Source organism: Trachypithecus francoisi, unplaced genomic scaffold, assembly GCF_009764315.1.
Source record: "Trachypithecus francoisi isolate TF-2019V2 unplaced genomic scaffold, Tfra_2.0 Lachesis_group10, whole genome shotgun sequence".
NCBI classification, from domain to species: domain Eukaryota; kingdom Metazoa; phylum Chordata; class Mammalia; order Primates; family Cercopithecidae; genus Trachypithecus; species Trachypithecus francoisi.
The window spans coordinates 18,250,540-18,362,114 of record NW_022681455.1 but is presented as its reverse complement, the minus strand read 5'-3'; the positions used below and the strand labels follow the sequence as shown (position 1 = coordinate 18,362,114).

Sequence of the window (111,575 nt, the reverse complement as noted above, 5' to 3'; positions counted from 1 at the left end):
TCCTGTTGTCCTCAATAGGTGTGTTTCCTCATCTGAAAGTGTACACAATCCATCCGTGACTGATGTGACGATTACAGGTCTACACAATGCACATGTGGATTTTCTTGCAAACGTCCACGACCAGGCCCTCAAGAAACAGTGCCGCGCATGCCCACCAAGGGGCAGCAGATCGCAGTGCAGAAGCCTGCGGCGCTTGACGTCAGGGCGCACGTCCCACCCCGTGACCGCGACTGTGACCGTGACCAAGAGCGTCTCTGGGGCACGGCCGGGCGGCGCGGCGGGAGTGCACAGGACCCGCCATGGCGGCTGAAGCCTCGGAGAGCGAGCCGGCGCTGCAGGAGCTCATGCGCGAGGCGGAGATCAGCCTGCTGGAGTGCAAGGTGTGCTTTGAGAAGTTTGGCCACCGGCAGCAGCGGCGCCCGCGCAACCTGTCCTGCGGCCACGTGGTCTGCCTGGCCTGCGTGGCCGCCCTGGCGCACCCGCGCACGCTGGCCCTCGAGTGCCCATTCTGCAGGCGAGCCTGCCGGGGCTGCGACACCAGCGACTGCCTGCCGGTGCTGCACCTCATAGAGCTCCTGGGCTCAGCGCTTCGCCAGTCCCCGGCCGCCCACCGCGCCGCCCCCAGCACCCCCGGATCCCTCACCTGCCACCATACCTTTGGCGGCTGGGGGACCCTGGTCAACCCCACCGGACTGGCGCTTTGTCCCAAGACGGGGCGGGTCGTGGTGGTGCACGACGGCAGGAGGCGTGTCAAGATTTTTGACTATGGGGGAGGATGCGCGCATCAGTTTGGAGAGAAGGGGGACGCTGCCCAAGACATTAGGTATCCTGTGGATGTCACCATCACCAACGACTGCCATGTGGTTGTCACTGACGCCGGCGATCGCTCCATCAAAGTGTTTGATTTTTTTGGCCAGATCAAGCTTGTCATTGGAGGCCAATTCTCCTTACCTTGGGGTGTGGAGACCACCTCTCAGAATGGGATTGTGGTAACTGACGCGGAGGCAGGGTCCCTACACCTCCTGGACGTCGACTTCGTGGAAGGGGTCCTTCGGAGAACTGAAAAGTTGCAAGCTCATCTGTGCAGTCCCCGAGGGGTGGCAGTGTCTTGGCTCACGGGGGCCATTGCAGTCCTGGAGCACCCCCTGGCCCTGGGGACTGGGGTTTGCAGCACCAGGGTGAAAGTGTTTAGCTCAAGTATGCAACTTGTCGGCCAGGTGGATACCTTCGGGTTGAGCCTCTACTTTCCCTCCAAAATAACTGCCTCCGCTGTCACCTTTGATCACCAGGGAAATGTAATTGTTGCAGATACGTCTGGTCCCGCTATCTTTTGCTTAGGAAAACCTGAGGAGTTTCCAGTACTGAAGCCCATGGTCACTCATGGTCTTTCCCATCCTGTGGCTCTTACCTTCACCAAGGAGAATTCTCTTCTTGTGCTGGACACAGCATCTCATTCTATAAAAGTCTATAAAGTTGACTGGGGGTGATGGGCTGGGGTGGGGCCCTGGAATCAGAAGCACTAGTGCTGCCATTAATGAATTGTTTAACCCTGAATAAGTCACTTAAACTCATCTATCCAGGCAGGGATAACTAAAACTGTCTGGCAGACTTACAAAGCTTGGGACAATTATTAGAGATTACCATTTATTGAATGCATACTATTTGTGCAAGGAAATTTGCAAATATTAGCTCATTTAATCCAGTGAGGTCATTCCCCCCTGCCCCGAGATAGAGTCAAGCTCTGTCACCCAGGCTGGAGTGCAGAAGCATGATCACAGCTCACTACAGTTTCAACTTCCCCCGCTCAGGTGATCCTTCCACCTCAGCCTCCCAAGTAGCTGGGACCACAGGCGTGCATTACCACATCCAGCTAATTTTTGTATTTTGATAGAGATGGGGTTTCACCATGTTGCCCAGGCTGGTCTCAAACTCCTGAGCTCAAGCAATCCACCTTCCTCAGCCTCCCAAAGTACTAGGATTACAGGCATAGCCACCTTGCCTAGCCATAATTTTTATTATTAATCTCATCGTACAAGTGAGAAAACTGAAACCCAGAGAGCTTAAGTGACTTCCTCGAGGTCATAGTTACTTACTGCGATAGTCACAATTTGAATTCAATTCTGATTCCAAATAAGTTGCGCTTAAATAAGATAACAGATGTGGGGAAAAGTATGTGAATGTATAGTGTTGCTATGTGTCCTATCTTTACAAGTAGCTAATTATTTTAGCACAAAGATGTGCAAAGAAAGGAGACTTTATGGAGAGTTCAGGAGAAAAAGGATTTTGTGGTGGCCATCACTTTCATTCAATTTGTGACTGCTCTGATGGCACATTAGATGAAGTTACTGTTGATCCTGAATTACGTGAATAAGAAAAACAATTGAACTGCTTATTAAAAAGGTAAACATGTCTTGTAATGCCTATATCTTCTCCACTATACATACTCGGAAAATAACACTTGGTTGTTTGAGAAAGGCCTATATTTACGTAAGTTCTAAACTACTGCAGAACACACTACATACTATTGTCAGAGGGCCAGATGACGCTCCTGTTACATGTTTGTGTTACATGTTTATGGTTTTTCTTTTGTTTTTGTTTGTTTGTTTTTAGATATGGTCTTGCTCTGTTGCCCAGGCTGCAGTGAAGTGAAGTAATCACTGTTCACTGCAGTCTCAATACCCTGGACTCAAGTGGTCCTCTTGCCTCAGCATCCTGAGTAGCTGGGACTAGAGGTGTGTCACCATACCCAGCTAATTTTTGATTTTTTCGTAGAGATGGGATCTTGCTTTGTAGCCCAAACTGGTTTCAAACTCCTGGGCTCAAGCGAGCCTCCTGCCTTGGCCTCCCAAAGCACTGGGACTCTAGCTATGAGCCACTGTGCCTCACCCATGTAAAGTAAAAGTGAGAGCCTAACTCCCGTGCCAGTCCACAAAAACCCATTTTGTTGTCAATGCTCTCATCATATAGCACTAATAGTAAGATTTGGGGCACCCTAGACCACGATTTATAAATGCATTCTAAACAGAAGTTCCATGGACAAACCTCTTCTCCCCACATGCACATACCCCACCCTTAAAGTCACCCCTAGGTTGGTGACTTCATGGGTGTTCTGAATACATACCAAGAAACGTTCCAAGTGGAGATGTGAATTCAGACTTATTTGGTCATTTATGAGTAGAGCAACTGAGGACAGATCTTAGACCATTTTCCTTAAGAACAATGACGTTTTAATGATTTTAGGATTAGTAGAGCCAATTCAAAAGATTTTTCTCTTTGGAATTATTAATGGCATCGTCTCTGATTATAAAGCTGGACATGTGTCCTTTTCAGACAGCAGTCATGATAAAGGTGTGGAATATGCAACACAGGGAGGTATGTGAGCAAGGTAGTATTGCTGGTCATCATGTGGATTACCTGACTTCAAGAATCAGGTGCGCATCTGTGAGATGATGTGGGAGTGTATTAGACCTGTGATAACAAGCCATCTTAGTAACTGCTATCTTTCCTTGGTAGATTATCAGGCTTGGGACTGGTGTGGGGCTGGATGCACAACATAAAAAGAGCTGTATAAAGCAGCACTTCCCAGGAATGTCGTAAGATAGGAGCAGAGTTTCCTTGAGGAAGACGCGAAGCTTGTTGTTCTTGATTATCAGGCACACATGTGCTGAGAGAATAGTTTCAGTGACTTGTAAGGCAGATGCAAAATTCATCTTCCAGACTGTGTTTTTTTTTTTTTTTTTTGAGACAGAGTCTGGCTCTGTTGCTCAGGTTGCAGTACAATGGTGTGATCTCTGCTCACTGCAACCTCTGCTTCCCAGGTTCAAGCTATTCTCCTGCCTCAGCCTCTGCAGCAGCTGGGATTACAGGCACCCACCATCATGCCCCGCTAATTTTTGTATTTTTAGTAGAGATGAAGTTTCCCAATGTTGGCCAGACTGGTCTCGAACTCCTGACTTCAAGTGATCCACCTGCCTTGGCCTCCCAAAGTACTGGGATTACAGGCATAAGCCACCGCACCCAGCCAGACTGTGTTCTTTAAAGCAAGCTGGTTAAAAGGCTTGAGATATGTCATGCTGAACTCCAGGTTATTGAAGAAATCGGAGAATTCTGAGACAGGTAGGAAAAAATAACCCCAGCAGAAAGTAAAAGCTTCCAAGGTGACGAAGAAGGGTTGGAATGACTCGCAGAGGTGGAAACAAAAGAACGTGCCCAGGAGTAAAGGGAGAAGGAAAAGAAAATAGGCTCTTCCAGAATATCCCCCATGGCCTGCCTGGTGAGTCCATAAAAGCAAACACAGACACTTTGGCTCCTGTGTCAGCAGTTCCCACATCACCCTCCATCTATTCCAATTTTGCCCAATTCCCAGTCCTTCGACTGTCTCCTGTTTTTGACCTTGTTCTACCCTCTGGACTTGCCGTCTGGAGTTGGCTTTCTCAATCTCTTTCCTTGGCATTTTGTAAAGACCTTGGTTCATACTCATAAATCTCCCCTCTAGCAAATCTAGCTCTGGACCCCAAGACCCAGACCATCACGATTTTCTAGTGCCTTATGCAGACCTTCCCTGGCCCACAACTAAGTGGGGTGCAGACCCCACCTACAGTGAATTATGAACCTTCTAAGGAAGAAGCATTAACCTGTGCACCTCAGAAAAATGAGGAAGAACTACTGATGATAGCAAATCTAACAATCCTTACACATGCCATATTAAAAAGAAATATATACTGGTGTTAGTGTTCCACTATAGAGATATGCTATGGTGGTGTATCATGGCTAGTCAGAAGGTGAACTGTTTTCTTGGAGAATGTGTAGCAAATATGATAGGGCAGCCAGAGACTCACCACAACTACTGTATTGAGTAACCATGGTGACTGCTGTGCCCACGGCCACTTCTAAGAAAAACTGCCCCATCATGAGCCAGCCGTCAGCAGCCAGGTTTTCTATTACATGATCCCCTTGGACCATAGCTACTTGGATAGGGGTGCACACCTAACAGAAGGACAGTCAATCAACCAATGATACTCTACCCGATGTGTTAATTAGACCAGGAAACTGGTTATGAATTGGCTTGGGATAAACATATTTTCCTTACAAGGAGCACAGAGATCCAATTACATTCTGGTCCTTGATTTTTTTTTTTTAGATGGAGTTTCGCTCTTGTTGCCCAGGCTGGAGTACAATGGTGTGATCTCGGCTTACCGCAACCTCCGCCTCCCAAGTTCAAGTGATTCTCCTGCCTTAGCCTCCGAGTAGCTGGGATTAGAGTTATGTGCCACCACGCCCGGCTAATTTTGTATTTTTAGTAGAGACAAGGTTTCTCCATGTTGATCGGGCTGGTCTCGAACTCCTGACCTCAGGTGATCCATCCACCTCGGCCTCCCAAAATGCCGGGATTAGTCGTGAGCCGCCGCGTCTGGCCATCCTTGATATTTTGAATTGAGAAATATGGAGCATGTTATGCTGATGGCAGCCTGGGGAATGACAGAAATACACTCAGTTACAGGGGTGCAGAGAGTCCCTGTGGACAAGCCACGTCATGAATAAGAAGCTATGAGACAGAGGGAAGACAAAACTCACAGGAATCCAGGTAAGAATGGGAGGAAAAAATGCATCCAAAGAAGCAGTGGCTTGGAGCCATGCTACCTCCAGGGCACCAGCATAATGATCCCTACTGCAAGATCTGTGGAGCTGCCCTGACTCCACTTTGCCTCTCTGCAAGGCCCAGCTGCCCTATGGTTTCTGTTCTTGGAGGCCTAACAACTCTCTCCTATCCCATGCGAATTCTTATACTAAATGCTCCACTGCTTCAGCGCACCTGCACAAATCTCTGTTTTTTTTGCAACAGAAAGTTTGGCCGGGCGCGGTGGCTCATGTCTGTAATCTCAGCACTTTGGCAGGCTGAGGCGGGTGGATCACCTGAGGTCAGGAGTTCGAGACCAGCCTGGCCTACATGGTGAAACCCCGTCTCTATTAAAAATAAAAAAAATTAACGTGGTAGCAGGCACCTGTAATCCCAGCTACTCGGGAGGCTGAGGCAGGAGAATCGCTTGAACCTGGGAGGTGAAGGTTGCAGTGAGCCAAGATGGAGCCACTGCACACCAGCCTGGGCGACAGAGTGAGACTTCATCTTAAAACAAAAAAGAGTTGTAATATTTTGATGATTGATTTGGAGAAAATTGGTCTTAAATGTACGGATTTTGATGCCATGAGTAGGAAACTAATTCTGTGGAGAGGAACACTCTCCCATTAACTCATCAATCCCTAATACCGGTAGGGTATGAGACCAAAGAACAAGTAGAGGCTTACATACCACAGGTCTAAATATTTAAGACCGATAAATCAATCAAGCTTAAATAAAATACATTTGATCTTCCTATCTTGACAAAGGTAAATGTAAATATTAAAAATATACCTTTTTTTTTTGGCCAAGATCAGTGGCACGTGCCTGTAATCCCAGCAATTTGGGAGGCCGAGGCAGGAGGATTGCTTGAGCTCAGGAGTTCCAGACCAGCCTGGGCAACATGGTGAAATCCCATCTCTATTTAAATATTTATAAAAGATTATATATAGATAGATATTTTTTAAGAGGCAAGGTGTCACTCTGTCGCCCAGGCTGGAGTGCATGGTGTGATCACAGCTCACTGCAGCCTCGACTCCTGGGCTCAAGCAATCCTCCCTCCTCAGCCTCCAAGTAGCTAGGGCTATAAGTACATACCACCACACTTGGCAAATTTTTAATTTTTTTTTTATAGAGTCTCACTATGTTTCCCAGGCTGGTCTCAAACTCCTGGGCTCAAGTGGTCCTCCACCCTTGGCCTCCCAAAATGCTGGGATTACAGGCATGAGCCACCATGCCCACCCTAAAAATATACCTTCATTATGATCTGGAAGGCCAGGTTTCATTTTAGAATACTTGCATGGAGTTTTTGCTCAATTTCGGATGCCACATTTTAAGAAAGATCATGACAACCTGGAGCATGTTTAAAAGATACGAAGAAGAGGCCGGGCGCGGTGGCTCAAGCCTGTAATCCCAGCACTTTGGGAGGCCGAGACGGGCGGATCACGAGGTCAGGAGATCGAGACCATCCTGGCTAACACGGTGAAACCCCATCTCTACTAAAAAAAATACAAAAACTAGCCGGGCGAGGTGGCGGGCGCCTGTAGTCCCAGCTACTTAGGAGGCTGAGGCAGGAGAATGGCGTAAACCCGGGAGGTGGAGCTTGCAGTGAGCTGAGATCCGGCCACTGCACTCCAGCCTGGGAGACAGAGCCAGACTCCGTCTGAAAAAAAAAAAAAAAAAAAAAAAAAAAAAAAAAAAAAGATACGAAGAAGAATCAAAAGCAAAAGCATCAGATTTTTGGGTTTTTTTGTTTTTGTTTTTGGTTAGCTTCTAGCCATCTAGAATGTAAACTCCAAGAAAGATGTTTGTGTTGTTCCTAAGTGTATCACTAGTGTCTAGAGCAGTGTTCGACACATCGTAGGCATTCAAAAATATTTGTTGAATTACCATGTTTTTCCCAAGGAATTTTTCTAGACTATGTATTTCTTTCATTGATAAAAGGGAAGTGGTATAGGTAGCTGGGTAGCTTGGAGAAGCTAGTCTAGAATTAAAGTGGTTTGTGGTGGGTTTGCGGAGTGACTCAACAAGTTACAAAGGATTATGGTGACTTTGTGGTAGTCTGGGTTGGAATTGCATGAAAAGCTTCATGTTCTCAACCACCACGTTTTCCATTTTCACCTAAGTACACGGGACTTTGCGGTGTTGAGGTTGTCTGATCTTCATGAGTCACATCCTTTATCAAACGATGAAGAGTAGAGAAAACACAGCTCTGCAAGCTCTCCAATATCAAGTGATAGCAGTGATGCCAACTCCATCGGAGGGAAGAGAATGAACTAAAAGTGTTCCTGTATCACTCACCTGATGGTGCGCTTGGAGTGTTGTCAAACTCATCTTTGGGTTAAATCTGCTTAATAATGGGTACATAAAGAAGCTTCTGCCTTTCCCAGGAGCCATCCATACAGCATGGACAGCCCAGCCACAGACATGTGTTGGTAATAGGCTGCAAATTATAATATACAGTATACCCATTATGGTAGTTAAAAAGCAGCTCATATTTTTTTCTGCAAAAGTAATGATATTATTTATAGGAGCTTAATTTCCTGACAAAGGACTTTGGTCAAAGCAATCATTGGCTTCACTAACAATGTCACAAAAGTACCTATACTGAAAATTTGAAATCACTTATAAAATGATCAGATAAAATTGTGTGTCAAGCCATAGAGTATTAGGACTGAAAAGAAACTTAGACATATTTTTATTATGATGCCCTCAAATGACAACTGAGACCTACATATGCAAAAAGACTAGTCTAGGTCACACAGGTAGTTAAGAGCAGAACCAGGACTAGAAAATGGACCTTTCCATATTCCACATTAACCTCTCTAGTGGGAAAAGATCTAAAAGTCAGAGGCTGGGGATAAACACACATACACACACACACACATACACACACACGCATACACACACACACATACATACACACACATACACACACACACACACATGCTGGTGCTTGATATTTTACTTGCCCCCCACATCCTAACTAGTTCCCCCTACTACCTTTCCCAGCCTCTTATACCATCTTTCTATTCTCTATCTTCATAAGTTCAATTTAAAAAATTTTTAGCTCCCACAGGTACATGAGAATATGCAATGTTTGACTTTTGTTGTGCCTGACTTATTTCACTTGACATAGTGATCTCCAGTTCCATCCACGTTGTTGCAAACGACAGGATCTCGTTCTTTTTTATGGCTGAATGGTACTCCACTGTGTATATGTGCCACATTTTCTTTATCCATTCATCTGTAGACAGACACTTAGGTTCCTTCCAAATGTTATAGTGCTGCAATAAACATGAGAGTGCAGATATCTCTTTGAAATACTGATTTCCGTTTTGGGGTGTATATACCTAGGAGTAGGATTGCTGGATTGTATGGTAGCTCTTTTTTTAGTTTTCTTATTTATTTTTATTTTGTGAGACGGAGTCTTGCTCTGTCACCCAGGCTGGAGTGCAGTGGCGTGATCTCAGCTTATTGCAAGCTCTGCCTGCCGAGTTCAAGCAATTCTTCTGCCTCAGTCTCCCTAGTAGCTGAGACTACAGGCATGCACCACCATGCCTGGCTAATTTTTGTATTTTTAGTAGAGACGGGGTTTCACCATATTGGTCAGGCTGGTCTCGAACTCCTGACCTCGTGATCCGCCCGCCTCAGCCTCCCAAAGTGCTGGGATTATAGGCGTGAGCCACTGCGCCCAGGCCCTATTTTTAGTTTTCTAAGGAACCTCCAAACTGTTCTCCATAGCAGTTGCACAATTTACCTTCCCACCAACACTGCATGAGGGTTCCTTTTTCTCTACATCCTCTCCAGCCATTTTAACTGGGGCGAGATGATCTCTCATTGTAGTTTTGATTTGTGTTTTTCTGATGAGCAATGATATTGAGAAACTTTTCATGTACCTGTTTGCCATTTGTGTATCTTCTTTTGAGAAATCAGATCTTCTGCCCATTTTCAGATCTTTTGCCCATTTTTAGATCAGATTATTAGATTGTTTTTCCTATGGAGTTGCTTGATTTCCTTATATATTCTGGTTGTTAATCCTTTGTCAGATGAGTAGTTTGCAAATATTTTCTTTCATTCTGTGTGCTGTCTCTTCACTTCGTTGATTGTTTCCTTTGCTGGGCAAAAGCTTTCTAACTTGATGTGATCCCATTTGTCCATTTCTGCTTTGGTTGCTGGTGCCTGTGGGGTATTACTCAAGAAGTCTTTGCCCAGTCCAACATCCTGGAGAGTTTTCTCAATGTTTTCTTATAGCAGCTTCCTAGTTTGAAGTCTTAGATTTAAGTCTTTAATCCATTCTGACTTGTTGTTTGTATATGGTGAGAGATAGGGGTCTAGTTTCATTTTTCTGCATATGGATATCCAGTTTTCCTGGCATCATTTATTGAAGACACTTTTCTTTCCCCAGTGTATGTTCCTGGAATCTTTGTTGGAAATGAGTTCACTGTAGGTGCCTGTATTTATTTCTGGGTTCTCTATTTCTTGTTTTTGTTTTTTTTTTTTTTTTTTTTTTTTTTTTTTTTTTTTTTTGAGACGGAGTCTGGCTCTGTCGCCCAGGCTGGAGTGCGGTGGCCCGATCTCAGCTCACTGCAAGCTCCGCCTCCCAGGTTCACGCCATTCTCCTGCCTCCGCCTCCCAAGTAGCTGGGACTACAGGCGCCCGCCTCGTCGCCCGGCTAGTTTTTTGTATTCTTTAGTAGAGTCAGGGTTTCACCGTATTAGCCATGATGGTCTCGATCTCCTGACCTTGTGATCCGCCCGTCTCGGCCTCCCAAAGTGCTGGGATTACAGGCTTGAGCCACCGCGCCCGGCCTTCTGGGTTCTCTATTTCGTTCCACTGGTTTATGTATCTGTTTTTATGCCAGTGCCATGCTGTTTTGGTTACTGTAGTATAAATTGAAGTCAGGTAATGTGATTCCTCCAGTTTTGTTCTTTTCGGCTAGGATACCTTTGGCTATTCTGAGGCTTTCGTGGTTCCGTATATACATTTTAGTGTTTCTTTTTCAGATGGCATCCAGGTTTGTATGCATGCGGGCCCAAGAGAACACTGTAGTATTTCCAAGTTAACCAGTTAGACCATAATCATGAGGCCAGACTTTTTACTCATTGCATAAACAGGGCCTAATCAGTCCAATATCCTAAGAATCAGTTCCTACAGGGGCCAGATAACTTCATTCGTGGCCATCAAATGTATTCCAGCAGTGCCTGTCTTTGTTATAGAAAGAGGCCTTTGGTTACAAGGAGTGTGGTTAAAGAACTTAAACATAATTAACATTTTCATAATACTCATACATTGTTTCACAAAGCTGTTAATTTATTTCATCCTAACATTTCTTGAAGTAGACAGGGCGAGTTTTACTAAGCTGACTTTACAGGAGAAGAAGCTGAGATCCACAGGGATGGAGTGACTTGCCCAAGGTTACCCAACCAATGCCTGGCGCTTTAGGTTGGAGGAGGGCAGCTATTTTTTTTTTTTTTTTTTTTGAGACGGAGTCTCGCTCTGTCGCCCAGGCTGGAGTGCAGTGGCCGGATCTCAGTTCACTGCAAGCTCCGCCTCCCGGGTTTACGCCATTCTCCCGCCTCAGCCTCCCGAGTAGCTGGGACTACAGGCGCCCGCCACCTCGCCCGGCTAGTTTTTTGTATTTTTTTTTAGTAGAGACGGGGTTTCACCATGTTAGCCAGGATGGTCTCGATCTCCTGACCTCGTGATCCGCCCGTCTCGGCCTCCCAAAGTGCTGGGATTACAGGCTTGAGCCACCGCGCCCGGCCTGAGGGCAGCTATTTTTAAACATCTCTCCCAAGTACATCTATTTTACAGCCAGGGTTGGGTAGCACTGCTCTAGAGAATAAACAAATATCCCAACCATCCCTTCGAGGGATTTATAGTTATCATTCATATCAAGCCCTAGGTAATGTTCTTTGGGAAGAAATATTGTCACCCCTCTCGTTTCAGAACCTCAGCTCGTAACGTAGGCTGGATCCTGCCAATTTCAGAGTGTCACAGGATCCACACAATGGTCCCTACTTAGAGGTACTGTGGAGAGACACCTATTTACATGACAAGAGCAAGGGTCTCAGGGGAAGACTTGGCAATGGGGGTCAGCTTCTGCTATTTCCCTTAAACCAAATGTCTTTGTTTTTTTTGTTTGTTTGTTTTGTTTTGTTTTGTTTTTAAATGAAATGTTCTTATTTTCAGAAATCCGTGAATGTAGTTCTTTGGCTGTCTGGCACAGTGCTCTGCAGCTCTCTGATCTAATGCCAGAGTGTTATGTCGGGCTTCACCCATAAGGTGGGGAGGAACTTTAAGAGCCATGTGCCCACCGGGCATGAAGGCTCACACCTGTAATCCCAGCACTTTGGGAGGCCAAGGCAGGCAGATTGCTTGAGCTTGGGAGTTTGAGACCAACCTGGCCAACATGGTGAAACCTCATCTCTACTAAAAATACAAAAATTAGCGGGGTGTGGTGGCAGGCACCTGTAATCCCAGCTATTCTAGAGGCTGAGGCAGGAGAATCGCTTGAACCTGGGCGACAGAAGTTGCAGTGAGCCAAGATCACACCACTGTACTCCAGCCTGGGCGACAGAGCGAGACTCCGTCTCCAAAAAATAAAATCCATGTGCCAAATGGCAGAAGCCTAGCCTGTAAGAGGTCACTCTTTCCAAACACTGAGACCCCAGAGTTTTCTTCTATTTTTCTCTCTTATGTGCCTTCGACCTGGGAGTCATTTCTTTGGAATTTTCCCCCTGAATTATCCCCCTGAAGAGAAGCAACACCTGCTCTTTGTGGAATTGGAAAATGCAGATAAGCATATAGACATTTAATCACTTTTAATTAGACAAAACTGTTACCATTTTTGAATTGAGTTGACTCTCATCACTATGAAATTTGTATTCCTGAAAATCATTTCACATACACAAATTTTGTGAAGCAGTGCATGTATCACATAAACTGCAAATTTTCTGCCAAAAAGTAAATTTTAGTGGCATTTAATTGAAATTCAATTTTGGAAATTCCAAAACATGGGATACAGAACTCTTAGAGAGAGAGACAGAGAGAGATTGATTTACCAAATATTCCATTTGCCTTCCACAGTTCCTAGCTCCTTGCAGGTTAATTGCAAGGGGCGATGTGATCAGCTCTTGCCGTGAACCCAATTTTTGTGAAGTGATGAGAACAAAGAAGAAGAAAGTGATGAAGATACAAATAAAATTCGAGGTTAAGCAGAAGTCTCAAGTGTCATAATGAAAGTGTCATAATCTACGCAGGGAAAATTCTGTATATAAGTTTTACACAAGTAAAATTTACATGAACTCTACTTAAGCTCCTAATCTTTTTTTTTTTTTTTTGAGATGGAGTTTTGCTCTTGTTGCCCAGGCTGGAGTGCAATGGTGCGATCTCGGCTCACTGCAACCTCTGCCTCCTGGGTTCAGTCTATTCTCCTGCCTCAGCCTCCAGAGTAGCTGAGATTACAGGCATATGCCACCACGCCCCACTCATTTTTGTATTTTCAGTAGAGACGAGGTTTCACCATGTTGGCTGGTCTCGAACTCCCGACCTCAGGTGATCCGTCCACCTCGGCCTCCCAAAGTGCTGGGATTACAGGTGTGGGCCACTACGCTCGGCCAAGAAAAATTACTTTCTTTATTCCTTTTAATGCTTTTTGTCTTGAATTTAACTTTGATATTAATATAACTGCTTTCCGTCTTTTCAATATCAAAGTTTGCATGATAACCGGGAAAATTCAATTTAGTGTATGTACTCAGGATATTTTTTTCACCAGTCATGGGGGTCATTTGTTATTGCTGCTGGACAAAGGGTGGAGAGCTCTATAAATATGTGAACTCAAACATTAGCAGCAGAGCTGTGAGCTGCATGGGACGCAGTGTGACTTGTGCAGTAGGATCAAAGCAGCCTCCTGCTCCAATTTCTTCCCATCAGCCATTTATGCCCTCTACCCAGCTTGCTTTCTGATGAGCAAGGTGTTCCAAAATAAACCTCAGCAGAACGACTTTTCTTCCTAGATATACAACTGTGTGTAGTCTATTTCTGTTTTCAAACCACTGAATGATATACCTGGAGTGATTGTGAAATTGATGATACAGGAGGCCAATTCCATCACATTTTGGAGTGAATTTCCTTAAGGCCAGACCAGTTCTCCCTGGTAGACACTAAAATATAAATTGTAAAATTATCACTTCCTCTATTCTAATGAATACGTAAATGCTTTACATGTACTCGTTAAACTTGCTAGAACTATCTGCACAACTAAAACAGATGAGGATATCCAAATGCATTTCTTTAATTATCTATGTTTATCAATTTACATTTTTTGAAGGGGAGGGTAATATCTTCGTCAGGTTTTGGCATTAGGGTTATATGCTGGTTTTACAAAATGAGTTAGGAAGTGCTCCCTCCTTTATTTTCCGAAAGATTTTGTGTATCATTAATATAACTTCTTAAACATTTGATAGAATTCACTAGTGAAATGTTGTGGCCAAGACTTTTCTTGGTTAAAAGGTTTCTAATTTTTTTTTTTTTTTGAGAAAGGATCTTACTCTGTCACGCAACTGGAGTGCAGTGGTGTGATCTCAGCTGTCTGCAACCTCCACCTCCCAGGCTCAAGCAATCCTCCCACCTCAACCCCTCGAGTAGCTCAGACTCCAGGCATATGCCACCATGCCTGGCGAATTTTTTGTATTTTTGTAGAGACGGGGTTTTGCCATCTTGCCCAGGCTGGTCACAAACTCCTGGGCTCAAGTGCTCAAGTGATCCTCCTGCCTCAGCCGCCCAAAGTTCTGGGATTTATAGGTGTGTGTCACTGCACCCAGCCACAGTTTTTTAATTATTAATTTAATTTCTTACATATATATATGGCAATTCAGATTTTTTGCTTCATGTCGTGTCAGCTTTGTAGCTAGTATTTTTCAAGGAATTTGTCCATTTAATTTAAGTTGTTGACAATAACGTTAAAATACGCCCCCATTTTATCCTTTAAATGTCTGTAGGCTGTATAGTGGTAACTATTTGCTCATTCTTGATACTGGTAATACACATTTTCTTTCTTTCTGTTTTTTGTTTTCTTTTGCTTTGTTTTGTTTTTAGATGGAGTCTCGCTCTTACCCTCAGGCTGGAGCGCCGTGGCACAATCTTAGCTCACTGTAACCTCCACCTCCCTGGTTCAAGCAATTCTCCTGCCTCAGCCTCCCAAGTAGCTGGGACTTCAGGCACATGCCACCACGCCCAGCTAATTTTGTGTTTTAGTAGAAATGATTTCACCATGTTGTCCAGGCTGGTTTTGAACTCCTGACCTGAAGTAATCCACCCGCCATGGCCTCCCAAAGTGCTGAGGTTACAGGTGTGAGCCACTGTTCCCAGCCATCCCTCTTTATTTTTCTTGATCTGTCTAGCTAGGGGTTTACTGATTTTCCTCACAATTTCAAAGAACCAGCTTTTGGCTTTACCGTGTTTCTCGATTATTTGTCTGCCTTCTATTTTGTTGATTCCTCTTCTTCTTCTTATGTTTTTTTTTTTTTTTCCTATTTACTTTGGATTATGTGTAGTTTTTCTAGCTTCTTAAGGTAGAAATGTAGGATATCGATTTTAGACCTTTATTCCTTTCCAATGTAAGCACTAAAAGCTAGGAATTTCCCTCTCAGTGCAGATTTAGCAGCATCCCAGATATTTTGATATGTGTATTTTTATTATCATTTGGTTCAAACATTTTTTAGTTTCTTTTTTCATTTCTTAATTGACTCATGAATTATTTCAAAATATGGTATTTAATTTCTAAATATTTGGCATTTTTCTATTTATTTTAGTTTATTTTTTTGAGATGGAGTTTTACTCTTATTGCCCAGCCTGGAGTTCAATGTCGCAACCTCAGTGCACTGCAACCTCCACCTCACAGGTTCAAGTGATTCTCCTGCCTCCAGAGTAGCTGGGATTACAGGCGCCTGCCACCATGCCCAGCTAATTTTTTGTATTTTTATTAGAGACAAGGTTTCACCATGTTGGCCAGGTTGGTCTCAAACTCCTGATCTCAGGTGATCCACCCACCTTGGCCTCCCAAAGTGCTGGGATTACAGATGTCAGCCACCGCGTCCAGCCATATTTGGTATTTTTCTAGATTTCTTATTTGTTTTACAGTCTGGCAGATGGTCTATTTTGTTCAACATACTTTGTGTACTTGAAAGAATATATATTATGTAGGTGATAGTGTCTATAAATAGTAATTTAGGCCAACGTGGTTAATAGTATTGTTTATTTCACCTGTGTCTTCACTAATTCTTTTGTCTAGTTCTTCTATCATTTGCTAAGAAGGGATGTTAAAATCTGTAGTAATGATTATGGAATGTCTGTTACTCCCTTTAATTCTGTCCATTTTTGCCCTATATATTTTGAAGCTCTATTTTTAGGCACACACACAATTATGTGCACAATTGCAAGTATGATTGCAATGGCTTCCTGATAAATTGATATTTTCATGTCATGTTTATGTTTATTTTTATTTAAAAATTGAGACAGGGTCTTGCTCCATCTCCCAGGCTAAAGTGGTATGTTCATGGCTCACTGTAGCCTTGACCTCCTGTGCCCAAGTGATCCTCCCACTTCAACCCCCTGAATAGCTGGGATTGCAGACATGCACCACCATACCTGGCTAATTTTTAAAAATTTTTTGTAGAAATGGGGGCTTGCTGTGTGTCCCAGGCTTATCTCAAACTCCTGGACTCAAATGATCCATCTGCCTCTGCCTCCCAAAGCGGTGGGATTACAGGCCTGAAGCAGCAGTTTCAGCCAACTCTTTTATGAACTGTCCCCCTTTATCTCTGACAATATTCTTTGCCTTGAAGTTTATTATCTGATATTAATATGGCCACTCTCCTTGCATGGTAGATATATATTTTTCATCAATTTACTTTCAATCTATGTCTTTATTTTTAAATTGCATTTCTTGTAGAAAGCATATAATGGGGTTTTGCCTCTTAAAAGCCCATTCTGACAGTCTCTGTCTTTTAATTGTATTATTTCATCCATTAATATTTAATGTAATTCTTGATAGGGTTGGATTTCAAGCTACCATTTTATTGTTTGTTTTCTGTTTATCCCCTCTGCTTTTTTCCTCTATTCTTTCTTCCCTGTCTTCTTGTGGATTAGTTGGATATATTTCAGAATTCTATTTTAATTCATCTATAGTATTTTTAGCTATACTTTTCTGCATTATTTTCAGTGGTTGATCTAGAAAATTTAATATATATTCTTAAACAGTCTACTTGGAATATTACCACTTCATATTTTTGTTGTTGTTGTTGTTGTTGTTTGTTTTGTTTTTTTGAGATGGAGTTTTGCTCTTGTTGCCTGGGCTGGAGTGCAATGGCATGATCTCAGCTCACTGCAACTTCTGCCTCCCAGGTTCAAGTGATTCTCCTGCCTCAGCCTCCCAAGTAGCTGAGAAAACAGGCATGCGCCACCACGCACGGCTAATTTTGTATTTTTAGTAGAGAAGGGGTTTCTCCATGTTGGTCAGGCTGGTCTTGAGCTCCTGACCTCAGGTGATCCACTCACCTCAGCCTCCCAAAGTGCTAGGATTACAGGCATGAGCCACCACATCCGGCACCACTTCATGTTAATGCAAAAAACTTGTAATCATACAGGTCTTTTTATGCCCAATTTTTACACTTTATTTGACACCTGTTTTACATATAAACCTTCCAAGACAATGTTACAATTTTTACTTTAAAGATTCATATGTGTGTAGTTCTTTTCAATTAGAGGAAAAGAGTCTTTTATATTTATTCAGACATTCATTATTTCTGGGGCTCTTCATTCATTCCTGAAGACCTGTGTTTCCAACTAGTATCATTTTCCTTCAGCCTGAAGAATTTTCTTAAACATTTTTTTCTAGTGTAAATCTGTTAACAACAAATCCTTTTGATTTTCTTTTATTTGGACATGTCCTTATTTTGCCTTCTTCCTTGAAAAAAAAATTTCTGGATATAGAATCCTGGCATTCCATTTTATCTTTGAGCACTTTGAAGATGATCCACTACCTCCTAGCCTCCACTGTGTCTAATAAGCAGTTATTGCAATTTGAATAGTTGTTTTCCTCTTTGTAATGTGTCTTCATCTTGCCTGTTTTCAGAATTTTTTTCTTTATGTTTAAATTTTAGCAGTTTTACTATGAGGTGTTTGATGTGGTTTTCCTTATATTTATCCTGTTTGAGATTTCACTGATTTCCTTGAAACTGTAAATTTATGTCTTTCATAAAATATGGGAAGTTTTGGGCCATTGTTTCTTCAAATACATTTTCTGCCCCATTCTCTCTCACTTTTTCTTCTGGGTCTCTAACCATACATACATTAGATCTTTTGATATTATCCTACAGGTCCTTGATTCTGTTCTTTTTTTTTTAAATCTGTTTTCTCTCTCTTGTTCCAAGTGGATAGTCTCATTTATCCATTCTCAAGTTCATCAACTTTTACTTTGTTGTCTCCTGTCTGCTGATAAGCCTGTGCAGTGAATTTCTATTTTAGATGTTATAATTTTATTTCTAGAATTTTTATTTTGTTCTTTATTGTTTCTATTTTGCTACAAAAATTTCCATATGTGCATTCATTATAAGCATATTTTCTTTTATGTCATAGCATAGTTAAAATGACTGCTTTAAATTTCTTGTTTGATAATTCCAACATCTGGATTACTCAGGATAATCTTGTCTCTTGAAAATGGATCACATTTTTCTGGTTTTTTTTTCATGTTTTGATTCATTTTGAATTATATTCTGAATATTGCAAATGTTGTGTTGTAGAGACTCTTAATTCTGATATATTACTTCTAAGATTGTCAGACTTTTTGTTTGTCGGTTTGTGGTAACAGACAATAAACCGGATTGGGCTCACACTACAAATTACATTTTTTAACCATTGGCTTCAGTTTCCATTCAATTCTTTTCTCCTTAGGTAGGTTGCTTAAATTTTGCCTGGTGAACATGTGGTTTAGGGATCAACTAGAGATTTGGGCAGAGTTTACGTACCCACAAAATTTGAGGCATACTCTCTGACTCTTTCCTCTTCAGAACTTCTCTTTCTCTTTCTGGCAGTGCTCTGATTAACAGACCAAATGACTAAAGGTTTTCTATTGAAGTTTTAGCCACACTGCAAGACACAGACTGGGACAAGTCCCAAGGGTAGAAGCCATGAAAATGGGAAAACTTATTTGATTTCATTTGGATGTTTGTCCCCACCAAATTTCACATTGAAATGTAATCTCCAATGTTGGAGGTGGGGCTTAGTGGGGGGTGTTGGATAATAGGGGCAGATTCTCTCATGAATAGCTTAGCACCATTCTGACAGTAATGAGTGAGCTTTCACTCTGAGTTCATGCAAGATCTAGTTATTTAAAATTTAAAAGAGTGTGGCACCTCCTCCCTCTCCTTCTTGCTCCTGCTCTTCCCATGCAATGCACTTGCTCCTTCTTCACCTTCCACCATGGTTGGAAGCTTCCTGAGGCTCTTGGCAGAAGCTGAGCAGATGCCAGTGCCATGCTTCCATGCTTCCTGTAGAGCCTGTAGAACTGTGAACTGATTAAATCTCCTTTCTTTATAAATAACCCAGAAGTTTTGTTGTTGTTGTTGTTGTTGTTGTTGCTGTTGTTCTTGTTTAGACAGAGTCTCACCCTGTTGCCCAGGCTGGAGTGCAGTGGCGTGATCTCAGCTCACTGCAACCTCCACCTCCCAGGTTCAAGTGATTCTCATGCCTCAGCCTCCCGAGTAGCTGGGATTACAGGTGCCCACCACCATGCCCAGCTAATTTTTGTATTTTTAGTAGAGATGGGGTTTCACCATGTTGGCCAGGCTGGTCTTGAAGTCCTGCCCTCAAGTGATCCACCCACCTTCGCCTCCCAAATTGGTGGGATTATAGGGATAAGCCACACCACCTCATCACAAAGGTATTTCTTTTTTTCTTTTCTTTCTGTTTTTTGTTTTTTGACAGAATCTCGCTCTGTCACCCAAGCCTGGCGGCAGTGGCATGATCTTAGCTCACTGCAACCTCTGCCGCCCGGATTCAAGAGAATTCTCCCACCTCAGTCTCCTGAGTAGCTGGGATTACAGGCACCTGCCACCATGCCTGGCTAATTTTTTTGTAGTTTTTAGTAGAGACAGGGTTTCACCATCTTAACCAGGCTAGTCTTGAACTCCTGACCTCGTGATCCACCAGCCTCAGCCTCCCAAAGTTCTGGGATTACAGGTGTGAGCCACCGTGCCTGGCCAAAGTATTTCTTTATAGCAATGCAGAGACGAACTAACACATTCACGCAGTGCCATTTTTTATTTTTTCCAAGGATCGAATCTTCTCCAAAATTTGTTTGCCTTTGGTTGCTCTCCAATATCTGGTTACTCTCTAGGAAATAATCTGTGTGTGTGTGTTTATGTAGTTGTTTTCTGTAGGCAGATCAGCCAGTTGGAACTTCTTCAACAATACTGGAAAGGAAGTTTATCCATTAAAAAATTTTTTTAGGTCGGGCGCGGTGGCTCACGCCTGTAATCCCAGCACTTTGGGAGGCCAAGGCGGGCGGATCACGAGGTCAGGAGATCGAGACCATCCTGGCTAACATGGTGAAACCCCGTCTCTGCTAAAAATACAAAAAATTAGCCGGGCGAGGTGGCGGGCGCCTGTAGTCGCAGGTACTTGGGAGGCTGAGGCAGGAGAATGGCGTGAACCCGGGAGGCGGAGCTTGCAGTGAGCCGAGATCGCGCTACTGCTCTCCAGCCTGGGCAATGAGCAAGACTCCATCTCAAAAAAAAAAAAAAAAAAATTTAATGTATTTATTTATTCTTCGGCAAGCATTTATTCAGTAAATCTGTCCTATGTGCTCACTGTATGTTAAGCAATGTGCTAGGCAGTGGGATATAAAGATGTCCTCAAGGGACTAATGACCTGGCATGTGGACGAGCAAGATAACCAGAAGATGGTAAGGAATGGGGAGTGCTATACAAAGACATGCTCAAGTCACTGTGAAGGGGGAGAGATAACCCCAAAATGGCTACTGCAAAAAAGGCATATATTGGAACAGGCATATATTGGAACAGGCATATATGCAACTCTGGAATTTCAGACTGATTAATGCCATAAACTCTAGATGATTCATCTAAAATGAAGTACAAATTCTAGAAGTAAACAATCGTATTTAAGCTTGCATTATTTCTTTGTGTTACCAATACCAGGATCTTTTTTTCTGTAGCTGTAGCCAGTCAGGATTCTGGGGTTATATAAAGAAGACAAGATGACAGCTGTTTCAGGGCATCTGAGGGTAGGATATTTTGGCATTAAGCTAAACACCACAGTAGTAAATCTATTAATATCTGCCTAAGTCAAGAGTGCCTATTTTGAACAAAGCTTGTGTATGTGATGATAAAATAGTTCCCATAGTATTTTGTAATTTCCTCTCATGTTTAGTTCTTTCTCATTATGACAACTAAAGATTTTATGAGAGGAGGAGTCAAACTGACATTAAACATATTTCCCTAGTTCAGAGATGTTTATCATTGAAGATGTCCTTCTGCCTTTTCCTTCTGGGCTCTTGGTATCTCGTGATGCTTGACACCTGCCAACAAGCACGGATGGATCAGTACTAGACACTTTGGCGCTGAGAGTATCACCTGAGTCCTCCCCTTGTCCACCTGTAGTAAATCAGGTGGCATAGCTCCTACACACCAAGGGACCAAGTAGAGCAAAATATTCAAGCTAAAGATACCACAAGCTTTCACTTGGTGGCTCTGATTAACAGATTGGGAACTGCATGTTAAAAGAGGTCAGAGCATTGAGTAATTTTGAAGAACAGTGTAGGAGAAATATGGAGCCTCAGAAAAGTGTTGACTCCAGGCCAGTTGCAGTGGCTCACACCTGTAATCCCAGCACTTTGGGAGGCTGAGGCAGGTGGATCACCTGAGGTCAGGAGTTTGAGACCAGCCTGGCCAACATGGTGAAACCCCATCTCTACTAAAAATACAAAAATTAGCCAGGCGTGTTGGCGTGTGCTCATAATCCCAGCTACTCGGGAGGCTGAGGTAGGAGAATCGCTTGAACTCAAAAGGCAGAGGTTGCAGTGAGCCGACATCATGCCACTGCACTCCAGCCTGGGTGACAGAACAAGAATTTGTCTCAAAAATAAACAAATGAAGAACAAAAACAAACAAAAAAAACAGAAAAGTTTTGACTCCAGGCGTCTATCGCTCGGTCAGGAAATTCCAGAACAGCTGCTCCGGTTCTAACGGAAACCACACTCAGGTTGATTTGATGGGCTATTTCACAACTGAACTAAGTATTTTTTGCCAGGGCATGTGTTACATTTTCTGTAAGATCCTATCTTTGTTGTGAAACTTGCCAAATAATTGATGAATACTATTTAGCACCATCTCTTCACACAATCACCATCAATAAAAGGCTTCCTGTCAGCATATGACCTTCACTTGTGTTCCATACTCTCTCTTCCAGTCAAGTTAATGCATTACCATCTTCCTCATGAGGAGAATGGGCTACCACCTGCAGCTTTCCTGCTAGCATGCTCTGAAGCTGGCTTCTGCCCCAGCAGGAGAAGTATAAGAGGCCTCTTATACAGGTCTTCCTGCCTAATGTCTGGGGTTGGCCATCCAGTGCACAGGTCTCCTTACTGGCTCCCATCTAGGCTAGATTGACAGCCTTGACCTTGTGCTTACTTTCAGCTCCTCTTCCGAATGTACATACTACATCTCGGTCTCAGCTTTGCCCTAGTTTTGCTGCTTTGGGCTTCCTTCCCTGTATCCAGATACAGCTGTAATCCATTGTGTCCCTTTCTATCATATCTAATGCTACTAAAGACCATGGAATTTATTATTTATTTATTTATTTTTTGAGACAAGGTCTCCCTCTGTCACCCAGGCTGGAGTGCAGTGGTGCCATCTCCGCTCACTGCAACCTCCGCCTTCTGGGCTCAAACAGTCCTCCCACCTTAGCCTCCCAAATAGCTGGAGCTACAGGTGCATGCCACCACGCCCAGCTAATTTTTATATTTTTTGTAGAGATGAGGTTTTGCCATTTTGCCCAGGCTGATCTTAAACTCCCGGGCTCAAGCAATCCGCCCGCCTCATCCTCCCACAGTGCTGGGATTACAGGCATGAGTCTCTGCACCCAGCCAGACCATGGAATTTATAAAGTTGAATTTTTCTGAAGCATCAAAGGGAAAGATGCAGGAAATAAGAGAATGGCAAGTGGAAATGGTATCAAGAATTATTGGCTTCTTGTTGCAGGCAGTGATTCTGTGTTGGATACTCTCCTTTGGTTCTTACATACACTTACTGAAATGGTTTGGCTCTGTGTCCCCACCCAAATCTCTTCTTGTAGTTCCCATAATTCCCACATGTTGTGGGAGGGACCCAGTGGGAGATGACTGAATCATAGGGGCAGATCTTTCCTGTGCTGTTCTCCTGAGAGTTAATGGCTCTCACAAGAGCTGATGGTTTTAAAAACAGGAGTTTCTCTGCACAAGCTCTCTGCCTGCTGCCATCCACGTAAGATGTGACTTGCTCCTCCTTGCCTTCTGCTGTGATTTTGAGGCCTCCCCAGCCACATGGAACTGTGAGTCCAATTGAACCTCTTTCTTTTTTTTTTTTTTGTAAATTGCCCAGTCTCGGGTATGTCTTTATCAGCAGCGTGAAAACGGGCTAATACACTTACCTAACTCTCAAAACAGCCTACTAAACAGTTGCTATTGGCATTTTTCAGATGAGGAAACTGAGGCACAGAGAGGTTAAATAATTTGCCCAAGATCACTTGTACAGAAAGTAGACACACTATATAAATTCTCTGAGCCTTAGTTCTTTGTCTATAGCATGGAAATGTAATAGTACCTACTTTCTAGAGTTGTGGTGAGGCCTATGTAAGTTTAAATATGTACGTTAGAACAGTGCCTGGCATGTTGTGAGTGCTCAGTAAATTCCTAGCAATTAATATTTTGCTTCAAGTATTTGGAGTAAAGTGCTCTCTTTTTTTAAAGCATGGCAGTTAAGGACCATGAAGCCTAGAGCTGCAGAAAGCGCTCTTTGTTACCATGTACAGTGAGCCTGCCTGACAATGAGGCCCATTGAAAAGAAAGCAGAGCTGAGAGATTGAGGAAGACAACATCCATGTGACATTATTTGGGCCCTCAAATCTTTCTGTTCCCAAAGCTAGATGCAACCCCAAACGTCCTAGTTATCTGAGCCAATATAAATTCTCTGTTTTTAAACAAGCTTGAGTTGGGTACCTATGACTTTTGTCTAGAAGAACCTTAAGAGAGTCTCAGGCAGACACTTCTAGAAAACAATGTGCATTTCCAGGTCTTTGCTTTAGCCTTGTGTCAAGGCAGCTAATAAAGCTAGTTTTCAATTGTGCTCAGAGTTCTACAATAGAAGAAAGTAATTTGGTTCTCTTGAGTGTTGAATGGGAAGTCAAGCTACTTACAAGTTGTTGGAACTTTTTTTTTTTTTTTTTTTGAGACGGAGTCTCGCTATGTCGCCCAGGCTGGAGTGCAGTGGCCGGATGTCAGCTCACTGCAAGCTCCGCCTCCCGGGTTCACGCCATTCTCCTGCCTCAGCCTCCCAAGTAGCTGGGACTACAGGCGCCCGCCACCTCACCCGGCTAGTTTTTTGTATTTTTAGTAGAGACCGGGTTTCACCGTGTTAGCCAGGATGGTCTCGATCGCCTGACCTCGTGATCCGCCCGTCTCGGCCTCCCAAAGTGCTGGGATTACAGGCTTGAGTCACCGTGCCCGGCCCGGAACTTTTTTTTTTTTCCTTGACTAGAGTGAGGAGAGTTGCATGGTACCAATTGAAAGGATTTTTCGGGGGATTATTATAGCTCCTTTGACATACAGGTTTTACAGTTTGGCAGGCTCATAAGACCCTGATGTCTTAACTTTCCCACTTTACGAATGAGTAAATTGCAACCTGGAAAGATTAAGTAACTTGGACAAGCTGATTAGTCTACTTAGGAGAATAACCAGGTTCTAAACCTTGCTGTCGTTTGAATTCTCTCTGATTTTGGATTTTCAGCAATATAAGCTGCACATAGGTCTTTTTTTGGACATAGACATGCAGAATTACAGTCAGCAGCTTATATCAGCTCACCCGACTCCTAACCTAGCTTGGTGTTTCTCTCATTGTATCATGCTTCTTCCTATCATTAAACACTTTTCCTGTGGCCACCATGTTTACTTAATACAGTAGTCTCCACCCCCCTATCCACAGTTTCACCTCCACAGTTTCAGTTACCTGTGGTCAACCACAGTCTGAGCATGGGTAAGGAGAGTACAATCAGATATTTGAGAAAGAGAGCAATCACATTTGTCTAACTTTTATTGCGGCATGTTGTTATTTGTTCTATTTTATTGTTGTTGTTCTTAGCCTCTTATTGTGCCTTATTTATAAATTAAACTTCATCATAGGTATGTATGTATAGGAAAAAAAATAGTGTATATATGGTTTGGTACTATCTGCAGTGTCAGGCATCCACAGGGGGTCTTGGCACTTACCGCTGTGGATAAGGAGAGACTATACAGTACACAGCAAGTAACAAATGTGCAGTGTAGAGCTCTAGCCCTACAGAATGTTTCTAGAATGCAGTAATGCAGAAAAAGAAGTTCTGTATTTAAATAAATTAATGAGTTAATTACCGGTGGTATGTGCCTGTATTCCCAGCTACTCGGGAGGCTGAGGCGGGAGGACTGCTTGAGCCCAGGAGTTTGCGGTTACTGTGAGCTATGATAGCACCACTGCACTCCAGCCTGCGTGACAGAGCAAAACCCAATCTCAACCCTTATAAATAAATAAAATGTATGAGTTGGTTGGGTGCAGTGGCTCATGCCTGTAATTCCAGCACTTCGAGAGGCTGAGGTGGGCAGATCACCTGAGACCCAGAATTCGAGACCAGCCTGGCGAACATGGTGACACGCTGTCTCTACAAAAAAATATAAAAATTAGCTGGGCTTGGTGGCAGGCACCTGTATTCCCAGCTACTTAAGATGTTGAGGCAGGAGAATCACTTGAACCCAGGAGGCAGAGGTTGCAGTGAGCCAAGATTGCGCCACTATACTCCAGCCTGGGTGACAGAGCAAGTCTCAAAAAAAAAAAGTATGGCTTAAATTGGTTTCTTTACTGCAGTACTTCTCAGAGCCTTTAATAAGCTGTTTTGCATTATAAATAGGGCAGGGTGGGGTTAGACATAGGATACAGTGTTTTCAGACTCATCTTACCACAGATCTAGTGTTCTGGGAAATGCAGCATTAGAGGCATGAATCTTCACGTTGTTTTCCAGGGTTGAACAATCATCTTACCCCTTGATTCAGTTCTGCCCTCTTCTTTGGTGTTCTTTCTGGATATCCTTTTAATTTTTATGTTATTAATTTTAATTTTAATTTTTTAATTCTAATTTTTTCGAGACAGGGTCTGACTCTGTCACTCAGGCTGGAGTGCAGTGGCACAATCTCAGCTCACCACAACTGCTGCCTCCTGGGCTCAAGCCATCCTCCCACCTCAGCCTCTGGAGTACCCAGGACTACAGGCATGCACCACCACGCCTGGCTAATTTTTGTACATTTTGTAGAGATGGAGTTTTGCCATGTTGCCCAAGCTGGTCTCAAACTCCTGGGCTCAAACGATCCGCCCGCCTCGGCCTCCCAAAGCGCCGGGATGACAGGCGTGAGCCATCGTGCCCAGCCAAGTTCTCCATTTAAAATTTTCACCTTGGCCGGGCGCGGTGGCTCAAGCCTGTAATCCCAGCACTTAGGGAGGCCGAGACGGGTGGATCACGAGGTCAGGAAATCGAGACCATCCTGGCTAACACGGTCTCTACTAAAAAATACAAAAAAACTAGCCGGGCGAGGTGGCGGGCGCCTGTAGTCCCAGCTACTCGGGAGGCTGAGGCAGGAGAATGGCGTAAACCCGGGAGGCGGAGCTTGCAGTGAGCTGAGATCCAGCCACTGCACTCCAGCCTGGGCAACATAGCCAGACTCCGTCTAAAAATAACATAACATAACATAACATAATATAACATAACATAACATAAATAAAATAATAAAATTTTCACCTTCAATTTTCATACTCCCTCTTGTTTCTCCAAGTTTCTGTATTTGGTTGCTTTTCTGGCTATGGTTCCTTTTCTCAGTCTCTTTGTGTGGCCTTTATTTTCGGGGTGAAGAGTTCTGGTGAGACAAGGTCTCTGGCGAGTTCTGTTTAATGAAGAATGATCAGCTTGAACACTCTCAGAAAGGCAAGATCAGCCCTGACTTATAATAATTATATCTCAATACTCTCACCCCCTAAGGTGTGCTTGTGGGAGGGAGCAGTACATACAAATGCTTTCAAAGATTGCCCAGAAGTGCCAAGAAAGCCACTATCCCCCTTGTTGAATCCTACTTATCTTCCCAGGCCCAAGCCCAGTGGCAGAACATCTCCACGAAGCTCCCAAACATCGGAGGCCCCTCTCCTGACTTCCAGCATCTCATGAGAAAGTGAGCTCCAGCTTAGCACTTAACCTCTTCTCCCCTGACAAGCTGACACACTGACCCTCTGTCCAGGGTGACATTTGTGTTTTCACTGAAAGAATCAGCCTCCTTGATTAAGATTTGCCACAGTCGTCACCAAATATGGTGTTGTCTTTTATTGTCCTAAAAAGTGTTCTGTGTCTTCTACATTACCCTTATGTCCTCAAAATTCTAGCAGAAATTTTTAGTATAGTTTGCACACTGGGTAGAATTTATCTTCATTTATAATTTCCACACTCAAAATTCCTTATTTATTTATTTATTTATTATTTTTTTGAGACAGAGTCTTGCTCTGTCACCCAGGCTGGAGTGCAGTGGTGCGGTCTTGGCTCACTGCAACCTCCACCTCCCAGGTTCAAGCAATTCTCCTGCCTCAGCCTCCCAAATAACTGGGAGTACAGTAGTGCACCACCATGCCTGGCTAATATTTTCGTATTTTTAGTAGAGATGGGGTTTCACCATGTTGGCCAGGCTAGTCTCAAACTCCTGACCTCAAGTGATCCGCCCACCTCGGCCTCCCAAAGTGCTGGGATTACAGGCGTGAGCCACCGTGCCCAGCCCCTCAAAATTCCTTTACTTTCAAGGATCTTCACAGACCGAATGACAGCCTTGCGGGCATCACTGTGGTGCCTCCAGGCAAACAACACAGCGTTAGAACCAACATTAGTGCTGATCCAATTAAATGAATGCCATAGGCTTTTTCTCTTGCTTGCACTTTTTTTCCCCAACATTTTCACATTCATTATAACACTGAGATGCATTTTATGTAAGTCTCTATTTTAAGGAGTTTCAGAAAGACTAATGCAGGCCTTTGGCTTCACGATAGAGACTACACAGCCAAACAAGCAATTTCAAAGGCCAGGTGTGAGTTATTGACAGCTGGAGCTCTAAATAAACTTATAAATACTCATCAGCATTCACTTCAAATGTTAGTACTCTCTACAAGAATAGATTAGAAAATAGCTTCTGAAAGGTCCACAGAAAGTGTGCTTTTAGTATCTTCCACTTCAGTGGCTTTCCTAGACACATACGTGCTCTTTTCACTATTTTATATTGAACCAAACTTTATTGTCACACAGTGCGATTAGCTAAGCAGCTGATTGGTTGTTTTTGTTGTTGTTGTTGTTGTTGTTTTAACATTTTGGTATATCTTGGGATTTGTCAGTCCTGAATATATGCTCTAATTAACACTTCAACAGAGAACTGGGGCCAGCCAACAGGATATCTCATATACTTCCTCACTCAGCCTTACCTTTGAGACTCACTAATTGGTGAATTCACTACCTACTCAGAAGCTACCCTCACAGGTATAATTGAAGGAAACTGTAGTAGATGTGAGGCCTGATCTGATAACACCTAGGTCTCTTCCAGGGAAGAAGAGGCTAGAGAAGATTACTCTCGCTATGAGCAGATTACTCCTGCTATAAACCTGAGAATCATGTAACATGATAAGTACTGCCTGGCTGGCCATTAGTTTAAATAAGTTACTTGCTTGGGCTCAGGTATCACACCAAGGTGTTAAATTTAATCTCTAAAGACTTATGTAGTTTGGACTCAGAATGTTCTCGTTGAACACACTTCTTTCCCTTGTCATCTTGCAAACAAGCCCTGTAACTGAGCCAGACTTAACGACTTGGCCGACCTGGACCACCAGGTAAGCTGTAGAAGAGACAGCATTTAAGTTGAGAATGCTTCCAGCTCTACCTTTAAGTTTGGGATGTCTCCAGTTCAGATCTGTCAGCTGCTTACACAGCCCATCCAACTTTGCTGGTTTCCTGTCCCACCTGCTTCTAAGTGAAACCTAAAAACCTTGGAGAGTAGAGCTTCAGACTTTCAACATGAGGATTCAGGGGTTAAGTCTGTCTAAGACAATGCCTTGGTTCCCTTTTCCTATCGTAACAGATAAGGATAGTCCCGTACCTTCCTGAAATCCCTAGCACATAGTCAGTGTACCATTGAGATACTTTCAGCAGAAAAACCAACTCAAAACAGCTTAAATAGGCCATTTGTTTTACTTTATTTTTAAAGAGATGGAGTCTCACTCTGTCAGCCAGGCTGGAGTGCAGTTGCATGATCATATCTCACTGCAGACTCAACCCCCTGAGCTCAAGTGACTATCGCACCTCAGTCTCCTGAGTAGCTGGGACTGTGGGTGTGCGCCACCATGCCCGGCTAATTTTCAAAAAAAATTTCTGTAGAGATGGAGTCTCCTTATTTTGCCCAGGCTGGTCTCTAACTCCTGAGCTCAAGCAATCCACCCACCGGAGCCTCCCAAAGCACTAAGGATTACAGGCATGAGCCACTGTGCCTGGACTATGGCAACATATTTGAGTATCTGGGGCTCAGTTGGAAATTCGTAAAAACACAATGCCCAGGACTACTTCTGGACATTCTAATTTCATTGGTCTGGGAAGGAGGCCTGAACCTGGGTTTTTTGTTTCTTTTTTTTTTTTTTTGTCCCCAAGACGGAGTCTCACTCTGTTGCCCAGGCTGAAGTACAGTGGTGTGATCTCAGCTCACTGAAACCTCTGCCTCCTGGGTTCAAGTGATTCTCCTGCCTCAGCCTCCTGAGTAGCTGGAATTACAGGTGCTTCCCACCATGCCTGGCTATTTTTTTTTTTTTCATAGATGATGTTTCACCATGTTGGCCAGGCTGGTCTCAAACCCCTGACCTCAAGTGATTCACCTGCCTCGGCCTCCCAAAGAGCTGGGATTACAGGCATGAACCACTGCACGTGGCCCAAACCTGATTTTTAAAGCTTCCCTTGGCGACTCTAATGTACAGCCAGGATTGAGAACCACTGACTTAGACTAATCAGGAATTACCCCTGAATCATGTCAGGGAGAGATAAAACTCAACCCCAGTCAGGAAAATGACAGGAAATGTCTATTGGATATGCAACCCACAGATGATCAAAAAATATTTCTTTAATTTCTCCAAAGAAGATACACAAATGCCACACAAGTGCATGAAAAAATGCTCAAAATCACTAATCATTAGAGAAATGCAAATCAAAACCACAATGAAGTGCCGCCTCACACTCATTAGGATGGCTGCTATCAAAACAGAAAATGTCAAGTGTTGGCAAGAACATGGGGTGATCGGAACGCTTGTGCTCTGCTGGTAGGAACGCATAATAGTGCCACTGCTGTGGAAAACAGTATAATGGTTCCTCTAAAAAATTTTTTAAATTGCCATATGATTCAGCTATTCCACTTCTAGGAATACACTTCAAATAATTGAAAGCAGGGTCTCAAAGAGATATCTATACATCCATATTCATAGCAGCATTATTCACAATAGCGCAGAAAGCAACTTAAGGTGTCCTTTGATGAATGAATGAATAAGTAAAATGTGTGGTACAATGGGGTATTTTTAGCTTCAAGGGGAAGGAAATTCTGACACATGCTATAACAAGGATGAATATTGAAAACATTATGCTAAGTGAAATAAGCTAGTCACAAAAAAGACAAATAAATACTGTATGATTCCACTTACAAGAGACACCTAAAGCCATCAAATTCATAGAGAAAGTAGAATGGTGGCTCCAGAAGCTGGGGGAAGAGAGGATTGGGAAGTTATTGTTTAATAGGTATGGAGTTTCAGCGTTGCAAGATGAAAGAGTTCTGTGGCTGGATTGTGATAATGATGATAGCAGTGCAACAAAATGAATGTACTTCACGCCACTGAACTATACACTTAAAAATGGTGTAGGTGGGCCAGGCACGGTGTTTCACGCCTGTAATCCCAACACTTTGGAAGACTGAGGCAGGTGGATCACCAGGTCAGAAGTTGGACCAGCCTGTAAGACCAGCCTGGCCAAGATGGTGAAACTCTGTCTCTACTAAAAATACAAAAAAATTAGCCAGGCGTAGTGGCAGGTGCCTGTAATCCCAGCTACTTGGGAGGCTGAGGCAGAGAATTGCTTGAACCTGGGAGATGGAGGTTGCAGTAAGCCGAGATCGCGCCACTGACTCCAGCCTGGGAGGCAGAGCAAGACTCCATCTCACACACACACACACACACACACACACACACACACAAAGATTAAGGTGGTACATTTTGCTTTGTGGATTTTACCACGATTTTAAAGATAATGTTTGTTGAACAGATGCAGAGCTGAGAATTTGCTCCACTTGCCTTCTATACTAGTGGCTAGCTGGCGTCAGGGCAAAAATGGGGAAGCTGCACGGGGCAGGAGCACTCTGAAAACAGCAGATTGCATTCTCTAAAGAGCAATAATTATGAATTCCAGTGATAATTAAGAGGGACGAGGGTGGAAAATAAGAATTGGGAGGGAAGGCTGGGCGTGGTGCCTCATGCCTTTAATTCCAGCACTTTGGGAGGCTGAGGCAAATGGATCACCTGAGGTCAAGTGTTAGAGACCAGCCTGGCCAATATGGTGAAACCTCGACTCTACTAAAAATACAAAAATTAGCCAGGTGTGGTGGTGCGTGCCTGTAATCCCACCTACTCAGGAGACTAAGACAGGAGAATTGCTTGAACCCAGGAGGTGGAGATTACATCATGCCACTGCACTCCAACCTGGACGACGGAGCAAGACGCCGTTTCAAAAAAAAAAGAATTAAGAGCGAAATTCCAGAAATAGCCCACGCATAGTTGGTTACCACCTTTTTGAGAGCCCCTCCCAGGTGTTCTTTGGCAAAATGCCCTGCTGAGAGCCAGGAAAGGTGAGACAGCCTGAGGTCCCATCCACTGCAGGCCTCAGTGCAGCTTTTGCAAGAGTCAGATTGGCCAGATGTCTACTCGCCTCTCAATTTCCCATTCTAATGAAAGCCACTGGGACTGGGCAATTCAAAACTACTGATAATAGCAACATCTCTTATATTTGGCTTAGGGAAACGTATTAAGATTGATGCTAAATTTGAATGGTTCTGACATGGAGGATATCTACAGTTCTTAAAGTAAGATGATAACGCTGTACTTCCAAGTGCTGACTTACTATAAGCTGGAAGCTTTCCAACCCTATCAGCCCCCCATTCTGCAGCCCCACTTCCAATACAGGCCATCTCCTCCATTTCTCCATTTCTGCCTGTACTTCACTTCCCAGGCGGTATGGTGCTCTGAAGGCCAGTGAAAAATGCCAACATTCCCCATCCTCCACCACCATCTCCACCACCATCTCCACCACCATCTCCACCACCATCTCCACCACCATCTCTCCCACCATCTCCACCACCATCTCTCCCACCATCTGCACCACCACCTCCACCACCATCTCCACCACCATCTCTACTTCCTCAGTTTACTGAACTTTTTTTCTCACCACTTCCCGGACAGACCATACAATTAAATCTTCTAACTTAAAAAGGGCTTTTCCTTGGTTTATCACTAATGAAAGGAAAATAGTCTTCATATCAACCTGAAGAAAGACTTTGAAGTTTTAAAATCATGTTTCCAGAAATGTGGACAACAGCTCACCAGACTCAGAATTACCTGGAACAGGGTTGAGGGCGGTGGCTTTCACCTATAATCCCAGTACTTTGGGAGGCTCAGGCAGGTGGATCGCTTGAGGTTAGGAGTTCGAGACCAGCCTGGCCAACATGGTGAAACTCTGTCTGTACTAAAAATACAAAAATTAGCCAAGCATGGTGGCACTTGCCTGTAGTCCCAGCTACTCAAGAGGCTGAGGCAGGAGGATAGCTTGAGCCTGGGAGGCAGAGGTTGCAGTGAGCCAAGATGGTGCCACTGCACTCCAGCCTGGGTGACACAGTGAGACTCCATCTAAAAAAGAAAAAAACAAAAAACAAAAAAAACAGAATTACCTGGGACAATTAAAAAGGAAACTCCCCGGGCTATACCCAGATCCACTGCACCAGAATCTCCGGGAACAGGGCCGGGAAGCTGCACTTTAACAAGGATCCTAGGTGATTCTTAAACTGATGAGGCTTGAGAACCAGTCTTTAGAGGAAGGTCGCCAGAGATGAACTGCAGGTGAATGCCCTTGAGCTAAACAAGTATGGAGGTCAAGAAGGGAATATTTATTGACAATCTCCATTATGTTCCTGGTATATAAACTATGTCATTTAAACTTGACAACAACACTACAAAATTAGGTATATTCTAATCTCTACTTCAAAGTTGATCAATGGGAGATTGAACAAGGTTAAGTGATTTGTCTAAAAACTGCAAAAAAAATAGTGAGCCCTAGGCTGGGCCGGTGGCTCACGCCTGTAATCCCAGCACTTTGGTACGCCGAGACGGGCGGATCACGAGGTCAGGAGATCAAGACCATCCTGGCTAACACAGTGAAACCCCCATCTCTACTAACAATACAAAAAGTTAGCCAGGCATGGTGGCAGGCGCCTGTAGTCCCAGCTAGGGAGGCTGAGGCAGGAGAATGGTGTGAACCTGGGAGGTGAAGCTTGCAGTGAGCCAAGACTGTGCCACTGCACTCCAGCCTGGACGAAAGAGCGAGACTCCATGTCAAAAAAAAAAAAAAAAAAGTGAGCCCTGAATCCATTTCTTTTGTTTTTGCTTTGATTTTTTTCCTGAGACAGGGTCTTGCTCTGTCGCCCAGGCTGGAGTGCAGTGGTGTAATCATAGTTCACTGCAGCCTCGACTTCCCAGGCTCAAGTGATCCTACCACTTCAGCCTTCTGAGTAGCTGGACTACAGGCACCTGCTACTATACCCAGCTAATTTTTTTTTTTTAAGACAGCGTCTCCCTATGTTGCCCTGGCTTGTCTCAAACTCCTGGGCTCAAGGGATCCTCCTGCCTTGGCCTCCCAATGTGCTGGGATTGACAGGCATGAGCCACCTCGTCCTGCCCTGAATCTATTTGTCACTAAAATCCCATCGCCATGTCATCTCCTGGAATCTGTGCATTTTTGCTTTTGTCAGTAAAGCCTGGAGGATGTTGCGCTGATAAAAGCTTTCTCATACAGTATTTATCTTCAGGTCTTGTATTCATTTATGCCCATTGTACCAAGCGATCAATAATGAAAACCATTTGTTCATAAGAGGCCCAGAGACCCTCAAGGCACCTACTTCTTGCATCATTCAAACTAGAAGCAAATAACAACACCTCCTCGAGGGGTGTGACAACTGACAAAAGAGCAACACACCCTCAAATAAGGAAGAACCAACCTAGTCCAGGGGTGTGGTCTGATATTCAATGTTCCCTTTCAGATCACACTTGGGCTCTGACCAGCTGTTATATTCATCCACCAGGAAGAGTTCTACTTTCCGAGCTCTTTGTGCAGCCAATTCTTCTTCCTTTACATCCTTCACCTAGGGGAGGCTCAGGTGGTCAAGGTTCTTGGAAAAGGAGATCCTGTGTTCTACCAGGCAATGAACCAGTCATTCTGCAAGGGTTTAGTAATCTGTAACTATGTGCGAGGGTTCAAGATGGATAAGGCATCACAAGAAGCTTACAAACCAGTGAGGGAAGCAGATCACTAGACAGCCCGTTCCAGTAGTGATAGATACATGCACGACACTTCTGGGGAGAACTATGGAGTAATATGTAATCATAGTAATCCAACCCAGGACTGGATAGTGGGAGAGGGAAGGGAAGGCTTCCTCAAGGAAATTCTCAGAGGCTTAAAAGGGTGAATAGGAGTGAACAGATGAAGGAGCTGACAGATGAGACAGTGTGAGCAATGGCAAGGAGGGAGGAAATCACATAATGTTCAGACCAAAAGAAAAAAGCCATGTCTACCAAAGAGAGCCCATTGACCATTTCCATTTGGCCAAATCAGTATGCTATTTTTCAGTATTTTTTTCTAATTAAATTATTTCCCCAAATGTCTTTTGGCTGTCACTGTTTGTACTTTTTCTGACCAGTGCATGAATTCTAAAATTAGTTAGAAGCTTAAGGAAGACCCAATAGAAATTAGACTGGAGTCCTAAGAAATCAGGCTGTGGAAAGATGATTATAATAAGGTTTTAAAGTAACATCTCAGACATTGAAATGATCTCCTGTACAAGCAAGTAATACAACCTAGTGCTGAGAGAGGAGAAAGAAAGAAATCAGTCAGGCAGACAGTTAGAGTGGGTCCTCGGTTGAATTCTTTCAAAGAAGAAAACAGCCTGAAAAATCAAGCTGCAGGCCAGATAAGGGAACTTGCATGGGGGGAGGGGGTGGGGGCGGGGCTTGCCTAAGACATGCCCACAGTCTCGAAGATAAGAAAGTCTACACAAGTGACTTGCTTAGACATGCCCACCCTGGAAAATTCCATCCCCTGACACATATGCAGTAAGGGGAATGAAACAATACGGAGTAACTCAAGCTAAGGGTCCATGTGTACATTAGGAGGACTGGGTGGAGCTACCAGAAATTTCCCTTATGCAAATGAGACACCCAGCCCTCATCCGTTTCTTATAAAAGCTTTTACATTCAACTGTAAAAGCAGCAACCCTCGTTCAGGTCCCCCCTCAGAGAGTTTTCTACTTTGCTCATGAAACTCATGCTCCAACTTCACCCTTGGTGTCTGCGCTCCTCAATTATCTTGGTCATGGTGTGTCCGGAATTTATTCTTGCAGTGGGTTCTTGGTCTCGCTGACTTGGAGAATGAAGCTGCGGACCTTCACAGAGAGTGTTACAGCTCTTAAAGATGGTGTGTCCAGAGTTTCTTCCTTCCAGTGGGTTCGTGGTCTCGCTGCTTTCAGGAATGAAGCCATGGACCTTCACAGTGAGTGTTACAGCTCTTAAAGGTGGTGTGGACCCAAAGAGTGAGCAGCAGCAGGATTTATTGTGACTTCAAGAATGAAGCCGTGGACCTTCACAGCGAGTGTTACAGCTCTTAAAGGTGGTGCAGACCCAAAGAGTGAGCAGCAGCAAGATTTATTGTGAAGAGTGAAAAAAACTAAGCTTTCACCACATGGAAGGGGACCCCAGCAGGTTGTCACAGCTGACTGGGGTGGCCAGCTTTTATTCCCTTATTTAGCCCTGCCCATTTCATGCTTATTGGTCCATTTTACAGAGCACTGATTGGTCCATTTTACAGAGTGCTGATTGGTGCATTTACAATCCTTTAGCTAGACATGGAGTGCTGATTGGTGTGTTTTTACAGAGTGCTGATTGGTGCATTTTCAATCCTTTAGCTAGGCACAGAGCGATGATTGGTGCATTTACAATCCTCTAGCTAGACAGAAAAGTTCTCCAAGTCCCCACTCGACCCAGGAAATCCAGCTGGCTTCACCTTTCAGTGGGACGAAGAACTTTGGGTTTACCTCAGACAACAAGAGTCTGATACATTGTGATGCACTGGTGAGACTGGAACAGTGCATATAAGAATAGGCAACTGGATCTAGACATCCACACAGTGTGTGCCTTCTGGTGAGTTAAGTCTCCTAAGCCTCACTTTCCTTGTCTGTAGCATGGAAGCATTAATACCTATTTTTAATTACTGAGAGAATGCTTGTGGCAGATGACTGGCACATATTAATCTCTCAATAAATAGTACTTATTATTTTTATAACTACCCATACTCATTGTCACTAAACGTACATTACATAACAAAGGTTGAGTGTGAATAAAATGGGATTCATTTATCACAACAATTGATTTACTACATAGGACAAACACTGGAATCCCAGAGTCAGAAGGGTGAACAGCCTTGAGGACCACGGGGCAGGGCATCAAAATCACCTGCTACGGCCACCACTGCAGGGCACATAGAGAGATCTAAAAACTGGTATTAGTCCACCCCCAGACTGCAAAAGAGTTATGGTAGAAGAGGCTGGGGGAAGTGAGATACCTTGGAGACATTTTCAATGTATAATAAACTTGCAATACCCTCTCCAGAGGAGAAGGCAAAGAGGGTTTTCTTCTTTATCTGAAGCTAAGTAGAATTGGCATTCAAGAGGAGCACTCAAATAACTCGACAACCTTCCCTGGAGTTAGAGATCACAGGGAATGATTTCTGAAATACACCTGAGAACGCTAAAGGCTGTAGTCGCTGATGCTGACAGAAGCAGGAGGAGGGCATTGCACAGGGAGCGAAGTGCACTTCCAACCGCTCCAGAGCATTCCTAGGAACAAACTAAAGTGTTCTGTAGCAAAACAAGCTGCATGAAATGAACAATGATTATAGAAGCATGACCAACAAACCTTAGCATTCTAAGGCTCTGATAAGTCCTACAGGAAAGATAACTGTTTAGTTTTATTTAACAGCACTTTTCAAACTTAATTTTTTTTTCTTTTAAAGAAACAAGGACTAACTATGTTGCCCAGGCTGGTCTTGAACTCCTTAGCTCAAGTGATCCTCCCGTGTTGGCTTCCTAAAATGCTAGGATTACAGGCATGAACCATCATTCCCAGCCCACATTTTTCAAACTTTTAAACCATAGAACCCTGTTTTCCTTGGTAATGCCTATTCATAATCCGTGGATGTCATGCTTTGTGGAAACACTTTTGAAAACACTGATGTGGGCTTTAGACTTAAAAGGCTCTGGACTACCTGGAAAGAGGCCCAGCTCACCTGAAAACTGGAATCCTTCTCATTACTCAAGGAGATAAACTATTGTTCCCACTGTTCTCTGGTGGGCCAGAACCTTGGGGTCAGGGTCATTTCTAGTCAAGTGAAACATTTCCAAAGCTCTTCACTGGGAAAACCCTTATCTTCAGTGATCGTTATCCTCTGTGGCTAGAGGTGGGTTCCTGGCAGGAGGAACCCTCCCTTTCTGCTTTCCATAAATGCTTATAATCATTTCATTGAATGAGCTGGACTTAGCTGGGCTTATAAGCACAAAATAACTTTAAATTTTTTCTTCCATGGCCTCTTCAAATCACTCCATGGTCTAATTCTTCCTTGCCCCAGGATAGGATCATGAGTACATTCCATGACTTTTCCAGTCATCCCTGGAAAATAAATGAAAAGCCCCTTGTTTGGTTATTAACAAATAAAGTCTGTTTCATAATCATATAATTCCAATCCAGCCCAGGATAAAAATCAGAACTCCAATTAACTCCAAATCTTTATCCAATTAAGATTTCTTCCCTTCTCCACTTTGGACTTGGCCACACTGGCAGGCAGAATTGAGAGTATCATCAATTTCTTTTCTCTTTTCCCAATCCTCTTGCTTCCCACTTTATAGCTGCTGTTTGTGACCCCTGCAGGGCTGGGTCCTGGGAAGAGGAGATTCAGGAAAAGGACACAGCTCGACTCAGTTGGATGGCTGGGGTCCTGCTGCCTGTACCCTCTGGATGGCAGATGCCTTCTCTCTTGGTGAGCTTTCGCAGGCTTTCCAGAGAGCTGCCCACTTACTCTTTGATGGAGAAAATATTGCTCTTGACCCCTCAGCATCCCATGTCCACCCATCTGCCTGGGTGGCACTGTCCCTTGAGGCAGGTGTCTTGGAAAAAAGTCATGTTTAAGCAAATTCCAGGCCAGCTGCCTTCATATCCAGGTCCTAGTAAAATGCAGTGGAAATGTCATGGGCCTTTGAGGCATTCTGTCTTCGCTGTGAGGCAGAAGCAGTCCCAGCCGTCTCTCACTAGGCAAGAGTAGGACACCAGTCCCCACAAGTGTTCTCTAGAAACTTCCTTTGAAGTGCATCCATTTCCTGCCTGTGGGCATGGGATACCCAGCACACTGAAAATTCTCACAAAGATCCTCCCTCTACTACTGATTATTGAAATTCCATCTTAAAAAAGTAGGTGTCTGTGATAGGCTAATAATGTAGGCATGACTGGTTTCTGATTCTCTCCCTCTCTTTTTTTTTTTTTTTCATTTTGAGGTAGGGTCTCGCTCTGTCACTCAGGCTGGAGTGCAGTGGTGCGATCTTGGCTCACTGCAGCCTCAAACTCCCGGACTCAGGTAATCCTACTGCCTCAGTCTCCTGTGTAGCTGGGACCACAAGCGCATGCTACCACACTCAGCTAATTTTTATTTTTTTGTAGAGACAGGGTCTTACCATGTTTTCCAGGCTGGTCTTGAACTCTTGGGCCCAAGGGATCCACCCACTTTGGCCTCTCCAAGGGTTGGGACTACAGGTGTGAACCACTGCGCCTAGCCAATTTTTTTTTTAATAACAAAAATTGTTTGATGCTAGGTCTTGCTCTGTTGCTTTGTCTGCTGCAGTGCAGTGGTACGATCTTGGCTCACTGCAGCCTCGACCCCCTGACCCCCACCCCCAACAGTGGGTTCAAGTCATTCTCCCATCTTAGCCTCCCAAGTAGCTGGAACCACAGCGTGCACCATCATGCCTAGCTAATTGTTTTACTATTTGTAAAGATGGTGTTTCACTATGTTGCCCAGACTGGACTTGAACTCCTGAGCTCATGCAATCCTCCCACCTCAGCCTCTTAAAGTGCTGGTATTACAGCCATGAGCCACTAAACCCAGTCTTTTTTTTTCTTCCCCCCGCCCCCCCCCCCAACCTTAACGTTCCCTGCATGGCTAGACCAGCATCTGCCTGTATCATCTGAGGGATACTTGGCACTACTGCATTGTTCTCGGCTTTGGGGAGCTCACTTGAAATCAAGCCATAGAGAATTTTATTTTAGTATCCTGTTATTTACAGCTTTCTTGCTCTGACAGTTTTGATCTTAAGTTGGAAAGTTTGCAATATTGCTGCAGTTGGATATAGGCATAACAATTTGCCAATATGCCAGATACAATATAGACAACAGCATCCCTAACTTTAATGGAAGTTCCTAAGGTTATAATCTCTAGAGATCTCATATTTCTCAATTGAAAATGTCTTTAGGGCCAGGCACAGTGGCTCACACCTATAATCCCAGCACTTTGGGAGGCTGAGGCAGGCAGATCACCTGCGGTCAGGAGTTCAAGACCAACCTGGGCAACATGGTGAAACCTTATTTCTAAAAAAAAAAAAAAAAAAAAAAATTAGCCCAGTGTGGTGGTGGTGCACACCTATGGTCCCAGCTACTCAGGAGGCTGAGGCAAGCTAATCACTTGAACCTGGGAGGCAGAGGTTGCAGTGAGCCAAGATCATGCCATTGCACTCCAGCCTGGGTGACAAGAGTGAAACTCTGTCTCCTAAAAAATAAAAAGTAAAATGTCTTTAGTTTTCTCCCTTTCCATTTGATTGTCCTGAACTACTTGATATTAGTAAACCTTTGTTGTTGTTAGTAATAACATTTCTTTTTAAACATGTATCTTTATATATTGACATATGAAACCTTAACAGGGCTTTCATACGAGTTATCTATTGCTGTATAACATATTACCCCCAAACCTAGTGGCTTAAAACAACAAACATGTATTACTTCACAGTTTCTGTGGATTAGGAATTCAGGAGCAGCTTAGTTGAGTGCCTCTGGCTTAAGAACTCTCATGAGGTTACAGTTAAGCTATCAGAGGCTCACGGGGTCTCATCTGAAGTCTCAACTGGAGTGGGGATGGGTTGGTGGTGGTGAGGATGGCTGCTTCCAGTCTCACTCGTGTGTTTATTAGCTGACCAGAATCTCCCACCAGATGGGCCTCTCCATACAGAGACCTCACAACATGGCACCCAGCTTCCTTCAGGGTGAGAAATCTGAGAGAGGGCAAGAGAGAGTATGGCAAAGAAGGAAGCTGTGGTCTTTTTATAACGTGATCACACAGTGACATCCTATCACTTCTGCTGTATTTTATTCCTTAGGGGTGAATCAATAAGCCCAGTCCACACACAGGAGGAGGGAATTATACCAGGATATGAATGAGGAGGTGGAGGACATTGGGGGACATCTTAGAGGCTTCTTGCCACAACTTCATAATGGTTAGTTAATAAGATTGGAAGATACAAATATTATTGTCTCAGAATCTTCTAGTGTTACTTATAACTACTATTGACTTTAGAGAAAATTCCAACTAGTCCAAGATTGCATATAATCTTCCAAGTTGAAAACTCACATAACACTACTTTATTAACTAATAGGTCAGGGATAGTGGCTCACGCCTGTAATCCCTGCATTTTGGGAGGCCAAGGCAGGTGGATCACCTGAGGTCAGGAGTTTGAGACCAGCCTGGCCAATATAGTAAAACCCCATCTCTACTAACAATACAAAAATTAGCCAGGTGTGGTAGCAGGTACCTGTAATCCCAGCTACTCCGGAGACTGAGGCATGAGAATCGCTTGAAACCAGGAGACAGAGGTTTCAGTGAGCCAAGATTGTGCCACTGCACTCCAGCATAGGGGACAGAGTGAGACCCTGTCTCCAAAAAAAAAAAAAAAAAAAGAATAAAATATGGCAACTGTATTCTACCTAAACCCAGGTGAGCTGAGCAAACTATAATTACAATTATGAGCTCCTTCAAAGTACTATAGGATACACAATTTGTCAGACTTCAATGAAAATATCTTTATGACTATGACCTATTGCCATCTGTCCAAAAAAAAAAAAAATCAGCAAGGCCAGGCGCAGTGACTCACACCTGTAATCCCAGCAATTTGGGAGGCCAAGGAGGGCAGATCACCTGAGATCAGGAGTTCTAGACTAGCCTGGCCAACATGGTGAAATCCCGTCTCTACTAAAAATACAAAAATTAGCAGGATGTGGTGGTGCATGTCTGTAATCCAAGCCACTAGGGAGACTGAGGCAGGAGAATTGCTTGAACCCAGGCAGAAGCTGCAGTGAACTGAGATCATGCCACTGCACTCCAGCCTGGGTGACAGAGCAATACTCCATCTCAAAAAAAAAAAAAAAAAAAATCAGTAAAATACTTGCCTATAAGATGAACTGAGAATTTTGGTACCTTAAATATCTTATTATTCCATATTTTATTATAAACCAAAACTATAGATTATCTCCTTTTGCTAAATAATTGTATACTATTCTTTCTTAAGCTATGTACAGGCAGTATTTATATATTATTTGTATTCCACCTATTTTCAAACAGAATTAGTGGGCATTAGAATTTGGCAAATTTAGGCTTCATAGTACTTCTTCATATTTTATATTTCATTCTTCAAAATGATTCTAAATTTATTTTCTCCCCTGATCGTTATAAGTCTATGATGTACTTGGGATAGGTGGCTACTTTTTTTGAGATGGGGTCTCACTCTGTCACTCAGGCTAGAGTGCAGTGGCAGAATCTTACAATCTTGGTTCACTGGAATCTCCGCCTCCCAGGCTTAAGCAATCCTCCCACTTTAGCCTGTCGAGTAGCTGGGTCCGCAGGTGCACATCACCCACATCTGGCTAAATTTTTTTGTATTTTTGGTGGAGATGGGGTTTTGCCACGTTAACCAGACTGCTCTTGAACTCCTGCACTCAAGCATTCTGCCCGCCTCAGCATTCCAAAGTGCTGCAATTATAGGTGTGAGCCACTGCACCCAGGCTTATTTCTACTTTAGAAGACAACAGGTTTGGAGTTTCCCAAAATCATAAAACCTGTATAAAACAACATCAAAACATAAACCCAACTCCTGTGCATTTCCCATTATGCCTGAGCTCCATTCATTCTGAGCATGGTGATTATTCTTCGAGCGTGTTCATTACAGAGCCACCCACCAGCTAGAGACACACTCTTTGTTCCTATTTAAACCGTCCCCTACAACAAAATCAGTTTACCACATAAAACAAATGTTTGTCAAAAACAATCTTCTGTGAACCTGTTTAAACAAGCTTTTGGTTTCTTCCTTTTTAAAAAAAATACAAGGAGAGGCAAATTTCCTCTAATATTAAAAAACACTTGGCTTTTTTCCTGAAACCAGACAACTTCTGTGTAAACACTCTCTTTCCTTCTTTGAAACCAGAAGACTCTCACATGGAAATTATTTCAATAGTTCCTGACAAAAATGCTCCTAGGCCTCTAAGAAAGTAACACATGCCTGGAGAAAAAGAAGGAAAAAGGCCAGGCATGGTGGCTCACACCTGTAATCCCAGCACTTTGGGAGGCCGGGACAGGCGGATCACTTGAGGTCAGGAGTTTGAGACCAGCCTGGCCAACATGGTGAAAACCTGTCTCTACTAAAAATACAAAAAACTTAGCTGGGTGTGATGGTCCATACCTGTAGTCCCAGCTGCTTGGAAGGCTGAGGCACAAGAGTTGCCTGAACCCAGAAAGTGGAGGCTGCAGTGAGCCAAGATCACGCCAGTGCACTCCAGCCTGGGCAACAGGGAGAGAACCTGTGTCCAAAACAAAACAAAACAAAAAAAGGAAAAATTAAAAGGCATTAAAATGCCTACTATCCATGGAATAAGTATTCATTTTAAGAAGGAAGGAAACCCAAATAGTTTCACTGTGATTGAAAAGCAATGAAGTTTAAAAATTGAAAAGACAGGTCAGGCGCGGTGGCTCATGCCTGTAATCCCAGCACTTTGGGAGGCCGAGGCAGGTGGATCACCTGAGGTCAGGAGTGAGTTTGAGACCAGCCTGGCCAACATGTTGATACTCTGTCTCTACTAAAAATACAAAAATTAGCCAGGCACGGTGGCAGGCGCCTGTAATCCCAGCTACTGGGGAGGCTGAGGCAGGAGAATCACTTGAACCAGGGAGGCGGAGGTTGCAGTGAGCCGAGATTGTGCCACTGCACTCCAGCCTGGGAGAGAGAACGAGACTCCATCTCAAAGAAAAAAAAAATTGAAAAGACAAAGGAACTTAACAGCATGATTCAAAAATATTCAGGGAATTTCATTCCATTGGCATTTTTTGAGCTATATGATTTATGAGACACCACGTTAAGAGCCAAAGGAAATACAAGTATGAGAAAGTCCATTTCTATCACCAAGTAAATTATTTCATGCTGGGAAATACTGCAAGGTAGATATTTTCATATACCCCATTTTACAAGTGATAAAACTGAGATTCAAAGAGATACAGTTACTTGCTCAAGACTGGAAAAAGTGATATTCACCTAAATTCTGTGACTTTGAGCAAGTTACTGAACCTCTTTGGGCCTCAGAATTTGACTAATGAGTAAAAAAGGGAGGGACGTTCCAGAAACAGGGATCAGCCTGAGCAAAAAACACATGGCAAAGTCAGTGCCGTGTAAATAAAAGATATGGGCTACGGGGCAGTGTAATAGGAAATAGTTTTGGAAGGCTATTTTGTGGGGTCATATCTTGGAAGATTTTGATTACTAGGCTGACGATCTGATTTGAAATATGAAAACAGGAACCCACTGAATACTTTTGGCAAGGAGATGGCATGCGGTGATTGCGGCATTCTGAAATGTATCATAATTCCAGTGTCTTTAGACATTCGGTGGATAGGTGCCAGCGTTAAAATGTTTGCCGTTCCATGTATCATCTTGTCTCTGATGATTCTGCTCTATTCTGGGCTGAAGGAGTGGCGTAAATGATGAAGAAAGAGGTATTCTGGACCATGTAAAGGACAGCAGATTGTTAAGGTCAACATTTAATGAGTCAGAAAGTCAAAAAGAGATGAGTTTGGAATGGTAGGGTCTTGGAGATGACGGAAGAACTGGAATGAATGTTAAACTCAAAAGTGTCGATTCTCATAGGCAATGCGCACCCATGGAAGAGTCTAAGTAAGGTAATGACAAGATAATCGAGTTATAAGTAGAGAAATCATATGTGCTCCTTTTAAACTAGTTTTTGTTTGTGTCTGCCTACAAGCCACCTCATCATTCACCATTTGTCATTCAAAAAGCAAAGATCGTCCCACCCCTTGTGAGTGCCCTTTGTATTACAGATGCTGACTTTTACAAATATCTTTTTATTATAATCTATATAGGTTTTCTATTGCCCCATAATAGATTACCATAAATTTATCAGCTGAAAGTAACATTCATTCATTCATTCATTCATTCATTATCTCATGGTTCTGTAGGTCCAAAGTCCAGGTACAACATGCTTGAGTTCAGCTGAGCTGAATTCTGGTCTGGAGACTTGACTAAGGAAGAATCCACTTCTAAAGCCATGCAGGTTGCTGTCAGAATTCAGTTCCTTGTTGTAGAAGGACTGAGGTCCCTGTCTTGGTGGCTGTTGATTAGGGTTGTTGTCAGCTCCTAGAGGCTGTTTGCAGGTTCTTATCCTGTGGAGACAGCCATCTTCAGAGTCAGCTGTGGAGAAACTCCCTGGCACCATGTTCCTGTCCTGCTGCAAATGTCTTCCTTAGGACAAGCCTCATCTCTTATAAGGGCTCACCTGATTAGGTCAGGCTCACCCAGGTAGTCTCCTTTCTTTCTTTTTTTCTCTCACTCTGTCACCCAGGCTGAAGTGCAGTGGCATGATCTCAGCTCACTGCAACCTCCACCTCCCAGGTTCAAGCGATTCTCCTGTCTCAGCCTTCCGAATGGCTGGGATTACAGGTGCACACCACAACACCCGGCTAATTTTCGTATTTTTAGTAGAGACAGGATTTCACCATGTTGGCCAGGCTGGTCTCGAACTCCTGACCTCATGATCCGCCCGCCTCAGCCTCTCAAAGTGCTAGGATTACAGACATGAGCCACCGCACCTGGCCCAGGGAGACTCCTTTCTTAGAGTCAGATGTGCGGTGGAACATTGCCTCATCACAGAAGTGATTATTGCTTCATCTGCAAAGTCTTAGGGATCATGCAGGGCATGTACACCAGGGGATGGGAATCTTAGGGATCACCTTAGAATTCTGCCTCCCACAGATTCTAAGTTTCTTGTGGGCTGGAATTATACAGAGGATGCTTTAGAACCCAGGACAGTGCTTTGCCCATAGAGACAATTCAACAAATACTACTGAGATAAAGAAGTACATCACTATCATTCTATTTAAAACAGACTCTCCCTCTGCCTCTCAGTTTCCCCTGACCTTCTTTATCTCCTTAGCATGTGCCACAACCTGACTATATATATATATGTGTGTGTGTGTGTGTGTGTTTATATTTATTGTTCATTGCCTTTCCTCCCACCACTCGAATGAAAGCCTCCTTAGGCCAGGCGTGGTAGCTCATGCCTGTAATCCCAGCACTTTGGGAGAGAGAGGTGGATGGATCACCTGAGATCAGGAGTTTGAGACCAGCCTGGCCAACATGGTGAAACACAGTCTCTACTAAAAATACAAAAATGTGCTGGATGTGCTCGTGCATGCCTGTAATCCCAGCTACTCAGGAGACTGAGGCACAAGAATCGCTTGAACCTGGGAGGCAGAGGTTGCAGTGAGCCGAGATTGCGCCACTGCACTCCAGCCTGGGCAAGAGTGAGACTCCATCTCAAAAAAAATAAATAAATAAAAGAAGGCCCCCCCCCCCCGCTTAAGATACGAATTTTTTCTAGCCTATTCACTCACCACTTTGTCCCCAGTGTTTAAAGCACTACTTGGCACATTTTAGATACCCAATAATAAATATCTAGTAAATGAATGGATGGCTGAATGTTCTCAACTTGTCCAGGCATTAAAGAAGATGATGCCCCTGGGCTACAGAGTTATGTGGGGAAATATTCCAAATTTAAATTCAAGGATACATTTGAATTGCATTTCAATTGAATGAATGCATTTGTAATACACAAACATTCACTGATACATTATGTGTCCAGCATGGTGCTAAGTATTTTATCTCATGCAATCAGTTGAACAGCTGGAGAAAAAGTTAAGACTAAAATCATGTCCCTCCTCTACTCAAGGCCTCCAATGGCTCCCATCTCCCTCTGGAAAATAGTGAAGGTCATCATAATGGCCTCTACATCCCTGTGCCTCATCTCCCACTTCTCTCTTCCTCTACTCTCCAGCTTCCCTGGCCCTCTGTGGTTATCACGCCAGTCTTGCTCCCAGCTCAGGGCCTTTGCCCTTTCAGTGCCTTCTACCCAGCCTGCTCATTACCCCAGATGCTGGCATGAATTGCTCCATCATCTCTTTCCATTGGTTCCTCACTTTGCACCTTCTAAGTGAAACCTTCCATGACCGTTGTGTTAAAATCACAGCCATTGCTCATCCTCCCTCACTCAGAACTCCCTGTCCCCTTTCCTGTTTCTGTTTTCTCCATAATACTCCGCACCATATATCACTTATATCTCATTTATATATTTTCTTCATTGTGTGTCTTCTCCCACTAGGATGAAAGAAGACTGGGGATTTTTCTGTTTTGTTCACTGCTGGAACACAAAAATCTAGATATTCCAGCACACAGAACAGTGCCTGGCACAAAGTAGGCCCTCAGTAAATATTTATTGTGTCTTACAGAGCTAACAAGAATACAACAATAACTCAAATAAATTTGGGCTAAGTATTTTCCCCATGAATTTCAAGCCAAATTTCCAGGCTCTCTGTCCCTCACCACAGCTGAAAATATGACCCCATTTCCCACCCTTTAAACAGTATAGAAAACCCCAGGAGAAGAGGTTTTTGGTATATTCTAAGAAACCTGGTGTTCTTATTCTTTTGTATAGGAAAGTTCCCAGTAACTTCTAGTAACATCTGAGCCTTGAATTGCCTTTGTAGAAGGCAGAAAGAAGTAGGTTAAAGTAACTGAGCTTTTTATCTGAGCTAATGAAAGCACTTTGAGTCAATGTTAGCCATGGGTTGACCCTCCTTAAAAGAACGGTTGAGCAAAAATACAAATAAGGTGTCTTGGGAATTCAAAGGGACTGTCAAAAAAAAAAGGCTACCAGGGGAACGTGGAGTGTAGAAAACTGTAGTTATTACAGGGCCTGGGCGGTCCTTCAGAAGGTTTAGGTTTGGATATGGAGCTGTGTTCCAATGGCAATGTCAGAAATTTGTGATTGGTTCCCATCCTTCACCAGCCTCATTTTATTCACCTTGCAATAATGCAATCTCACATTTCACACAAGTTTTTAAACCTCTCTCACAATATGGCTTTATTCTTTCTTTCTTTTTTTTTTTTTTTCCAGACAGGATCTCACTCTGTCTCCCAGGCTGGATCTTGGCTCACTGCAAACTCTGCCTCCTGGGTTCAAGTGATTCTCCTGTCTCAATCTCCTGAGTAGCTGGGATTATAGGCACATGCCACCATGCCTGGCTAATTTTTGTATTTTTAGTAGAGACGGGGTTTCACCATGTTGGCCAGGCTGATCTCCAACTCCCGGCCTCAAGTGATCCACCCACCTCGGCCTCCCAGAGTGCTGGGATTACAGGCATGAGCCATGCGCCAGGCCACAGTATGCCTTAATTCTAATAAGCTAACAACACAGCAAATTCTAATGGATTCGAAACAGTAGCTGAACAATGCCTCTAATTTTTTATTTTCAACAAAGTAAAAAAAACCCATAACAGTTCCTCAGTTCTACTAAGTCTCTCTCTGCAATAGATTTGAACAACAGAAGCTCAGCACACACTCACAAGCCTTATCTACTTGCAGGAATACTCGCAGATACTGGTGTTTTCTCCAGCATGGGAGCTGATTATAATCCTGAAAGACACAATCCTGAAAGCCACCATCCCATATGTTGAAATCCTGTAAGATAAAAATTCTGAAAAGATAATTCTGGAAAAAATAATTTTAAAATTATTTTTTAAAGTTTTATTTACTGGCTGGTGCCGTGGCACATGCCTGTAATCCCAGCATTTTGGGAGGCAGAGGCAGGCAGATCACTTGAAACCAGGAGTTTGAGATCAGTCTGGCCAACATGGTGAAACCCCGTCTCTACTAAAAATGCAAAATTTAGCCAAGTGTGCTGGCGTGTGCCTGTGATCCCACCTACTTGGGAGGCTGATGTATGAGAATGGCTTGAGCCTGGGAAGCAGAGGTTGCAGTGAGTTGAGATCGCGCCACTGCACTCCAGCCTGGGCGACAGAGTGAATCTCCATCTCAAAAAAAAAAAAAAAAAAAAAAAAGTGAATGGTTTAGCACCATCCCCTTGGTGACAAGTGAGTTCTTATTCAGTTTATGTGAGAAGATCTTGGACCATCCCCACCCTTACTCCCTCTTTCACCGTGTGATACACCAGCTTCCCTTTTGCCTTCTGCCATGATTGTAAACTCCCTGTGGCCCTCAATGGAAGCATATACCATTACAATTCTTCCTGTACTGCCTGCAGAACTATAAGCCAATTAAACCTCTTTTCTTTATAAGTTACTCAGCCTCAGATATTCATTTACAGCAACACAAAATGGTCTGACACAGTGTTCACATTCATTTTCTGCTTGGTGCTGCTCTTTTAAAAAATTCTTCTCATTCCGTATACACTGATATGAGCATTCTCTATTAAATTTTGTCACTTCTGTGCTATGCTTCTTTGCTGTTTTGAGTACACAGAGATCCATTCTGCAAGCACTCATATACAGACCACAGATTTGGTGGAAACAATCCTGTTGATCAAATAGCAATGCCATCTTATCCTAAGTGTAGCATGAGAGTCTTCTTACCCTACCATGTACATAATTATTTTCAAACTAGTCCATAACTTCACTGGCTTTTCAGGCAATTGTGGCTTTAATTAATTAGAAGCTCATGGAATGTCATCACCTGGAAGGAATGCCAATGCAGGCAAATTACGAATCTTTAAACTGAAGTTTTCATCATTGCCGTATCATGTGGCCAGTCCACTCATCTGAACTTCCCACCAAATGCATTGAGCTGAATGGAAAATACAGATTATATTGGTAACACATTGAAATTCATTTTTAGAAGACTTGATTGCCCCTAATTCCAAATCTGACATTATGGTTTGGGGATTCAATTGAAACCTATTTTCTTCTGCATAAAGACAACAATAAGGCAGTAGTTCCACCTAACATGATGCAACTCTCCTGTGACTGTGATTTTCAGGATTTTATATGTTAGGGATCTTAGGAATGAAAAGGAGATGGTGTGTTGTTTGTAACTGCATTTTATATAAATGTAAGGACCTGCTTATCTGATGGGTTGATATGGTTTGACTGTGTCCCCACCCAAATCTCATCTTGAACTGTAGCTCCCATAATCTCCACGTGTCATGGGAGGGACTCAGTAGGAGGTAATTGAATCATGAGTGCGATTTCCCCCGTGCTGTCCTCGTGATAGTAAGTACTCACGAGATCTGATGGTTTCATAGGGGGCTTCCACCTTCCCTTGGTACTCATTTTTCTTCTTCCTGCTGCCATGTGAAGAAGGGCATGTGTGCTTCCCCTCTCACCATGATTGTAAGTTTCCTGAGGCCTCCCCAGCCATGCTGAACTGTGAGTCAATTAAACCACTTTCCTTTATAAATTAGCCAGTCTCAGGTATGTCTTTATTAGCAGCATGAGAAAGGACTAATATACAAGCATAGAAAAAGCAAAACTATAAAGACAGAGAACATATCAGAAGTTGCCTGGGGTTGGGGAGGATAGACATTGACCAAAGATAGACTCTGACCACAGACAGACACAAGGGAAATCTGATGCAAGTGTTCTAAAACTAGATTGTGTGGAAGGTTGCACAACAGTATGAATTTACTAACATTCATCAACGTTACATTTAAAGGGAATGGATTTTAATAATTCCACTAGCATTAGCATCAGAAAGAATAAAATAGGAATAAATTTAACCAAGGAAGTATAAGACTTGTACCTGAAAACTACAAAACATTACTGAATGAAATGAAAGAACACCTAAATAAATGGAAAGACATCTATGTTCACGGATTAGAAGGCTTGATATTGTTAAGATGTCAATATTCAAATCTGAGACTCCATGCAGTCCCCATCAAAATGCCAATGATCTTTTTGTGGACATTGAAAAACCAAAAACCAATGCTCAAATTCGTATGGAAGGGTAAGGGGCCCCAAAGAGCCAAAACAATGCTGAAAAAGAACACACAGGGTTGGGCGCGGTTGCTCACGACTGTAATCCCAGCATTTTGGGAGGCGGAGGGGGGCGGGTCACGAGGTCAGAAGATGGAGACCATCCTGGTTAACATGGTGAAACCCCGTCTCTACTAAAAATACAAAATATTAGCTGGGTGTGGTAGCAGGCGCCTGTAGTCCCAGCTACTTGGGAGGCTGAGGCAGGAGAATGGTGTGAACCCAGGAGGCGGAGCTTGCAGTGAGCCGAGATCGCACCACTGCACTCCAGCCTGGGCGACAGAGCAGGACTCCATCTCAAAAAAAAAAAAAAAAAAAAAAAAAACCACGCAGTTGGAGGACGCATACTTGTTGATTTCAAAAGTCACTACAAAGCTACAGTATTCAGAGCAATGTGGTATTGGTAGAATAAAAGGCATATATACCAGTGGAATAAATTTGAGACTCCAGAAACAATTCCATAAATTGACGGCCAATTAATTTTTCACAATGATGCCAGGACCATTCAATAGGGGAAAGAATAGTCTCCTCAACAAATAGTACTGAGATAACTGGATATCCATACGCCAAGTAATGGAGTTAGATTCCTACTTCACACCATACACAAAAATTAACTCAAATAGATGAACGACCTAAATATAAGAGCTAAAACTATAAAATTTTTAGAATAAGACATAAGAGTAAATCTTCACAATCTCAGGTTTACACAGTAGATCAGCAAAGAATTTTTTTTTTTTTTGTTTTTTTGAGACAAGGTCTCTCTTTGTTGCCCAGGCTGGAGCGCAGTGGCATGATCACAGCTCTCTGCAGCCTCTACCTCTCAGGCTCAGGTGATCCTCCTGCTTCAGCCTCCTGAGTAGCTGGAACCACAGGTGCATGCCACCTCACCAGCTAATTTTTTTGTATTTTTCATAGAGCCAAGGTTTCGCCATTCTGCCCAGGCTAGTCTTGAACTCCTGGGCTTAAACAATCTGCCCTCCTCAGCCCCGCAAAGTGCTGGGATTATAGGCGTGAGCCACTGCACTGGGCCAGCAATGGATTTTTAGATATGGCGACATCTCTAGGAAAAACTAGATAAATTAGATTTCACCAAAATTTAAAACTTTAAAGGACATTATTGGAAATGTGAAAGGAAAACATAGAAGAAATTATTTGCTAATCATATGTCTGGTGTCTAGGATCCAGATTATATAAAGAATTCTTACAACTCAACAACAAAAAACCACCCAATTAGAAAATTGGGCAAAGAACTTGACTAGACATTTTTCCAAAGATAAATAAGTGACTAACAAGCACGTGAAAAGCTGCTTAACAAAACTAGCAAATAAGGGAAATGTGAGTGAAAACAGTGAGCTACTACTTCACACCTACTAGATGGCTATAAAACAAAACAAAAACAGAAAATAACACGTACTGGTGAGGATGCACAGAAATGGGGACCCTTATACATTGTTGATGAAAATGTTACTTAATATTTTCATTACAGTGGTGCAGCTGCCATGGAAAACAGTTTGGTGATTCTCAAAAAGCTAAACATAGTATTACTATATGCCCTAGCAATTTCACTTTTAGGTGTATATTCAAAAGAATTGAAAACAGGGACTCAAACAGATACTCATCTGCCAGTGTTCATTGCAGCATTATTCACAAGAGCCAAAAAGTATAAACAACTCAAATCAACAGATCTATTGATCTGTCCATCAACAGATGAATGGATAAGCAAAATGAGGTATATACCTCCAAAGGAATATTATTCAGCCATAAAAAATGAAGTTCTGATACATGCTACAATACAGATGAACTTTTAAAACATTAGGGTAAGTGAAATAAGGCAGACACAGAAGGACAAATATTGTATGATTCCACTTTATAGGAAATATCCACACTAGGCAAATTTGTAGAGAGAGAAAATAGATGAGAGCTCACCAGTGGCTGGGAGAAGTGGGGAATAGAGAGTTTAACGTTTAAAGTTACAATGTTTCTGCTTGGGGTGATAAAAAGTTTTGTAAATTGATGGTGGTGTTGGTTGCACAACATTGTGAACATAATTAATGCTTCAGAACTATATGCTTAAACATGGATAAGATGAAAAATTTTATGTTATAGTATATACTCTGACACACACACACACACACACACACACATCACCCTAGTGAAGTTAGAAGATTCTGATTTCAATAAATAAAATAAAACCACAGACTGTGTACAAAGACTATGTCTATTTTTATCACTTTTTTTTTTTTTTTTTTTTTTTGAGACGGAGTCTCGCTCTGTCGCCCAGGCTGGAGTGCAATGGCCGGATCTCAGCTCACTGCAAGCTCCGCCTCCCGGGTTTACGCCATTCTCCTGCCTCAGCCTCCCGAGTAACTGGGACTACAGGCGTCCGCCACCTCGCCCGGCTAGTTTTTTGTATTTTTTAGTAGAGACGGGGTTTCACCGTGTTAGCCAGGGTGGTCTCGATCTCCTGACCTCGTGATCCGCCCATCTCGGCCTCCCAAAGTGCTGGGATTACAGGCTTGAGCCACCGCGCCCGGTCTTTTATCACTCTTAAGCAAACCCAATCCTGTTTAGTAAGGAATTTTACATACAGTAGGCTCCCATTAAATATTGACTAATGCTTAAGAAAATGGGTGATAGGAAAAAAAAATACCAATTCTGAGTGGGATAGCCCTAAACTCTAAGGATCTTATTAGTATTTTCCTGGTTGTGTTAATGAAGAGCAATCTTCCAAGCAATAAAATGTGTTTTGAGAGAGGCGATTCCTCTCTATTGAAATAGTTGCTGGTTTGGTACACTGCCAAACCCCCAGAAATTATGAAGACGGAAGACACTGGAATTTTCCATGGACCTGAAAGACGAAAATTGTAAACAAAGGGCACTAATTAAAACATTTTTCCTACTCATTGAAGCAAAATATGCCTAGGAAACTGACAATAATATTAAAATATCAGCCAACAAATGACAGAATTACCAAATCTCTGCTAGAGTTTATTTTTTACTCGCATGCCAACCCAACCTTTTTAAAATCTGCACTGGCCACCTTGGCTGTAGAGGACTGTTCCTGTGCTGGTGACGGGATCCAGTGTCAGGCTCAAAGGCACAGATCTAAGGCTTGCCTTGTGTCTGCCACACTTGAAGTACCACTGACTTGAGGGCACTTGAAGTACCAGTGACTTGAGGAGAACCACTGATAGGAAGCGTCTTATCTGTTTCTGTCACTTACAGTTTTCTATGTTATAATAATCCCTACTACAAATTTCCAAGGGATTAGGGATTACCAAAAAAACCTGGAGATTTATTTCGTATTTGAAACATGTTTTTTTCATGTTTTGTCTATTCATTATTACTTTTGTAATTGGATTTATAGAAGCAGACTGGGGTGGGAAGAGATGAGTCACTGGTCATTTGGCACACCAATGCTTTACCTGGTTATACTCCTAGATTAACCTGGCATCTGAAAAGCAGATGCCAAGACAGAATTCGATGAGTGCTATGGGCTGAATTATGTTGCCAGAATGTTCGTATGTTGAAGTCCTAATGCCCAGTGCCTCAGGATGTGACTGTATTTACAAATGTGAATGGAATTAGGATCTCTAAAGATGTAATTAAGTTAAAATGAGATCATTAGAGTGGACCCTAATCCAATAAGATTGATGTCCTTATAAGAAGAGGGTATAATGGGGCCAGGCGTGGTGGCTCAGCCCGTAATCCCAGCATTTTGGGAGGCCGAGACGGGCAGATCATGAGGTCAGGAGTTCGAGATCAGTCTAACCAACATGATGAACCCTGTCTCTACTAAAAATAAATAAATAAATAAATTAGCTGGGCATGGTGGCGGGCGTACTCAGGAGGCTGAGGCAGGAGAATCGTTTGAACGTGGGAGGCGGGGGTTGCAATGAGCCAAGATCACACCATTGCACTCCAGCCTGGGTGACAGAGCAAAAATCCGTCTCAAAAAAAAAAAAAAGAAAAAGAGGATATGATGACACAGACACACAGAAGGAAGACGGTGTGAAGACACAGGGGAAAATGGCCATTTTACTAAATCTCTTTTGCATTGCTATTAAGGAATACCTGAGACTGGGTGACTTATAAGGAAAAGAGGTTTATCCCTTTCCCATTTAGAAAAAAAAAGTGCAGCTGGCTGCCAGTGCTCATTGAATTTTACGTAAACACGCTCTTTGGGGCTGAAGCAAATCTGACTGATTTTCAATGTGAAAATAAAATACAAACACTGCTCTCGTGGTTATTTCTAAACAGAACTAACGTCAGAACTAACATCTGAATCATCAGAATTGTCTATTTCAGAAAAATCATATTCATCAAGTGAATCTTCGGCCAAAAACCGTTTGGGAACGATATTAACATCACATGTAGGAATGCTACGTTTTCTAGGATTCGACATTTTCAGCGACCGAGAATTACTATGTTTTGTAAATGAAAATACCACTACTAAAAACAGAATGCTATATAGAGAACGATGTCTTTTGTTTCCAAAGTTGATATACTAAGTGATATGGAAATAATAAAAGCGAGATATTTCACGGCAAAGTTATCTCAGGGTAAACACTGCAGCCTCAAGTGTTGCCAGAAAATGGGCAAATGGGAAAAAGGTGAATTGACTGACACTTCTGCAGGCTGTACAAGCATGACACCAGCATCTGCTTGGCTTCTGGTGAGGTCTCAGGAAGCTTTCAATCATGGCAGAAGATCGAAGGGAGCTCAGGCGTGTCACATGGCAAGAATGGAAGCCAGAGAAAGGGGAGGTACCAGTCTCTTTTAAACGGCCAGATCTTGCATGAACTAACACTCATTGCTGAGAGGAGGTCACCAAGCCATTCACAAGACAGTCACCCCCACGACCCAAACACCTTCTACTAGGTCCACCTCCAGTGTTGGGGGTCACACTTCAACATGAGATTTGGAGGGGACAAACATCCAAACCTTATTAGTCATCTACAGGTCAAGGAGAGAGATCCCTAAAGGAACCAGCTCTGCCAACACATTGATCATGGACTTCTACCAAGTAATAAATTGGCTTAATTTTTGTTAAGCCATCCAGTCTGTGGTACTTTATTAGGCAGCTGGAGCAGACTAATAAAAGGAGTAAGAGACTTATGAGGGAAGTTCCTGTGAGGGGAAAAAGGGGGAGGAAATAAGAAAAAGTAGACAGAGTCTCAGACTGCAATGAGGTGTGACATCTGTGGAGTGAGAAAGGAAAGGAAGTGGGGAAGAGCCTCAGGCTGCACCAACTGACTGGAGAATCCAAGTTCTTCAGCGTCTGACCCAGCACCCCTTTGAGCTCAGTCATTGGTTGGGAGCAGCTCAGGGGGTGTGTTCCAGGCATGAACCCTGCAACACACCTGAGGGCTGGGGGCTGTCAGTCACCTGCCCTCCCCGCAACCTGTTCTCCTGAAGTGAGACCTGGGTAGCATACCTCCATGCTGCCTCGCTGGGTGATAGATTGCAGGCCTGTCCCTGCCCTTCCCCTTCCCTAATACCCTCCTCTTCCTTGCCTTCCCGTAGCACCTCCGTAGAAGCTCATGAGAAATAGCAGAAAACCAGAGGTGGGTGGAGGTTATAGGGTAAACAATGGGAGAAATGCCAACCTATTGGAAAATTAGGCAGGGAAAATTCCAATTTACCCTAGTTTCAAAGAGTCTTTGGGAGGCTGAGGCAGGAGGATCACTTGAGCCCAGGAGCTCAAGACCAGCCTGAGTAACATAGTGAGACTCCAACTCCACCAAAAATGCAAAAATTAACCAGGCATGGTGATGTGCCTGTAGTCCCAGCTACTCAGCAGGCTGGGATAGGAGGCTTGCTTGAGCCTAGGAGTTCAATGTTGCAGTGAGCTATGATTGTGCCGCTGCACTCCAGCCTGGATGACAGAGTAAGACCCTGTCTCAAAAAAAAAAAAAGTCAAAACTACAGTTCAGTTCAGGCCAGGCGCAGTGGCTCATGCCTGTAATCCCAGAACTTTGGGAGGCCAAGGTGGGTGGATCACCTGAGGTCAGGAGTTTGAGACCAGCCTGACCAATGTGGTGAAACTCTGTCTCTACTAAAAATACAAAAATTAGTTGGGTGTGGTGGTGCATGCCTGTAATCCCAGCTACTCGGGAGGCTGAGGCAGGAGAATCGCTTGAACCCAGGAGGCAGAGGTTGCAGTGAGCCGAGATCGCGCCACTGCACTCCAGCCTGGGTACAAGACTGTCTCAGAAAAAAAAAAAGATCAGCTATGTCACAATCACTTGGAACACCTAATAAATATAGGCTGTCCTGTGGTGGGACTGGAGCTGAGAAAGTTGAATGTATGTGAGTGTGTGTGTGTGTACATGCATGTGTAAATGCACAGCTAGTCTGAAGATCACACTGCCCATAGTTTCTCACCATGACCAATATTTACAACACAAATGGTTGAGGATTATAGTTTGTCACTGTGAGAAAGAACAAAAAAATTAATTGGCTTCATGAGCTCCTTGTACCAACTGAAGGCCCTGCATGCTCTTTGAGGGAGTGCTGAGATTCAAAGAGCGGAAATGAAGGGAATAATATACGGTTCTTCTCAATCATATTGCCATGTGGAGACTCAGTGCTCTAGGAATTTTTATTATTAGCAACAAAAGGATCCACATGCCCACCTCTGTCACTTCCCACCCACTCCACATACACAGCTTCTTTGTTGGCAGAATATTACTCTAAGGGTGTTTTTACCCTTAGAATACGGTTCTAATTTCAGTTATTTTTCAGTTTTCATAACCGTTTTTGAGTGTGTTGCTCATTCCAGTTTGAATAAAGAGAAATTTGGGCTTAGATATTATTTCATGTCAATCAGAGCCTTAAAAGAAGCTTAGCTTGGCCATGTTCGGTGGCTCACGCCTGTAAGTCCAGCAATTTGGGAGGCCGAGGTGGGCAGATCACTTAAGGTCAGGAGTTCAAGACCAGCCTGGCCAAGATGGTGAAACCTCCATCTCCACCAAAAATACAAAATTAGCCAGGCATAGTGGTGTGCACCTGTAATCCCAGCTACTCAGGAGGCTGAAGCATGAGACTCACTTGAACCCAGGAGGCGGAGGTTGCAGTGAGCTCAGGTAAGACTGTGCCACCGCACCCCAGCCTGGGCGACAGAGCGAGATTCTGTCTCCAAAAAAAAAAAAAAGTTTAGCTCTTCCATGTCTTTGTTTTATTTTTCTTTATGATATTATTGTGTTCTCTACTATAAGTTTCAGTTAATGTATTCGTGAGATTATTAGAGAAGTGCAGATACACTACCTGTGCTCTCACACCACAATAATCAACACTGAAGATGTCTGTGACCAAATCGGTGGAGATATTTTCCCCACTAACAGGAAGCAATCAGTTCTGCTGCAGACACTAGCTGGGTGTTCTCTAATTCAATTCTGACGCTATCTACCTGGAGACAGTGTCAGATCCCACAGGTTGAGGGCTCAGTCCCACAACAGCGCCTTTCCTTTAGATGCCAGTTGCAAGCCCAAGCCTGTCGAACTTCTGACCAATCCACTTCAAGTTGGGGTTCCCGTGACCCCCTCTTAATGCACGATTAATTTGCTGAAGTGGCTCACAAAACTCAGGGAAACACAGGTTTACTGACTTATCTTAAAGGCTATTTTAAAAGATACAAATAAATAGCCAGATGAAGAGATACATAGGGTGGGGTCTGAAAGGGTCCTGATTGCAGGAGCCTCAGCTCCTGTGGAGGGGGATGCGCCACCCTCCCGGCAGGTGATGGGTTCTCATTCATTTTCTTGCAAGCCTCCAGAATTTCAGCTGTGCAAAAGTTTCCCATACCTTATCCTCTTGGGCTTTTTATGGAGACTTCATTGGCTAGGCATGATTGACAACCAGGGAGAACTGTGATTGGACAGAAAGAATATGATCTAATGCTTATAGATTGAGCAGGGAAACCCAGTAAGGCCAAGATTCTTCCTGGCCTCTCTATGCAGCATTCCTTCCTCCCGAGTGTGGGACAGGACCCCTTCTGACATGGGGGTCTTACAACCTACAATCAGACAAGAAAGGCAGTTCAGAGAATTTCAGGTCAGAAGATTGTAATATATTTTTAGTTTCTGTGGCCTGCATGGAGGAGAAAAAGAAGATAAAAGGGGGCAGGAGGTCAGAGAGTGAGATTCTGTTTTCTGAGGGCTAAAATGCCCCAATATTATAACAAAAGACTGTCTCACCTTTATCCCTCTGGAGCCATTCTGAAGCTGCTTCAGGAATCAAGGACAAAAGACCAAATATGTTACGGAAAGATTGCGTATTATTTTAGTTACTTAGGAAATTAACAAGGGCTATCGGAGTTATAAGCCAGGAATTGTGGACAAAAACCAATATACATATACATATAACATAATATCATACCACCCCAGTAATAATTTTCTCCCCTTTCATTAAATTATATTAACTAAAATATTATTAAGTAAAGCAGAAACAACCTCAATGTCCATCAACAGATTAGTGAATAAACAAAATGTGACATATTCATAAAATAGAATGTTATTCAGCATAAGAAGGAATGAAGTACTGGCCCAGCGGGGTGGATCACACCTGTAATCTCAGCATTTTGGGAGGCCAAGGCAGGTGAATCACCTGAGGTCAGGAGTTCAAGGCCAGCCTGACCAACACAGTGAAACCCTGCCTCTACTAAAAATACAAAACTTATCCAGGCCTGGTGGCACATGCCTGTAATACCAGCTACTCAGGAAGTTGAGGCTGGAGAATCGCTTGAATCCAGGAAGTGGAGGCTGCAGTGAGCCAAGATCGTACCACTGCACTCCAGCCTGGGCGACAGAGTGAGACTGTTTTGTGTTTGTTTTACGAGACAAACAAAAGAATAAAGTACTGACACATCCTACAACATGAATGAACCTTGAAAATACTGTTGTGCTAAGTGAAAGAAGCCAGACGCAGAAGGCCACCTACTGTATGATTGTTTATACGAAATGTCCAGAACAGGCAAATCCATAGAGACACAAAGTAGTTGAGTGCAGTGGTCCCCAACCTTTTTGGCACCAGGGACCGGTTTTGTGGAAGACACTTTTTCCATGGACCTGTTGGGAGGTAGCAGGGAGCGGTGAGGGGATGGTTTCAGGATGAAACTGTTTTACTTCAGATCATCAGGCATCAGATTTTCATAAGGAGCACACAACCTAGATGCCTGCCTGCACAGTTCACAAAAGGCTTCCGGCTCCTATGAGAATCTAACACCTCCACTGATCTGACAGGAGGCGGAGCTCAGGCAGTAATGCTCGCTGACTCCCCACTCACCTCCTGCTGTGTGACCTAGTTCCTAACAGGCCACCAACTAGTACTGGTCCACGGCCCTAGGGTTGGGGACCCCTGGTTTAGCAGTTGTTCCCAAGGGCTGGGTCGGGGAAGGGAATGGGGAGTAACTGATAATGGGAGTGGAATTTCTTTTGTTTTGTTTTGTTTTGTTTTGTTCGAGACATGGTCTCCGTTGCCCAGGCTGGAGTGCAGTGATGTGATCTTGTCTGACTGTAGTGTCAAACTCCCAGGCTCAAGTGATCCTCCCACTTCAGCTTCTGATATGGTTTGGCTGTGTCCCCACCCAAATCTCAGCTTGAATTGTATCTCCCAGAATTCCCACATGTTGTGGGAGGGACCAAGGGGGAGGTAATTGAATCATGGGGGCCGGTCTTTCCTGGGCTATTCTCATGATAGTGAATAAGTCTCATGAGATCTGATGGGTTTATCAGGAGTTTCTGCTTTTGCTTCTTCCTCATTTTCTCTTGACACCACCATGTAAGAAGCGCCTTCGCCCCCCTGCTATGATTCTGAGACCTCCCTAGCCATGTGAAACTATAAGTCCAATTAAACTTTTTTTCTTCCCAGTCTCAGGTATGTTTTTATCAGCAACGTGAAAACAGAGTATTATAGCCTCCCAAGTGGCTGGGACCACAGGAGCCCACTGCCACACCTGGCTATTTTTTTGTTTTTTGTTTTTTTGTAGAGTCAGGATTTCATCATATTGCCCAGGCTGGTCTTGAATTCCTGGGTTCAAGTGACACCCCTGCCTCAGCCTCCCAAAGGGCTGAGATTATAGGCATGAGCCACCAGGCCTGGTGCAGATGGGATTTCTTTTTGTGGTGATGAAAATGTTTTGGAATTAGATAGTGTTGATAGTTGCATAAACACCAAATTTAAAAGGGTGAATTTTATGTTACATGAAGTACATCTCAATAAGAAAATTAGGAATACATAAAATAATGGAAGCAAACATACCATAGTATTTAAAAGATTTGCATCATCCGCAAACACACACGCACGTGCGCACGCACACACACACACCACAAATGTCTGTATCTCATAACAGCCATCTTTATTTAAACTTGTTCAATTTCATTTGGATAGGACTGAAAGAATTATATAATTAAAATTGGGTGACTTTGTTAAAAACAAGCTGACTTTACTAATAAAATGGAAGATGTGTAGGCCAAGCTATAGAGACAGAAGGTAGATTAGTGGTTGTCTGGGGCTGGGGCTTGGACCAAGGAGTGAGTGTAAATGGGCATGAAGTTTCTTTTTGACAAGATGGAAATGTTCTAAAGTTGGATTATGGTGACAGTTGTACAACTCTGTACATTTACTAAAAGTTATTGAATTGTACACAATATTACTCTATGTAAATTATACTTCAGTGTGTAAATTATACCGTTAAAACAAAATGCAAAGTAAATTAATAAAGGTCTACAGGCCGGGTGCTGTGCCTCACCCCTGTAATCCCAGCACTTTAGGAGGCTGAGGGGGGACGAATCACCTGAGGTCAGGAGTTCGAGACCAACCTGACCAACATGGAGAAACCCCGTCTCTACTAAAATTACAAAATTAGCTGGGCATGGTGGCACACACCTGTAATCCCAGCTACTCGGGAAGCTGAGTCAGGAGAATCACTTGAACGTGGGAGGTGGAAGTTGCAGTGAGCCGAGGTTGCGCCACTGCACTCCAGCCTGGGCAACAAGAGCAAAACTCTGTCTCAAAAAATAAAAAATAAAAAAGTAAAAAACATAAATGCCTATGAGTTAGTCCCGGAAACAAAAGCATTGCACATACACAGAAGAAACACTGAAAGGAACTATACCAAAATTTTCCTGATGCTGTTTTTGCATGGTGGAAATATGTTTATCTGTTATTTTCTTCCTTATCCTTTTGGTTTTTCTAAGTTATCTACAGTGAGCAAATATTTGTAAGGTATGTTATTAAAATGTTTTTATAGATCATGTATTTGGGCAAAAACTAAAACTTAAACATGTTTTTATTTAAATAGTGAAAAAAATGATTGTTATTTAACTCTAGAGCAATCTGTATACCTGATTTCTTTTGGGGATGTTATTAGCTGAAGGACTGTCAAAATGGAGTTAAACTCGCTCAATTACATGCAAACATGGCAAACTTACACTCTGGCTATAACGGAGTACCTTGGATCCCTAATACCATCACAATAGGAATAAATATCAAAGCTGTATAAAAATGCAAAACAATAATATCAACAGGCAAAACAAACAAAAAAAAAGAACAGCTTCTTTAAGGCATCAGAAATCAACAAAATCAGCCAGGACTTAAGGAGCCAAGATCCTGGGTAGGTGACACCAACATAAATTATTGCTTTGCCCGCTTAAAGCATTTGCTAATTCCTAAACTGTGCACAAGTAGGGCAAGAGACTGAAAAACCAAGCAGAAAGCAGCTGCTGAAAGACTATAAAGGTAAACAAAGGTTTTGGCAGTCTCTTAATACTGGGAGAAAAACTGGAGCTCAAGGCCTGCCAAAGATGAGAAACCATGATAAATACTCTAGCTTTCCATTGAGAATCTTAAAAGGACTAAGCCCTAGAGCAAGGTTTCTTAATGTTGGTACTATTAACATTTTGGACTAGATAATTCTTTTTTAATGAGGGGCTGTCCTGTGTATTGTAGCATGTTTAACAACATATCTGGCCTCTGCCACTTCCAACTTGTGTCAGACATCAGTAGAACACAGCCCTAATTTGTGACAATCAAAAATATTCCCAGATATTGCCAAATGTTCCCTGGAGATTAAAGTCACCCTCAGTTTAGAACTATTGTGCTAAGACTAAGGGACTCCAGAAAGAAGCCATCTCAAAGCTTGAAATTTAGCTTTTACTCATCTCAGTCTCTGATTTGACCAACTTGCTTGGCTCTTACTAACTGCATGCTAAGAAAAAAAAAAATGAAATTCATGTTCTCTGAAGGAAGTTAACATCATCTAGATCTCTTATAACTTTTCACCCACAGTGTCTGGAATTCAATCAATATTTAGTAGATATGGTAGAAAGGAGTAACAAATGACTCAAAACCGAGAGAAAAAAATAGGCAATAAAAGAGACTCACAGTGACCAGATAATGGAGTTACCAGAACAAAACTTTAAAGTAACCATGTTTAGTGTGTTCAAGAAATCAATTAAAAAATGGAAAATTTCAGCAGAAGAATGGGATTTATATAAAAGAGAATCAAGTGGAAATTATAAAACTAAAAAAAAAAAAAAAAGTTAAATTAAGCAGATAAGCACAGTCCCAAAAGAGAAGAATCGAGCCAGGTGTGGTGGCTCACATCTGTAATCCCAGCACTTTCGGAGATTGAGGCAGGCCGGTCACTTGATCCCAGGAGTTCAAGACCAGCCTGGGCAACATGGCAAAACCCTGTCTCAAGAACAACAACAACAACAATTTAGCTGATTGTGGTGGCATATGCCTGTAGTCCCAGCTACTTAGGAAGCTGAGGTAGGAGGATTGTTTGAACCCAGAGGCCGAGGCTGCAGTGAGCCATGAACATGCCACTTCATCCCAGCCTGGGCAACAGAGTGAGATTCTGTCTCAAAAAAATAAAAAAAAGAGGAATCATGAACTAGAAGATACATCAGCATAAAATATTCAAATTTAAGCATAACAAGAAAAAGTATGAATGGAAAACACAGAAAAGAGCATAAGAGATACATGAAATTTGTAGACCTCATGTATATTTAATCAGAGGTCCAAAAGGAGAAGAAAAAGAGATTAGCCACAAACCATAATTAAAGTAATAATGACTGAGAATTTAAATAAACTGATTAAAGGCATCAAGAAGCTCCATCCACCCCACAATCTGAACTTCTATATGTCAGAAATTATGTAAAATGTAAATTGGCTAAATACTGCAATTAAAGAACAAAGATTGGCTGGGCGTGATGGCTCATGCCTGTAATCCCAGCACTTTGGGAGGCCAAGCGGGGCGGATCACGAGGTTAGGAGTTTGAGAACAGCCTGACCAACACGGTGAAACCCCCTCCGTACTAAAATTACAAAAATTAGCCAGGCGTGGTGGTGCGTGCCTGTAATCCCAGCTACTCAGGAGGCTGAGGCACAAGAATTACTTGAACCCGGGAGGCAGAAGTTGCAGTGAGCTGAGATCGGACCACTGCACTCCACTCTGGGTGACAGAGTGAGACTCCATCTCAAAATAATAATAATAATAATAATAATAATAATAAAGAACAAAGATTTCAGGCCGGTGCAGTGGCTCACGCTTGTAATGCCAGCATTCTGGGAGGCTGAGGCTGGTGGATCACTTGAGGTTGGGAGTTCAAGACCAGCCTAGCCAACATGGTGAAACTCTTTCTCTACTGAAAATACAAAGAATTAGCTGGCTGTTGTGGTACACCCCTGTAATCCTAGCTACTTGGGAGGCTGAAGCACGAGAATTGCTTGAACCTGGGAGGTGGAGGTTGCAGTGAGCCGAGATAGCACCACTGCACTCCAGGCTGGGTGACAGAGTGAGACTCCACTAAAAAAAAAAAAAAAAAGGAACAAAGATTTTAGTCTGGATTAAAAGAAAACAAGTATATGCTGCTAAAAAAAAAAGATGCATTTTAATTATAAAGACATAGAAAGACTGAAATAAAATGATGAAAAAGATATGTGTACATTAACCAAAATACACTAACCCAAGTAAATCCAGGGTAGTTCTACTAATATCAGATAAAGCAGACTTTCCAGCAAGATTTATTTGTCAAGCTCTAGAGGGGCATTACATGCATCAAAAGACATAGCCAACAGAGTGAAAAGACAAACTACAGAATGGGAGAAAATATTTGCTAATCACATATCTAATAAGGAGTTAATAACCAGAATATATAAAGAACTCCTATAACTCAACAACAACTTTTTAAAATACCAGTTAAAAAATGGGCAAAGGACTTGAATAGACATTTTTCCAAAGATAATATACAAATAGCCAACAAGCATAGAAAAGATGCTCAACATAATTAATCATTAGAGAAATGCAAATCAAACCCCATTGAGATATCACCTCACACCATTAGGGTGGCTACTTTAAATTTATTTTTAATTTAAAAAAATGTTTAAATAGAGACAAGGGTCTCACTGTGTTGCCCAGGCTGGTCTTAAACTCTTGGGCTCCAGCAATCCTCCTGCCTCAGCCTCCCAAAGTGCTGGGATTATAGGAGTGAGCACCACACGCTGCCAGGATGGCTACTTTTTTAAAAAAGTCAAACAAATAGAAAATAACAAATGTTGGCCAGGTGCAGTGGCTCACGCCTGTGATCCTAGCACTTTGGGAGGCCCTGGCAGGTGGATCATGAGGTCAGGAGATCGAGACCATCCTGGCCAATGCGGTGAAATCCCATCTCTACTAAAGATACAAAAAATTAGCCGGCTGTGGTGGCGGACACCTATAGTCCCAGCTTCTCGGGAGGCTGAGGCAGGAGAATGGCGTGCACCCTGGAGGTGGAGCTTGCAGTGAGCCAAGATCACGCCACTGCACTCCAGCCTGGGCGACAGAGAGAAACTCCATCTCAAAAAAAAAAAGAAAGAAAGAAAGAAAAGGAAAAAAAAAAAAAGGAAGAAAATAACAAATGTTGACAAGCATGAAGAGCAATTGGAACACTTGTGCCCTGTTGGTGAGACTGTAAAATGGTGCATGACTAAGAAAAACAATTGGTGGCTCCTACAAAAGTTAAAAATGTAATTACCACAAGATTCAGTGATTCAGTGATTCCACTTCTGGACATATTCCAAAAGAATTAAAGCAGAATCTCAAAGATGAGTAGATAAACAAAATGTGGGACATACTTCAATGAAATGTTATTCAGCCTTAAAAAGGAAGGAGATCCTGTCACATGCTACAACACAGATGAACCTTGAGGACAACATCCCCTTAGCGTCCCTACAACCTAACAGAGATACTTGATCAGTGTTTGATGTTGATGGAAAGAAGATGAGCAAGAAGAGGAAGGAAAGGAGGCAGGCAGAAAGGGAAGAGGAAAGAGGTACATATAACTTGATTGGGACCAGATTATGAAATATGTACCTGAAATGCAGGACATGGTGTATACCACCATGCCTAGCTAGTTTGTTTTGTTGCTGTTGTTGTTGTTGTTGTTTTAACAGAAACAGGGTTTCAACATGTTGCCCAGGCTGGTCTCGAACTCCTGAGCTCAAAGCGGTCCTCCCAGCCCCACTCCTAAAGTGCTGGGTTTACAGGCATGAGCCACCACGCCCAGCCTGAAATTATTTCTATTTGTGTGTGTTTGTTGTAAGTTTCTCCTATAGACTGAAGGCTCCAAGAGAACTGAGCTTTGCCTTGCCTCACCACTACTTCCCCAGCATCCAGAACAGGATCTACAATGTTTGATGCACAGAAAAGGCTGGATAACTATTTGTTGCGAGGGATGTACTCTTCTATACTCCACTTTACAGATAAGAAAACAAGGCTCTGAGTCCATATAGCTTGGTGGAGCTGAGATTCCATCCCAGATCTCTTTAGTTCCAGAGCCTGAACTTCTTTTTTTTTTTTTTTTTTTTTCGGAGTCTCGCTCTGCTGCCCAGGCTGGAGTGCAATGGCCGGATCTCAGCTCACTGCAAGCTCCGCCTCCCGGGTTTACACCATTCTCCTGCCTCAGCCTCCCGAGTAGCTGGGACTACAGGCGCCCGCCACCTCGCCCGGCTAGTTTTTTGTATTTTTTAGTAGAGACGGGGTTTCACCGTGTTAGCCAGGATGGTCTCAATCTCCTGACCTCGTGATCCGCCCGTCTCGGCCTCCCAAAGTGCTGGGATTACAGGCTTGAGCCACCGCGCCCGGCCGAGCCTGAACTTCTTAACCGCATCACTAAAACTATACTGCACCGGTTAATGTTAAGTAAGTTGGCGTGTGTGTGGTGAGGGAAGGCTCCTGGGTACAGCTGTATCATTAGGGTCTGTCTTTGGTAACACACCAGAGGAAACCTCTAACTTCAATGATGCAGGTGGCTCTCCATGGAAACAGGTAGACTGAGTCACATAGTTTTATTTGAAATGGTGCTTCTCAAACTTGAACTAGCTTCAGAATCACTTGGAGAATTTGTCAAAAACACAGACTGTGAGGCCGGGCTCAGTGGCTCACGCCTGTACTCCCAGCACTTTGGGAGGCTGAGGCAGGTGGATCACTTGAGGTCAGGAGTTCGAGACCAGCCTGGCCAACATGATGAAACCCCTCCCCTACTAAAAATACAAAAATTAGCTGGGCATGGTGGCAGACGCCTGCAATCCCAGCTACTCGGGAGGCTGAGGCAGAAGAATCACTTGAACCTGTGAGGCGGAGGTTGCAGTGAGCCAAGATTGCACCACAGCTCTCCAGCTTGGGTGACAGAGCAAGACTCTGTCTCAAAAACAAAACAAAACAACAACAAAAACAAAAGCACAGATTGTGGTTGCTCTTCCCCACCCCAGCCCCAACCACCTGGAGACCTCCCTGCCAATTTTGGATTCAGTAGGCCTAGGTTGAGATTCAAGAATTTGCATTTCTAACCCCAAATCACACTTTCAGGGAAAATCAAATACTTAATTACAATGGATAAATGGATAACTTTTTACAAGTGGCTTAATTAGGGATTGATAGTTAAGTGTTAAAGCAGGTGTGTTATATGTAAATAGTAAAATCGAAAGGACAGGTACGTGGAGATTCACTGTAAAATCTTCCAACTTGCCTATGTTTGAAATTTTTTACAAGAAAATGTGGCAGGAGCAGCAGCAGGCGGGTAGCGGGGAGACTTAATAAAAGATTAGGAACTGTAATGGAATATAGGCAGCATATTAGCAGGGACTGTTTTACTACAGAATTAAAGCAACCTGCAAAGTAATGTTAAAATTAATTACATATATAGACTAGTAAGCTGTTTACACATCACCATCTTCTAAAGACTTAATTGAGTGCTTATCGAACTTGACCTTTGCTTCAGTTTGTGACAGGAAATGATTAAACAGTGTGCCAACAGAAAAACATCAATCAGTTGCTGCTTAGTACAGGTTAAATCCTGTATAGTGAAGACAGAGCAGAGCTTGTATTGCAAAGTGTGTTCACTTTTTTTCTAGGCCCAGGATGAGCATTCACAGAAAAAGTATTTTGATGACAATCAGAAATTATTCAATAATCTTACATGCAAATGCTTTCTATAGCCATTCACTCATTCAATTAATTGGACAGCTATTTATTGAAAGTCTACTATGTGCCAGCACTGCAGGAGGTACTGAAGATTCTTTTTCTTTTCTTCTTTTTTTTTTTTTTTTGAGACGGAGTGTTACTCTGTTGCCCAGGCTGGAGTGCAATGGTACGATCTTGGCTCACTGCAACCTCCGCCTTCCTGGTTCAAGCAATTCTCCTGCCTCAGCCTCCCAAGTAGCTGAGATTACAGGTGCCTGCCACCGCACCCAGCTAATTTTTGTATTTTTAGTGGTGATGGGGTTTCACCATGTTGGCGAGGCTGGTCTTGAACTCCTGACCTAAGGTGATCCACCCACCTCGACCTCCCAAAGTGCTGGGATTATAGGCTTGAGCCACCCCACCTGGCCAAGATTTGTTTTTTTAATCAATGAATAATGTAAAAGAACACCAGCCCTCATGGAGCTGACATTCCAGTGAAGAGACAAAGATCAAATAAAACACAAGCCACCTGGTGTAAATGCAATGGAGAAAAACGAAGATGGGAAACAGGGTAGGGAGTGCTGGAGAGGAAGTGGGACTGGGTTGTAGTTCTAAATAGGATGTTTAGGAAAGGCTGTTTCCAGAAGGTAACTTTTGAGTAAGACCTGAAGAAGGTAGAGGAGTGAGTCATGTAGGAATCTGAGAGAGGAACCCTTAAGGGAGAGAAATCAGCCTGTGTGAAGGCCAGAAAGTGAGAATACACCCGGTGAACCCAGCAAACAGCAAAGAAGCCGTGGAAGTTGGAAGGGATGGAGCAAGGAGGCAGTGGTAGGAGATGAGAATGGAGAAGTAGAGGTGACAGTTGGGGGAAAACTATGTCAGTCCTTTGAAGCCTTGTGACCAAGGTCACTGTGACCGCTGGAGGATTAGTGACATGACATCAAATATTTGTTATTACCAGTATACTATAAAGATGCTGAATGAATATGGCACTAACTCTGCCTGCAGGGAGCTGACCTGCTCCTAAGAGATGTATTCACAAACACTTAGAACACAGTGATGAATTGCAAAATATAAACCCAGTGAAGGGGAGCTGTTTACCTATGAGGTGATCAGGGAAGCCTTCCCAGGACATGTGAATGGATGCAGAAGAGTGGATGAGATTCTGGCTGGGAAAAAAAAGAAAAAAAAGTCATGGAGATGAGAGTGCATAAGGGTACAGGGACTATGGAACCTAGAACTTGTAAGAGGTGGTGGAAGGTAAGACTCAGAGGCTGGGTCATTGAGGCCACCTCCAAGAAGCCCTTGAATGTTGTAAGGAGTTTGGACTTTATAGGAATGGGAAACCACCAGAATCTTTGAACACAGAAATTCATCATTAACTATAAGGTTAATCTGGGCAGTGAGATTTCATTTCGCTTTTTCTTTTCTTCTTTGTTCTTTTTTCAATTTTTAGAATAATTTAAAAATTTTAAATGGTGATAAAAATAACATGCAATTTACAGTCTCAATCAATCATTTTTAAGTAAGTTTCAGTAGTTTCTGTGGTGTTAAGTATGTTTACATTGTGGTGCAACAGGTCTCCAGAACTTTATCGTCTTGCAGAAATGAAACTCTATGCCCATTGAACAGCAACTGCCCATTTTCATCTCCCCCAAGTCCCTGGCAACCATCATTCTACTTTCTGTCTCTACGTATTTGACTACTCTAGGTACCTCCTATAAGTGGAATCATACCATATTTATCGTTTGTGACTAGCTTATTTCACTGAGAATAAAGTCCTCAAGGTTTATTTATTTATTTATTTGATACCAAGTCTTGCTCTGTTGCCCAGGCTGGAGCACAGTGGCGTGATCTCGGCTCACTGCAACCTCCCTCTCCCAGGTTCAAGTGATTCTCCTTCCTCAGCCTCCTGAGTAGCTGGGATTACAGGTGTGCAGCACCACGCCCGACTAATTTTTATATTTTTAGTAGAGACGGGGTTTCGCCATGTTGGCTGGGCTGGTCTTGAACTCCTGACCTCAGGTGATCCACCCGCCTCGGCCTCCCAAAGTGCTGGGATTACAGGCGTGAGCCACCATGCCCGGACTTGATGTCTTTCCTTTTTAAGGCTGAATAATATTCCATTGGATGTGTAGACCACATTTTGTTTATCCATCCATCCATGAATGCGTACTTGAATTGCTTCCATCTTCTGGCTATTGTGAATAATGCTGCAATGAACATGGGTATGCAAATGCTTCTTTGAGATCTTGCTTCCCGTTCTTTTGGATGCCCAGAAGTGGAATTGCTAGATCATATGGTAATTCTATTTTTAATTTTTTGAGAAGCCACCATACTATTTCCATAGCAGCTGCACCATTTTACATTCACAGCAACAGTGCACAGAGTTCCGATTTCTCCACATGCTTACTGACACTTGTTATTTTCTGTGTTTTTGATAGTAGACACCTACAGTGGGTATGAGATTTCCTTTGTTGGTGGTGGCTTTTTGTTTTGTTTTGTTTTGTTTTTGAGTTAGGGTCTTGCTTTGTCACCCAGGCTGGAAGGCTGTGTTGTGATTATAGCTCACTGCACCCTGGAACTCCTGGGCTCAGGCCAACCTCCCACCTCAGCCTCCCAAAGTGCTGGGAACACAGATGTGAGACATCATGGCTGGCTTCTGTTGTTTATAATTCAAGTAGTTAGTACCCTCCAATTCCCTTCACCCCTTCTCATTGCCACCATCCTGATCTCCACACCAAGTGGACTTGCGCTAACCACTCCTATTTCTACTTTTCTAGAATCCACCGTAACACATAGGAGTCCAAGCTCGAGAAACTTGGATTATCTGAGGCCCTTTCTTCCCTTCATGTCATTGCACTTTCTTTTGCTTAACATTTCATAGCATAAACTTTGCTGCTTTGCTAGGTTCTGTGAACATAATGTGATTTTTAGTATTTTAACCAGATTTAACAAAAAACATTTCAAAATCCAAGAGAGAAAGGCATTTTATTTGCAGTTCCCTTAAAAGTGAAAGTGGAGCTCAGTGCCCTCTGCGCAGGCTATTGCAGCCTGAACAGCAGGTTGTTTTTGGCCTCTAACAATCCAGGCTTAAAGTGCATCCCATTTTTATTGTTTGACTGTTAAGATGTGTGACTCTAGTTGATTAGATAAGGAATTCTAAGCAAGGCAGTGCAAGGGTGGAGGAGGAAGATGATAACATTAAAGGCTTTTCTCTTTCAGTTCCTGATCTCAGAAGCTCTCCATCATCCTCTGAATTTCCTCACAAAGATCCACTTAATAACCATGTCCTTGGCAAGTGCTGATTCTTGTTTGAAAGTTTTCTGTTCTGAGCAAAAAGTCTTTAATTTTTTTTCATCCGCCTTAAAAAAAAAGTTGCAGTAAAGTGCCCTGGGCCAAATTCTGCCCTTAGTTACTATTTCTATGGCATTTGTATTGTACACATAAGCAAACCCTGAGGTTGATTCTGGCACGAACTTTTAACAATAACAACTTCCATCTGTATGTCATTTGATATTGTGAAAGTGATTACCTGTACAGTTGCTCATTTGATCCACACATACACAAAAGCTGTGCGATAGACAAACCAGAAATATTTTACAGGTGAAATAACTGAAACTCAAGAGAGGTTAAGTGGCTGACGGAGGGCCACACAAGCACAAGTGGGTCTCAAGCCCAGATTTCCTGATTCTTAAACCTGTGGGTGTTGTTTTGACGATTATGACATTACAAATACATACACAAAGATTATTATATTCTTCCCATACCATGTATGGTGCTTCCAAAATAATATGAAAAGTGAGAAAGAAAACATAATTAAGTGAAATAAACCAAATTTGTGAAATACAGGACATGAGTAAGTACTTTGCAGGAACTATTGGGAAGGAATACAATAAATTGCAAACGACTAGAGGGCAGTGGCTGAGGTTAATTTGTCTTTGCGTTTTAGATCATCGTCAAGTGTGCATGCACTTAGTGAGTACTGACTGAAGGAAGGAATCAGTGAACACAGCTACCTGGAGTCCTAGAGGAACAGGCTTTGATGTGGCTAGGAGAACTTTCAAGTTCTCCCAAGAATGAAAGCCCCAACTGGTTAACCGGAGCCTGACTGTGCACAGCCAGAGAGCAGGAAGAGAGGAAGAAAGGGATAAAGACATGGCCTTGATTTTCAGTGACTCTCATTCCAGCCCCGTGAGAATCATTTGGTTGATAACACATGCAACACTGGGCAGAAAACTTGTGCCGAGAATTTCCAATATTTCTAATCTATTATCATTTTTTATGCATACAGTGATGTGAATGAGCTGCCAATTGATATGAATAGCTTGTGGTCATCTGAGGTGGTGCCTGGCCCATAGCAGATGCTCAGGAAATGTTATTGATAGAACGAACGAATGTGAGGAGTTAACAAGGAGCAGACAATACTTTTCTAGGCAAAGAGGTGGCTGGCCCTGCAGAAGAAGCTGTCTTATATACTCTTTTCCCTAACTATCATTGAAAAGTGGGACCTTTGGTGTGGAGGAATGGCACTCCTTCATTACTCTCCACTTCGGACTTAGGAAAAAAATCACAAATTACAAGACAAGCCCCCTGGCAAGAATTCTATAGAATTCTATGAATTCATTTAAATTGTGAATTCATAATTTAAATGGTTAAAGGAAAACTGTTAAAAGTCTTAGGTAGGTCGGGTGCAGGGGCTCACGCCTGTAATCCCAGCACTTTTGGGAGGCCAAGGTAGGCAGATCACTTGAGGCCAGGAGTTTGAGACCAGCCTGGCCAACATGGTGAAACCCTGTCTCTACTAAAACTACAAAAATTAGCCAGGCATGGTGGTGTGGTCCCAGCTATTCGGGTGGCTGAGACAGGAGAATCACTTGAACCTGGGAGGCAGAGGTTGCAGTGAGCTGAGTTCGCACCACTGCACTCCAGCCTGGACAAGAGCAAGACTCCATCTCAAAAAAATAATAATAATAAATAAAAATAAAAAAAGAATAGAATATACTTTAGTAAATTGAACAATTCTTTCATATAATGAAACATCATACCTAAACTTACTGGTTTCCTAAGGAGGTATTTTCGTATTTCCAATTTTGCTTAAAGTAAGGCTAACCTATATCTTGTAAGTGGTAATTAAGTCTGTTCATTGATGTTCAACTATGTCCTTACTGATTTTCTGCTGTCAGGATCTATTAATTACTAATAGAGCAGTGTTGAAATAAGTCTTCAAGGATAATAGTGAGTTAATCTGTTTCTCCTTGCAGTTCTGTCAGTTTTTGCCTCATATATTTTGATGCTCTATTCTTCAGCGTATACACATTAAGGACTGTTATGCCTCTTAAATAAGTGATCCCCTTTTTATTGTGTAATGCCCCTCTTATCCATAATTTTCCTTGTTCTGAAATTAATATAGTTGCTCCAGCATTTTTTTGGGCAGTGTTAGCATGGTATATCTTTCTCCATCTCTTTACTTTTAACCTACCTCTGTCTTCATACTTATTTATTTGTTTTTTAAACTTTTTTGGGGGGGTTCGGGGTCTCACTCTGTCACCCTGGCTGGAGTGTATTGGTGGGATTGTAGCTCACTGTAACACTGGAACTCCTGAGCTCAAACCATCCTCCCACCGCAGCTTCCCAAGTAGCTGGGACTATAGGCATGTGTCACCACACCCTGCAAACTTCTAAAAATTTTTGGTAGAAATAGGGGTCTCACTATCTTGGCCAGGCTGGTCTTGAACTCCTGGGCTCAAGCAGTCCTCCCACCTCAGACTCTTAAAGTGTTGAGGTTACAGGTGTAACCTGGCCTCTGTCTTTATACTTAAAGTGGGTTTCTTGCAAGCAAGATAATTGGGTCTTTTTTTTTTTTTAATCCAGTGTGACAGCCTGTCTTTTAATTGGTGTTATTTAGACCATTCACAAATGAAATGATCATTGATATAGTTAGATTAACATCTACTATGTTTATGACTTTTTTCTGTTGCACTTATTCTTTGTTCCTTTTTATTTTCTCTTTTTCTGCCTTCTCTGATTTTAAATGAGCGTTTTAAATGATTCTATTTTCTCTCATCTCAGAATATCAATTTTTCCTTCTTTTTTTTAAAAAAAAATTTTGTTGGGCTGGGCGTGGTGGCTCATGCCTGTAATCCTAGCACTTTGGGAGTCCAAGGCAGGCGGATCACAAGGTCAGGAGACAGAGACCATCCTGGCTAACACAGTGAAAACCCGTCTCTATTAAAAATACAAAAAAAATTAGCCGGGCGTGGTGGCGGGGGCCTGTAGTCCCAGCTACTCAGGAGGCTGAGGCAGGAGAATGGCATGAACCTGGGAGGCAGAGCTTGCACTGAACCAAGATCATGCCACTGCACTCCAGCCTGGGTGACAGAGCGAGACTCCGTCTCAAAAAAAAAAAATGTTGTTGCCCTAGAATTTTCGGTACATATTTGCAATTAATCTCAATCCACTTTCAAACAATAGTATACTTCTTTGCAAGTAGTGCAGGTAGCTTTTGCTAGAGCATTTCTGATTCCTTTCTCTCTTCCCTTATAACACTGATGTCATTCATTTTACTTGTACATATACTGCAATCATCCAATACATTTTGCTATTATCATTTTGACAATTATCTATTTGATCAATCAAGAATTAAAAAATTCTTATTTTGCCTTCATTTGTTTTTCTTCAGTGCTCTTCCTTTTTTTTATGTAGATCTGAGTTTCTGGTATATTATTATTTTTTAATTTCTAAAGAACTTCTTTTAACATATCTTTTAGGAAGGTCTACTGTTGATGAATTTTCTCAGTTTTCATTTGAATAAGGAAATCTTCATTTCTCCTTCACTTTTTAAGGATAATCCCACTGGATCTAGAATTCTAGGTTAGTGGGGTCTTTTAATGCTTTAAATATTTCAGTCCATGTAATCCCAGCACTTTAGGAGGCCAAAGCAAAAGGATTACCCGAGCCCAGGAGTTTGAGACCAGCTTGGGCAACACAGTGAGACCCCATTTCTACTATTAAAAAAGAAAAGAAAACAAAACAAATATTTCAGTTTGCTCTCTTCTTGCTGGCGTGGTAGTGTTTATTTATTTATTTGTTTGCTTGTTTTAGATGGACTCTTTCTATGTTGCCCAGTCTTGTCTGGAACTCCTGGGCTCAAGTGATCCTCCCACCACAGCCTCCCATATAACTGAGATTACAGGCACACGTGCTGCTCCCAGCTCATGACTCCTCCTCCTCCTCCTCCTCCTTCTTCTTCTCCTTCGTCTTCTCAGTCTTTCACTCTGTTGCCCAGGCTGGAGTACAGTGGCATGATCTCAGCTCACTGCGACCTTCGCCTCCTGGGTTCAAGCAATTCTACTGTCTCAGCCTCCTGAGTAGCTGGGACTACAGGCACATGCCACCACACCTGGTTAATTTTTGTATTTTTAGTAGAGATAGGGTTTTTCCATATTGGTCAGGCTGGTCTCAAACTTCTGACCCCAGGTGATCCACCTGCCTCGGCCTCTCAAAGTGCTGGGATTACAGGCATGAGCCACCTCACCTGGCTCCAACATGGTTTTTTATAAGCTTCTCTGAGCTTCCTGGATCTGTGGTTTGGTGTCTGTCATTAATTTTGGAAAAAAAAAAAAATCCGCCATTATTATTTCTTACTTCAATTATTTCTCTGCCTCTTTTTCTCTTCTTCTGGTGTCCCAGTTATATATATTTGCAACTTTTGTAATTTTCCCATGGTTATTGCGTATACTGTTCTGTTTTTTTTTTTTTTTTTTCATTCTTTTTTCTCTTTTTATTTCAGTTTAGGCAGTTTTTACTGGCATATCTTCAAGTTCACTGATCCTTTTCTTGGTCATATCCAGTCCACGGATGAGCCCATTAAAAGGTTTTGAAACTTTCGTTAGTGCTTTTGATTTCTAGCATTGCCTTTTGGTTTTTTTCTTAGAACTTTCATTTTTCTGTTCACATTACCCATCTATTCTTGCATGTTGTCTACTCTTTAAAATTAGAGTTGTTAACATATTAATTTTAGTTGTTTAAATGCCTCATCTCATAATTCCAAAATCTGTGTCGTATCTGAGTCTGATTCTGATGCTTAATTTGTCTCTTCAGACTGTGTTTTGTTTTGTTTTACTTTTAGTATGGCTTGTCCTTTTTTGCCAAAAGTGGGAATTTGATGTTTTGAACCAGAACTGTAGTAAACAGGCCTCAGTGTGAGGTTTTAGGCTGATCGGGCTAAGAACTGGGCTATGTTTAGTGTTTTCTGTGCATATAAGTGCCAGAGACTTCAGTTTCCTTTAGTGGCCTTGTATTTTTTTTCACCCTGTTTGCTTTGGATTTTCCTAAGAACTCTTTCTTAAATAGAATCTGTCTTGAAGTTCTTTTAGTTACAGTCTACCATTATTATGCTGGAACCTAGTTGGTTTGATGGTAAGGTGTGGAGAAGGAAAAGTGCTCAATAACCTTATCATTATCAGTAACATTATCAGTCTTTTAGTGGGCCTGGATCCCTGGGACATGACCTTGAGAAGTGTTTCTTATCCTGTTTTTCCCTCCACTTAGGGGAAATATTAATCGAAGGCAAAAGGAGACTGGAATTGACTAAGCGCCCTTCCCTGAGGTAGACAACACTCTGGTAAAGGTGTTAGTCTTGGAGAGCAGACCTTTGTTATGAGAAACACTCTGGGTGAATTCCAAAACAGTTACTTCCCTTGCCCACCCCTGCCAGAAATACGAGGGGGCTTTTCTCAGATCTTCATCTTGAGAACCAAGTGGGGTTCCTGGAGGTAAAACCCACAAAGTATGGGGCACCTCTAAACTGGGCCTTCAGGAATTACTCTAGCAATTTGTCAGGATTGCCATCCAAGTGCTCCTACCAATGCGTGGCTCCAGTGGCTTCCGCTCCAGGTAAGCTGACCTCAGTTATTATTCTCTGTATTCACCTGTCTCTCCAGATTTCAGGGTGGGGGTTTGCTCTATGACTTTATTTCTCCAATGGGTCTTTAAAACGTCATTAATTTTCCATTTATTCAGCTATTTTCTTGTTATAAGGGTAAAAGTGATGACTTCCAAGCATTTCTAAATGTCAGAACTGAAACCAGACCTCTCCTGTATTTTGAGAGACCCAATCATTCTTCCTCTCCTCTGGCTGAGTGCTGAGAGAATTAAGACAATAAGTTATCAAGGAAGGTGGTAAGTGTTGGAATTCAAACGCATTATTACTTCCCAACCCTTAATGCTATAAACTGTGTGCTTATCAGTTACATTCCTCCTTCGCTTTGACTAGGTTATGATAGAAGAAACTATTACCAGGAAAAGAGATTGGGAACAATCTTGTCTACTCTGCCAAGGGTTTCATTTAAGCATGAACAAACAAGTTCATGGGCACAAATCAGGGGCTTCAAAGTCTACAGGAAGGAGATGTAGCTTCCTTGTTGAAAGAGAACTATTCATGAAATATATAATATATAAAGACAGACTAGGGAGGCGGAGTCACTTGGCTAGATCTCAAGATCTGACTAAGCCCACTTCAAATGATGTAGTTCCACTGCTTACAGACAGAAAAGCTCACCATTCAGCAATTGTCCCAGTGCCCAAGTCAGCCCTGAGCCTAGGGACACAAGGGTTTGAAGGAGGAACAATAGGGAAAGAGGTTGGAGGGTTTTACCCTTGGTACCCTCACACTTCTTTGTTATTCAGGCTGCCTTTCTTCCATCGTGATGGCACTACCTCTTCCGTCTCCCGAAAATATTCATTCCCCAGTTTTACACGTCTACCTCTCAGCTCATGGTCAGCCACTGAAGCCTGGATGCTCATGTTTACATCACCAACGTTTTCAGCACATGCAAAGGCACACCGTTCCTGGAGAGTATTAAATTTTGACAAAGGGTACCTTAGAGCAAAGAAGCTTCTAAGATAATAACCTACAAGACCGACAGTATAATTTTCAGGCAGAGGATTTGACCTGTACCACTCACACCATGTCACCTAAATAGATGCCAGTGCACCCTTTTTGTAATCTGTATCAATGATTTTCCTTTCACTCTTTTTACTAGGGATGAGGGGCATGATCAATAGTAACATCCTTAAAAGAGAAAAGTAATTTGGGGAACAGAGGTAAAGTGCCAAAAGGGTATACGCCTCTATGACAGAAAACACTGAAATACAGCTCATGGGCACCATATATCTCTTTGAAAGGACTGTCAAACACAATTAGTCAGAGCATAACATTTTGCATTTTTAAAACGATAGAGAAATTTCTCGGTTGGGTGCAGTGGCACACACCTGTAATCCCATGACTTTGGGAGGCAAAGGCGGGTGGATCACCTTTGCCAGGAGTTGGAGACCAGCCTGGCCAACGTGGCGAAACCCTGTCTCCACTAAAAATACAAAAATTAGCCGGGCATGGTGGTGGGTGCCTGTAATCCCACCTTCTTGGGAGACTAAGGTAAAAGAATACTTTGAAACCGGGAGGTGGAGGTTGCAGTGAGCCGAGTTCACGCCACCACCACACTCTAGCCTGCGCCACAGAGCAAAACTCCGTCTCAAAAAAAAAAAAAAAAGAAAGAAATTTCTCACAGAAAGGAGAAACTTGTGATAGAATCACTTAAAAGCCAACTTAGAATAATTTCCTGGTTTTCACCTTCTTTATGTATTTCATTTTGCACAGCTAAAATCTTCTACATTTGGGACAAAAATATTAGAATCCAGTTTGCTTTTCTATTCTGTGACTTAATTTTCACCCACCTCCCAAATGACTTTGAAGTGGGACTTCTGAATGTCAATCCTAGACAAAAGCTAATGTGTAAAGGAAAAAAAGAAATCTTTATTTTTAGCTAGAGAAAGAATTCCAAAAATTTTTCACCATTAGTGAGGAAGAACACTGAGATACTTGCCATCCATACACATAGAAGCCCAAACCTGTAACGGTGCATTTAATCCCAGACAGTTCCTTTCTAGAAAGATAGCTCAAAAATATAGGAAAATTCAAAGAGGAGAGAAAATCTAGTAAGATTCAGAGGTAGTGTTAAAGAGAAATATTAAAAGATATTTCAGATGCCAGATACTTATTTTTAGTTAGTCAATTAATTGCTTGTTATAATGGCATTGTGGTTACATTTTTAAATGCCTGTAAATTCTGAGATATATACAGATGTATATAGGGGTGAAATTACATAATACTAGGAATTTGCTTTAAAATACTTCATAAGAAAGGGAAGAAAGGGAGGCAGGGAGGCAGGCAGGCAGGCAGGAAGGAAGGAAGGAAGGAAGGAAAGAAAAAAGGAAGGAAAAAAGGAAGGGAAAAAGGGAAGGAGGGAGGGAGGGAAGAAGGGAGGGAGGGAAGGAGGGAGGGAGACAGAAGTAAAGCAAATGTGGCAAAATAATGAATATGAACCTAGGTGATGATGTGTTCACTTCCTGTGGCTGCCGTAACAAATTACCTCAAATTGCAGGGCTTAAACAACAGAAATGTATTGTCTCACAGTTCTGGAAGCCAGAGGCCTGAAATCAAAACTGGGTCTTGCTCCCTCTGAAGGCTCTAGGGGAGAATCCCTCCTGCCTCTTCCAGCTTTTGGTGGCTCCAAGGCTTCTTGGCCTTGGGCTCAGGCTCATCACTCCAATCCATGCCTCGTGATCACATGGCCTTCTCTTCTGTGTCTGTGTCTTCTCTGCCTCTGTCTCTTATAAGAATGCTTATCATTGAATTTACAGCCCACTAGATAATTCAGGATGATCTCATCTCCAGATCTTTAATTATATCTGCAAAGACCTTCATTCCAAATAGGGTCACATTCATAAATTTTCAGCATCAGGACATGGGCATAACATTTCCAACACACTACTGAACGTATTATATTATTATACTGTTCTATTTTCTCTCTTTTTTAAGTAGTATTGAGTACTTTTTAAGATTTTATACTAAAAAAGTTTTTTGTTTTTTTTTTTTACATTTTCGCTAAGCATTGAATTAGCAGAATTCAAAGAATCTTGTATTATATTTTGCTAAGCATTGAATATGACAGAATTCAAAGCAGAGAACTTTATAGCTGAGGCAGAAAGTACTGGGAATGTTCAGGGAACAGAGAAATGTCAACTGATAAGGAATAATAGGGAGAAGCAACTTCCTTCCTCGTTGTCAGCCAGACACAGATACTGTACATAAAATAGTGCAAAGGAAGCATAGAATTCCTTTCCAGGCTAACCTGATTCCATTTCCACTAGCAATCCCATCAACCTTTGCCTTTCTCTTTTCTAAAGGGGCTGACAATGCTGGAGAGGAGGGATACGAAAGCCTCAGGCCTCTTTATAAAACATCATTTCAGCTTCCAAATTAGGTCATGTCTATCCTGGGCCACACTGATTCAGGCTGCTTGTCCTCACGTTAATGGTAATGTGATTGTTCCTATGCCAGGGCTGGCAGGGCTAAAAGCGTGTCAAGGTTGTTGTCCACACATCTTCCACTTTGCTTTTTAGCGCTTCATCACCTCGAGGAAGATAACTTTCCCAGATACTAAAGTCAAGAAGCCACTGGAGCACACTTCCTTAATTCACCTCCAGAAAGGTAAACCTTTTTTACTCTGGGCCCAGGACACACCCACAGCACAGGGAGCATGCAGTGGGCCACGCGGTGCGTGTATGGCAGGAGGACCTTTCAATGGGAGGAACGAGGAGAAGGATGGGACTTCTTTTCTGCTTGTTCTCTCTTCCATGTAGCTGGAAAAGTAGGAACGGCCTGGGGGATAAAAGCAAGGCTAGGGTACAGATGCTAATGTGAAAGGGGACGGCCTGGAGTCGCGCAAGGCACAACCTACACAGCTATATGTGGTGGCCCAGCTGTTCCCCACCTTATCACAGTAAGGAATACCAGATGGGGATTTAGGGTCATAGCAATATTAAAGAATGCTCATTTCGGCTGGGAGCAGTGGCTCCTGCCTGTAATCCCAACACTTTGGGAGGCTGAGGCGGGTGGATCACTTGAGGTCAGGAATTCGAAACCAGCCTGGCCAACATGGTGAAACCCCATCTCTACTAAAAATACAAAAAATTAGCCAGGCGTGGTGGTAGACACCTGTAGCCCCAGCTACTTGGGAGGCTGAAGCAGAAGAATCGATTGAACCTGGGAGGTGGAGGTTGCAGTGAGCTGAGATCGTGCCATTGCACTCCAGCCTGGGCAACCGAGTGAGACTCTATCTCAAAAATTAAAAAAAAAAAAGAAGAAGAAGAATGCTCATTAATTTGTGTTGTCATGCTAACTACCCCTCAGAAAAGTGTGTCAGTTTCCTCAGGCTAACAAACTAATATTGCCGGGCATGGTGGCTCATGCCTGTAATACCAGCACTTTGGGAGGCTAAGGCAGGTGGATCACCTGAAGTCAGGAGTTCGAGACCAGCCTGACCAACATGGCGAAACCCCGTCTCTACTAAAAATACAAAAATTATCTGGGCATGGTGGCAGGCTCCTGTAGTCCCAGATACTCAGGAGACTGAGACAGGAGAATCACTTGAACCCATGAGGCGGAGGTTGCAGTGAGCTGAGATCGAGTCACTATACTTCAGCCTGGGTGACATAGTGAGATTCCATCTCAAAAAAAAAAAAAAAAAAAATGAACACTGAAGCAAATAGCAACTTTTTGGCCATCTCCAGTGTGAGATTCCCACAGTGTGACTCACTCTGCCATGGAATCCTGGAGGGGAGCACTGGTAAAGCAGCTAAAGCCTTGATTGCTGCAGTCATCATGGCCTCCAGGAACAACAGTACTCTGCTGAGCAGGCTCCATGGGCCCTGCCCACTGACATCCACTTGTCAAAGTGGTGGGGTTAGACAGCATGTTTTCTACTAGCCTCTTATGGATGTGGGACCAGGATGGAGCCTCTGACCCAGGTAGGTATGGGCTGACTGTGACTTCTAGCCTGAACGTGGCCAGACAGTTTCTTTCTGCCAGCAACTTGAATGGAAAAGTAACAAGAAAAGGGATCAGTTAGCAGGAGAAAGAACAGAAAACAAAAGGATGCAGAGACTGCTGTCCAAGTGTTACAAGATCTCTGGAATGTCCATTTTTCTGGTGGGAAACCTCTGTGGCCACAGCACCTTTGCCCGAATTATCATCCTGCCTCTAGGAAGAATGAGGTACACAGAGAAGCACAGGGTGGAGAAGAAGAGTTTTACTTAGTGTTAGAACAGCTCAGAGGAGTGCGTAGCTCCTCTCCGTAGGCAGGTTGTCTGGTCGAGTGCTCAGCTTTTAGCAGAGAGCAGGCTCTGGAGAAGGTGGCTCTTCTCTGCAGGTATGTCTTTGCAGGTCTCTGAAGGTCCCAGCAGAGAGGGCAGCTCCTCTCTTCCAGCAGGTCGTCTCTGCAGCTCTCAGCAGAGAGGGTACTCCTCTCTGCAGCTGGCCTTCCCATCGTCTCCAACTCTCAGCAGAAAGGGTACTCCTCTCTGTAGCTGGTCATGGGGTCTCATCATCTCTCTGCCCTCTTCATCCTCTGGCCATCCTCTGCCCTGCTCTAGCTGAGCCTAGGGCTTTTATGGACCTCAGAGGGGAGGAAGAACATGCTGATTGGCCCATGAACAGCCACTGATAGACCCGGAAGAGGTATCATGAGTTCCACTCCAATTTATGGGACTGGCAACGTGGCCCCAAGCCTTCAAGCCCTCCCTGGCATGAAGGTGGGGCCTTACTGGGGACCTACTCCTTCCGCCCAGGACTCTGTCTGCCTCTTGCTGCCATTCATGGCCCTGGGGCTCAGCTGCAACCCTGCTATGAGATCGGAGCAGGCCCCAGGATTGGAGAGAAGTCAGGCAAACACCCCTGAGCCTGCAGGGACGGGGCAGTGGGGGGTCTTTCCTGGGGTCGCTGAGGGTGCTGGCTGCAGAGACACCCGGCTCCTGCATCTAGGAGGGTGGCTGCAGCCATACCCTCACCCAGAAAGGCAGATCCTGCCTGCTCCTGGCCCTCCCCCAAGAGCACAGGAAAGCTCGGATGGATCCACAGCTACAGTTTGAGTTCCTGTAGCCCCACCCAGGAGAGTGAGGCTCCTGGCTGCTCCGTAGAACAGGAGGCCTGGGTCTGCAGCTGCACTGGGCGGCTACAGCAGCACCGGGGGAGCTCCCGTCCCAACTCAGAAGGGGCGGGGCTCCCACCAGCTCCATGGAGTGTGCTGCCATCACAACTAGGTTTGTGGCCAGGATGGCCAAGCCAAAGATAAGAAGGAGCAAAAACTATGAATATGCAGAAGAAACTCCCCCATGGGGGAGAGGAGAGGATACAAGGAGAGAAGCAGGGGACCTAGTGTGTCCTAAGAGACGACAGGGAAAATGACAAAGGAAGAGAAGAGCTCTCTTTGTTACCGGACTGGAGAGGCAGAGGTGGAGTGTCATTCAAAAAGTCATGTGAAATATCCTAACACAAACTTCTACTGGAAAATTTTACAGTAATACAAAATACCAAATGTGAAGTTTAATGAATCTTGGCTTTTGGTCAAACCACTGATGATGGTATGTCCCTGGAAATCTATGTCAGAATCTCAGCTGGGGGAGGATGGAGCATGTGTGAAGTTGAAGTACAGTTTTATCTAAGAGGGCAAAGGTTTAAAAAGATTGAGAAACTGGCCACGTGCGGTGGCTCAAGCCTGTAATCCCAACACTTTGGGAGGCAAAGGCAGTGGATCACCTGAGGTCAGGAGTTCAAGACCAGCCTGGCCAACATGGTGAAACCCCATCTCTACTAAAAATACAAAAAATTAGCCAGACGTGGTGGCACGTACCTGTAATCCCAGCTACTTGGGAGGCTGAGGCAGGAATTGCTTGAGCCAGGACGCAGAGGTTGCAGTGAGCTGAGATTGTGCCATTGCACTCCAGCCTGGGTGACAAGAGCGAAACTCCGTCTCAAAAAAGAAAAGATTGAGAAACTCTTCCATTATACTTTCCTTACTTTTTCAATTTTCTGAATCCTCACTCTAATTTCCCCTTGAAGATGCCCTTCTTTGATACCTGGGGAGCAGACTAGAGCCTCTATAAGATCTCTTTCTTCTATTTTAATGACATTGGTTTGCCTACGAATGAAATACTAGTCCAAAAGTATATGTGGACATTAATAATAGAAGCCAGTTATGCCAAGCCAAGAAAAGCACTTAAAAAAAAACAAACCAGCATCTAGAGGGAGCAAATAATTTTAGCTGTCAAATCCAAAGATTGTGTATCTAACCCACTGAACTGTGGAATTAGCCTCAGAATTCTAACATTCAGTAGTTGAAAATGTCATAAATCAACAAATGTTCATTGGCTTGTTTTCTTTTCTCATATATAAGTGCTAAAACTTCATTTATTTTCTTATATAGCAAAAGATTCCTCAACTTAGTCAACAATCAGGCTACAAATTTCCACACATCCATTTTTTTTTTTAAAGCAAAAAGTGTACATCAGTGTATTAAAAATTTTTTTTTCTCTTCTGTAAATGTTATATTCTTAAGTGTAAATTCTTAATGTAATGCACATCTTCAGGCCTATTAGAGAGAACACAAGGAACAAATTGCTCAGTGGAAAGCACATGAACTTCCAAATTAGAAAGGAGTCCCAACTCTGACATCCCCCTCCTTTCTAGCTGTTTGATTTGGGAAGAATTGGTTTAACAGTTTAACAACTGTTTTTTTTTTTTGGTGGGGGGGAGGTGAGTACAGAATCTTGCTCTGTAGCCCAGGCTGGAGGGCAATGGCGCGATCTCAGCTCACTGTAACCTCCGCCTCCCAGGTTCAAACGATTCTCCTGCCTCAACCTCCTGAGTAGCTGGGACTATAGGTACACACCACCACACCTGGCTAAGTTTTTGTTGCTGATGTTGTTGTTGTTGTTGTTCTTTTGAGACAGAGTCTCGCTCTGTCACCCAGACTGGAGTGCAGTGGTGTGATCATGGCTGACTGCAAGCTCTGCCTCTCAGGTTCATGCCATTCTCCTGCCTCAGCCTCCTGAGTAACTGGGACTACAGGTGCCTGCCACCATACCTGGCTAATTTTTTTGTATTTTTTTAGTAGAGACAGGGTTTCACTGTGTTTGCCAGATGGTCTTGATCTCCTGACCTCATGATCCACCCACCTCGGCCTCCCAAAGTGCTGGGATTATAGGCGTTAGCCACTGCGCCCAGCCAATTTTTTGTATTTTAATAGAAATGGAGTTTCTCCATGTTGCCCAGGCTGGTCTCGAACTCCTGAGCTCAGGCAATCTACCTGCCTCAGCTTCCCAAAGTGCTAGGATTACAGGCATGAGCCACCGCGCCTGGCTAACAACTTTTTATCTTCCATTTCTTGATCTATTGAATGTTTAGCGTATGACTTATTCATAGGGCTTTGGTGAGACAAAAATGAACTTTTTTGAAGGGTGAATAGTACTCCCCATTTAGTTGTCCAAGTTAGAAACTTATGAATCATTCCTAATACCTCCTACTCTCTCACTCCCCACATGTAATCCAAAATAATCCAGGAGGTTCAGCCTTCAAAATATATCTCAATTATTCCCCCTTGTCTCCATCACCACCACTGTTATCAGTCTTACACATTATGGTTTTTCTTTTTTTTTTTTTTTTTTTTTTTTTGAGGCGGAGTCTCGCTCTGTCGCCCGGACTGGAGTGCAGTGGCCAGATCTCAGCTCACTGCAAGCTCCGCCTCCCGGGTTTCCGCCATTCTCCTGCCTCAGCCTCCCGAGTAGCTGGGACTACAGGCGCCCACCACCTCGCCCGGCTAGTTTTTGTATTTTTTTTTAGTAGAGACGGGGTTTCACCGTATTAGCCAGGATGGTCTCGATCTCCCGACCTTGTGATCCGCCCATCTCGGCCTCCCAAAGTGCTGGGATTACAGGCTTGAGCCACCGCGCCCGGCCACATTATGGTTTTTCACATTCACTGCTGCTCCAGTCTCCCGACTGGTGTCTCCACTTGTTTTTCCCCTGGTCCCCAGTCTACCCCATATAGCAGCTCGTTTTTTAAAAGCATAAATCATGCCATTCTTCTGCTTAATTCTTTCTGATGATGTCCCACCCACTATATATACTTTTTTTTCTTTTTTTTCTTTTTTTTTTTTTTCTTTGAGACAGAGTCTCACTCTGTCGCCCAGGCTGGAGTGCAGTGGTGTGATCTCAGTTCACTGCAACCTCCGCCTCCCGGGTTCCAGCGATTCTTATGCCTCAGCCTCCCGAATAGCTGGGATTACAGACGTGTGTCACTATACCTGACTAATTTGTGTATTTTTAGTAAAGACAGGGTTTCACCATGTTGGCCAGGCTGGTCTCCAACTCCTGACCTCAGGTGATCTGCCTGCCTCGGCCTCTCACCACTATAATTTTTAAATGACTTCTTCATTGAGATATAATTCACATACTATAAAACTCGCCCTCAGGGCCGGGCGCGGTGGCTCAAGCCTGTAATCCCAGCACTTTGGGAGGCCGAGACGGGCGGATCACGAGGTCAGGAGATCGAGACCATCCTGGCGAACACTGTGAAACCCCGTCTCTACTAAAAAATACAAAAAACTAGCCGGGCGAGGTGGCGGGCGTCTGTAGTCCCAGCTACTCGGGAGGCTGAGGCAGGAGAATGGCGTGAACCCGGGAGGCGGAGCTTGCAGTGAGCTGAGATCCGGCCACTGCACTCCAGCCCCGGCGACAGAGCAAGACTCCGTCTCAAAAAAAAAAAAAAAAAAAAAAACTCGCCCTCTTACAGTATACAAATTAAAACACACAATGTGGTTTTAGTGTTTTCACAATGTTCAATCATAACCACTATCTAATTCCAGAACACTTTCATCATTCCCAGAAAGAAACCGAAAACTCATAAGTAGTTACTACTATTCCTACCCCTTCCAGCCCCTAACAACCACTAATTGATCTTCTGTCTCTATGGATTTGTCTGTTCTGGACATTTCATATCAATGGAATATTATACTATGTGACTTTTGAGGTCTGGCTTCTTTCACTTAGCATAATGCTTTCAGGATTGATCTCTGTGTTGGCATGTATCAGTGCTTCATTTATTCTAATTGCCAAGTAATATTCCATTGTATGGATATACCATATTTTGTTTATTCATTCATGGACATTTGGTTATTTTCACTTTTTGACTATTACAAATAATGCCGCTATGAACATTCATGTGCACATTTTTGTGCAGACATGTGTTTTCAATTATCTTGGGTATATTCGGAAGAATAAAATGCTGAGTCATATGGTAACTTTATGCTTAACTGTTTAAGCAACTGCCAAACAATTTTCCAAAGTGGCTGTACTATTTACAATCCCCCCAGCACTGTAGGAGGGCTCCAATTTCTTCACATCCTCACAAACACTTGTTATCTGTCTTTTTGATTATAATCATTCATGCAGTGGTTTCTCACTGTGGTTTTGATTTGCATTTCCCTAATGATTAATGATGTTGAGCATTTTTTCATTGCTTGTTAGTCATTTGTATATTTCTTTTTTTTTTTCTCTTGAGACAGAGTCTCACTCCATTGCCCAGGCTGAAGTGCAGTGGCACGATCTCAGCTCACTGCAACCTCTGCCTCCTGGGTTCAAGCAATTCTCCTGCCTCAGCCTCCCAAGTAGCTGGGATTATAGGTGTGCACCACCATGCCCGGCTAATTTTTTTGTATTTTTAGTAGAGACAGGGTTTCCCCATGTTGGCCAGGCTGGTCTCGAATCCCTTACCTCAAGTGATCCACTGCTTTGGCCTCTGAAGCTGGGATTACAGGCGTGAGCCCCGTGCCCAACCTACATATTTCTTTGAAGAAAATTCTATTCAAATATTTTGCTCATTTAAAAAAACTGGGCTGGGCATGGTGGCTCACACCTGTAAACTCATCACTTTGGGAGTCTGAGGCTGGATGATGGCTTGAGGCAAGGAGTTCAAGGTCAGCTTGGGCAACATAGGGAGACCCTGTCTCTACAAAAAACAAACAAACAAACAAAAAAACCTGTTGGGCATGATGGCATGTGCCTGTAGCCCTAGCTATTCAAGAGACTGAAACAGGAGGATCACTTGAGCCCAGGAGTTCAAGGTTACAGTGAACTATGATTACACTACTGCACTCCAGCCTGGGCAACAGTAAGACCCTGTCTCAAAAACAAAAAGGGTTATTTGTCTTTCTTTTTATTGCTAAGTTGTAAGAGTTCTTTATATATTAGATGTAATTTACTTAACAGATATATTGTAAGCAAATACTGTCTTCCATGGCGTGAGTTATCTTTTCACTTTCTTAACGATGGAGGTAGGTTTTACTTGTTTTTGCCTAATTTTTCTGACTATGACCTTCAGCACAATGTTGAACAGAAGTGGTAACAGTTTTAGCCGTGTGTGGTGGTGCACACCTGTAGTCCCAGCTACTCGGGAGGCTGAGGTGGAAGGATTGCTTGAGAGCAGCAGTTCGAGGCTGCAGTGAGCCAAAATTGTGCCACTGCCCTTCAGTCTGGGAGACAGAGCACGACCCTGTCTCTAATTTTAAAAGGTGGTAAGAGTGAACGTCCTTGTCTTGTTCTTAATCTTAGAGGGAAAGCATTCAGTCTTTCATCATTAAGTCTGATGTTAGCTGTGGGTTCTTTTTTAATAGATAAGCTTTATTAGGCTGAGGAAATTCTCTTCTGCTTCTGGTTTGTTGAGAGTTTTTATCTTAAAAGGGTGGTGAATTTTGTCAAATGCTTTCTCTGCTACTTATTAATGTGACCATGTGGTTTTTGTCCTTTATCTTATTAATATGTTATATTAAATCAACTGAGTTTCATATGTTAAATCAACCTTACATGTCTGGCATAAATTCCACTTGGTTAGAGTGTGTACTTTTTTAAGTCCATCATGGTATTCAGTTTGCTAGTGTTTTGTTGAGGATTTTTGCAACTATAATTCATAAGGGATATTGATCTATAGTTTTCTAGTCATGCCATTGTCTAGTTTCGGTATCAGGGTAATATTGGTCTTGTAGAATCATTTGGGAACTATTCTCTCCTTTTTGGGAAGAGTTTGTGAAGGACTGATGTTAATGCCTCTTTAAATGTTTGGTAGAATTCACTAGTAAAGCCATTTGGGCCTAAGGTTTTCTTCATGGGAAGTTTTTGTTTGTTTGTTTTTATTACTATTTCCAATCTCTTTACCTGTTAAAGGTCTGTTCAGTTTTTCCATGTCTTCTTGATTCCATTTTGGTAGCTTATGTCTTTCTAAGAATCTGTCCATTTCACCTAGGTTATCTAATTTGTTGACATAAAATTGTTAATAGTATTCCCTTATAATCCTTTTTACTTCTGTAAGTTTGGTAGTGATATCCCCTCTCTCATTTCTGATTGTAGAATTTGATTCTTCTCTCTTTTATTCTTGGTCAGTCTAGCTAATTGTCAATTTTCTTGATCTTTTTCCCACTGCATTTTGAATAGAACCCAAACTCCTTATCTTAGCCTGTTAGGTCCCACGTGAAGAACTCTTTCTACACTCCAAATTCCCCCCCGCCCCCTCACCCGTCAGTCTGCTGCAGCCACACTGGTCTTTTGTAAGCTCCTGAATGCACCAGTCCCTTTGCCAGCTCAAGGCTATCGCAAGTACTGGTTTCCACTGCTGGGAAGGCCTCTTCCCCTAGGTTTTGTCTGACTGGTTCTTTCCCACCTTGCGGAGTTCAAGTGTAGTAAGCCACCTTTCTAATTTGGAGTATGGACATATTATCTTCCTTATCTTACCTTCCATATATATACCTACCAATAGCCTCATTTGTAGCATTAGCCAGTTTCCATGATGTAAACAATGCCACCACCATGGCTGATTTCAAGCTGCCAACACAATGTCACTGAACACGAAATAAGGAAAAGAGTCTATAACCTTCCTTATATACTTATCTTATATTTTTTTATTTTTTTATTTATTTATCTTATATTTTTATCTTATATTTACTACTGTACATCCAGCATTTAATTTTTTTAAAAAAGTGGTAAGAGTGAACGTCCTTGTCTTGTTCTTAGAGGGAAAGCATTCAGTCTTTCGTCATTAAGTCTGATGTTAGCTGTGGGTTTTTTTTAATAGATAGGCTTTATTAGGTTGAGGAAATTCTCTTCTGCTTCTAGTTTGTTGAGAGTTTTTATCTTAAAAGGGTGGTGAATTTAACATAATGCTTGGCTCATGATAGTAGTTCAATAAAGTTTTAAAAGTGAGAGTTTGAAACCAGCCAGGCCAACATGGTGAAACTCCATCTCTACTAAAAAAAAAAAAAAAAATACAGGCCAGGGGCTGTGGCTGACGCCTGTAATCCCAGCACTTTGGGAGGCTGAGGTGGGTAGATCACAAGATCAGGGGGTAGAGACTCCCTGGCTAACACGGTGAAACCCCGTCTCTACTAAAAATACAAAAAATTAGCCGGGCACGGTGGCGGGCACTTGTAGTCCCAGCTGCTGAGGAGGCTGAGGCAGGAGAATGGTGTGAACCTGGGAGGTGGAGCTTGCCCTGAGCCAAGATCATGCCACTGCACTCCAGCCTGGGTGACAGAGCGAGACTCCATCCCAAAAAAATAAAAATAAATAAAAAATACAAAAATTTAGCTGGGTGTGGTGGCACACGCCTGTAATTCTAGCTACTTGGGAGGCTGAGGCAGGAGAATCGCTTGAACCCAGGAGGTGGAGGTTGCAGTGAGCTGAAATCACACGACTGCACTCCAGCCTGGGTGACAGAGTGAGCACCCTGTCTCAAAAAAACAAATAAATAAAAATAAATAAATTTAAAGGTGGAACAAAATTAGAACTATGAAATTTACAAAATACCATAGCAATATAACACATGATTGTTGTTATTATTAATTGCACAATATTACTTACAGGTTTGCTTATTATTAGACATCAGGACCTATTTCTAAAACATGGGCTATCTTTATTTAATGTGAGTGAAATGATGATACTAGATAGATGCCCTCAGGCAAAAGTGGGTTTTGTCTAACACGTAACACTTTTATTTGGCTATTGTTTAATTTTTAAATATCTTGGAGGACATTCACATTTCAAAGGAATCATTTCTTAGAAAGTACTTAGCCTTGACACAGTGCTTTGTACACAAAGTCCGCTCATGAAATAAGTAAATGTTTATTTGTTCATTCACATATTACTTGAGATTTATTAAGTACCTAGTATGTACTAGACATTCACTAAGGCCTTAGGATTCAGAGTCAACTACAAAAGCTCTTGACTTAAGAGGAGACAGAATGGGCTGGGCGCGGTGGCTCATGTCTGTAATCCCAGCACTTTGGGAAGTCGAGGCAGGTGGATCACGAAATCAGGAGATCGAGATCATCCTGGCTAACACAGTGAAACCCCGTCTCTACTAAAAATACACACACACAAAAAAATTAGCCAGGCGTGGTGGCAGGTGCCTGTAGTCCCCGCTACTCGGGAGGCTGAGGCAGGAGAATGGTGTGAACCCGGGAGGCGGAGCTTGCAGTGAGCCGAGATCGCGCCACTACACTCCAGCCTGGGCGACGGAGCCAGACTCTGTCTCAAACAAAAAAAAAAAGGAGACAGAATGTACTGGTGTTCTCCATGAAGAAAGGTGAGGACAGGGACAGAGTCTGTGGGTGGTGCCAAGGGAGGAGCAGCAGGACAGATGGGATGACAATGGTATAAACGAGGACTCACAAACAAATGCCCCAGGAGCCAGGTGAGCTTCGTGTGGGACATTGTAAGTGGCAGAGTGGCAGAGTCTGTGGCTGGGGGAAACAGCACGTTCTTTTTTTTTTTTTTTTTTTTGAAACAGTTTCACTCTTGTTGCTCAGCTTGGAATGCAATGGCACAGTCTCGGCTCACTGCAACCTCCTCCTCCCAGATTAAGCCATTCTCCTGCCTCAGCCTCCTTAGTAGCTGAGATTACAGGCGCCAGCCACCATGCCTGGCTAATTTTTGTATTTTTAGTAGAGGCGGGGTTCCACCATGTTGGCCAGGCTGGTCTCAATCTCCTGACCTCAGGTGATCCACCCGCCTCAGCCTCCCAAACTGCTGGGATTACAGGCATGAACCACTGCACCTGACCTGGAAACAGCACGTTCAATTTAAAGATATTTATATCTAAATTTAAAACAAAAATAATGTGGCAGCCAGACAAAATACTTCTTCAGGAGGGATATAGTTCATTGGCCAATAGTATCAGCCTAAGCAAAGCAAATAGTGGAGAGAAAGAAGAAGAACCCAAACCACTGCTGATTTGCCGGAGCTGGCTAGTTCCAGCTCAAGAGAGCCAGGTTCCTACTTTGTGCTTAATGACGTCATGTTGCAGCTGGCAATGAGCCATGCTGGTGGCAGCAGTTACACCAGGGAAATCAGCAAATTCTTCAAATCAAGCTATTGGTAGGCAATGCTGAACACATTATTTAAATGTTAAAACAAAAAACCAGAGATGTGCTCCTATTTGAAGAAAGAAAAATCTTTTCACTTAGGTTTCAGAAACTTGTCACTTCTGCCTTTAAACATATTATAAGGCCGGGCATGGTGGCTGACTCCTGTAATCCCAGCACTTTGGGAGGCCGAGGAGGGTGGATCACGAGGTCAGGAGATCTAGACCATCCTGGCTAACAGTGAAACCCCATCTCTACTAAAAATACAAAAAATAAGGCGGGTATGGTGGCGGGCACCTATAGTCCCAGCTACTCGGGAGGCTGAGGCAGGAGAATGGCGTGAACCCAGGAGGCGGAGGTTGCAGTGAGCCGAGATGGCACCACTGCACTCCAGCCTGGGTGACAGAGCGAGACTCCGTCTCAAAAAAAAAAAAAAAAAAAAAATGTGTGTATATACACACACACACACACACACACACACAAGCAGTTTTTACTTGTACTCAGGATTAATACATAGTTAAATATATGTTGTCCTACCAAAAATGAATAAATAACTAAGCAAACAAATAAAATGAGTTCAAGAGAAATCTTGTATTTTTATTTCTTTATGTATATTTTTAGATGATAAACTCATCTGAGAATATGGTTGTGAAAATGATAGGAACTAAGGAATTATCTTAATTACAGGGCATCAACTGTCATTTTCATCATTTAGTATTGATTACTATTTACAGTCTGTGAGAAATTCCTTTCATTAAAATCAAATCCCCCAAATGTGGGAATAAGTTCACATTATAGCACTACTTACAGGTCCTAATTTAATAGTAGTTTTTCTAATTCTACTTCCCATTTGAAGAATGTGTAATTTATTTTTTTATTTTTTTAAATTTTTATTTATTTATTTATTTTTTGAGACAAGGTCTGGCTCTATATCCCAGGCTGGAGTGCAGTGATGCAATCTCTCTTCTTTTTTTTTTTTTTTGAGATGGACTTTCGCTCTTGTTGCCCAGGCTGGAGTGCAATGGCGCGATCTCAGCTCACCACAACCTCCACCTCCCGGGTTCAAGCAATTCTCCTACCTCAGCCTCCCAAGTAGCTGGGATTACAGGCATCAGTGGTGCAATTTCTGCTCACTGCAATCTCCCCCTCCCAGGCTCAAGCAATCCTCCTCCTACCTCAGCCTCCTGGGTTTCTGGGACTACAGGTGTGCACCACCATGCCTGGCTAACTTCTGTATTTTTTGTAGAGACAGGGTTTTGCCATGTTGCCCAGGCTGGTCTCTAATTCGTGAGCTCAAGCAATTCAACCGCCTTGACCTCCTAAAATGCTGGGCTTATAGGTGTGAGCCATTGCACCTGCCCTTTATTATGTAATTTATAAAAATACTTTTAGAACTGGGAATAACCTTGGAGATTATTGTGTCCAGGGCAAGCATATAGATTTCAACTCTTCCATATTATTGGTGGTGGTTGCCTGGAGTCCTGTCCCAGCTCAGCAAGGAAAAAGACCGTGTTCAATATCAACAACTGCCTTTGATATAGGAGGAGAAGGTGATATCATGAATCCAATCTAGTCCTAATCTAGTCCAGTGTCTTTATTTTACAGGTTGGAAACTGAAGCCGTAATAGGTTAAGAAACTCGTCAAAAGTCATACAATTAGCCAATGGCATAGCCAGGATTGTAAATTCAGCAGGAAGTTGTTATTGAATAAAATTTCTCCCTTTCACCTTCAGGGTCCAGTTGTTATAAAGCCTTGTCCCCAAATACCTCTGAAATACATTTCCTCCACCCCAATTCCACTCATCTTGTCTATTATCGGGAGTCCCTTATTTTTTCTACCTGTCCCTAATATCTCTCAATATTTCCACAATCATCCTCCTTGGTCCAGAACACTTCCAGAGAAGAATCCTAAACACAAATATTATAATGTCACTGTAATGCTTAAACAATTCCATGATCCCAGCACCTTGTAACACTGTGCTCTCCACGCCTTTGCTCATTCCCTGCGGTTTCCCGCTGCCCAGCAAACCCTACTCTTCCTTCAGACCAGTGAAAACATCATCTCTTCTGTGAAGCTTTTCTTAATTCGTCCCTACTCCCTCAACAATCCGTTTATAAAAGCAGGAACGACGCTATCCTCATCTCAGTCTGTCTTCTGTCTTGTGCTGCCTCCAGAGTTCTGCGGAGGAGAATGTCCATTCACATTTATTGATAAATGATAAGTCAGTCTGGAACTACATGCACTTCCACATCGAATGCCAGGGCACTATGCCACTAGGCAGAGATTCAAGATGTTAGTTTTTAGTTTTTGCTGCTTCACTCCCCCCAACTTTTTTTTTTTTAGATAGGGCCTGACTGTTGCCCAGGCTGGAGTACAGCGGCACAATCACAGCTCACTGCAGCCTCAGACTCCCCGGCCCAAGTGATCCTCCCACCTCAGCCTCCCAAGTAGTTGGGACTACAGGCATGTGCCACCATGTCTGCCTAGCTAATTTATTTTTTTCTTTTTGTAGATACAGGGTCTCACTTTGTTGCCCAGGCTGGTCTCAAACTCCAGGGCTCAAGTGATCCCCCACCTCAGCCTCCTGAGTAGCTGGAACTACAGGCATGCACCACCATACCTGGTTAAGAAGTTTTTAATGTCATGAGAAAGTGCTATGATATGATGATAAGGGGGAAAAGCAAAATAAAATATATATGTGTGATAAATTTTATCCACATAAATATACACTGAAATAAGACTGGGGAGACTGTTAATGGATGACTGGATTATCAGTGATTGTTTTCAGACTTTTAATTTTTATGTTATGATTATTTATTCATTTACCACTACTTTATTGAAGTATAATTTATGTGTAGTAAAATGCATACATCTTAAGATGAATTTTGACATTGAAAAAAATCAATGAATGTTTGTATATATACACCTCTGTACGATCATCTTCTACATAAAGATATAGCACATTTTCATCACCCCCAAAACTCCGTTTCTGCCTCCAGTTAATACTCACCCAAATTGCATTCTGACTTTTATCACAATAGTTTTTTTGTTCTTAAATTTTATATCAATGGGATCATACAGTATATATTTTTAATGGTATCTGACTTCTTTCATTCCAACTAATGTTTTTGAACATCTTCCATATTTTTGCCTATATCAACGATTTGTTCTTTTTCTCTTCTGAGTAGTATTTCATTGTATTATTATACCACAATTTGTTTATCCACTTTCCTATTGGTGGACATTTTGGTTGTTTCCACCTTGGGGCTATTATGAATAAGGCTGCTATAAACATTCACAAACAAATCTTTTTATGCACATATACACTTATTTATGGGTATATATGCAGAAGTGGAATTGCTGAGTCATTAAGGTAGATACAGGTTTAACTTTGTTAGAAATTGCCAACCTGGCCAGGCACGGCTCACGCCTGTAATCCCAACATTTTGGGAGGCTGAGGAGGGCAGATCACCTAAGGTCAGGAATTTGAGAGCAGCCTGGCTAACGTGGTGAAACCCCCTCTCGACTAAAAATACAAAAGTTAGCCAGGCCTGGTGGTGCACACCTGTAATCCCAGCTAATAGGGAGACTAAGGCAGGAGACTCACTTGAACCTAGGAGGCAGAGGTTACAATGAGCTGAGATCATGCCATTGCATTCCAGCCTGGGTGACAAGAGCAAAACTCTGTCTCAAAAAAAAAAAAAAAAGAGAAATTGCCAAACCACTTTCTATAGTGGTTCACCATCGTATGCTCCCACCAGCAATGTATGAGTGTTCCAGCTCCTCCACAACCTAACTATCACGTAGTTGTCAGTCCTTTTAATTTTATTGATTCTGCCTTGTTTGTAGTGGTATCTCATTGTGGTTTGAATTTCCATTTCTCTGATGAATAATTATGTTGAGGACCTTTTCATAGACTTTATAGCCTTTCAGTTATCTTCTTTTGCAACGTGCCAATTCAAATCTTCTGCTCATTTTTAAGGAGAATTGCTTGTCTTTTTATTATTGGTGTGCCGGAGTTTTTAAAACAGATGTCTTTATATCCTTTCTGGTTACAAAAGTCCTTTATCAAATATCTATATTCTTTTTGGATAATAATATCTAAATATAGATAGAGAAAATAAAAATAAAATATTCCTTTACACTTTCTTTTTTTTTTTGAGATGGAGCTTCACTCTTGTTGCCCAGGCTGGAGTGCAATGGCATGATCTCAGCTCACTGCAACCTCTGCCTCCCAGGTTCAAGTGATTCTCCTGCCTCAGCCTCCCTAGTAGCTGGGATTATAGGCATGCACCACCACACCCAGCCAATTTTTGTATTTTCAGTAGCGACGGGGTGTCTCCATGTTAGGCTGGTCTCGAACTCCCGACCTCAGGTGATCTGCCTGCCTCAGCCTCCCAAAGTGCTGGGATTACAGGTGTGAGCCACCGCGCCCAGCCTCCTTTTCACTTTCTTAATGGTGTCTTTTGATAGGCAGAGGTTTTTAATTTTAGTGAAGTTTAATTTTCAATTTTGTGTCCTATGCCTTTTGTGACTTGTCTTAGAAATGTTTTTCTACCCTGGCTGGGCACAGTGGCTCACGCCTGTAATCCCAGCACTTTGGGAGGCCGAGACGGGCTGATCACCTGAGGTCAGGAGTTCAAGACCAGCCTGGCCAACATGGTAAAACCCTGTCTCTACTAAAAATACAAAAAAACTTAGTGGGGTGTGGTGGCGGGCATCTGTAATCCCAGCTACTTGGGAGCCTGAGGCAGGAGAATCGTTTGAACCTGGGAGACGGAGGTTGCAGTGAGCCGAGATCACACCATTGCACTCCAGCCTGAGCAACAGGAGTGGTACTCCATCTCAAAAATAAATAAAGAAAGAAAGAAAAGTAAAGAAAGAAATGTTTTCCTACCCTAAAGTCAAAAAAATATTTTTCTATGATTTCTCCTAGAAGGTTTGCAGGTTTAGCTTCATATTTAGGTGTATGATCACTGCTATTCTTTAGTCATAAGGGGGAAAGGGACTTACTCTTAAGCAAAGAAGTGTAAATGGCAGGCTGCTATTGAGGCCATCCATTATTGAGGTTGGGAAAGTTGAAGTTTTGGCATAAACACTGTATCATGTCACCTGGCTGGAAGAACAAGTACATCTGTTGTCCTGGCCTAGTAGAACATTCTGATCCCAACTCTCACTCCATAGGTAAGTGGTACCTGGGCTTTCTTATAGTTACAGGGTTGGGAGAAGATTTAAGGGATTTGGGAGGAGATTAGGAATAAATAGAATTGTAGAGAAGCCTGGGCATCAAATGACTGCCTATGCAGGGTTCAAACTCACATTTGTTCTGGGCTGTTTCAACAGTTAATGAAGACTCCAGTGAAAATTGGGGCCCTGATACCCTCTAACATGGACACCTTCAGAGCTAGGAGACATGGGGGAGAGGGAGGGTAGGGTAAGCCAAGGAGAATCATATTGTTAGTTGTAATGAGCTAGCATTAAATAGATGTTAGTCATGTCTTCAGTGTGGATGTTGAGAAAGATGATCAGAATTTGGAGTCCCAACGGCCGGGCGCGGTGGCTCAAGCCTGTAATCCCAGCACTTTGGGAGGCTGAGACGGGCGGATCACGAGGTCAGAAGATCGAGACCATCCTGGCTAACACGGTGAAACCCCGTCTCTACTAAAAAATACAAAAAAACTAGCCGGGCGAGGTAGCAGGCGCCTGTAGTCCCAGCTACTCCGGGAGGCTGAGGCAGGAGAATGGCGTGAACCCGGGAGGCGGAGCTTGCAGTGAGCTGAGATCCGGCCATTGCACTCCAGCCTGGGGGACAGAGCGAGACTCCGTCTCAAAAAAAAAAAAAAAAAGAAAAAAAAAAAAAACAGAATTTGGAGTCCCAAATTCCTCAATCCCCTCCAGTTGCTAATGAAGCTACTGTCACCCCATGTGAGTTTGCCAAGTATGCACAGTAGACAAGGCCAGGTGCAAGGACACTTTATGACAACAAGGACTTTTGGTCCTGATCTCAATATGGTCTTCTAGTGAATTAGACTGAACTTTGTGTGTTTCACCGTCTTATCCTGCTGCCATGGCCTAAGGCTCACATTTAAAAGCAGGAGAGCAATTTCTTTGGCCTTCTCCCACAGGCCAGAAATGACCAACATCTGGCATATGCACAGCCACTCCTACTTCTGTGGCTATAGTGGATACTGTGGTATGCTACCTAGATCTCCCTTTCAGGACCTAGGCATTCATTCCCCCAGCTACCAGGGGTGTTGGCCACCGATGGCTCATAATTGCATCCTTCTTCAGGAATGGCCTTGGTCAAAGGAAGCTGCCTTTTCCAAGCAGGCAGACCTCCATAGTCAACGTTGGAGAGAGTGATGGGAAGGGGTTAGTGCTAAGGCCTGGAACTTTCGACACATTTAGGACAACTCAGCTCCAGAGCTCCCCATGAGGTTGGCTAAGGCCTTTGTTGCAACTACAATGTGTCATCTTTCTTCCCTCCTTTCCTGACAAGCTTTGTTTACTTATTTTTTAAGACAGAGTCTTGCTCTGTCGCCCAGCTGGAGTGCAATGGCACGATCTCGGCTCACCGCAACCTCTGCCTCCCAAGTTCAAGCAATTCTCCTGCCTCAGCCTCCGTAGTAGCTGGGATTATAGGCATGTGCCACTACGCCTGGCTAATTTTGTATTTTTAGTAGAGACGGAGTTTCTCCATGTTGGTCAGGCTGGTCTCGAACTCCTGACCTCAGGTGATCCACCCGCCTCGGCCTCCCAAAGTGCTGGGATTACAGGCGTGAGCCACCCCGCCTGGCCAAGGCCTGGAACTTTCGACACATTTAGGACAACTCAGCTCCAGAGCTCCCCATGAGGTTGGCTAAGGCCTTTGTTGCAACTACAATGTGTCATCTTTCTTCCCTCCTTTCCTGACAAGCTTTGTTTACTTATTTTTTAAGACAGAGTCTTGCTCTGTCGCCCAGCTGGAGTGCAGTAGTACAATCTCAGCTCACTGCAACCTCCGTCTCCCAGGTTCAAGCGATTCTCCTGCCTCAGCCTCCTGAGTAGCTGGGATTTCAGGCATGCTTCACCACACCCAACTAATTTTTGTGTTTTTAGTAGAGACGGGGTTTCACTATGTTGGCCAGGCTGGTCTTGAACTCAGGCAATCTGCCCAGCTTGGCCTCCCAAAGTGTGGGGATTACAGGCATGAGCCACCTTACAATTTTGTTCTCAAGCGTATTCCCTAATAAACATCCTGCAAACAATTCTCTGAGTCTCAGAATCTGTTTCTGTGAAATCTACCTAAAACAATGGCCATGTCACAATACATTACCAATTAATCCTATTACTTGCTTTCTCATGCTGAGCCTGGAAAAATATTAAGGTTCCTTCTGGAAACAGCCTTTAAGTAACTTAAAAAGAAGAAACCAGGTGGAGTGATAAACAAGTTGAAACCCATTTATCATCCCTGCTTCAAGCCCACATTTTAATATCAGTCCTCTAAATCTTAGTGTTCTGGTGGCAAGAAGAGACAAGGAGAGACATGTCTGAGGAAAAGCACACCGAGGAAAGAGGAGAGATACTTGAATCCAAGTTCTCAAGCAAAGCCAGTCTAAACTCTTTACCCTAAATATCTCAAGAGTCTCCCAGATGGCAGACAGCCCTGGACTGTGAGTTACATAGGAAAAACTAATATAAAAAGTTCAACTCAAGAAAAGGACCTGCTGGGTGCGGTGGCTCACGCCTGTAATCCCAGCACTTTGGGAAGCCGAGATGGGCGGATCACGAGGTCAGGAGATTGAGACTATCCTGGCTAACACGGTGAAATCCTGTCTCTAATAAAAATACAAAAAAATTAGCCGGGTGTAGTGGTGGGTGCCTGTAGTCCCAGCTACTCGGGAGACCGAGACAGGAGAACGGTGTGAACCCAGGAGGCAGAGCTTGCAGTGAGCCAAGATTGTGCCACTGCACTCCAGCCGGGGCGACAGAGCGAGAACGAGACTCTGTCTCAAAAAAAAAAAAAAGAAAGAAAAAAAGAAAAGGACCTGCCACTTACCCTCAACAGCCTATCTGTCATGCCAAATTTCCACTCCCTCACACCAGAGTCACAAGACATCCTTGACCATGACCATTCATATCAGTATCCTCCAACTCTCCCTGGAAGTCAACATGGACTGGAAATTGGGTGATGTGTGGTCTATTCTAAACACTTCCACAAAAAGTTGCCCATCTTGGGGTAAGACACACTGGGCACTAATTTATAAAATAAATGTATGAATAAGATTTCTTTTCTTTTTTTTTTTTGAGATGGAGTCTCGCTCTGTCACCCAGGCTGGAGTGCTGTGGCCGGATCTCAGCTCACTGCAAGCTCTGCCTCCCGGGTTCACGCCATTCTCCTGCCTCAGCCTCCCGGGTAGCTGGGACTACAGGCGCCGCCACCTCGCCCGGCTAGTTTTTTGTAGTTTTTTTTTAGTAGAGACGGGGTTTCACCGTGTTAGCCAGGATGGTCTCGATCTTCTGACCTCGTGATCCGGCCGTCTCGGCCTCCCAAAGTGCTGGGATTACAGGCTTGAGCCACCGCGCCTGGCCATGAATAAGATTTCTAAGACCCATTCTTGGTCTACTATATAATTCTGTGCATAGGAACCATGCTGAATGTAGGAAAATTTGCTGTTGGTGGTAGTGGCATTGTTCTAATATTAGAGTTGGCCTCTGCCTTGCTCTGTGGCCTATGCAGATGCAGAGCAAAACATAACACCGAGGAAGAAGATGAGGGGGGAAATGGAGGCAAGATGATGACACCATTATGGCCAAGTGACAAGTGCAAGGATGGTGGACGGGGCAGACAAGTCTTCCCACAGTTGTTTTTTTGTTTTTGTTTTTGTTTGAGACAGGGTCTTGCTCTGTCACTCAGGCTGGAGTATGGTGGTACGATGTAGACTCACTATACCCTCCACCTCCTGGGCTCAAGTGATCCTCCCACCTTAGCCTCCCTGGTAGCTGGGACTACAGACACATGCCGGTGCATCTGGCTAATTTTTTTTTTTTTTTTTTTTTGGTAGAGATGGGTTTTGCCATGTTGCCCAGGCTGGTCTCAAACTCCTGAGCTCAAGCAATCTGCCTGCCTTGGCCTCCCAAGGTGCTGGGATTACATGTGTGAGCCACCACGCCCAGGCTTCTTCTCACAGTTTTTCTGTGCCAGACATTTCTGGCTCTCAGTTAGACAGTAGGAACCCAAATACCTGCCTCATTATAAGTCCTTGGTCAAATCCTTCATTATCTCTGATCTTTGTTTCTGAATCTATAAAATGGGATGTATTATCAGAATGCTTTGGTTGACATCAGAAACACAACAGAAAATAACTTATACAGCCACCCCAGGTTCGTATCTTTCTATTTTAACAACTCCAGTGCAAAACAATCTTCTCTCTCCAGGAGAGACTCTTAGCAGTGCAAATGAACTCAGATGTTGCTATGGTTTGGATATGGTTTGTTTAGCCCTGCAAAGTCTCATGTTGTGATTTGATCCCCAGTGTTGGGGTCGGGGCCTAGTGGGAGGTGTTTTGGTCATGGGGGTGGATCCCTCATGAATGGCTTGGCACCATCCCCTTGGTGATGAGTGACTTCTTGCTCTTAGTTCATTCAAGAGTTTAAAAGAGCATGGCATCTCTCTTGCCCCCGTCTCACCATGTGACACATCAGCTCTCCTTCTCTTCTGTCATAACTAAAAGCTTCCTGGGGCCTCACCAGAACCCAAGGAGATGCAAGTGTCATGCTGATACACCCTATGGAACCATGAGCCAAATAAAACTTCTTTTCTTATAGGTTACCAGGCCTCATGTATTCCTTTATAGCAACACAAATAGACTAAGACACATGTCCATTCCTGAGACAATCACTGTGGCTGGTTGGCATCCATCCACATTTATAGTCAGACAGGAGGGAACACCACTATTGATGTCCCCACTGGCACTACAGAGTAGAGTAGAGTGGTTTTCTTCAAGGAAGGATGCTAGTGAATAAAAACATATGTACCATATAGATGTAATCTATTTCCTCTACCTCTGAAACCTCACGTTATCTGCTATCTATTGCTGCCTAACAAATTATCAGTGATTTAATGACTTAAATGAAAACTAATGGATCTCACAGTTTCTGTGTGTCAGGAGTCTAGGTACAGGTTAGTTGAGTCCTCTACTCAGGGTGTCACCAGGCTGAAATATGGTGTGGCTGGGGCTGTGATTTCATCTGAAGCTCGTGGTTCTCTTGCCATGGTCATTCAGGTTGTGAGCAGAATTCAGTTCCTTGGAGTTGTAGAGATGAAGTCCCCACTTTCTTACTGGCCATTAGTCAGGGACCACTTTCAGCTCCAAGAGCCACTTTCATATGCTAACCATGAGCCCCTTCCATAGCAGTTCACAACTCGGTGGTTTCTTTCTTCCAGGCCAGGCCCGCTATAATGTTTCTGTGGTGCTTCACCATCTTGCTAAAGGTCCAGCTGATTAGGGCAGGCTCACCCAGAATAATCTCCCTTTAGATTAACTGAAAGTCAAGTATTCCGTAGTCCAATCATGGCAGTGATATCCCATCATAGTCACGAATCCTACCCACACTCCAGTGGAGGGAATTATATAAAGCATGTACACCAGTGGGTGGGAAACTTGAGTGTCGTTTTACAATTCTGACTTCCACAACCACTAATGGAAAGTAACTGAAAAGAAGAGGAGACAAATCCTCAAACAGAAGAAGAGACAACAGTGGATGAGAGGTGTCAACAGATCTGTATGCCTGCCAAAAAGGAGTGCTGAGAACCACAGACAATCTCAGGGTGTAAAGAAGCAAGGTATTGCTGAAGGCAGGGCTGATAAAAGGGTTCAAAATAGGCATAATCATGGAAAATCTGTCTAAGATAAGCAGTGAGACGCTTCCAGGGTTACCGTGCTCACCCTTGGCAGGTAGGCAAGAAGTCTTCTCCTCACTGTCCCCAGAAATTTATTCTCTAAAGAAATCTGGCCAGGCGCAGTGGTTCACACCTGTAATCCCAGAACTTTGGGAGGCTGAGGCAGGCAGATCACGAGGTCAGGAGATCGAGACCATCCTGGTTAATACCGTGAAACCCTGTCTCTACTAAAAATACAAAAAATTAGCCGGGCATGGTGGCACGTGCCTGTAGTCCCAGCTACTTGGGAACCTGACGCAGGAGAATCGCTTGAACCCGGGAGGTGGAGGTTGCAGTGAGCCGAGATTGTGCTACTGCACTCCAGCCTGGCTACAGAGTGAGACTCTCTCTCAAAAAAAAAAAGAAAGAAAAGAAAAGAAATCTGACCAGAACTTCTCTAGATAAGAACATTAGGTACATTCCAAGGGAGATGTTGTTAAGTGAATATCTACACGCAGCATCGTGAGACCCTGCGCAAATCTCTTTCCTTGTCTTTCTGCCAGAAAGTTGGCAGTCAGGCTCCTATTCTTTAGGAAGAAAATTGGAGAGATCTTCTCTATAGAAAATGATCCCGGAAAACAAAATTTCTACAAGCTGACATTTGTGTATTATTCTGGTGTAAAAACCCTTGGCACATGATCACCCTGTTCTGAGGGCCACAGGTTGAAAAGCAGCACACACACACACACACCCCACCACCACCACTTCCAATCAGCCCTTCACCACTTTACCTGCCATCAAGTGAAAATGATATAGTCAAGACTGGCCTTGAGCAGGTCATAAAAGCAGCTATAATTTGCATGACTTCCACACTACCTACTCCTGCTGCATGGCTGCCTTTCCTCAACTGATACTTATGGCCTCCAGTGTTCCTAATAGGTAATGGATTGAGGAAAAATAATTCAAGTATAGTTTTGTTTTCTCTGGGTTATTTTGTTTGTTTGTTCCCTTCCCCACTCTCCTCTATGACCACTCCTGAGTGGTGCCCAAAATGTTGCAGCCCTTCAGCTGGTGCCAGCAAATCAGCATACTGTATAAAGGAATTTGCAAACCATACTTGAATTATTTTTCCTCAATCCTTAGGAGGCTGAGGAGGGCAGATCACTTGAAGTCAGGAGTTCAAAACCAGCCTGGCCACATGGCAAAACCACATCTCTACCGAAAATACAGAAGTTAGCCGGGCTTGGTGGCATGCACCTGTAGTCCCAGCTATTCTGAGGCAGGAGGATCGCTTGAGCCCAGAAGGTGGAGGCTGCAGTGAACTGAGATTGCACCACGGCACTTCAGCCTGGGTAACAGTGCGAGACCCTGTCTCATAAAATAAAATAAAGCTGTTATTTTCCTTCCTTTTGCCTTTTGAATTCTGCTCACCATAAAATTAAGCCAAATACTTTTCTGGGGGGCAGCAAAAACTTGTCAGATTTATGAAATTCATTAACAGAGCAGAATTCTCAAAGGAAAGGTTTGGAGGCCTGCCACACCTTAGACTTGACCAAAGCAGATGAAAACCTCAGCCCAGTAATGTTCTTAAATTCTTAACTCAATTGGATTATAAATAATGGTGTCATTCTTTGGAAAGACTATTTCTCAAACCCTCTAATGAAAAAGCTAGGGAATATTGCTATCAATTCATCCTTTCCTCTTCAAGCAAAGAGCATTCCTCCGCCTTGAACAGATGGGGCTCTGTGTGACAAATAGCAGTGTTCCAGGGAGCAGCGACGGCACTGACATCTTGTACCCAGTGTTTATAAGCTGGGTTGTCCCTCTGCTTTCATTTCCTTTGACTAGACTGGAGCAGTGTTTAAGATTCAGACAATGGAACGGCAGGGGTTAGTCCCAGTCATCCTCACATTCCAGCCATTCTTTATGATAATGAGCAGGGTGAGTGCCTTCCAGGAAGGATTCCAGAGAAGGTAGGAGGTGCGGAGGAGGAAAGAACAGCAAAACCTCTCTAGCCCGGCAGTGCCTTCATGCTCACTGTATTACTAGTTCAGGTACTGAAGCGGCAGTTAATTGCTATTCCCAAGGGATTCAGCTGGTGTTTTTTTTTTTTTTTTTTTTTTTTTTTTTTTTTTTTTTTCCATTTACAGAGGCAGCTATAACAAAGAGCATGTGAGTGCATGCGCGCACACACACCACTGTTCCTGTTTTCCCAACTGCTTGCTGACTGGCTTCCGTGAAGCCCTCACCTTCCCCATCATTATCACAAAAAATACCAGTTATCGCTGAGTGAGAAAATCATCTGTCTCTTAAGGAACAGATGGGGCGTTTGCTGTTCTAATGATTTCACCTGCACTGTATGGAGCTTAGAATATGATTAATGTTGCATCAATGTCCCCTTTGGCATGCTCTTGCAGATAAGGGCAAACTGCCCAGCTGTCTTCCAAACAAGATGGTCTATACTTGATGACAGTAAGCGGGAAAGAGCAAATTAATTTTAGAGCAAAGGGACAAGTTTACACTTCTCAACCTGCAATTTGTTCCTATGATATTGAAAATTCTTCATAGGTATTGTGGGTGGATTCGAAACCAATCACATTTACGTATTTCTGCATATAAACATCTTTGAGTGTACTTTTCCTTTCCGCCTCTGACGCCTTATACAAAAAAAAGTCATTTAATGATGACTATTTTCCAGGTCCTTATCAAATGTACATGATCTTTAAACACTCAGTCCTTAACAAATGTTTATTGAACTCCTATCACTTGTCAGCCAGATTCTGAATGCTGGGCGTGGGGGATTCTTGCCCTCATGGAGCTTCCAGTCTGGTTACTTACCATGCCCAATTAGCATAGGATCCGAGTTGTAAGAAGTGTGGAGTTTACACACTTAGGGGTGCTCATTAAGAAAGAGAACACAGGCCGGGCGCGGTGGCTCACACCTGTAATCCCAGCACTTTGGGAGGCTGAGGTGGGTGGATCACGAGGTCAGGACATCGAAACCATCCTGGCTAACACAGTGAAACCCCGTCTCTACTAAAAATACAAAAAATTAGCCAAGCGTAGTGGCGGGCTCCTGTAGTCCCAGCTACTTGAGAGGCTGAGGCAGGAGAATGGAGTGAACCCGGGGGTGGACCTTGCAGTGAGCCGTGATCGTGCCACTACACTCCAGCCTGGGAGACAGAGCAAGACTCCGTCTCAAGAAAAGAAAGAAAGAAAGAAAGAGAACACAAATGCCCTGTGCCAAATATTACTTAGAAAGGGTACAGAAGGCCGGGCGCGGTGGCTCAAGCCTGTAATCCCAGCACTTTGGGAGGCCGAGATGAGCGGATCACGAGGTCAGGAGATCGAGACCATCCTGGCTAACACGGTGAAACCCCGTCTCTACTAAAAAAATACAAAAAAACTAGCTGGGCGAGGTGGCGGGCGCCTGTAGTCCCAGCTACTCAGGAGGCTGAGGCAGGAGAATGGCGTGAACCCGGGAGGTGGAGCTTGCAGTGAGCTGAGATCAGGCCACTGCACTCCAGCCTGGGTGACAGAGCAAGACTCCATCTCAAAAAAAAAAAAAAAAAGAAAGAGTAGAGAAATTGCAAAAAAAAATTGTAGGCACATCTAAATGAAGGACCTGAGGCTTAAGCTTCAAATGTTTCACAGTAAATCCTTTGACGGCAAGGTAGGTAGGATTTTATCTCAGGTTTACAAATAAGAAAAGCTGGGGCTGGGTGTGGTAGCTCACGCCTGTAATCCCAGCACATTGGGAGACTGAGGCAGGTGGATTACTCGAGCCCAGGTGTTTGAGACCAGCCTGGACAACATGACAAAACCTCATCTCTACAAAAAAACACAAAAAAGCCAGCCACGGTGGTGCACACCTGTAGTCCCAGTTACTAAGAGGCTGAGATGGGAGGATCACTTGAGCCCAGGAGTACAAATCTAGTTTGGGCAATATAGCAAGATCCTGTGTCTAAAATAAATGAATAAATAAATATATTTTAAAAATCTGATGTTTTCTTAGTAAATGGCTGATTAGGGGTTGATAAGACTCTGAAGCAAGCATTCCTCTGCTTGTCAAACCAAAGAAGTATAAATGAAAACCAGAAGGCATCCGGTTGGAAATAGCTCTTTCTCTAACCAGGGCACAGCTCAGATTATGTTGAAAAAACAACAGGCTGCCCAGACATCTCTGCTTCCATCTAAACTAGGGGACAATTTGCCCCTCAAAACATTTATTATAATCTCAGGCCTTATTTTTCTTGGGATTTAGGTCATTGCAATTTGTGTATTTTTGAATTTCATTGTAGTTGGGTCTGGTCGAAAATTCCTATTTTGCTTTTTTTGTGTGACTCTACAGCTAAATAAGGAGGGTGGATGGAGCAGGTTACCATTTCCCAAACCTTTCTGCATAGCATTAGTCCTAAAGGATGTGCACCACTGTTACACAAAAAAGAGATATGTGGACATATTAGCTAGGAAATGTTGGATGAATGAAAGTTAAAACTTTCAGGCTGGGTGCCATGGCTTACACCTGTAATCCCAACACTCTGAGAGGCCTGGAGGGGGCAGATCACCTGAGGTCAGGAGTTCGAGACCAGCCTGGCTAATATGGTGAAACCCTGTCTCTACAAAAACTACATAAATTAGCCAGGTACGGTGGCAGGTGCCTGTAATCCCAGCTACTAGGAAGGCTGAGGCATGAGAACTGCTTGAACCAGGGAGGCGGAAGGTGCAGTGAGCCAAGATCATGCCACTGCACTCCAGCTTGGGTGACAGACAGAGACTCTGTCTCAAAAAGAAAAAAAAAAAAAAAGACTTTCTTGGTTGGGTGCAGTGGCTCATGCCTGTAATCCCAGCACTTTGGGAGGCCGAGGTGGGTGGATCACCTGCGGTCAGGAGTTCAAGATCAGCCTGACCAAAGTGATGAAACCCCGTCTCTACCAAAAATACAGAAATTAGCTGGGCGTGGTGGCGGGCGCCTGTAATCCCAGCTACTCAGGAGGCTGAGACAAGAGAATTGCTTGAACCTGGGAGGTGGAGGCTGCAGTGAGATGAGATCCTGCCATTGCACTCCAGCCAGGGCAACAAGAGCGAAACTGTCTCAAAAACAAAACAAAACAAACAAACTTTCTTTACTACTGGTCTTTTAAAGGACATAATTTGCTAATGTGCATTGTTGCTTTTCAAGAGGGAAATATGGTATGCAGCTTTTCCCAAACTCATTCTATTTATTTAAAAATTATTTATGGAGGCGGGATGCCATGGCTCAGACCTGCAATCCTAGCACTTTGGAAGGCTGAGATGGGAGGATCGTTTGAAGTCAGGAGTTTGAGACCAGTCTGTGCAACACAGGGAGGCCAGGGGTTTGAGACCAGCCTGGCCAACATGGTGAAAACCCTTCTCTACTAAAAATACAAAAAATTAGCCAGGTGTGGTGGCACATGCCTGTAATACCAGCTACTTGGGAGGCTGAGGCAGGAGAATCACTTGAACCCGGGAGGCAGAAGTTGCAGTGAGCCGAAATCGTGCCATTGCACTCCAGCCTGGACAAAAGCGAAACTCCGTAAGTTTACTAAATAAATAAAAAAACAAATAAATAAACATAGAGCTGCACATTATTTCAGCTGACACACCAAACTGGGATGGTCTATGAACAGATAGGAGCCTTTGAGCCAAGCCTAATAAAAGTTAGTGAGGTAGATTCAGCCTCTCCCTAAAAAAATTAGAGATTGTATAATTTTCTCCTCCCTAAATTCTTGTTCAGATCAACTCCACCCATATGTTGCTCATATACATCCTCCTCTATTCAGTGAAAGAGGTAGAAATATTTAATGACTAGAGATTAAATGTCTATAACTGACACATCAGGATCTAAATACTCAGTGTTAATCAGAGCTGTTAAGTAAAGCATTTAAAAATTCTTTTTTATACAAACACCTAATCAACAATGAAATGGACATGACTGTTCTAGCCCCAAAGACATTCAGAGGAAAGACTCACCTGCAGAAGTCATCTCAGAGGCATTCCAAAACGTTTATACATCGTACACGCCACGACGTGAAAGAATTTGGTCAGACTGGAAGTCAACAGCTCTCTCGGGATGCATCACATGCTTGAAAGCTAATAACATTATCCAGGAACTCTGAAAAAGGATTAATAACTGAGCTTTAACACTCAGATAACACTGGTTTCTCCAGAATATCAGAAGCCCTGAAGATGGAGAGAGGAAGAACGTTTACCCTTAAATCATAGCTTTGGAAACACTGAACTTCTAGAGTAAAGGCAGGAAGGGTGCATATTTAACTAAATTCAAGGGTGTGTCTGCTCATCATTCTTCAGGGTGATGCATTAATCCTGCTTCACCTACAAACAAAAGTGTGATCTCAGCCTCTGGGAACAGTTCTGTTCTTTGGGTACACCCTCTATGAAACTCAAACTGAAATTACCTCTTTGTGTTATTCATCAGGCACCAATTGTTCTTACCGTGACTATTCCATTCATGCCTGCGATGTGACCACTGAAGTCTGAAAGTCCGAACTTACTGCCGTACAGATGTACTGATCTATGACTGCATCTCTATGGGTAAGAGGCAGGATACTATACTGAATTGAGCAAAAGAGCTATTCCTAACACACAACTGGAAAGTGAAGCAAAGATCCAACATACAACTGCTTTTGATGGGTGCGTAGGGAAACTACCAAACAATACATTTAATGACTGTAAGAATGGGAAGCTCGCATTAATTCAGCTCCTCCAAGAATCAGATGTCAAATCAGGACTATGTGCAGGAATTTTATTAGGGGAAGTGCCTGTGTGAGAGAAAATGGGAGAAAGCTAGGCAAGACTGGGAGAAACATCAGACCACCATGCAAACCTGACCCTAAGTGAAGGAGGAGGGGAAGTTGGGCAGAAGTGTCCTCAACTACTCTGCAGTCAAAAGAAGGCTCAGCAAGGCCAGTAGGTAGTCCTGAAGCCCAAGGCAGCTATGACAGGCATTCCCTGTCTTCCAGACCCGCCTTAATATCCCTGCTGCCCTCAGTCACAGGCTGGGAGTAGCAGCTTTTGAAAGGCCTCACCTCAGCAAAAACACTTCAGTAAATTTTAGAGCACAGCCGGCTCCTTGCTCAATTACACGCCCCCAAACTTGGAGATCCGCAAGGCATAGTCCTGGAGCTGTCTTAAAGCTGCCTAGAAATCAAAATGCCTCTAGTATTGAGAAGAGGGTAGTATGAGTTTAGGATATCAATTAAATGTATGTAGGTTGTTGATTGAAACAAAACAAAACCAGGCCGGGCGCGGTGGCTCAAGCCTGTAATCCCAGCACTTTGGGAGGCCGAGACGGGTGGATCACGAGGTCAGGAGATCGAGACCATCCTGGCGAACACGGTGAAATCCCGTCTCTACTAAAAAATACAAAAAAAACTAGCCGGGCGAGGTGGCGGGCGCCTGTAATCCCAGCTACTTGGGAGGCTGAGGCAGGAGAATGGCGTGAACCCGGGAGGCGGAGCTTGCAGTGAGCTGAGATCCGGCCACTGCACTCCAGCCTGGGCGACAGAGCCAGACTCCGTCTCAAAAAAAAAAAAAAAAACAAAACCAGAACCATTCTTTGGGAGAAAGTAAGAAGGTGAGCAGAGAAATGGTAGAATCTGTTTGTTACCCTAACCATAAGCACAGTTCACCAACATGCTAATCTGACCCATAAAAACAATCAAAACTGACACTCGGGGGGCCAGGTGCGGTGCAATCCCAGCACTTTGGGAGGCAAAGGTGGGTGGACCACCCGAGGTCTGGAGTTGGAGACCAGCCTGGCCAATATGGCAAAACCCCATCTCTACTAAAAAATAACACAAAAGTGAGCCAGCATGGTGGCGCACGCCTGTAATCACAGCTACTCAGGAGGCTGAGGCATGAGAATCTTTTGAACCCAGGAAGTGGAGGTGGCAGTGGGCCAAGATCGTGCCACTGCACTCCAGCCTGGGCAACAGAGTGAGACTCCATCACAAAAAATAAAACAAAAAACAAAACAAAACAAAACAAAAAAATCTGACACTTAACACCTATTTAACTCTAAAATCAAGATTCATTGACCAATACTGACAATAGTTACGGTTTGGACAGCAGCCTCAACATATGAAGAAGATTGGATTTTAGTAGATGTAGGATTTTTAAATATTTCCCCCAGAGAACAATTCATCCATTGCATATATTGCTCTGAATGGAGT

The 111,575-nt window shown here is 43.2% G+C and overlaps 1 protein-coding gene and 1 long non-coding RNA gene across 3 annotated transcripts; one reads left to right on the top strand and one right to left on the bottom strand.

Annotated features, from left to right (window-relative positions):
* The first annotated feature begins 234 nt into the window (after positions 1 to 234).
* NHLRC1 (NHL repeat containing E3 ubiquitin protein ligase 1) lies at positions 235 to 2,410 on the top strand. The gene has a single exon (XM_033216339.1). The coding sequence runs from the start codon at positions 300 to 302 to the stop codon at positions 1,485 to 1,487; it is 1,188 nt and encodes a 395-aa protein (XP_033072230.1). The 5' UTR covers positions 235 to 299; the 3' UTR covers positions 1,488 to 2,410.
* Positions 2,411 to 5,286: 2,876 nt separating this feature from the next.
* On the bottom strand, positions 5,287 to 109,674 carry LOC117086771. Of its 2 annotated transcripts, XR_004438571.1 has the most exons (5): positions 109,593 to 109,674; positions 109,354 to 109,495; positions 69,291 to 69,358; positions 26,711 to 26,852; positions 5,287 to 5,468 (listed from the first exon to the last, which is right to left on the bottom strand). It is a non-coding gene; the product is annotated as an uncharacterized LOC117086771 (long non-coding RNA). The 2 variants fall into 2 exon arrangements; XR_004438570.1 differs by having other exon boundaries at positions 109,354 to 109,670.
* Between the last annotated feature and the right edge of the window lie 1,901 nt (positions 109,675 to 111,575).

What these genes read in the sequence shown, in the direction of transcription:
- NHLRC1 (XM_033216339.1), top strand. Translation starts at nt 300, where the DNA reads ATGGCGGCTGAAGCCTCGGAGAGCGAGCCGGCGCTGCAGGAGCTCATG.